We start from the raw sequence: 144,179 nt of genomic DNA, 5'->3' as shown, positions 1-144,179 counted from the left end.
CTAGTCAAAACTGATAAAATGCTAATTGTAGGTGACTTTAACATCCACATAGATGACGCTAATGATACATTAGGGCTCGCGTTTATGGATTTAATACACTCACTTGGGATAAAGCAAAACGTTGTGGGTCCAACCCATCGCTTAAAGCATACATTAGATCTAATTCTGTCTTATGGAATCGAGGTTATTGACGTAGACATACCACAAAGTGATGATATTACAGATCACTACCTCTTACTATATAAGCTATGTTTACCTGAAATCAGCAAACCCGCTCCAATACTCCGCCCTAGTAGAACTATTGTTCCGTCAACTAAAGATGAATTTATAAATAACTTACCTGATCTCTCTCTATTTCGTAATGCACCCGCAAACTCAAATGATCTTGATGTAGTAACCAGCAGTATAGATGCCATCTTTACTAGCACACTAAATACTGTGGCACCCATCAAATTAAAAAAGGCTAGAGAGATTAAAACTGTACCATGGTATAATAGTCATACTCGTGCGCTCAAAACAGCAACCTGCGCTCTGGAACGTAAATGGAAAAAAACTAATTTATAGGTCTTTAGAATTGCGTACAAAGACAGTATGTCCAGCTATAGGAGGGCTCTAAAATCTGCCAGGACTGAGCACCTGCGCAAACTGATAGAAAATAATCATAACAATCCTAGATTTTTATTTAACACCATCTCTAAATTAGCAAATAATCGGTCATCCTTGGAACAAACTACTCCACCGCAAATTAGTAGTTATGACTTCATGAATTTTTTCAGTAATAAAATAGAAGGCTTTAGACAGAAAATAGGAGATGCCAAACTTTCTGCACCGGCTTATACTCCAAATCCTGTAAATATTTCATTAAATCATATAATAATAACCTACACTGCTTCAAAATCATAGAACATGAAGAGTTAGTAAAAATTATAAATAGCTCTAAACCAGCTACGTGTATGCTGGACTCAATTCCAACAAAATTACTGAAAGAGCTGTTACCTGCTATAGGAGAACCTCTTCTTAACATTATCAACTCTTCTTTATCTTTAGGCCATGTTCCAAACTCTTACAAGCTAGCTGTTATTAAGCCTATTATTAAGAAACTAGACACCAACAACTTAGCTAACTATAGGCCTATTTCAAATCTTCCATTTATGTCTAAAATACTACAAAAAGTTGTTTCCACTCAATTATGCTCTTTTCTGCAGACGAACTATATTTTTGAAGTGTTTCAGTCAGGTTTCAGGGCTCACCACAGTACAGAAACCGCCTTAGTGAAAATAACCAACGATTTACTTTTAACTGCTGACCGAGGGTGCGTCTCGCTATTAGTTTTACTCGATCTTAGTGCGGCATTTGATACCATTGACCACAATATCCTCATAAATCGCTTAAAGTCTACAGGTGTCCAGGGACAGGCTCTACAATGGTTTAAGTCATACTTAACTGACTGCTACCAGTTTGTGAATCTTAATGGACAGCCTTCACAAATCTGCCCAGTAAAGTATGGGGTGCCTCAAGGATCAGTTTTAGGCCCTTTACTGTTTACAATTTACATGCTACCTCTGGGAGACATTATTAGAAGACATGGGATCAGCTTTCACTGCTATGCAGATGATACTCAATTATATATTTCAACTAAACCTGACAAGACGTCTGAACTTTCTAAACTAACTGAGTGTATCAAAGACATCAAAGACTGGATGACCAACAATTTTCTTCTCTTAAACTCCGACAAAACAGAATTATTACTTATTGGGCCTAAATCTTGCACACAGCAGATCTCGCAACTCAATTTACAATTAGAGGGATACAAAGTTAGCTTTAGCTCTACTATAAAAGATTTGGGTGTCATATTAGACAGCAATCTAACTTTTAAAAACCATATATCCCATGTCACAAAAACTGCCTTCTTTCATCTGAGAAATATCGCTAAATTACGAAATATGCTATCCATCTCAGATGCAGAAAAGCTAGTCCATGCTTTTATGACTTCGAGACTGGATTACTGTAATGCTCTATTTGCTGGCTGCCCAGCATCCTCTATTAACAAACTTCAATTAGTACAAAATGCAGCAGCCAGAGTTCTGACCAGGTCTAGAAAATATGATCATATAACCCCAATTTTATCCTCCTTACACTGGCTGCCTGTTAAGTTTCGTATTGAATTTAAAATATTACTTCTCACCTATAAAGCTCTAAATAATTTAGCTCCTGTTTATCTAACCAACCTTCTGTCTCGCTACGAACCAACTCGCTCTTTAAGATCTCAAAATTCAGGGCTTCTGGTAGTACCTAGAATAGCAAAATCAAGTAAAGGAGGTCGAGCCTTCTCTTTCATGGCTCCTACACTCTGGAATAGCCTTCCTGATAACGTCCGAGGCTCAGACACACTATCCCAGTTCAAAACTAGATTAAAGACCTATCTGTTTAGTAAAGCATACACTCAATGCATCACCTAGCGGGTTCCACACTGGCTTCTGCATCTTGCTTATATACACTATGAACAGCAGCTACGCTAATTATTCTCTTTATTCTCTATTTTCACCTGGGGATACTCATCCCGAGGTCCTCAGATTAGGCGGAGTCACTGATTGGATCCAAGACCAGCGACGAGATGATCCCAAGGATTCCATATCCGGGACCAGGCCATATCCTGAGCTGCTGCTGCGCTGATGGTCGTGGGGAGTGGAGAACATGTGTCTGATTCCAGCGACGCTCTAGGGACAGACGAGTCTTCATTGAGGCCATCTTCCAGCATAAACCACGGCGAATGAAGTTCTGCACAAGACTTTTGGCCAGCAGAGAAATTAAAATGGTCGTGCCCAACTGAGTCTGGTTTTCTCAAGGTTTTTTTTCTTCACTCCCATCAGGTGAAGTTTTTTTTCCCTCTCCGCTGTCGCCACTGCCTCGCATGGTTCAGGATTGGTAGAGCTACGCATCGATGAATTTGCTCTTCAGTGTTTGAACTCTCAGTAATGTTTAAATCACACTGAACTGAGCTAAACTGAACTGAACTGAAACACTAAAACCTGAACCACACTGTTCCAGTTACTGAACCACACTGTTCCAGTTACTATGACCATTTATGTGAAGCTGCTTTGACACAATCTACATTGTAAAAGCGCTTTACAAATAAAGCTGAATTGAATTGAATTGAGATACTAGTCCTTATTCATCAGGTACTAGTATCTATTAAATAGATACTAGTACTTATTCATTAGATACTAGTACTTATTAAATAGATACTAGTACTTATTAAATAGATACTAGTACTTATTAAAGGTTCAGGACACCCTGGAGAACTTTTTTTTATATTAACAGATTTGTGTTGAGCATCAGTTAAGACAATGTTAGCACCTGTCAGCTTTAATTGTGGGGAAAACTGGATAATTTTGAGCTTTTGTCAGCTAATTTCAGCTTCCGGGTTTAAAATGATTTTTGGGGAGGGATCAAAATCGGCGACGTAGCGCAGAACTGCAAGTGCAACGATGACGCGTCGGTTTCTCATTATTATTCATAGTGGAGTTTTCTTATCCTATGAGAAGAGCCGGCTGCTTAATTATTCATGAGACCTGCCTGACCTGCCAGAGTCAAGCCCGAGCTGTGAGACACGTCACGGACCCACGGCACGGGCACACAGTATTTAGCCGTTCATGAAGGCTCATATGCGTTTGTTTCCATGATCCACAGGGTTTGATGCTTGTTTTTCCCCACAATCTTGTCAGGGCCGATCATACAGCAAAGCTGTGTGTGTGCTGCTAGCATTTTTGTTGGGAGAGCAGCACGAGAATTAGAGAATGGCGGACGCTGTCTTTTATCAGGAGTTCGTTCACATTCAGACACATCTCCGTGCTGCTGTGTTTGCCTAAATCCTCCAGATTACCAGCAGGGCTAATGGTTAAAATAGACAGGTCAGAAGAACTGCTGCACTGAGTCTGCTGGATACGGGGATTGAGGGAGAAGTCCTCATTTATAGGGTTTACATGAACACACTTATCTTTATAATGATATAAATTGTGGTTGTCTGTATATGAAATTCCGAATAACAAATGTAGCAGGGCATTAAATCACTGTTCATTTCTTTGCAATTTAACTTTGTAAACTATAAACTCATGCGTCTCCTCACGGTTTGTCTCATTTTGTGAGCTAGCTTCGTTCGCTCACGTTCTCCCCTGCTGGCTACGCCCACTCCTGCCCGATGCTCGCGGAGCTTCACGCCCATTAATCATGCATCTTTTGAAAAAATTCTGAAGTAGACTTTAACCGAAAGTGGGGGGTGTCATGGCCCTTTAAATAGATACTATAACTTATTAAATAGATACTAGTACTTATTAAATAGATACTATAACTTCTTTAAAAGATACTAGTACACATTTATTAAATACTAGTGCTCATTTGAAATGTTTTTAGTAACTATTTTTATTTTACTAGTAAAATGTTTAATTGAACTCTACTCTTCCGTTTGTACTAGTCTTAACATAAGACGAGTAAAAAAACAGAACTGACTAGTAAAAAAGGGATTGTTACTAGTAATAGTTACAAAAGATACTAGTGTCTAATAAATAAATACTAGTACTAATAAATAACTACTAGTATCTATTTAATAGGTACTAGTATCTATTTAATAAGTACTAGTAACTAATAAATAAGTACTAGTATCTAATAAATAAGTACTAGTACTTAATGGAAAAGATACTAGTATCTAAAAAATAAGTACTAGTAACAAGAAAATAGATACTAGTACGGGCTATAGAATAAAAGTTAAAACGGCTTGCCATATGGTCAATGTACAATGCGTTCATGGTGATGTAAAACAGTATCCACAAATTGAAGTGAATGTGGGGGTACAAGACCAATTCTATTTACTGAATGTTGCAGTTGTCGATGACCTACCTACTAATATGATTTTGGTAAGAGATATATGTTTAATTTGTTATATAGTGTTTAAGTGAACTATTAAAAATGAACTGTGATACAAAATTGCCTATGAATATTGCACTCGTCATGTCCCATGGTAACACGGCCCAAACAAAAACAGGTCTGCAGCCATTGCCTGACTTCCATGATAGTCTGTTGCAAGACGGGACCAAAGGCCCCAAAAATCTCAAATGACATTGCTAGCCTGCAGAAGGCTATTAAAACATTGGCTGGGTTATTTGCTAAGGCCAATGAGGACAAAATGGATTTATGTGGGGAGAAGTATGTCATAATTAATGATGTTTTGTACATGCAAACTCTGAATCCACACGTTTGGTTGTCCCTACATGTTGTCGTCTTGTGGTTCTGTCTGTAGCTCATAACATACATTGGGCAGGGCACCTTGCATTCCAAAAGACATATGTTCATGTTTCATATGGCCTTCCATGTACACTGATATACAATACAGATTTATTGCACCACATTCCCCACCTGTCAAAAGACAAGCACTGTGCATCACCAGGGTAAGACCCCATTGCACCCTTTGCCTGTGATCTCTGTGCCGTTTTAGAGCATCGCGATGGGCATCGCAGGCCCACTGGAGAGGAGTACATCTGGACATCAGTACATTCTGGTCATCAGTGACTATGCCACCAGGTACCCTGAGGCCTTCCCTCTGTGATCCATCACCACCACCAAGGTAATCAATGCCCTAATACAGCTGTTCTCTAGAGTGGGAATACCCAATAAAATACTTACGGACCAAGGAACCAACTTTACGTCCCGACTAATGAAGATGATGCATCTTCAATTGGGCATCACTGCAATCAAAACCACCCCATAACATCCACAGACAGACAGATTAGTAGCGGTTCAATCAAACGCTGAAGAATATACTTCGTAAGTTTGTGTCAGAGACTGGGATGGCTACCGTTTCTGATGTTTGCCTATAGGGAGGTGCCTCAAGCTTCGACGGGATTTTCTCCATTTGAGCTCTTGTATGGATGGCGGATTCAAGGACCACTGGATCTCCTTTGAAAGAACTGGGAGGCCACTTCATCTGATGAGACAACGGAGAAGGCATAAGGTATTGCGCAATAGGTCCTTGAGATGAGAGACCCTCTAGAGACCTACAGACCCAAGAGAACCTCAAGAAGGCCCAGAAGACACAGAAACTGTGGTAATACCAGAATGCCCAGACTCGTGAATTGCTGCCAGGACAGAAGGCGTTGTCACTGCTTCCCACCTCAATAAATCAACTACTGGTGAATTGGCAAGGGCCCTATACAGGGCTTCGAAGACTGGGACCAGTAACATATGAAGTCTATCACCCTGATAAAGGCAAAGAAAAGCAAATGTATCACATTAATCTATTGAAGGAGCCACCTAACAAGGAGACATCGTTGCTGATCAGGAAAGTGGAGGAGGTAGAGGAGGAGGATCAGAGCAGAGAGCAGAGAGGTGCAGAGCTGGCACAAACCACAGGAGTGGTGCTGAATCATCTTTAAGAATCCAAGCAAGCTGAGCTACATCACCTGATAAACCAGTATTCTGGGTTATTTCGTCAAAGGCCTGGACGAACTGACCTGGTGGAGCACCAAATCCAACTGGTTAACCAAACCCCCTCCGAAGAGCGACCACACAGGGTTCCTGATTCTGAGTCTGGTGAAATCATTCAAGACAGAAATTGAGACCATGATTGAGCTGGGAGTGATTAAGCCCTCAACAAGTAAATGAAGTAGCCCAGTCGTCATTGTTCCAAAAAAAGATGGTACCCTGCGGATATGCATCAACTTTCGAAAACTGAATGCACAGTCAAGGTTTGATGCATATCTAATGCCACGTTTAGATGATTTGCTGGAGAGGATTGGCCAAGCAAAATATCTTACCACTCTGGACTTGTGTAAAGACTACTGGCAAGAGCCCTTGGAAGAAGAGTCCAGACAGTATACAGCATTCTGTGCACCCATGAGATTATACCACTTCAAGCTTCTACCTTTTGGGCTTCATGGGTCACCAGCCACTTTCCAGCGGCTAATGGATCAAGTGCTGAGGGGATGTGAAGAGTGGTCTGCAGCCTACCTCGATGATGTAGTCATCTACAGTTTGTCCTGGGAAGACCATCTGCAACACCTAAAACAGACCCTAGACAAAATTCAAGCAGCAGGCTTAACCCTCAATGTCAGCAAGTGTGAGTGGGTGAAGGCACAAACCAATTACCTAGGATATCGCCTAGGAAATGGAGAGTTGCATCCACAAGTGGATAAGGTGAAAGCAACACAACACAGTCCAAGGCCAACAACACTGAAGGAAGTTCGGTCATTTCTTGGTTTGATGGGATGGTATCGGAGGTTCCTCCCTGACTTTTCAACCACTGAAACACTGCCTGTTAACCAACTTGCTGTGCAAACAAGCAAACAATCCAATTCAGTGGACACAAAATTGTGAAAAGGCATTCACAACTTTAAAGAGTAAATTATGTTCAGAACATGTACTCAAGAGTCCAGACTTTACCCAGCCATTTACCATCCAAGTGGATGCTTCTGCAGTAGGTGTCGGGGCAATACTCATGCAGAAAGATGCGGCACAAGAAAGACCTGTGGCATATATTAGCAGGAAGTTACTTCCACAATAAATCCGGTATTCCACCATGGAGAAAGAAGTACTGGCAATAAAGTGGGCACTGGAAAATCTCAGGTACTACTTGTTGGGCCAAAAATTTACATTAGAGACAGACCACCAAGCACTAACCTGGATTCATAGCATGAAAGACCATATAGCCGGAGTTACCAGGTGGTATCTGTCTCTACAGCCATATCAGTTTAAGGTTGTCAATCGACCAGGATCCCAGAACAGGACGGTCGAATACCTTTTGAGGTACCCAAATAGCAGCCGGCTTGGAGAGGGGATAGGTGGTGCGATGAGGTGACTTGTCCCTGGCTGACAAACAGTGCTCTACATTCAAACATAATTCACTTACCAAAATTATCCATAAAAGCCTGAGGTGATTCGGGTGCACATGTCCGCCATCAGCACTTTGGTTGTCACACACACAAACGCATCTACAAACACATTTCGCCATCTCCATCCATAACGCATGCTATAGTCACAAATACATGCATATACACATGTTGTGTTTAATGTTTTTAGTTTGTCCGTGTCTAAGAGTTTACAGTTGTTATTTGTTTAATATTTACAGGTTGTTTGGCTTCCCTGTTTCTGCTTCGTCTGTTTTCCTGGTTGCTCTTCCATCTGCCAGTCAAACAGAGCGCTTCCCAGCGGCCTGGCTAAATAGTGGCGGGTTCACTGTGGATCACTCTTGAGCAACGGGAAGCAGACTCGTCCATTGTCCTCTAGATAAGGGGGAGAATGTGTTTGTACCTATCTTTATTTGTCTATATGTTCTTGTTTATATGTTTATATCTTTTTATGTTGATCTATTTTAGTTTACTTTGATTAATTGTGAATGGGCGAGGCAGTGGTGCAGTAGGTAGTGCTGTGGCCTCACAGCAAGAAGGTCGCTGGTTCAAGCCTCGGCTTAGTTGGCGTTTCTGTGTGGAGTTTGCATGTTCTCCCTGCCTTTGCGTGGGTTTCCTCCGGGTGCTCCGGTTTCCCCCAAAGTCCAAAGACATGCGGTACAGGTGAATTGGGCAGGCTAAATTGTCCGTAGTGTGTGAATGTGTGTGTGGATGTTTCCCAGAGATGGGCATCCGCTGCGTAAAAAAACTTGCTGGATAAGTAGGCGGTTCATTCCGCTGTGGCGACCCCGGCTTAATAAAGGGATTAAGCTGACAAGAAAATGAATGAATGAATGAATAAATGAATAATTGTGACTGTTTGGGGTTTAATGTGTTTTAAATACTAAACTTGAGAACATGTACAAATGTTTTAAATACTAAACTTGAGAACATGTAAAAATGATTATACTTACCTTTTAATTAGTGCATGTAGATTTATGTTAAAGGGGCGGGGCTACACCTTTAAAAGGCAGCCTCAAACACCAATTCCAGGTCAGTTACCCTGGCAAGCGAGCAAGCTACTGTGATGTGGTAAGCAATCGGTGACGTGTCTATTTTTAGTGTGGTTGTACATATATTGTTTGTTTGATGTTTATGTTCTTTTATTTTTGTTTGTTTTGCTACTTTGCTTGGTTTTGGGTTATTTTGGTTTTCACTCTCGTACACTGTAAATAAACCATTACTTCACACGGTATATCATCGAGTTGTGCCATAAATTTTGAGGTTTTCTCAATTTGTATTTCTATATATTCTCTCTATCTCTCTCTCTCTCTCTCTCTCTCTCTCTCTATATATATATATATATATATATATATATATATATATATATATACACAACAACACATTGTCCGCTCCCAGAAGTGCTTTAAAGGTTCAGGACACCCTGGATAACTTTTTTTTTTATATTAACAGATTTGTGTTGAGCATCAGTTAAGACAATGTTAGCACCTGTTAGCTTTAATTGTGGGAAAAACTGGATAATTTTGAGCTTTTGTCAGCTAATTTCAGCTTCCGGTTTTAAAATGATTTTTGGGGAGGGATCAATATCGGCCACGTAGCGCAGAACTGCAAGTGCAATGATGACACGTCGGTTTCTCATTATTATTCATAGCGGAGTTTTCTTATCCTATGAGAAGAGCCGGCTGCTTAATTTTTCATGAGACCTGCTAGACCTGCCAGAGTCAAGCCCGAGCTGTGAGACACGTCACGGACCCACGGCACGGGCACACAGTATTTAGCCGTTCATGAAGGCTCATATGCGTTTGTTTCCATGATCTATGCGGTTTGCTGCATGTTTTCCCCTGCGATCTTGTCAGGGCCGATCATACAGCAAAGCTGTGTGTGTGTTGCTAGCATTTTTGTCGGGAGAGCAGTACGAGAATTAGAGAATGGCGGACGCTGTCTTTTATCTGGAGTTCATCCACATTCAGACACATGTGCTGCTGTGTTTGCCTAAATCATCCAGATTACCAGCAGGGCTAACGGTTAAAATAGACAGGTCAGGAGAACTGCTGCACTGAGTCTGCTGGATACGGGGATTGAGGGAGAAGTCCTCATTTATAGGGTTTACATGAACACACTTATCTTCATAATTATATATATATAATTTATATATAATTTTATATATAAATTGTGGTTATGTGTTTATGAAATTCCGAATAACAAATGTAGCAGGGCATTAAATCACTATTTATTTTTTTGCATTTTAACTTTGTAAACTATAAACTCAAGCGTCTCCTCACGGTTTGTCTCATTTTGTGAGCTAGCTCCGTTCACTCACGTTCTCCCCTGCTGGCCACGCTCACTCCTGCCTGATGCTCGCGGAGCTCCACGCCCATTAATCATGCATCTTTTAAAAAAATTCTGAAGTAGACTTTAACCGAAAGTGGGGGGTGTCATGGCCCTTTAAAGGCGGCGACGCAAACAGCACAAGCTTGGTAAGAGGGGCGGCCTTCATGCTAGGCTTAAGGGCTTAGCTAACCAACCATCACTAGCTAGTATCTTGTTGGCTAACGTGCAGTCTCTGAACAACAAACTGGACGAGTTAGAGCAAGGATTACATTGCAACGGAAAATAAGAAAATGCTGTGCTCTGATTTTCACAGACAGTTGGCTCTCCGAGAAAGTTCCAGAAACCGTTGTTCAGATACAGACTCATTCATTACACCAAGGAGACTGGACCACAGCCTCCGATAAGGCTAAAGGTGGAGGTGTGTGCATGTTTCTTCATAACTTGCGGTGTGGAGACATACAGACTGTTCTTAAGCACTGCTCGCCAGACGTGGGGTTTTTACTGTTGAAATGCCATCCCTTTTATCTACCAAGGGAATTTACTGCTGTGTTCATAGCCAAAATTTCCGGAACGACTTTACCGGTATATTGAAAAAAGCGCTGTTCACACAGGCGAGGATGTTACGGAAATTTTCCGGAAAAGAGCATTCACACATTCATTCCAAAATACCGGTAAATTCTGACATCATTCACCACAAATGAGCTTTAAATGGCTGCGCTTGTATTTGTAAACATTTGACTACATCACAAACTTTGTGGATGATCAATATTGTGAACAACTTTCGCAGGATCATTTCGCATGTCGAGATGTTCATAATATGTGCGTGTGCCGGCGCTCACAGGCTGTTTCACAGGCACACGCAAAGCTTGAAGGTAAACAAACAACGGCTTATCATAAGCATCTCATCGATGATTATTTACACAGTTGGCATTAACAAGAACATATAAACGTTATCTGACTAACTTCTAGCAGCTAAATGTGTCTGGAAAAATATTCAAAGGCTTTTATTCTCACAAACCACGTGGACGTAAATGCGTCTGACTGTTGTGATTGGCTAAAGCAGACGTCTCACGTCAGCACGTTCTAGACGTGCACGCGCTTATTACGGGAATCTTCCTTCTGCATTCACACAGCGCAGCATTCCGGCAAATTGCCGGTAATTTTACAACTTCTCTTTCCGGAAAATAGTCAGAACGAATTTACCGGTATTTTCAAAAAGGACCTGTTCACACATACAACCTTTCCGGAAAATTGCTGGCAATTCTGTATGTGTGAAAGGGGCTAAAGATTGAAGCAAACAAACCAGATCACAACACAGGTGAAAATCTGGAATCCACAGACAGAGAGCACCCTTCAGGACTGTTTTGCTCTTACAGTCTGGGATGTGTTTAAAACTGCTGCCACCAAGGAGGACTTATCTGTTATTGTACAGGACTATGCTGATAATGTGACTGGGTACATCAGCACTTGTGTTGAAAACATCATACCCACCATACAAGTCAAGAAGTTCCCCAACCAGAAGCCCTGGATAAACAGCAAGGTGCGTCACATGCTTAGTGCTTGTTCTCTGGCATTTACATCAGACAATAAGAATGAGTACAAATCTGCAAAATATGGACTGAGAAGTGCCATCAGAGAGGCAGTATAAAGAGAAACTGGATACCTACTCCACTGCCTCAACTGGACAGATGTGGCAAGGTCTGCAGCACATCACAGACTACAAGAGCACCACAAATTTCACAATCAGCGCCTCAGAAAACTTGCAGGACGACCTTAATACATTTAATGCCCGCTTTGAGTCCTCCAGCATCAAAAAAGATCGGAGATGCACACAAACTCAAACTTCCCAAACCTCCCTCCCCCCTCCTACAGTGACACCAGCTGCAGTACACAAAGCACCGAGAAAAATCAACCCCGGCGAGGCAGCCGGACCTGACAACTTCCCGGGAAAGGGCCTTAAGGTTTGTGCTACAGAGCTAGTTGATGTTCTCACCTCCATTTTTAACCTTTCCCTTAGTCAAAGCTCTGTTCCAACTTCAAAACCACAACCATCGTCTCCCTTAATAAGAGAAGAGCCCTCTGACCTGTCTGAATGATTACAGGCCAGTAGCCATCATTGCCAAATGTTTGTGAGAGTTGTACTACCCCTCATTTAGAGCAGTATACCAGACACTCAGGACCCCCTGCAGTATGCATACTGGACCAATAGATTCAACTCATGCCGTTGCTGCTGCACTTCATACTTCCTTCTCTCACCTGGAAGATAAAGACACCTATATAAGGATGCTCTTTATTGATTAGAGTTCCGCATTCAACACAGTTATCCCCCATAAACTCACTCACAAGCCGTCTGAACTTGGATTACACTCCACACTGTGACTGGCTCTTAGGGCCTACTCACACTATGCCATCCGTACCGTGCCCACGCTCGTTTACCAGATCGTTTGAAAAGTGTGAGTGCGCTGAATCGGGCTCAAGCACGGTTCACTTGGCCTGCCCTGGAAGAGGTGTGCCTGAGCCCGGTTCAAACTGAAAGCGAGACGTGACTTTTAAGGCACTGTTTCATATGGATTTATTAATAATTCTTACTGTTCAAAGAACGCAAACTGCCGTAGTTTATTAAAGACGCAAACCCCTGACTGCACGACAGCTGCGCGCCTTCAGCAGACCTCCTCATTCCTGCAGCACGAGAGCTTTATGATTGTTTATGAGCGCCAAAAGTGGCGGATCTGTTCGGCGAAATATCTGACTGCGTGTCCCCGAATCCCTAAGGACTGTTTGGCGAAATATTTGACAGCATATCAAACGACTGAAACGACATAACTAAATGAGAGAGTGCTTCTCACTGAACAGCGCAGCAGCGATGAAGTAAGCGTGCCGAAGCCCGTTTGTGGTGTGAGCGCGGGCCGTCGGGGGAGACGGGAGGGGGGACAAGCGTGCTTTGGCCCGATTCGAGGCAACTGTACCTAGTGTGAGTACGGCCTTAGATTTCCTCACTGGCAGACCGCAATCTGTCAGGATTGGAAATAAAAACTTAAGCACCATTCTCAACAACATCGGCACCCCACAAGGATGTGTTTTTAAGCCCCATCCTCTACACCAGTGGTTCCCAAAGTGGGGGTTGCGACCCCCCGGGACCCCGGCGCAGGGGTCGCGAGATGATTTGTATTTAAAAAAAAAAGTGGGAACATTTTTTAATTTAATTCAATACTTGTTAAAAAGTGTTTGCAGAAAAGACTGATAAAAATAAAAAAACAATATATATATATACATTTTAATTAAATGTGTAATTTTGTCCCAGACATTACGAGATTACGTCAGCGTCAATCACAATCAAGTTACATACATCACGCGCAGCAAGACAACGTCCCGCTTTTTTTTTGCTAAAGCTAAATGTGTTTGGAGGCTGCAAATACATAATACCTGCTTTAAAAATGAAACGGTGGTTAATATCCTCACCAGAAAAACTGAGAGAGGGAGAAAATTCACAGGTGAGGCTGGTCGATAGTGCAAAAACTGCAGTTGCAGAGGGAACATCCGAGAGGGCAGCGGAGGTCAGTGAGGGTGAGCCGCAAGAAATGCCCTCCACTTCTGCTAAGGGTGGAGCCCGCCAAGCCCATCACTTGGACCCGGCTTACTCCAAAACAAGAAAATACAAAAATGAATTTATTAAGTATGGATTTGTGTGTCAAGTCGTAAACGGAGTACAACATCCCCAGTGTGTAGTGTGCTCTGAAGTCCTTGCTCACGAGAGTCTTAAGCCGATAAAAATGCAAAGACATCTGAACACTAAACATCCCAATCTAGCTGCTAAACCTATCGAGTTTTTCCGCAGAAAAGAGGGAGAGTTACGAGGGCAAAAAAACTCCTAACTACACAAACAACATTCCCCGCTAAAGCTCAGAGGGCTTCCTATGAAGTGGCATATTTAATTGCACAGACTAAAAAGCCTCACACGATAGGTGAAACATTAATCAAGCCAGCGGCAATAGCCATGAGTCGGATTATGCATGGTGATAAGCAGGCCACTGTGCTCCAACAGGTGCCGCTCTCAGACGGGACTATAGCCCGCCGCATCAGTGACATGGCACTGGACATCAAACGTCAAATCATTGACGCAGTGAAAGGAGGGAAGTATTCGTTACAATTGGATGAGTCCACCGACATCTCCAATTCGCCCAGCTCCTAGTTTTTGTCAGGTACATTTTTGAGAGGAAGCTTAACGAGGAAATGCTGTTTTGCGTGCCGCTGGAGGGAACGTGCACTGGTGAGGACTTTTTTAACAAACTGGACCGCAATCTAAAAGAAGAGGGTCTCTCTTGGAGCGAGTGCTGGTCAGTATGCACAGATGGTGCATGCGCAATGCTCGGAAAAAAGAAGGGTTTAAAAGCACGAGTCCTGCAAGTGGCACCTCATGTCATTTTTACTCACTGCATTATACACAGAGAAGCCCTCGCAAGTAAAACACTGAACCCTGAGTTAAAACACGTTCTTGACACTGCAGTAAAAATGGTCAATCTCATTAAATCACGACCACTTAACACGAGACTGTTTTCAACTCTATGTAATGAAATGGGATCAGAGCACCAGGGCCTGCTGCTCCACACAGAAGTTTGCTGGCTATCGCGAGGCAATGTGCTGAGCCGTCTGTATGAGCTGCGAGATAAGGTGCGCATTTTCCTCACTGACCAAAGATCTCCTCTCGCCGAGCACCTCACTGATCCTGGCTGGGTTACAAAGCTGGCATATTTGTCATCTATATTTGAAAAACTGAACGGACTTAACACGTCACTGCAGGGCGAAAACACGAGCATCCTGTCTCTTAATGATAAAGTGCAGGCATTTGTGCGCAAAGTGAAGAGGTGGAAAGAACGAGTGGAAACTGGGCGCATAGACATGTTCACCACACTAGACGAATTCCTCGAGGAAAATACATTGAGTGTAAATATTGTCAGGGAGTCTATTACTGACCATCTCCAAACCCTTCTGGATCATTTTAACAAGTACTTTCCAGAGGAAGGTACGCAAGAAAAACACGATTGGATTCGATCCCCTTTCAGTGCCACCGCAAACCATGTGACGTGTGACACGGAGGACGCGCTGATTGAACTTTCATCTGATCGAACCTTGAGGACACTTTTTGACTCAAAAACGCTGTACAAGTTCTGGATTTCAGTGAAGGATGAGTACCCGCAGCTATTCCAAGTCTTATGGCTAAAGAAAATATTCTGTCTTTTTGGTAAATATTGTTATGGTAAATTCGGTCATAGTTTAATTAAAGTAGGTCTGATTTAGTCTTTTAAAACAGTTGAACAAATGAAATGTAACTGGGTGACACAATGTTCTCTGAATTACTGTCCTCTTCATAGATGAAAAAATGCAAATAATCTTCTGTTTGATCGAAGTTATAGGTCAGTTCTGTTTTAGAATAAAGGCAAGATATTAATGTGTGTTTGTAGAATTAAATGTTTTAGATAAGTCTGTTTTAAACAGTGATCTTGATTTATTTTCTCAAGTTGCTGAATTATCGTGGGGCAGCAAAGCATTTATCATGGGGGTCGCGGGCTAAAAAGTTTGGGAACCCCTGCTCTACACTTTATTCACACATGACTGTTTCGCATCTCACAAGAACAACATCATCATTAAAGGCGTAATCACACCATGTACATTTGACTTGAATCGGGCCACAGCACGCTTGTCCCCCTTTCCGTCTATGCAGTGACACACAGTCAAATATTTTGCCAAACAAATCCACCACTTTTGACGCTCATAAACAGCCATAAAGTCCTCGTGCTGTAGGAATTAGGAGGTTTGCTGAAGGCGCAGCTGTGGTGCAGTGAGGAGTTTGCGTCTTTTATAATCTACGACAGTGTGCGTTCACTAAACAGTAAGAATGATTAAATAATCCATATGAAACAGTCCCTTAAAAGTCACGTCTTGCTTTCAGTTTCGGACTAAGGCGCGTTTTGCACTCACATACAACCACGCCAAAGCCCAAGTGAACCGTGCTCAGGTACACCTCTTCCAACCGGTTCAGGGCCGGCCAAGTGAACCATGCCTGAGCCCAATTCAGCGTACTCACACTTCTAGAACGATCCGGGAAACGGGACTGGGCATGGTTCAGATAGCATAGTGTGAGTAGGCCCTAAGTTTGCGGATGACACTGCAGTGATAGGACATATCCCTGGGGGAGATGAGGCAGCTTACAGGAGGGAGGTGGCCAGTCTAGTGACATGGTGTGATGACGACAACCTCACCCTCAACATGGACAAGACCAAGGAGATGATAGTGGACATGAGGAAGGAAAGGGGAACTCATCAGCCACTGTTTTTCCGCGAACTTGAAGTGGAAAGAGTGAGCAGTTTTAAATACCTGGGGGTCCAAATCAGTGAGGACCTCACCTGGACACTTAACACCACTCAGCTGGTCAGGAAAGCACAACAGCAGCTGTACTTCTTAAGTAAGCTAAGGAAACTTGGTCTGTCATCTAAGATCCTCAGCAACTTTTACAGCTGTGTTTTTGAGAGCATCCTGACCAGCTGTATTACTGTATGGTATGGCAACGCTACTGTCACCGAACCGCAAATGTCTGAAGAGAGTGGTGAGTACTACAGAGAAGATCATCAGGACCCCCCACTGCCTTCTCTGCAGACTTTCTACCAATGCAGAGTCCACAAGAGAACTGCCTCCATCCTAAAAAAATCCCACACACCTACAACACCGATTATTCACACTCCTACCTTCAGGGCGGAGGTATAGGAGTGTGAGATGCAGGACTGGACAAGAACTCTTTTCTTCCCATCAGCTGTCAGACTTTTAATGGATAACCAGTGGACATAAACTTTCATTTTCTGCTCAGTAGCACACTACATTCTCCATCCCAATTTGCACTATTAATACATACAATTGCACTCAATCTGCTCTGGCCAATATACTGTTGTTTGAACATAAGCCAATTGCACTAGGCACTTTTTGCATAATAAGCAAAATTTTAAGAACTACTACAGTATTTCTGCAGATAACATAATGTCACATTTAAGACTTTTTTAAAGACCATTTTAAGACCATTAAGTATTAAATTTAAGACCTACTGTATATAACAATATCAAAAGTATGCGAGAGAAAATGTAAAATCACAAAATTAGTGGTAAAATAAATTTATTTATATTGAACAGTACTAAAGACAGGTTAGATGCACTTTTGAACTACAGAAAAAACAAACAAACATCTTAATGCTGATTTATACTTTCACCTGGCGCCGCATCGCACACCACATGAAACAAATGAGGCTTTTATACTTGACACGTTCCCTATTGAGATATTTTTTTAAATGACAGGGGACAAAAACAGACAGTAAAATCAGACTAATAAAAAGAGAATCATTAATATCATGAAGATGTTTTTGGGGGCCTCTTACTTTGTTTTAACAAACTTATCTCTCAGATTTTTTCAAACTTTTACAAAAACTTTTCTCCTGTCCCATGGCTGCTGCAATTACTAGCCAATAATTATAAGTCATCTAGTTCTCCCTATAATCACGCCTGGACAGACCATAAAAATATTGGTGCAGACATACCTGTTTCAGACAAAATCTCTTCAAACTGTTTCATATTTAACTCAAATCAAATGCGGCACCATGCGAACTGTTCACCTGCGTCTCCAAAATTTCTATTAGCTCCGCTATGTCGTTATTTCACTGACAAATATCGTGAGCGCAGTATTACAAGTCAAGAGCACATTCATTAAATACAACCGAGCGAATCTCTTTGCTCGTGCACCGTTTTCCTCTTTTTGTGGACAAACTGCCAACTATTTATTACCAATAACCAAATACTAAAATAGACTTACATATTACATTTTTATCTAATAAACCATAACATTTTTGGCTGTATGTTATATAATGAGATATTTCTAGTTTCAAACACTTAAAAAGACACATAGAATAGTTTTATTTTAGAAACATTTATTAAACATCCAAAAGGTGCATCATACTAATAAAATAAAATAAAAATTTAAATACATCTAATGCAGTCAGAAATTTAACTGTCATTGAAAATAGGGAAACAATTGATAAGGTGTTATAGCCTACTGTACTTTTCACTCTTCAAATAAATCTCACTATCCATCCCTTTTTTTCATGGCAACTAAAATAAAGTGAACTAGTCTCTGCTGTACAGTGTTTTGTAAAGTACAGTAAAGTACTTCAATTAATCAGTTGTGGTAATACTACAGTTGCTATGGGAACACAACAAGTGTAACAAACAAATTACCCAGTGCTGTGTGTGTTTTTTTTCTTTTACATTATAGGGTATATTATTCTACAATTCCCCACACTTTACTGTAGTAAGACTACACTGTATTTCATTTTATAAGTTCATAATTCTTAATACTACAGTATGTTGAAGCATCCCTGGAGAACAAAAACACCAAAAGAGGAGGAAACACAAGACAAAAAAATTGTGAGTCCGCATCGACGGAGCTAGAGCAGGCCATTTGCACGTGAGCTGCCAGTGTTTTGAGCAGGGGCGTTGCTAGGGCCAAAAGCCCTCAAAGGTGATCTACTCTAATCTTAATAATAGGATTATAAATGGTTTAATAGTAAATAAAGGGTTTTTGAGTTAACAGTCTTTTAGCAAAAAAGCTTTAAATTGTGAAGCTTTGTGACTTGTAACACCAAAAAGGAAAAAATGTTGATAAATTAACTCACTTCTCATTTACTAGTTTGTTATGAGCCATATCATACCTCTTGAGCCTCTTATATCCTCCTGATTTTCAGTTTGTTTGTTTTTTGAAAATGTAATTTTCTGCATGTCTTTAAATCTGAAAATATGATTTATTTTATAGTGCGAGTTATTATCCAATGTAATACAAAGCTACAAACATGTTCATTTGGACAGAGTGATTAACTAAAGTGTAGTTTTGTCAAGATACTGGAATTTCTAAATTCAATACCTTGAAAAATATTGATATTCAATTGGCTACTATTTTTGATATAATGACATTGTATCAAAAATAGTAAAAAAAAAATAAAATAAAGATCTATATTCTAGAAATAAGTTTACTTCAAATGTCTTTAGAAGGAGATATTTTTAGTTTTCCTAAAAAAAGGTTGATGTGGGCATTGTAGCACTTTAAATGCATGTAATGCCTGTTTTATTCATACTTGAGAAAAAATTCCATATATGCCTCACAAAAGTAGTAGAACATTCCAGGAAATCCCTAATATTGATAAAGGAATCCAGCTATTTCTGTAGTTGAATGAAAATAAGATCGGAATAAACATAAAAAGGCTTTAACTGAATATTTACACGACTGCAACAGTAAATGCTTTATATGTCTTCTTCCAGCCATCGTTGGTATTTTCATAAGAATAAAGTCAATTTATATTTCGGTGCTAACTGATATAGCATGTTATTATAGAAGCTATAAAATAATAAGCTAGATGCGTTAACTCACTGTGATTTAACTATTACAGAAACATGTGCTTGGCTATGTCATATCTAGATAATTATGTCTAGATATCTATATCATATAAAGAAAGCTAGTACAATTTAAGTTTTTTGGACTAATTCGCTTATATTTACATTGATATGATGCACATTTGAACGATTAGTTATTTTATTTCACCAAACCTACACACATTTTATACTGTGAAAATTAATATTAAGCTTCATCAGTAGTTAGAACTGTTCAGTTTCGCGAAACAGTTGTATTATTACCTCATCAGCATCAGCTCCTCAAAATATTGAATGAATTAGGATGATGGGATTTTTTTTAACACCATGTGACAACAGTGCCACTCCCACTTGCCGGTAGAAACAGGTACTGCTGAAAAGCTGACTATTTAATTACATGACACAAATGCTACGTTAAGTGGAACGCGTGATGTATGTGCTAATTTTAAGGACTTCAATAATAAAATAAAGGTTATACAACCTATTTTAAGTGCAACATATTCCAAAAGATCAGGGGCTTTTTACAATACAACAGGGGCTTAAGCCCCCAAAGCCCCCACTCGCAACGCCACTGGTATTGAGTGCAAGCGAGAAGTTTTGTCCACGAACAGTGGAAACCGGTGTGTGAGCAAAGAGATTTGCTCTCTAGTATTACATTAATGCGCTTACAACATTTGTCAGTGAAATATTACAATACTCCTCCAGCCGAAATTATGTGGCACGCACCCACAACGAACCTCCGCAAACACAGAGATGACGTCACATTTGCAGCGCGCACTGAGATTAGCAATTGCAAGTTTACCTTTTTTGTAGTTGTAACACAGCAAATTACAATTGGACTAGTGAAAACATGAACTACAACACTATGAAAACCTAAAAAGAATTTAAATGAGCATTAGATGTAGCGTTACATGGACATCGGAAAAATAAGATTTGTGCAAAAATATTTAAGACTTTTTACATTCTGGTGTGGTCCAGATAGTAATTTTAACGCTTGGTTGTGTTAATAAGATGCAAAGCAATGTGTGCTCATGTTTCACTTGAAGGAAATCATGTTATTTTTTCATAAATCTCACTTTGATTATACACAACTACTCAGCTAACATGAAAACGACTGATATATTTCCTAGCTCCTCTGAAAGGCCCGCCCTTAAGAGACTCTGATTGGTCTTGTGTCATAATGTGCTGCAATTTGCAGATCGGCTCCACATCAAGCCCGTACAAGCACTCACGTTTTGTGTAAACAGTCAGTCAACCTTATGCTTCCTCTCTAAAATAACATTTGACAAGTGTCATTAACGAGTGAAATGGGGTGCGGCTCATTTAAGAGAGTCTGTGTGTGCCATTGTGTCTGTTTATGAGTTTGTGTGTGTATAATATGAACTATCTGTGAGACGAGAAGCGCATGTGCGCGGGAGCGATGTTTATTTTTCTTTTTTTCTAATGCTCCGATTAAGTTATTTTCTGTGGGGACAGAAGAATAAAGCACAGGATGTGGGATGCAACCTGCGTGAGCTTTGATCGATTTTTTGCTGCTACACACCAGTTAGGAGAGATCTCTTGTATTTTAACTCAACGCGTTTCACGATGTCTTTCACACATATCCGGAATATGCCTGTGCAGGTAACATGAATCATTCACATATCTTTTGCGACTTCATCCGAAACATAAAACAGATGGATAAGCTGCCTATAGATAAACAATGCAAAGTCGTGCACACACATAGAGAGATAAATAAAGTGTGTGTGTGTGTGTTTACAGCAGTTTGACTGATAAAAATGGATTTGTAGCTAAATCGTTAGCGGTGACAAACATCATTTGCCATTGTTTATATCTTTCCTACAACATACCGTTAAGGCTAGTCACTGTACATGTCATGATCAATTTTAACAAATAAAAACACTTACAGGTCATGGCTTAGATTTAACAGTGTTTCGGCCATCGGGTTTTGGTACCATTACCACTGGGCTGGACCATGGGCAACGTGAGGGTTCGATTATCCCTAACTTCAGCATCTCTTCGATCTCTCCGTTGATAGCCAGCCGGTGAGTTTCTGGTACTCGATAGGGCCTTTGTTGGATTATGGTATCAGGTGGAGTGATGATGTCATGGTGGATGATTGACGTTCGGCCTGGCTTCTCGCAGAACACATCCTTGAACTGACTAACCAGGGCCTGGAGCTCCACCTTCTGAGTTGCTGAGAGTTGTTCACCGATATGGACGACTGGAGTGTTTTCTTCTGTAAAAGCCACTAGGTGGCCTGGAGCTGCTACCCAGCACTTCATAAAATTTATGTGGTAGAGCTGTTCCTCATGTCTACATCCCGGTTGATGTACTCGGTAAATTACCAGCCCTACCCTTTCCACCACTGTATAGGGACCTTTCCAGGATGACAGAAATTTGGCGACGTGGCATCAGTATGCTCGCCACAATATATACGTATGTATGTATGTATATATATATATATATATATATATATTACTTGAACCGAGAAAGAGGGACTTTCAACTGAGTGTATTGCTTTGAGTTGGTTTTTTTACTGTAGATGAAGTTGGTATGTATTTATCAGCATTTGTCAAATAAAAAATTTAGAAGTTTACACGAGTGCTGCGCTTATTTTTTTTCCATCAAATTTTTCTTTTATTTTGTATTTTTTGAACACAGAAAAACGTGCCGTAGACAATCAGCATAAAACTGAATGTGTAGATATACATAAATAAACCAATATACAAGTTGTTAAATAATAGTATTAATAATAGCGTCAGCCATGACAACAATATTATCAGTAAAAAGGAAAAACGGAAGAATAATGACAAGGACATACTATTGCAAATAAAAATGACAAATAAAATAAATTAATACATATATGCACACATATACATACATACACATACATATATGCACGTACACATACAAACAAACACACATACACACAGATATGCATACATGCACACATACATACACATACCCATATAAATATGCACACATACATATATATACATAAAACAAATTTCAAAACCAAAAAGGCAATAAGCCAAATCTGTGCTTAGTGTTAAGTAAGGTTAAGAATAAACCAATCGAAAATAAACAATTAAATAGAAAAATTGTGATATACACATAGAGATAGGTATTTAAAACTGTGCTGAAAAAGGTCTACGACAATGAACGTTATTAGAAGCCCAAACAGGGAACCTTAAATTACTATAAAAAGAGAAAAACAAGAAATAAAAAAAATAATAATAAAGTAAAAATAATTAAATAATGTAATAATAAAACATAAACATAATGAATAATAAATGAGGGGGGGGGGGGGAAAATTCAAAACAAATTAAAAAAGAAAAAGGGGGGGTGGGGGGGGGGTTGCCTGGAGCCAGAAGTTCATGCTTTTTGATGTCTCATGGATTCAAGTTAGTAGATCTTTAAGTCTGTGTAAAGTTTGCGCCCAAAGTCTGATGGTGTCCTCTCTTGCACCATGGATGCGAGCAGTGGACATTTCCATATATACAATGTCAATAAAAGTATGAATCAAAAAATGATGATTAAGAGAATGAGGGGGCTTCCATCTTGTTGCAACTATTTTCTTGGCTGCAGTCAAGCCAGTTAAAAACACTCGCTTTTGAGTTTTATTAAGTTGAATGCCAGAAAAATCATTTAAGATGAAAATAGAGGGGGCGAGAGGGATTGAAACGTTTAGTAGTGAAGATAAATTTTGTTTAACCATATTCCAAGTAACCAAGCCCAGGACAGTCCCAAATCATGTGAAAGAATGTACCAATTTCACCTGTATGACAGAGAGTGCATTTAGGATCAGGTTTAAGCTTCATGCTATAAAGTTTGCGTGGAGTAATATAAGTCCTATGGATGAAGTTTAAGTGAATCTGTTGATGATCAGGATTTCTGGATGCAAGCATTACCATTGCCCAAACCTCATCCCAGTCAAAGGTGGGAGACAGTTCTGAGATATCTGATCTCCAAGAAGAGTCTAATGACAGAGGGAGGTACATTTTTTCTGAAAAGTATGTGTATAGTTTAGAAACCAATCCCCGTGTTCCTTGAGAGTCATCCAATAGTTTTAACAAGGGGTGTTTTTTAAGAGGAGCCATCCAAGGGACCCCATAGGTTTTCATGGCTGCCCTCAGCTTTAAGTAAAAGAAAAAGGAGGCGCTTTGCAGATTAAACTTAATAGAAAGTTCTTCGAAAGTATAGAGGCCCTTTTCGCCTATAAGGTTACCTAATGAGTGAATCATACCATTGTCGACACCGGCCAAATTTAATTGGGTGTTTACCAATTAATAAACCGTAGTTATTAAAGATAGGAGAACAAGGATTCCAGTTTGAATGTACTGTATATTACAGACTTTTTCTGCTGCTTTCCAGACTGAGAGAGCATGTGATATTAGGGGGCCAAAACTGAGTTTGCACTTATTTTTAGGTATACTAGCAAACAAAATCTCATTCAACTTCAATGGAAGAACCAAATTTTCCTCCAGCGAACGCCAAGAAACTTCAATTTTATCATCAAACCAGCAAAGTAAGGGACGAAGCGTGAAGGACCAGTGGTAAAGCTTGAAATTTGGGAGTGAAAGTCCACCAGCATATCTGTCTCGTTGCATTATAGAAAGTTTAAGACGTGGTCGTTTGCAATTCCAGATAAATTTTGTAATTACTCTCTGTAGTCTATCCCAGAAATGAGAAGGAGGTGGAAGAGGCAACATAGAACTCACAAAGTTAATTCTGGGCAGCACATTCATTTTAATAATTGAGACACGTGATCTAAGAGAGTTTGGAAGAGATGACCAGTTTTCTAAATTACGTGAAATTTTTGATAGTATGTCCTCGTAGTTGGACTTGATGATATACTGTAATGAAGAGCCAATCATAATACCCAAGTATTTAAATTGTTTAACAACAGGAATACCTAAGGGGGATGTAATTTTTCTCATTGCATCGTTTAGAGGAAGAAGTGCTGATTTTGTCCAATTTATTCTGTATCCGGAGATCTTACCAAAACTGTCAAAAATTGATAAGATATTAGGAATAGACTGTGAAGGTTTACTTAAATAAAGGAGGATATCATCTGCGTATAGAGAAATATGATGGCTAGTCCCACAAACTGTAATTGGGGTGATGCCTTTGTCCAAGCATATGGTCTGTGCCAATGGCTTAAGTGAAAGCTCAAATAGAAAAGGGCTTAAGGGGCATCCTTGTCGTGAACCTCTAGCTATATTAAACAATGATGAGCAAATACTACCTGTTAAAACCATAGCTGTGGGATTTGCATAAAGGGCCTTAATCATATCAATAAAGGAGGACCCCAGACCCATGACTTCCAGCACTGACCAAAGATACGGCCACTCAAGACGATCGAAAGCTTTCATGGCATCTAGGGAAAGGACAGCAGTAGGATGTGTTGAAGAGGATGTACTATGTATAATATGGAGTAATCTTCTGACATTATCAGATGCAAGCCTAGATCTAATAAAGCCCGTCTCGTCACAGTTAATAAGTTTGGTCATAATGGGTTGAAGTCTTCTTGCAAGAAATTTGCATAAATTTTAAGGTCAGCATTAAGTAAAGAAAGTGGCCTGTAACTTGTACACTCATTAGGATTCTTGTCCTTTTTTAGCAAAAGCGAGATAATTGCAATATTGACATTACTGGAAAAGGACCCTTTTTCAATAACAGCTTGGATCATCTCAAAGAGAAAAGGCCCCAGATTATCCCAAAAGGTAGTATAGAATTCTATAGGAATTCTGTCCAATCCAGGAGATTTGCCGCTACACATATCCAAAGCTGCTTCCTTGAGCTCCTCAAAAGTTATGGGGTAATTTAAACTTAATGAATCCTCTTCAGATAGTTTAGGAAGTGATATTTTGTTTAGGAAACTACTACATGCATCTTGGTTATGAGATATTTCCGAGCTATATAGTTCAGCATAAAAACTGCGAAAAGTAGCATTTATTTGTGAGGGCTCATTGAGAGTTATACCGTCTATTGATTTAATTGAGCTAATATCTGTAAAATGTTCGCTGTACCTTAATCTAAGTGCAAGTAATCGACTGGGTCTTGCCCCGTTAAAATAGTAAAACTGGCGTGTCCTGTGTATTAAAAATTCAGCACGCTGCTTCATAATATCATTAATCTCCTTTTTAACAAGGTCAAACTGAAGCTTAACATCATCATCATAACCTTGTTGCAAAAGAGAGTCCAAGGCAGAAAGTTTAGCCTCTAGTATAAGTAATTTTGAAGATTGAGCTTTCCTTATACTTGAAGCATAGCAGACGGTAAAGTTCCTAATAAAACCCTTCACAGCATCCCAGAGTATCCTTGGGTCATCAACTGAACTTTTGTTTATACTGACAAAGTCTGTAAGTTCGTTTAAAAACTTTTTTCTAAATGTTTCATCTCGAAGTAGCGTTGTGTTGAAACGCCATCTGGGGGCTCGAGCTGGGTTGGGATTTAGCAAAACTGAAGCAACTACTGCTTTGTGATCAGTAAATGCTACTGGCAATAAACTAGCACTAACAATTTCGTAAAATAGACCTCTGGACGAAAAAATATAATCGATTCGGGAAAAAGTTTTGTGTCTAGAGGATAAGTAAGAGTAATCTTTAGCATTTGGATTTAGTATGCGCCAGAGGTCTATCATACCGGTGTCATTAATCAAAGATCGTAAGGCCTCTGATGCATATTTTTGATCAGCATTTTAAGAATGACTAGACTTATCCAATGAACAATCAATAACAGCATTAAAATCAGCGCCTATCATTAATTTGAAGTCAGAAAGCTCTAGGAGTGTTTTGGTTATTTGAGCATAAAATGTTTTTTCAAAAATGTTGGGTGCATAAATTGAGACAAAGGCAATATCTCTTTTTTCTATCTGAACTTTTGAAACAGATACTCTGCCTTTGTTATCTGCCCACGAATCCAACAGCTTGAAACACAAGTTGCGCTGGCATAAAATTGCCACACCTTTAGATTTATTCACAGCTGAGGAAGAGGCTATGACACGGTAATGGCGATTAGAAATACGATTAATATCCTTCTTTACCAGATGGGTCTCCTGTAAAAAGGCTACATTTACTCTTTGTTTGCGTAAAAAATCAAGTATAGCAACACGTTTCACTGGATTATTAAGGCCCCTAACATTAAGGGTAAGAATATTTAGCTTGATACCATCAACCATTTATGGAATACTGAAAAAGTAGATAAGGGCAAAAAAATTTGAGAAAACAGACTATGTAGAGAGCAAGATAAAAAGTGAAGATAGGCATTAAACTCTGGTCTAGGCCAAAATAAGATAAAATTCAAAACGTATAAAAACATAAATAAAATAAGAAGAAGATTGGATTTACCCATGTCTATCCTCCTTTAAGAGCTAAAAAAGGAGCAAAGAATTGTATGAATTACAAAAACACCAAACAAGAGAGAGAGAGAAAGAGAGAAAGTAATTACACAATAACCTAGCTAATAAAAACAACAAAGCTTCACAAACAAAGATTTAAACATAGGAAAACTCTCCCAATTATAATATTTAAAACACCCATCAAATAAATCACTTCGTGTGACTGTTGATCAACCAGAAAGGGAATTAGGTAATGTAATTAAGAAGTTTACACACTAACAATACCGTCTAAACACGTTTTGGCATCTGTAGGGTCTCTTCTGGATGCCATTCACCTTGAAGATCAAAAGAGCAGGGAAGTTCATTTGGAACCAGATTCCTTTTTTAATGAGTTCAGTGCAAACCGGGTTAAAGGCTCTTCTCACGGCTCGAACTGCAGGTGAGATGTCGGGAGCAATACGAAGGGGTCCATTATAAATCCATTATATGATGAAATAATCTGATTTAATAAGTAAAAAGGTTACAAACATATACTTCCCTTAATAAATAATAGCTTATCCCTGCTCTTAATAAAACTCAAAGCAGTGCAGTATTGAAAGATAAACAATTGGACACATGCCCAATATTTTGAATAGCCTTAAATCAAAGTATAATTTTAATATTTTCAATTGTAAATTTTCCAGAGAACTCTCCCATTCAAAGGTAAAAAATTAAACTGAACTAAAAACACTGCATTTTTATTTATTTATTTTTTCAGACTCCATCTTTATTTGTTGTAAATATGTAATATGCAATTGCATTTTGAAGCAAAATAATAAACCATTAAAATATCAGAATTAAAATCACTGCATTTCTTAAGTGACACCATTGTGAAAAGAGTCTTTTGTAATATTTTTAGCAGGAGAAATACCATTATGAAATTCACATAACTGTTAACATAATTAACATATAAAACACTCAGCAAGAATGTCCACTTATTTTGTATTTTTGTGTTTATTAACAATAAAAACAATATTTAAGAAGTGGTAAATGCATTTCCTGTTTACTGACATCACGTAGTGGGCATACACGCTATTAAGTTTCCACTAACCAATGAAATTACAGGTGGGTGTGGCTGAATGTGCAGCCCCGCCCCACATTTATCCACACCCTGATCTGCAGGCTGCAGACAGGGGCTTCTCAATTGATTAGATCTGGCTTGTTCTAATTTACACCATAAGATATATTTATACCATATAAATATTTTCATTCAAAATAAAAAGGCTGTAAGTCTACAATTGTTTTTATGTCAATTTTGCGGGCTGGGTGAAGCCCATCTAATTCAGAGCAAAATTGTGGCTACAAATAGAACAAGTCACAAAATTACACCTAACACTTGTGGATGTATTACTGATAATGCAAATGTGATGTATCAACTATTGCACGTGCTGCATGGCCAAATACTACAGTGAATCAGTTTAGACTATTAGTGGGCTACAAATAGCTGAGCTGACAACAAGCTAATTCAAGGCTATGCCCAGGCTATTAATATAGCATGTATTTTTTAAAATACCCAAACACCTTTTTTGGTCTTTTTTGCTGTTTGGAACAAATCTACATTTTCAGCGTCCAACCATCAGAACCTCATCAAGATGGCGCTGCGGTGTGGAGCTCTCCAGTGTTTGCACTGTTTTTGTTAGTTTGTCCAGTTTTAAGTTTATCAAACACAATTTTTCACACCAGGGACGAGCTGCTGAACATTTGGCAGAGCACACCAACTAATCAAGAATTGTTTTTTGATTTCTCTGGCGTTTTGCGGAACATTGTCGTCAGCGGAGCAGCTGCAGTGAGGAAACGCTACAAGACGCGCAGGCATGGGAAACGAGCCGGCGTGCTCGTCAGTCTGAGACAGCGTGGCTTCAGAACGACGCTGCCCAGCATCCACCTGGCGAATCTCCGCTCTCGTCCTAACAAAATGGACGAACTACTTCAGCTCACATGCAAAAACAAGAACTTTAACAACTCTGCTGCGCTGTGTTTTACAAAAACCTGGCTAAACAAAGCCATTCCGGACAGCGCATTACACCTACCGGACATTCTGCTGTACAGAGAAGATTGCGATTTGGAGTCAACGGGCAAAAAAATGTGGTGGTGGGACATGCTTTTACATTAACAGAAAATGGTGTATGGATGTAAAAGTGTTTTTCATTAACTGTAAGCCGTTTTATTCACAGTGAGGGTTTTCCTCGTTTTCCTCGTCAGTGTTTACATTCCACTGCAAGCACACGTGAGTACTGCACTGCAATAGCTGGTTGATCTGATCACAGAGACAGAACAACAACACCCGGACTCTGTTTTTATCATTCTTGGTGACTTTAATCAGGAAAACCCACACATGAGCTGCCTAAATTCGAACAGTACATTACATGCCTCACCAGAGACAATAACATTTTGGACCATTGCTACACAACAATAAAAGATTCATGTTGCTTCGTTGCCAGAGCAGCTTCAGTACTCTCCGACCACAGCCTGGTTCATCTTATACCAACTTAAAGGCAAAAACTTAAAACTATTAAGCCAGAATTAAGGACTGTTAAGAGATGGACCAACAACAGAGTAGGGGCCTGTTTCAGAAAGGAGGTTAACTGAAAACTCGGAGTATTTTAACCCTGAAATGAGAGAAACTCTGGGTTTTCCGTTTTAAAATGGCAGGTTTGTTAAACTCGAGAAATCAGGGTAAGTCAAGCCTGTTTCTGAAAGAAAGGTAACTTTAACTCAGAGTCAGTTACTGTGGTAACTTACTCTGTGAATCTAACCTGGTCCGGAGCAGGTTTTATTCTCTAAACTCTGAGTTTCTGTCGGTCTCCTCCCCTTTTTTAAAGACGAAGCGGTATTTTTTGCCTTAGCTTTAGTCGTTCATTACCTTCATTTCAGTCACACAAAGAACAATGGCCTGTCCTTTTTTGGAAGATCCCGTAGATGAGGAGGCTGTATTAATTCGAAGAGAATTACATTTACGTCGAGCAAGGATTTTGAGACCCAGAGTGGATTTTTGTCTTTTCCACATACATTTTTGTTTGAGCTGTACCGTTTTTCGTTGCAATCAATTACATATATCCATAATCTAATCCGTCCTTACATCAGTAACATCACCCATCGTGGCCGTGCTCTTACATCCGAGCAGATACTATGTGCAGCTTTACGTTTCTTTGCTAATGGAAGCTTTCTGTACAATATCGGGGATGCGGAGCATATTAGTAAGGCTACTGTATGCAGAGCTGTACGGAAAGTGTGCCTTGCTCTGAAACGCTTTCTGCACATTTTTGTAGTGTTTCCTGGCCACAAACCCCTGGGAGTCATCAAGGAGGAATTTTACAGAATTGCTGGTTTGTAGCATTCAAGCTGGTTCAAATGTATTTAATATGATATATATATATATATATATATATATATATATATATATATATATATATATATATATATATATATATATATATTTAGTTAATAACATTTTGCTGTGACCTCTGAAAGTTTTGTAATATTTAAAATTACCTTTAGGATTCCCCAATGTGGTTGGATGCATTGACGGCTCACATATACCTATCATTGCACCAACTGAAAATGAGTCAGACTATGTTAACAGGAAGTCAATCCACAGTATTAATGTGCAGGTACGTTGAGTTATGCAGTTTAAATTGTTTAAACAACACACATACTATATCTCAAAACAATACTATATCTCATATCTTATTCTTTCCACTGTGAAGATTATATGTGATGCTGCACATATTATCACTAATGTTGAAGCCAAGTGGCCTGGCTCTGTTCATGACTCACGGATATATCGTGAGTGTACCCTAAGCAACAGACTGCAAAGTGGTAAGTTAATGTATGAACTACACACTTGGGCATTTTAATGCAGCACTAAACCAATGTGTCTTTTTTTTTTTACAGGGGAGATTGATGGCTTTCTGCGGGGGGATAGGGGTTACCCATGCCAGCCTACACTGCTAACCCCTTACCCAGAACCTGAGCAAGGGCCACAGCAGCGCTTCAATGTGGCACACTGCAAAACTAGAGGCAGGGTGGAAATGACTATAGGCCTGTTGAAAGCACGTTTCCAGTGCCTACGTCACCTCAGGGTCACCCCTGAGAGGGCCTGCAACATTATTGTGGCATGTGTAGTTCTCCATAATATTGTCATTTTTAGAAGGGAACCACATCCTGCCCTACACATACAAGCTCCAGAGAAAGAACCCATCCACCCTGCAGATTTCCAGGATGGAAGGGTGGTCCGAGACCTTATATGTCACAATTCATTCTCTGATTAAATCAGCCACCACAAAAATAAAAAATAAAGAAATAAATCAACAAGTCACAACAATTTATTTAGTCTTCTTTATTTCCTACAAATAAAAAGCAACTGTTAAATTTCTGTATTCTTTTCAAACTTTTTCATAATCCACTAAAAAACAGTATACACCTTACCTGTAGCTTGTGTTTCAGGATCTCGATTCCCAAATCGCTCTTTAGGATCTGCCGATCCAAGTATATAATTTCTTTATTAGTTTTTTCAATTTGTTTTAGCAGATGCAGCCTATATAACTGCTTTACTGGTAACTGAAAACACAGTAGTTTAGGGTTACGTTATGTTGTACATGACTTCCATTGAATTAAACTCTGGCATTTACTGTACATCACTGAACTGTGTTCAGAAGAAGTAGATGGACCCTCCTCCTCCTCCTCCTCTTCCTGTTGTTCCTCACTCTGGAAGGTGGTGATGGGGAAGACAAGAATATGTTTATACTTAGAGATACTTACATAGCTTACTGAACACAAAAATGTGAGGAGTTGATTGTAAAGATTGTTTGATGCCTACAGACATAACATTACCTCTATAGGCCTCTCTGTATGAGCAGAAATGGTGTCATCATCCACTTCATCCTGAGCAAATGAGCATTTAGTTGAGCACACTTTATACTATTACTTAGCCTACTCAATACACAAGAAATTAGGAGACTTACAACTGCCTGGGGATTTGTTAAGAAAGTTGGCTCCAAAAGGCAGATATTGCCATCACAATCTATTGAGACCAATGCAAAAATGAAAGTAAATTAATTTATATATATATATATATATATATATATATATATATATATATATATATATATATATATATATATATATATATATATATTTATTTATTTATATCTGTGCGTGTATGTGTGTGTGTAGCCCTCTTACATTGTATGTAGGCACTTGTGTCCTGGGGAGTAACGGGCTCTGAAGAACACCCTGTAGGTATTCCCTCAGCCACTGGCCTTCCAGTGTTCTGACTCAGGGCCATCTCCTCAGCATTAGTAAGGGTGGTGGTGCAGGGCCTCCTCCTGTCTTGTGAGCCACTGCCTTCTTTCTGTTGGCTGAAGAGACGTCCATTAAAAAATAAAAATAAAAAAAAGCATTGCATAAATACCATTACACATTTATTGGCATTTACATGATAAATTTCATTTGTTAAAAAGAAAAAAAAATTATGACATTATCAAACCTTACCTGATTGAATTATGTTTTTATATTTCATTTTCAGCTGCTGCCATGTTCTTTTAATGCCTGCAGGATTGCACCTACATGAAAATTACAATTAGATTTAATACCATAGTTTTAATTTTTACCTTTCATATTATAGCAAAAATAAAAATACAAAAATGATGATATATAATTAGCTTAAATAAACTGACCTTTGACAGGGACATGTGCTGTAACTACATTAATGAGATTATTACTCGTTCTAAAAACTATTTTTTAATACTGCTTACATTCTAAATGTCATATCAACCTTTATCTCTCGATTCATAAAAAAAAGACAGACACACACTTTTAAATGTCAATTTTAAAAAGTTTATCTTAAACTGGTCAACGCGTGTAAAAGTCGGAACATTAAATAAAAAAATTGTACTGAACAGTGAGTTAAAGTTATAGGCTTATGCATTCTTGTTTTGTAAAAAATTGTTGTAGAAACTATGCAGTAGCCTATTTAATGTAATGTAATGCAATAACATCTGCTTCAAATAAATAGCTGCAAAATTACCTTCGTTTTCAAATAAAACTTCAATGTACTTAAAATGCTAAAATAATCAAATACTTTAAATATTTTAAATGTAAACTTACGCATTAACTTGAGCAGCTATGTTTTCCCACGCTAACTGTCTCTGTTTCGCCGATGCAGTGGTGTTGCTTTTTTTTTAAAATATATGCTCATATTTGCCATAGGCTTGCATGAGCACATCAAGTTCCACTGGAGAAAAAAATGCTGATCCCTTTTTTTCAGATCTTTCCATGGTGACTCGTAATATCTGCGCTCCATAGATAATGCCTTTTTATAGTCATAGTGTGCGTGCTTAACTCTGAGTTGGTCTACTCAAAGTTGATTGACCCAACTCAGATCAGCTGTTCTGAAACCGAAAACTCTGAGTTTTTAATCTCTCGGTAAATCATCTCAGAGTTCAAGTTTAAACTCCGAGTTGTTTGAACCTCCTTAATGAAACAGGCCCCAGGTCTTACAAGCCTGTTTTGGACTGCAGATGATGCAGTCAACATGGGACTGCATTATACCCTACAACATCTGGACAAACTAGGGTACTATGTAAAGATTCTGTTTGTGGACTTCAGTTCTGTTTTCCATCGTCCCATCACTGCTTGAGTATAAACTGACCCAGCTCTCTGTTCCTAGCTGTTTGTCCATGGATCACCAGCTTTCTAGTAGATACACAACAGCTAGTCAGAATGGGCAAAATTACATCCGACAGCTGCACCATCAGCACTGGTGCCCCCCAGGGATGTGTTTTCTCTCCACTGCTCTTCTCCCTGTACACCATCGACCGCATCACAAAAGACCCCTCCACCAAGCTCATTCAGATTCCTGGGCACCCACCATTACTCAGGATCTGAAGGGGGACCTTCACATAGACTCTATTGTGAAGAAAGCCCAGCAGAGACTGTACTTACTTTGTCAGCGGAGGAAGTTTAACCTGCCACAGGAGCTGCTCGTACAGTTCTACTCAGCTGTCATCCAATCCATTCTCTGCACTTTAGTTATCGTCTGGTTCAGCTCAGCTGCCAAAACTGACCTACGTAGACTACAGCGAATAGTCCGGACTGCTGAATGAATCACTGGCACTACCCTTCCTACACTTCAAGAACTGTACTCTTCCAGATTGAGTAAAAGGGCTTGCAATATCACTCTGGACACCTCGCACCCAGCACACTACCTGTTCAAACTGTTACCATCTGGTCGCCACTTCAGAGCACCAAGCACAAAAACAGCCAGACACAGAAAAAGTTTCTTTCCTCAGACCATATGGTGTAAGATGGCTTACAGACTATCTCAGATGCTTTTGCGCCTGCTGTTTTGCGCGTTGGTGTGCACGATCACATTGACGTGAGCAAGGCAAGCTGGCCCAGGAAAGAGCGGGCAATTCCTCCAAGCTGTGGCGGGCATATTGGCACAGAGGGATAGACCCAGGGGGCCTTCAGGCACAGGCATCCACACTTTCTCTGCAAGTGACGTGACGTCATTTACAATCGACACTTGCACTCTTACTTGCTATTGACATCTGCACCTGAGTTTGAGAATTATTGCGGTAAGTCTACAATGTGTATCCCTTTGTGTTTATTTGTTTTATTAAATAATTGTATTTCTGACATACACAATTTTAAATTATGTTTTTAAACTCACTTAGATCGACCATGTAATCGTCTTAAATACAAACTAAGCTAAACTACAGAATGCCATGTATGTATGTATGTATGTTAGGGTTACCTTGGTTTTATATTCACATATTCAGACTTTCTCCTTAATAAAGTACTTTTTTTCAAATTCTGAATAGGGGAATCATTTTAGCAGCCAATGACTATTAATGTACAGCAGTGTTCACAGTCAAACAAATAACGTTAGTGCCAATGTTGTTTTGAAGTCATACTTGGATGCAATTTCTGACCGAATGTTTACCAAGCACCATGGTAAACAACATAATGAGCATGTAACAAGCTGTCATTGAACAAATGTGCAAATATAAAAACAAATTTACCTCAATTGTATGTATGTGCATGTTTGTGTCCCCAGAGACAATATCAGGGGCCCGTGACATCCACAAAACCTGACACTCTTCACCTTCATCTGCGAACACAGCTGCATACTGACCCTTCGAAGGACATTACAATTAAATCACATCTTTCTAGTGTGTATATTGACTCAAAAATGGACTGTCTGCAGTTCAAAGAAATGGTCATGGTTTCTCTGTACCAGATAAGTACAGAGAAAGACATGGGGCAAAGCTCATTTTGTTAGATGTGAGTTGGAGGAATGTCGGCAATACCAGCAATTTGCTCAATGAAGTGGACCAGGTACGTGCACACATAGGGCTCAACCTGTGCAGTGCACATGCCCTTTTTAGTCTTGGATAGAAAGTGCCCTTCCAAAATGATCAAAAGTGCCCCCGCGACGCGGCACACCCTTGGTCCCGCCCTTCAGTAGGCGCGACAACACCGCTCTTGAGTACGCGCGCGACAACACAGCTGATCAGAACGCGCGCGACAACACCACTCTTCAAAAAATGTATCCTGCACATGCCCTTTGGACGGTCTCTGCACGGGCCTGGAGTGGACACACGTTAAGTCTCTGCAAACACCTTCTTTCACTGGATTGTTGTTGTGTGACAGCATTTGAAGAAATCTTGGAATCAAGTGTTCTTGATGAAATGGTGAAGCTCAGATTCATAGGGGAAACAAAGAAAGCAGTTTGAAGAGGCAAAAATCAGCCCAGGTAGCTCATGTTCCTTTTCAGTGCTGGTGGCATTAGGAAAATCTCAAGAGTAAATCACCCTGTCCATGCATGAACTGGTTAATTATCACTACAATCACCTTGGAGGACTAATAGTCACATGTAATTGCTCTGCTGATACTTGGCACTGCCCATGTGCAAAGCCCAGAAAGGCTTGCCCTCACAAAAATTGTTCCTATTGGCACTTGTTTCAAACAAATAGGAGCTTATTTAACAAGGAGAAAGCTGCTAAATTAAGTGACACCTCGTGTCTGTAGCACTCATACGACCACATCGACACTCTCCCAATTGACCTTCAAAGCACAGTGGAATATATATATATATATCCAGTGGAGACAGCTTGTATGATCTGCAATGGTGAAATTGCACTTGATTAGGCAGCACTGATTACAGCAAAAGCTCAAATCATGACCATGGAAAATGTCATTGATTGTGAGTTCAATATTCAAACATATACATTCATCATTCAAATTAAGCTAAAGCATTTGTTAATGTTTCTGCTTCATAAAATGTTGTATCATAATCATTATAAATGTTTATCTCTACTTACACCAGAAGATGCCTAGGGTGCAATATGACATATAGGTTCCAGGAACGGCAGGATTGTCTCCACAATTTTGACAATCGGGCTTCTGAATCTCAAACTTTGTCTATATCTGAGACACAGTTTACAAGTTATTGTGTATCCAGTAAATAAGCTATTCAAATAATTCTAACTCATTGTCATTATGTCTATTTCAGAAACATGTATCAGTTTCCAGGGCTATAGACATTTTAGAGGGTGTCCACAGAGTAAAATACCCCAACAGAGACACCATACTCCATGGGTACTGTCACTTCGAGGCTTTGATGGATACCGAATACATGTTTTTTTTTGTTTGTCAACTGTGGTTACCATTCGCTTGTAGTTATAAAGTATTTGCACAAGAAGGGCGTTTTTAGCATGTCGAGTAAGATTATGTTTGCTGTTATATAAAAACGTAACAAAGTAAAAGTATTTATCAAACTTTTGGTTTTTTTTTTTGTGAGTGACCTCAATGAGCCTCCACCTGAGTTTAGATGGAAAGTTGATTTCTGGAAATCAGTACATTTTGAAATGATTGCTCGAGGATTTGTTCCCAGTAAATGTTTTGTCTTTACCCACAAAATTGCACTTTGTCTCAGTGTTTATATCATTTTAACTTATAAATATGTGCATTTGTCACAGGCCGGGCCAAAAATCCATTTGTTGTGCAACCTAGTTATTCAAGGTGGGATAGGACCCATAACAAGGAAAGAGATCAGTGTACCGAACACAGAATTTGCAAATATTGCAACAGCAAAAGTCACATCAAATGATAAATGTTTCTGAAGACCATCTTGTGAATACAAGAAGGTATACATTTTGTGAAAATTTAACTATAGTTGAATCATGTGTCTTTTATTAAATAAATAGTTCTGACTATGTTCTTACTTTTGACCTTTCTGTGTGGAGTTTGCATGTTCTTCCTGTGTTTGCATGGGTTTCATCCAGGTGCTACGGTTTCCCCAACAGTCCAAAGACATGCGGTACAGGTGAATTGGGTAGGCTAAATTGTCCACAGTGTATGAGTGTGTATGGATGTTTCTTAGAGATGGGTTGCAGCTGGAAGGGCATCTGTTGCATAAAACTTGCTTTATAAGTATGCGGTTCATTCTGCTGTGGCGACCCTGGATTAATAAAAGAGACTAAGCCGAAAAGAAAATTAACTAATTAATGTTTTTACTTTATATTAGATTGGGGTTGTAAGAAAACTCTGCAAGGCCTGCAATATTGACTCCAAAGGCTCTCGCATGGACCTCATTTCAAGATTACGAGCAGAGATGCAGAACAGACAGCCCTACGACAAATTGTTTCAGAAAGTCTGTTAAGCATCAGGTGAGATTAATTATATTTTACTTTAATGACATAACTACTTAAAATTGCCCCTACTAAATTTTGTATTTTGGCTTTTCCAGGTGGTTGGTCAGTCATTCTATGCCCACATGGTGTGGTGTATAGCATAAAGTTTAATTTGAGAGCAGAGTCTAAGAGATTTGCAGACCTATTGTTGTCATGGAAGCATATCCCTAATGTTTCTAAATATGATTTTGCACGAGGCTTGGCCACACACACCAATTTGCGTCTACCTACAGCTATCCGCTTTCATCCACATGAAGGAAGATTTGCTGAGCCAACACCAGAAAACTGAAGGTAACTCTTCCTGAGTTGTTTAAAAAAAAAGAAAATTCAGATTTCTGGGCTGGTCATTATTCCTGTCTTGGTGTGTTAAAAGTGGCTTGCAGGATGCCCGTGTCCAGATTCAGCCTTGGTAAAATGTCCATCGGGACAATTGATCCCTGTCTCGTGTGTTAAAAGAGGCCATGGGACTCCCGTTTTCATGTTCAGCCTTGATTAATAACCTATAGGGACAAATGAACTATGTTGCAGCACAAGTAGGTGCTGGCCTGGATGAGACTGACCAGGTCTGCGTCTGGTTTGAATGGCCATCTGGCCCGTGGTCCAACTCTTGGTATTAGCAAACATCTTCCAGGACTGCTCTTTCCTCTGAGCTGCATAAAGAGGTCAGCTGATGGCTGCCTGGGAGTGGGGCTTGACTTTTTGGAGAAAATGTATATGTATATGAATATATATATATATATATATATATATATATATATATATATATATATATATATATATATATATATATATATATATATATATATATGAAATGCAATTAATTTTAATTTTTTAACTGTATATCCATACAGTTGAAGTCAGAATATTAGCCCCTCTTTCCCAAATGTTTCCCAAATGATGTTTAACAGAGCAAGGGTAATTTCACAGTATGTCTGATAATATTTTTTTATTCTGAAGAAAGTTTTATTTGTTTTATTTCGGCTAGAATTCAGTTTTTTACACACCATTTTAAGGTCAAAATAATAGACTCTTTAAGCTATATTTTATCCGACAGTATACAGAACAAATTATTGTTATACAGTGACTTGCCTAATTATGGAGTTAGATTTGTTTCTTTATTATTCAATCAAAAATATTAAGTTTTAATGAGAAATTAGGTATGTAGTGAATAAAAAATAAAAGATTTCAAATAAAAAAAACATGTTTAATAAAAAACGTATGTCAATGATAATAAAATATTTTGGATTGCAAAAAATAAACAATTGTCCTATTATGTAGTTACCACAATTTTCATTGCACACTCATTACTTTTGCTCTTTTTTCTGCTGTCATTCATTGCACATCTAGAATCTTTGCTTGCGGGTTGAAATGTTTTGTTTGTGAGTTGTAAAGTTTTGAACCCATGAATGCTGGAGTTAATTTTGAGTCTTTATTATTCAAACAAACATTAGAAGTTTTTGACCAAAATTAGGTACAATACAATTAAAAAATAAAAGATTTCAAATAATAAAAAAAGATTTAATCAAACAAATTCACACTGCAAAAAATGAACGATTGCCATTTTATGCAGTTACCACCAGATCAATTAAATGTGTGCTCATTCCTCATGCTTTGACTTTTGTTTCATTTTTGCAGATCTAAAATCTTTGCTTGCAAGTTGAATAGTTTTGGGAGTTGAAAACTGCAGCTCAGTGGGCTGGGTCTTCTGAAAAACCTTATTCTATTGGTCAATCTTGATTGAGGTCACAAGTTGGCCACGCCCATTACATTTTCACACGGTTGGAATAGACTCTCCCTTGTGAGATCAGGCTGGGTCCACATTGTCCCCCGATAATGTCATCAGACTGGACTGTCTTTGCAACTGGATGAATGAAAAGGAGGACTAAGAAAAATAGTTTCTACTTTATAATTAATGTTCTCAACTCACAGCAATACAACTTTACAATGAGTACAATTTTTTGTATTCAATACTTTATTATTATTATTATAATTTTCCAACTTCCATATTTGCAATGCCTGTATTTTGGCATTTTTTTGCAGTCCATTTAGAATCCAACATGGAAATCAATGTTTTCTTTATTGGTATTGATTGTTTTAAAATTCAAATGGCACTACATGCCTGTGTTTTAATTTCTGTAATAAATATGGCTGTCAAGCCATGATCTTGATGGTTTATTGCAAGTATGTTGTTAACATAAAGAAATCTGTGTTACAAGTTAAACAAAAATTCTAATTAACAATTGTATTTTGAATGTAAATAGTTTTTGTCTTGCGTTTACATTAATTTTACATTTGAATGGCCAAAATGGCAAGTTTCAGTCTTTTAAATGTGATTAATTGTGATTAATGGCAATTCATTTAAAAAAAAGTGTGATTAATTAGTTAATTTTTTTAATCGATTGACAGCACTAAATTATACAACAGTTCTGTCTGGTTCTCGAATCTGATTGGTTGATAGCTGTGCGATATTTTGCAAGTAACAACGCGCAAAGGCCTCTTCCCCCTTCACCTCTGTGTATTACTCCACCCACATACAGCCAGCAACAAGCAGAGAGACGCTACAGTTAGACAAATATTTCTGTTGTTTGACAACAAAATGTACTTTTGAGGCTTTTTTAGTCGAGAATGTAGTTGTTTAGATTGCAACTATGCAGTTTATTTGTAAGAATAGTGGCTATTTTAAAATATTTACAATTTCTGAGAGCGCTTGTCAGCGGCCATTAGCCTGCCATAGTGTAGAAGACCCAAAACGATTGAGAGGGTGCTCGCTGCAGAGCCATTTGAGGAGAGGTGAGCTCCAGAGAGGGGGAGCATGAGCTGTCGCTCCTCCTCCTGTAAGCTGTTTTAATGCGTACACCAACCCCACCCCTAACCCTACCCCCAGTGACATCACTCGTAGAAGAAGTGCAAAAAAGGTGGAGCTCAAGCTTAAGCTCCCCCTCTCTGGAGCTCACCTCTCCTCAAATGGCTCTGCAGCGAGCACCACTTGAAACGATTGATGTTGTCTAATCCACAAAATGGCGCCAGGACCGCATAACAAGCCTTTGATTAAAACTGTTGTGTATTTTCTGGAGCGTGAAGCTGAAAAACTGAAGCCTCACTGTTTTTAGGGTGGACCGAATAGAGTCAATAAGAAGCTGCGAATAAGAAGCTGGATACAGCCTCGTCCCTCTTTATCACAAACACTACAGCAGTCAGGTAGTGATTGCGCTGCTTTATTCGAGGGTAATTATTGTGATATTAGAATGGCCACTTAATGTTTGATATGCATTGTCTATAAATGTCCCTTTCAAGAGGAGTCTTCTCTGGTTGTTTTACCTTTGAGATGTAAGCACACATGTATGGGAGCTTAATTCAGTTCTGGCAAGCTCTGCAAAGTGTGTGATGGTCGCTCCACCGCTGCATCATTCTTTTATTTCAATAATGAAACATTTTATTTTGCGACAGATGTTAACTGTATATAGCACAGCTAAGGGGGTTTTAAGCAGTAAGCTCTGTCATATATAACAGGCCCTTAAACAGTTACAAATGTACTATAAATCATGGCTACTTCTATAAACAGAATCCCTTTTATAGTCAAATAGTGTCAGGCTTGTTGGATCTAGGACTGCACAGTATACACACACACGCACACGGATTATCATGTACAGTAATGAGCCCTATCGATGCAAGAATTTATTTAAAGAATATTATATTTCTTTACAGCTCAGATCTACTTAACCCTTAGAAATCATACACAATGTTTAATTATTTTTAACAATTTTATTATTACGAAGGTCTACATTTCAGAAAGGTGTATTAAATACACTACATTTTCTGACTACTGACACACTTGGCTTGTATGGTGTGGCCATTTATGAAGAGTTTTTGAAGAATGGCGGTAGCTCGTTCTGCTCCAGTGAAATCGGCATATAGCAGGAAAGCTTTGCGCTTTGCCCCCTGCCATCTGATTTGCAAAGGAACAACTTCCTGTTCTCTGAGCAGGCCCTTCAACTCACTTACACGTAATGCAGGAGGAATGTCACTCAGGTATACAGTGGTGGTAGGAAATTTGGGTTCAAATCCAGAACACCTGTCAGAATTCGAAGCTAAACATTTAAATTCCAAGTCAGCTTTAGGATGAGATTGCCATTGTAGCTCTTTGGATTTCCTATATTCATCCTCTCCAGCATGTATTAATTTCAAAGCAACATCTTTTCCAGCTTCCTGCTCCAGTGTTCTTAGTTTCTTCAGAATGGGTATTTTCTTCAGTTCTTCTTTGTGTAACTGAAAACATTGGTAGGTTATAACAGGTTAGTAAATATATAGAGACCATCTGAACAAGACTTAGTAATTCTTGTTACATACTGTAGGTAAGAACAGGGGTGTCTAAACTCGGTTCAGGAGTGCCTGTGTCCTGGAGAGTTCAAACACACTTGAACCTGTTAATTAACTTCTGATTAGATATACTAGAAACTTCCTGGCAGATGTGTTGTGGCATGTTGGAGCTAAACTCAGCAGGACACCAACTCTCCAGGACCAAGTTTGGACACCCCTGGGTAAGATAATTCTCAGGATGCCAGATCACAAAAAAACATAAAGCTGACAAGCAGTCCCTGAATGTGAAACAAAATCTGATTCACTGGAAACATCCCCAAGATGTAACGACCACTTTCCTTGAGGCACTGCATCTACTGAGACCATTGTACCAAAATTCCTATATAGAAACATTCATTCATTCATTCATTTTCTTTTCGGCTTAGTCCCTTTATTAATCCGGGGTCGCCACAGCGGAATGAACCGCCAACTTATCCAGCAAGTTTTTATGTTGCGGATGCCCTTCCAGCCGCAACCCATCTCTGGGAAACATCCACACACACACACACTCATACACTACGGACAATTTAGCCTACCCAATTCCCCTGTACTGCATGTATTTGGACTGTGGGGGAAACCGGAGCACCCGGAGGAAACCCACGTGAAGGCAGGGAGAACATGCAAACTTCACACAGAAACACCAACTGAGCCGAGGTTCGACCCAGCGACCTTCTTGCTGTGAGGCGACATTTACCAAAACTACTGGTGTTTGTGAAATTTTCCCTTTCACAATTAGGTATCAACCATTCACATCAGAAATAACATTGTCCATAGAAAAGTGAACAGTCTTATTTATCAATATGGCAACTCCTCTACATCTGGAATCAAAGTTGGAATGAAAAGTGTGTGATGTCCAACGAGTTTGGAGTCTGCCTTGATCCTTAAGTCGCAGATGTGTTTCCTGAAGGAGTATAATGTCAGGTTTTTGTAGCTTCAAATGAGTCAGAACTTTAGATCTTTTAATAGGACCATTGAGTCCTTTAACATCCCAACTCAAGAATCTAACTAAATTTCTGGTTTTGTTCATCCAGTTGCTTTAATATACAAGTTGAGAGAAGGCCACAGGCATAGAGAAGCACACACAAAAATAAATAAATAAATTAAAAAATAAAGATAAATAACACCGCCCACCATCCCTCCCCACCCATCTTTACCCGGAACATTACTCAACTTCTTCTCTCCATTCCTAAACAATGGAGGCAGAACTCCAAAACTTGTTAACCTCCGATGCACAAAAACACTATATATCGGCATCTAAATCACGTGAGGTCACTCCCGAACATATAAAGCAAAAGTCATTTCTGGCACCATGAAAAAAAAAAACAAAAAAAAAAAAGTTTTTCTGAACCAGCTTGGTTAACAGTCATCAGTTAACGGAGTACTGTACAGCTGTTAATACAATGATGTTTATTGCGTATTCATCTCAGTGTGATGTCTAAGAAGTAGAATACCGTTCGTTGAACCACCGCTGGGCTTCTTTAGGGCAGTCGAATTGAAACTTTTCATCGCCAATGCTGATAATTAGGCGAGCCGGGAATCTAAGAAAAAATCTCACATTCTTCTCACGCAAGCCATTTCTCACAACTGAAAATGCTGCTCTCCTTTTAGCCACACTAGAGTTATGATCAGGGAAAATGAAGATCTTGTGGCTCTGATAGAAGAGCTGGTTCCAATTCCCTCGCCGGACAACCTTTTCTTTGTCGGTGAAGTAGTGAAACCGCACAATCATCACTCTAGCTCTTTGATTCTCCTTGTCGGCCAAAGATACGGGGCCAATACAGTGCGCTCTATCCAGCAATGGAGGAGCTGGAAACATCTCCGATCCGAGCACGTCCTGGAAAAAGTGTGACATAAATGTGACCGGATCGCTCCCTTCTACTCCTTCCGGAAGACGATAACCCAGAGATTACAATGCCGAGAGCGCGATTCCAAGTCCTCCACTTTCTCGGTGAGTACTTTATTGGCTTAATTCAACTTTAGCACCGTCTGCTCCAGTGCTACAATGCGGTCGCTGTAATTGTTCATGTGCTGATCAAGTTCGTCAATGCGTCGACCTTGTGACTCGATGCTTGATTTAAAACTCTCAAACGATGCAACAACTGGAGCAAGAGCAGTGTCAATTGCTGCTTTCACCTGTTCTGCGATGGTAGAAGTTAGCTCGGTGATAGCGTGGCACGGAGATTCTCCAGATCCAGCGGCAGCCTGTCGCCATGACTCTGTCGCGGCCGCCGACATTTTAATTTTTTTCTGCCTTTCAGAAGCCATAAGTCCGTCCAAACTGTAACCGTCTGATGCCTGATGCAAATAGGAAACCACCAAGCATGTTTAAAGATTTAAGCAGCCAGCTAGATATATTGAAAGATGAAAATGCTCGGGAGCTAACTTCAAGTGCGTCTACCCACTCACATGCTTAACCGGAAGTCTCTCAACTATAAAATTTTAACAGTGATTTTGCTGACATTTTATTAGTTTAAAATGATGCAATATATATATATATATATATATATATATATATATATATATATATATATATATATATATAGGGCTTGACATTAACTTTTTTGATCGCCAGCCACTGTGGCTAGTAAATTTTCAACATTACTAGCCACTTGCCATTTTCACTAGCCACAATTCTTTTGCTTGGAAAATATATTTTATATCAATAAATGTGACTTTGACATGCTAAAATGACTTCATATAGATGTTGTGTTGTCCACATGCCTAATCATTTATTTCACTATTTGTGTGTGTTGTGTATGAGCTTGCTTACTGTGCATGAGCAAATGGGTTGTGTCGCATTGCAATTGGTTTGTATTTCACATGACTTTTTAGGGCTCAAAATTAAGTATTTGCCAAATTTATCTCTGACCACACCAAAAAGATATAATTATTTCTTAGCCACACATTTTAAATGTGTCAAACAAGCAAATATATAGCTGTATACATGTACTTTTTATTCAACAAAACTTTTCTTTTTTTTTTTTTTTTTAAATTGACATTTAAAAATATCTAGTTATGTATCTAAAATATGCAAAGTAATCTGTCCTGGCTGAAGGTCCCACATCAGCAGTTACATAAATGGGAAGTTAATCTAACATTAAAGCAATGTCATTGTAAAGAATGATAATTAAACTATATTTACAGAAATAACTGTTAGCAAAAGAAAGCAGGTAACATCAGGCCGTAAAGCAAATCATTCAAATCTGGTAAAATGTAAAGATCTATTAAATGTAGATCTGAGACTACTATAGAGAAAACAGCTAAAACTGTTAAGTTAGCGCTTTTAAACATCAGATCGCTCAACAATAAGTCTCTTTTAGTCAATGATTTTATCAACACAAATTTCCTTGATTTTATGCTTTTAAATGAAACTTGGCTAGATGACAGTTGTAGCGCAGCAGTTCTGAATGAAGCAGCTCCTTTAAACTTTGACTTTTTGAGTGTTTGCAGAGTTAATAGGAGAGGTGGAGGCATCGCTGCCCTGTTTTAAGATGTGTATGAATGTAAACAAGTGTCATTTGGTGACTATTTGTCTTTTGAATATCTGAGTATAGCACTAAAAGGTGCTCCACGCATCTTACTGATCATTATCTACAGACCTCCAAAATATTCTCCAGCTTTTATTGAGGATTTTACAGAGCTGTTATCAATTGTAACCTCTGAATTTGATTATTTTAGTATTGCTGGGGATTTTAATATTCACATTGATAATCCAGAAATCAATGCTGTAAAAGAACTGATGACTGTTTTTAACACTTTTGATCTGACTCAGCATGTTCAAGGACCCACACACAATCGTGGACACACTCTTGATCTACTTATAACTAAGGGTTTACACATTTCATCGACTGTTGTTAAGGATGATTAAAGACAGATCTGTCTCTGTCAGAAAGAGATGCATAAATGAGAACACCAGTGAGCAGTTTATGAAGGCCATATCGCTAGCACCAAGTATATCTGCAGACTCTGTTGATTCTCTCCTTGATTTGTTCAATTCTAAAATTGAGAATGTCATAAATGACATCGCTCCTGTTAAAGTTAAGAAGATGACAGGCAGGCAAAAGGGATCTTGGACAAGGTCACCAAGAGTACAAATGATGAAAAGACAGTGCAGAAAAGCTGAGCGTATGTGGAGAAAGACGAAACTAGTAGTCCATTATAATATCTATAAAGACAGTCTTCATGGCTTTAATATGGAACTAAACACTGCTAGACAGACTTTCTTTTCAAGCCTTATAAACAGCAACTTAAATAATGCTCGCACACTCTTTGCAACGATAGAGAGACTCACAAACCCCCCCAGTCAGATTCCAAGTGAGCTCCTCTCTGAAAGCAAATGTAATGAGTTTGCTCATTTCTTCACTGATAAGATCAATAATATCAGAAAGGCAATCAGCTCATCCAATCAGTCAAGTTGTGTCGATATCAAACAAGCTCAACCACAACTTAAGAAATCAGAAATTATGTCTGATTTCATGGCAATTAACGGCAAAATCTTAGAAGAGATTGTGCAAGTTATGAAAACATCAACCTGCAGTCTTGACACGCTCCCCACATCATTCTTCAAAACGGTGTTTACCTGTTTAGAAATGGATCTTCTAAAAGTGGTAAATGCTTCACTTCTATCAGGGATTTTTCCAACCTCACTTAAAACTGCAGTTGTTAAACCCCTCTTGAAGAAGAGCAACCTGGATAACACCCTATTGAGCAATTACAGGCCAATCTCAAATCTCCCTTTCATTGGCAAAGTCATTGAAAAAGTTGTTTTTAACCAGGTTAACAAGTTCTTAAACTTCAGGGGGTGTTTAGACAATTTTCAATCGGGGTTCAGAAGCACATCACAGTACAGAGAGCGCTCTTATAAAGATAATCAATGATATACGCCTAAATACAGATTCAGGTAAAATAACAGTGCTGGTATTGTTGGATCTCAGTGCTGCATTTGACACTGTCGATCACAGCATACTTCTGGATAGGCTGGAAAACTGGGTTGGGCTATCTGGCACGGTCCTCAAATGGTTTAGACCTTACCTTGAAGGGAGAGGTTACCATGTCAGTATAGGTGACCATAGGTCGAGGTGGACACCCATGACATGTGGAGTCCCACAAGGCTCATTTTTGGCACCTCTCCTGTTCAACCTTTACATGCTCCCTCTAAGCCAAATAATGAGAAAGAACCAAATCTCCTACCACAGCTATGCTGATGACACTCAGATCTACCTAGCCTTAGTGCCTAATGACTACAGCCCCATTGACACCCTCTGCCAATGCATTGATGAAATGAGCAATTGGATGTGCCAAAACTTTCTTCAGTTAAACAAAGAGAAAACTGAAATAATTGTGTTTGGAAACAAAGATGAGGTTCTCAAGGTAAATGCGTACCTTGGCACTAAAGGTCAAACGACAAAAAATAAGGTCAAGAATCTTGGTGTGACTCTTGAGTCAGATCTGAGTTTCAACAGTCATGTCAAAGCAGTCAGTAAATCAGCATACTATCATCTCAAAGACATAGCAAGAATCAGATGCTTTGTTTCTAGTAAAGATTTAGAAAAACTTGTTCATGCTTTAACAGCAGCAGAGTGGATTACTGTAATGGACTCCTCACTGGTCTTCCTAAAAAGACAGTCAGACAGTTGCAGCTCATCCAGAACGCTGCAGCCAGAATTCTAACCAGAACCAGAAAATCAGAGCACATCACACCTGTCCTCAGGTCTTTACACTGGCTGCCAGTTACATTCAGAATAGATTTTAAAGTATTATTACTGGTCTATAAATCACTAAATGGCCTAGGACCTAAATACATCACAGATATGCTCACTGAATACAAACCTAACAGATCACTCAGATCATTAGGATCATATAAACTAGAAGTTCCAAGAGTCCAGTCAAAGCAGGGTGAATCTGCCTTCAGCCACTATGCCCCTCGCTGCTGGAATCAGCTTCCAGAAATGATCAGATGTGCTCCAACATTAGGCACATTCAAATCAAGACTGAAAACACATCTGTTTAGCTGTGCCTTTACTGAATGAGCACTGTGCTGCGTCCGACAGATTGCACTATCATGTTTTTCTCTTCTTCTTCATTCTTTTATATCACATTTTACCTGTTTTTCTGTTTTGTTTTGTTTTTACGCATTTTTATTATTTGTTTTTATTTTTATTTTACTTGTTTCTGTTATTCTTGTTTATGTAAAGCACTTTGAATTGCCATTGTGTATGAAATGTGCTATATAAATAAACTTGCCTTGCCTTGCCTAACATACTGCAATGAAATAATGAAAGGATGATCACATGCCTGAGAATAATTAAAACGAAAGCAGTGACTACTGCTGCTGCAGACAAAAGGTTTGTTGTTTACACGAGCATCGCTTTTTGTCTAGTCTATTTCAAAGAGAACCGATCACATCAGTTGAGCTTCGTCTACACATGGTTGTTTCGCGCCATAGATATAAACACTAGATGTCGCCTGGCCTATTGTTGTCTATTGGACGGAATGCGTCAATAGCGCCGCCATCTTGCTACAGTAGCGCTCCTTTGAAATGAATGCGGGACCAAGGTACAGTGGAGGACTGTGGCCATCCAAAGCCAGAGATATACACATATACACGTATATCTATGATTGGGAGTTTTCCTGGATGTTAGTGTGTAATTTTTTTTTTCTAATTACAAAAATTATAATTTTACATCATTTTTCTACATTGATGGATCAGTGACCGCACGGGCATTCCTGACAAAAAGCTTGTGTTTGTGTGTACAGAAATGTACTATTCACCCTCCCTGTTATATTTGATCTAATCATGTCCTGAAACACAGCTCCTCTCCTGCTTTCACTTCTCATACTGACGGAGGGAGCGATTCGTTTGTGAATGAATCCCCCGAACGACTCTTTCACTAAAGTTAGCCGATAATAATACAAGTGTCTGGCAGCGCAGCATCTCGTTGTCATATTTCTTTTGCATTGTTTGCTGATTTTATTCAACAAAACTAGCATAAGTCGAGTGTTTAGTGTGAGTTGGAGCTGCTTTGCCTTATGGTGAATGCAGTAAGTGACTGTCATCATCAATAACATTACCTGATTAGCACAAAAGTTCAGAACATTCAAAAACAGAAAAAAACTTAATCTTACCTATGAAATGTTCTGCCTTTGTGCTTTGTTTTCTTTGTTTGCTCGTTACTACACCCGTAGACAGCGCTAAAGTCCCGCATCTTCACGTAATAACACCGTCTTGACTAGTGCGGTTAAATGACATTTGTCCTGGAAGCACTGTACCAATGTGGCGGCTAGTGTATATATCTATGGTTTCGCGCAAGTAAACGGGAGCGCGCGGCTGCGTGAGTAATCATCTTCTCAAAGGTATTTACCTGCTTTTGTTCGCGCAAACAGTTATTTTTGTCAGTCATGCTGCTTCTCGATTATAAGATAACATTTGCATGCGTATTGGGACATCCTTATTGTCGAACCTTGCTTTAAGAAAACCACAATTTAAAAATTATTTCCAACCTGCCAAAGTGGCTAGTGGGAGCGGCTGTCTAAGTCTAACCCGCCAAAACTGAAATCTACCCATGCGGGTTGGCGGGTGTTAATGTAAAGCCCTCTAAATAAATATTTTTATTAAATATTTGACCAGGTCTCACTGGAAGAAGAAACAGTACTGTCTCAATGTGATCTCCTGGCTAAATAAAGCAAATAAATAAAGGAAATAATAAATATAGACAGATATACAAGGCTTGCCTTAACACCCATCACCAACCCACCAAATGCGGGTAGATTTCAGCGGTGACGAGTAAGACAGACACTTCCACTAGTCACTTTGGCTGGTTAAAAATAATTTCCCCGGATAATAATTCTTAAAAGCAGGGTTTGAAAATAAGGATGGTCCAATATGCATGCAAAGACGATCTTAGAATTGAGAAGCAACACGACTTACAAAAATAATTGCGTTCGCGTGAGCAACTGTGAAGCAATTGTGTCTAGAAACACAACTGATGTGATTGGTTCTGTTTCAAATACACTAGACAAAAAGTGATGAACATGCACCCACGGTCTTGCTGCTTTCAAGAGTTCCAGATTTTTCTTTTTGTAACCAGCACCGGCTGCTTTCGCTTTAACTATTCTTTAAACAGATTATTAATGGGTCTAATGTTAACCGTGTGTGTGATCATCCTTTCGTTATCACACGGTATGTTTTTTAATTGCTTTCTTTTGCATTATTATGGTTTAATTATCTTTTTTATTTATAATAACATTGCTTTAATGGGAGATATAACTCCCCATTTATGTGTTAACTGGTGAGCTGGGACTTTTAGCCAGGACAGATTACTGTGCATATGTTTTATTAAATAAAATGTATAGTATACAGCTATATTTTGCTTGTTTTGACACATTTAAAATTGTGGCTAAGAAATAATTAATTATTTATGTTTGGTGTTGTCAGAGATTACTTTGCTAAATCCTTCATTTTGAGCTCTGAAAATTATGTGAAATAAAAACTATAGTTGTTACACTATGAAATCATGACCCATTTGCTCATGACTATTGAGCAAGCTCATACATGACACACAAAAAGTGAAATGAATGAGGAAGCATGTGGAGATAACCTATCTAATCTAATCAAAGTAATTTTAGCATGTTAAAGTCATTTCTGTGTATAAAATATATTTTCCCAACAATAAAATTGTGGTTAGTGAAAATGGCAAGTGGCTAGTTATGTTGGAAAACTACTACCTGCAGTGGCTGGTGATCAAAAAAGTTAATGCCAAGCCCTGTGTGTGTGTGTGTGTGTGTGTGTGTGTGTGTGTGTGTGTGTGTGTGTGTGTGTGTGTGTGTAACAGTAAATTGAAAAAAATATTTTTTTATTGTAAATCAAAAAACAGATTTAGATTTTTTTTATTACTTTTATGAAAAGCACAAGATGAGACAGTCTTATATTTCCACTGTTTTTCTATTCAGACTTGGATTAACAGATGTGCATCTTTTGTTGCACCTCACACATGAGTACCATGTTTGTTTTTAGAAGAGTGTCAAGATAAAACTGTTTCAACTTTTACTCACAGCAGCACTCTCAATAATGTCAGTTCCACAGCAGTGAACTAATAAAAAGAACTCAGAGGCGGTGCAAGTGTTGCAAGCTTCTGTGTAGCAAGTTGGCATGACAATGACAACATGGTAGAACTTCCACTAAAAGCTGCTTAAGTAGACCCTCAAAGAGACCCTCCAAATTGAAAGAATTGGAGCTCATTGCAAAAGATGAACAGGAAAAAATACCAGTGGAGGCATGCAAAAAACTGGTCAGAAATTATAGCAAGCGTAGAGTAAAGGCCCATGCACACCGTCAATGTTCAACTCCTTGTGACTAAATAAAGGGCACCAATTTAATCCTGCACACCAACATGCAAAAAGACAGGTGTCAAAGCGTAATATTTTAAGAAAGCACCTCATGCTAGTTTTTTTGTTTTGTTGCGCTGAATACGAAAATAAACGTCTCGATAAACGCTGACAATAAACACAAACAAAAAGTGTCCTGGTGTGTATGAGCCTTAAGGCTTTTTTATTGGTTATTGAGATAGGTATGAATAATTTTGGACATGCCATTTGTTCAAAGGTAATTAAATGCTGAGAAAAATTCCCACAATGATGCATTTTGTACATCATCCTAATATCTTTTCGGAGAAGCCTGTGTCATTTCCAGTTTCCAGTCCAAAAAAACCTTGCTGGTTGAATAAAAGTAACTTTAAGTCTGAATTTGCCAGGGGTATGAACAATTTTGTCTGTGTATAAAAATCTGACTGTATATTAAATTACAACTTTTCAACTAATTAAAACAAAATACAAAACTAGATAGCCCTGTGTATTGATAGGGTTGTGTTTCTTTTGGGGTTATTTCAATACCAGTTCTGGTGTCAAAACGGTTCCCGAACCGATACTTTTGAACTATAAAATAATGGTGGATGACTCTAGTTATTTAACAACATATTAAACAATATAAATAAAGTTAAAAGTATCAATTCATATTTTATATATTTGAATTAAATAGCATTAATATATTGATTTTAATCATTTGTTTGTTGGCATAAATTTAAGATTTGCATTATGCAAGTAACATTACATTAGCTTACAACTTGTGGAAAGGCTGTCATCAAAATCAAGGAACACCTATTTTCTAGGATTGGGGCTTGTGACGTTGTTTACATGGTCATCAGTATTCTAACTATTAGCCTTAATAGGTTAATAATAACCTTATTAAAACAAAAATATGATAAAGATGTTTACATGAGTTGCTTTTTGAATGTTACTTTCATGATCCCATATTGCATGTCATTGTGTCACCACACTATCCACGTTTCCTCTGGAGTTTCATGCAATTTCATTTTTAAATGTTCAACTTTAACAGCAGCTCGTCAGTTTTATTTTCATTCAGCATTATATTTTTCATGCCCCATGACAAACTGAGGAACAAACGTTGTCTTATGCTGATCTGGTACAGATTGATCTTAAGCAGTTAAAGATGTTTTCTATTAGTGGGACAAATGGTAGATAAAGTGTGAATCGTTTAATCCGATTCAGTCTGAATCAATTGAGTCGAATCTTTAAGATCTTCAAGATCCGGTTCATTGAAAATGAGCTAATAAACCATGATCGATCTTAAAACTTAGGTTGATCCCCTACAACATTAATGCATTAACATATGTCAGTAATATGTTTAGTTAACAATAAATATGATTAAATAATGTGTGCATGAAAGGCAGGGCTATTCAATTAGTTTGTCATGGGGGCCGGTTCATGAAAAGCATCCCTAACGAAGGGCCGGAGAGATAAGACTTGCTATATGAGTGATGACACAACAGCATATAAGAGCCCATATACTGTATATTTTTGCTCCTTAAGACACCCATATTGGCTTTTTCTACATTAAAATGTTAATATATTGTATTTTGAAACTACATAATATTACTGCTTTGTACAATAGAATTTTTTTTTTTTTTTACAAACATTCAAATGTTTTATTTCAGAGCACAACAAAAGTAGTGCATTGCTGAAGTAGGCTTCTTCTACATTCAGACACATTCATATGTTTGAACTGCATAACAATTATTGATGCAACAATTACAGATTTTGGTTGTACGATTATATAGTCTGAAGAATAACCATGGTTTCACTGTTATCACGTCTAATGTAAATTCAAGCTTTATATTAGGTAAGTAGCTATTTCGATTAACTGTTGTTGCCATCTGCATTCATGGAAACATAATCATTTTAATAATAATTTGTCTGACATATCTTTTGTTTAAACTGAAAGGCACGCACAACTCTCATCGTGGGATGTTTTCTACTGCGTGCGCCCAGAAAGACGCAAGGGCGTCATTCCGCTGGTGCCGGCATATTGTCATATATTCTTACATTAGAAATAACAAACTTGCAAGCGGAAAAGATGTGATATGGGAACGGCCGCTGCTATAGTCAATCCTGTGTGTGTGCGTATTAGCCTTGGTGTACTTCAAACTTAAAACTGGCGCACAAGCAACTTGGCATTTTGCAGCAGTTTCGTTTCATGCAACAAAAATGCAGCTTAGAGAAGACTTTACGATTAATAAACTGTGACGAATTAAAGCGCAGTTAATAGTAAAATCAGCTAATCGTTGCATCCCTATTAATGATATCAGTGCATTTTACAAATAGCCTTTTCTACAAACATGTTTTCGGCTGCCCGCACCACTCGCTTATGATGACTCACGCTCTGTGCAGTCTTTAACTGCAGCTCGTGCTGTTATTGAACAGACGCACGTAACTTCAAAACTATAGTGAACATTTGTCGACTGAATTTAATGTATTTTTGATGTCTTGGTCACACTGTTTGGAGGACTGGAACAAAGCGTCTCGGGGCCGGATTCGGCCCGTGGGCCGCCAATTGAATAGCCCTGTTTTAAGGCTTGGTTGTGTTAATAAGATGCAAAGCGATGTGTGCTCATGTTTCACTTGAAGTAAGTAATTAAGTAAGTAAAGTTTATTTATTAAGCACATTTACTTCAGTTTGGCACTGACCAAAGTGCTGAACAAAACCATAGCACACACTCTAAAAGAGTAAAAATAACAATAAAAGTAATAATAGGAATATAAGTATTACAGCAAGAACCACAATAAAGATTAAAAGCATGAATGCAATAGAATAAAAATGTGTCTTAAGTCTAGACTTAAAAATAGAGAGAGAAGAAGCACTTGTAATATCCGGTGGCAGCTGGTTCCACAAACGAGGAGCAGCGACTGCAAAGGCTCTATCACCTTTCAATTTAGGTCGTGACCGAGGAATTTGCAGTAAAATTTTATTTGAGGACCTAAGAGACCAAGGAGTTGACTCTAAGTTAATAAGTTCTGACATATAAGAAGGTGCTTGCCCATTCAGTGCTTTAAAAACAATAAGTAAAATCTTGAACTGACATCTAAAATTAACAGGAAGCCAATGAAGAGATGCTAAAACTGGTGAGATATGAGCATGTTTTTTGGTGCCTGTTAAAAGTCTAGCTGCCGCATTTTGAACCAACTGCAACCGTGCCAATGAGGATTGAGGCAGACCAACATATAAAGAATTGCAATAGTCTAGGCGGGACATGATAAAAGCATGTATGACCTTTTCCAGATCTTAAAAGGAAAGAATGGATTTGAGTCTAGAGATGATCCTCAGCTGATAATAACTATTCTTAACCACTGAGCTAATTTGTTTTTAATTTGTAATTTGTTTTTAAGAATCAAAGATAACTCATAGATTTTTTACTTGCGATTTAACATACGGTGTAAGACTTCCCAAGCCCCCAATATACGACATTCTTGTTTTTGAGGGACTGAAGAGAATAACCTCAGTTTTGTCATTATTAAGTTAAAGGACTTTTTTTGCCATCCAACATTTAATATCCTCAAGACAATTAATTAGAGACTGCAGGGAGTTCTGAGATTTTAAGGGAAAATACAGCTGAGAGTCATCTGCATAACAATGAAAAGAGATGTTATGTTTCCTTATAATATTACCAAGAGGAAGCATATATAAATTGAAGAGCATTGGACCCAGAATAGAGCCCTGGGGACACCACACAGAAGAGGGGCAGATGTTGACATAAATTGGCCAACAGAAACTGAAAAAGACCTGGATTTCAGATATGACTGAAACCATTGAAGTGCTGAACCCTTTATGCCCACCCAATGTTCCAGACGTGACAGAAGGATGATATGATCAACTGTATCGAAAGCAGAGCTCAGATCCAGTAAAACCAAAACCGCATTACTGCCTGAATCTACCGACAGCAGTAAGTCATTCAACACTTTTAATAGAGCGGTTTCAGTACTAAGGTGCATAGTGAAACCTGACTGTAAAGGTTTAAGTTTATGGGACGATTTTAAAAAAAGGCTGTAGCTGTGATAAGACAGCTCTTTCTAGAACTTTTGACATAAATGGAAGTTAAGAGATAGGACTGAAGCTATTTAAGCAATTTAAATCTGCATTGGGTTTTTTAAGCAATGGCTGGACAACTGCATGCTTTAAAAACGCAGGGACAGTGCCTGAAACTAAGCAGGAATTAATAATTGCTTGTATACTAGAATCTATTGTGTTGAAAGTCTCCTTTAAAAGGTTAGAGGAAATAGGATCACACGGCGAAGTTGAAGTTTTTGTCTGAAACACTAAACCCCTTAACTCAGAGGGAGACACCGGTTCAAAATTACAGAAGGTAGCTGAAGAAACTGTCGAGTCCACAAAGGAACTAGGGCAGAGAGGAGCAAAAGAAATCATGAAGGAAATCATGATATTTTTTTCATTAATCTCACTTTGATTATATACAGCTACTCAGCTAACATGAAAACAACTGATAAATTTCCTAGTTCATCTGAAAGGCCCGCCCTCAAGTCGTGTCATAATGTGCTGCGATTCACAGATCGGCTCCACATCACGCCCGTACAAGCACTCGCGTTTTGTGTAAACAGTCAGTTAACCTCATGCTTCCTCTCTAAAATAACATCTGACAAGTGTCTGTAACGTGTGAAATGGGGTGCGGCTCCTTTAAGAGAGTGTGTGTGTGCCATAGTGTCTGTGTTTATGTGTGTGTGTGTGTATGTATACCATGAACTATCTGTAAGACGAGAAGCGCATGTGTGCGGGAGCGATGTTTATTTTTCTTTTTCTCTCATGCTTGGATTAAGTTATTTTCTGTGGTGACAGAAGAATAAAGCACAAGATGTGGAATGCGACCTGTGTGAGCCTTGATTGATTTTTTATGCTGCTACACATCAGTTAGGAGTGATCTCCTGTATTTTTTTTAACTCAACGCGTTACACGACGTCTTTCACAGACATTCGGAATGTGCCTATGTAAGTAACATGAATCATTTACATATCTTTTGCAACTTCATTATACGAGACGTTAAAACGCATGGATAAGTTGCCTATAGAGAAACAATGCAAAGTCGCGCACACACAGAGAGAGGCTGCACGTGCCAATGAAGTGTGTGTGTTTACAGCAGTTTGACTGATAAATATGAAATTGTAGCTAAATCGTTAGCGGTGGCGAACATCATTTCCCATTGTTTACATCTTTGCTACAACATACCGTTAAGGCTAGACACTGTACATGTCATGATCAATTTTAACAAATTAAAACACTTACAGGTCGTGGCTAAGAGTTCAGTGTTTGCTTGTAGATGATCCATCTTCGAGAAGATTTTAACTGAATCCAGAACTGAACCGGAGGAGATTCTGGAAGCTGTTTTGTCAAACATGCTTGCTATGTATATTATAATTATCTGGAACATAATTAATATTGAACTGTAAGCACTTCTGTCTTTGTGTTGTGTCCTTTGGAAGCCCAAACACAGAAACAGAGAAGCTCTGTGGAAATAGCAGGATGGCATTTTCTCTCTCTGCTGTAACATTACAGAGCCTCTGGCTACGGCCCTTAGCTGCGCAGTGTGTGTGTGCGCGGTAAAAGTATTTTGTGATCTCACACGGGCCGGAAGTATTTTTTGTAGTCCCCAAAATTCGTTCTTTGTAGGCTTTGCTAAGCTAACTCTGTAAAAACCAAGGTGTCTGTTTGCATTAAAGCATTTTACATTCAGAAATGCTGTTTACAATCACACAGCTACATTACACATTAACTATAATTTAAAATTTGATATCGTAGTGGACCACCCCTTTAACTAATCTTCACATCTGGGGGTTGTTCTCATTGAATCAGTATAGAGTAAATATACACATCCATACCAATTTCTAAATTTGATGAACACAATATACAGTAGATAGAAAATATAGATCTTGCAACCCAAAAAGTCTTAGTACTAATTAATTGATAAGCAAACTTAAGCTAAAACTTTTAAAACTGTAACACAGTGGCAAATGTCCCAAAAAAGATAACAAATATAAATGAATACCATAGACCAAATGATGCCTTGTGGTTTAGGGTGTTTACATTCAGTCTTGATGACTCTTGTTGCTGTTATAATAAAGTCAACCATGAGGTCATGTCTTTCAATGAGTTCCTCTGGAATGTCCATCACCTAAACACAGAAAACAGATAAAAAAATAATACTGGATATAATTACAGTGAATTTATGTATTTGACTCACTCACTCACTCACTCACTCACTCACTCACTCACTCACTCACTCACTCACTCACTCACTCACTCACACACACACACACACACACACACACACACACACACACACACACACACACACACACACACACACACACACACACACACCTTTTATACTATTTACACTTTTAAATATATTTTTTAAATATTTACAAATGTATATATATATATATATATATATATATATATATATATATATATATATATATATATATATATATATATATATATATATATATATATATTTATTTATAAAGTGAAAGCAGTACATTATTTTCTTAGCCAAGTTAAGACCCATCTGAAATTTTCTCATGCTTCCCTATGCTGACCAGTTTTATGGAGATAATGATATGATTTACCAGCAAGACTAACAAACTAAAAAGTACCAATACTTGTTTTAAGGACCATTGTATCCCCGTGTTTAATTAGCCAGCAAACATGCTGGACCTGAACCCCATACAGAATCTATATAGAGCATTATAAAGAAACATATGAAATAGCAGTCCCAACAACTCAGAAGTGCTAAACACTGCTATCAGAGCAACCCGGGCTTCCATGACAACTCCGCACAACTGATCGGTACCATGCCATGTCACATTGCACAAGTAATGTGTAAAGTAAAGTAATATATATATATATATATATATATATATATATATATATATATATATATATATATATATATATATTGGTCTTAGATAACATAAAAAATTTTCTGAAATGTTACTGAATTTTGAGTTTTTATTAGCTGTACATCATAACCATCAATATTAAAAGAAATAAACGCTTGAAATATGTGTAATGATTTTTTACTAGTGGGTTTTGTTTAGGGTTATTTAAATACTGGTGCTAAATCAATACTTTTAAAACTGCACCAGTGCCAAAATGTAGCCTGAACTAATACTTTTGAGCCACAAAATTATGGTAGATGACTCTAGAAAAAAAATGTATTTGACAAAAAAATATTTTAATCATTAAATTATTTTTTTAATTTTAATTGACCAATATAATTTAAGTTAACATCAATTCATATTTTATATATTTAAATTGAATTGCATTAATATATTTACTTTGATCATTAGTTTTTAGCATGAATTTAAGATTTGCATTATGTAATTAAGATTACATTAGCTTACTTACTACTTGGGGCTTACAGTAGCATACTTACTACATAGGGCTTGTGACTACGTATACATGGACATCCGTAATCTAATTATTTGCCTTAATCTGAATAAGTCAATGATATGATGAAGGTGTTTACATGAGTTGCTTTTTGAATGTTCCTTTCAGGATTCCATTTTACATGTTATAGTACAAAGATCGATTAATGTCATCATTGTGTCCCCAAGCTATCCACATTTCCTCCCGAGTTTCATGGAATTTTGAGTGTTTCATTTTTAATTTTTCGACATTAGCTGCAGTTTGGCAGTTTTACCTTTATTCAGCAACATATTGTTCATACCTCATGACAAACTGAGGTATTAGATGTAAATATGAAGTAAAGTCTGGTGGAAGAGTGTTGTTTTTAATTGACTTTGATACCACACGCAGAATGAAAAGAAAAAAAAAAAGAATTTTGTGACAATGGGTGTCTTTGTTCATTTAAGGTAATCAAATCCGCTGTTTACATGGTAGACTCATACTCAGAGTATTGTCTTAATCATGTTAAAATCGGAGTATTGATGTCCATGTAAACTTACTCTGTAAAAGTGCCAGATGATGTCGCAAGCTTTCAAAGGCAGTGCATTGCACTGCCTTTAAGTTGATTTCATGAGCCCTCAAATGTTTTATTAAGTAAGCAACAAGGATAAACACCTAACTTCGCCGCTGGTGTTCGTATTCTTTAAAGTTGTTTAGAATTAAATGTTTAGAGATGGTGTGACAAAACGTGTACTTGTGTGCCTTTGATTTATGCCTTTGATGCTTTTTAGGTCCTTGTTGCAGCACCAGTGGCACCGAAATCGATAATATGCTGATTCAATCCGGTGCATACAGGTTACATAGGTACTATTTTAGTACCCAACCCTTCTAATTACTTAAATAAACTTTTCAATGATATTGTAATATTTTTTAGATGCACTAGTGTTGGTATATAAACTGGGGGAAATAAGTATTTAACATTGTTTTTCCTATGAATAATATTTCTAAAGGAGCTGTTAACATAGATTTGAACCAGATTATGGTAAAAAAACAAACAAACAATACAAACATAAAAAATAAAAAAAACTAAGAAAATCTGAAAAATGAGGTTTGTGTAATAACAATGGAATGACACAAGGAGAAAAGTACTGAACTTCTGAAATACAAAAGGCTTTTGGGCTGCAAGGTGTCGCAGTGGGTAGCACTGTTGTCTCACAGCCAGAAGATCACTGGTTCGAGCCTCGGCTGGATCAGTTGACATTTCTGTGTGGAGTTTGCATGTTCTCCCCATGTTCATGTGGGTTTCCTTCAGGTGCTTCGTTTTCCCCCAGTAGTCCAAAGATATGTGGTATAGGTGAATTGGGTAAGCTAAACTGTCTGTAGTTTATGTGTGTGAATAGGTTGTAAGGGTGTTTCCCAGTGATGGGTTGCAGCTGGAAGGGCACCCATTGCGTAAAGCATATGCTGGATATGAATAAAAGGTGTTTTTGGTAATGGCAGCTTAAAGATGTCACTCATTTGGAGAATGTAGTAACATGTATTGCTAATGTGTGATTTGTTTCCACAGACTTCAACAGAGTGGAAAAATCTTGATGGTTCTGTTGGTCTCGCCTGTCAGATCTAATCTTTATTTTGTGTTTTCTTTTGATTTCAAGTCAGGTAATTGGCTGGGCCTTTCTACAGCTTGGTTATCTTTTTTCTGAAACCATATCCTTGGCTGTGTTTTGGATCATTGTCTTGCTGAAATGTCCATGCTAGTTTCATCTTCATCATCTGGGTAATGTAGATGTTGGACAGAAGCAGCAAACTTACAGCTAATTTGCAGCTAGTTTGCAATGACAAAGGACAGTGCTGCGATTGTCAGCTGTGTTTTCTCCGGTGGAGATTAGTTTACATTTTACATTTACATTTAGCAGATGCTTTTATCCAAAGCGACTTACAAATGAGGACAAGGAAGCAACTTACACAACTATAAGAGCAACAATGAATAAGTCCTATTGACCTTATTCTAAAATGCAGAAGTGCGCCTGTTTTCGCGATTGTCTTAGAACTTCCGATTCAGTCGCCTATGGGAGAAATGACTAGGAATAATAATCGGCAAAAAACGGTCAAACTACTTGCTCTACAAACAAATGTTTGCATGACTATACAGACCAAGTAGTATAATATAACAAGAAAATATCAAATTGCAACATCAAGCAGCGTAATAAGCAGTTTTTATTGTCTAAAAATGAATGGAAGTGAATGAGACCGGAAGTCTCGAGCCAAAAAGATTCAAATGGCAGCGCCCACTCGTCAGCAGAGAAAAAGGTCAATAGGCAAGTTTCAGGTCTGTAAAGTCTAAGAAGGAAAGTATTAGTACTTTTTTTTTTTTTTTGGTACAGTTAGTGTGATATCCAGAGAGGCAATTGCAGATTAGGAAGTGAAGTGGACACTAAATTGTTGAGTTTTTAGTTTCTTGAAAATAGCGAGTGACTCTGCCGTTCTGATGCAGTTAGGGAGTTCATTCCACCAACTGGGCAGATTGAGCGTGAGCGTGAGCGTGAGCGAAAGTGATTTCTTCCCTCTTTGGGATGGAACCACGAGGCGACGTTCATTCACAGAAAGCAAGTTTCTGGAGGGCACATAGATCTGCAGAAGTGAGAGCAGATAAGAAGTGCAAGGCCAGAAGTTACTTTGTAGGAAAACATCAGAGCTTTGAATTTGATGCAAGCAGCAACTGGCAGCCAGTGCAAACGGACTAGCAGGGGAGTGACATGTGCTCGTTTAGGTTCATTGAAGACCACTCGTGCTGCTGCGTTCTGGAGCAGCTGAAGAGGCTCCCAGTACTTCTAATAAACTTCAACTCCCAGAACCCTTTGCACTCCTCACAGACTCATTTTAGTCAACACAGACACAGCTGTAGCTTATGACAGACTGATTACATGGTTTATACACCTCACTTTCACAAATCATTCTTGTTTGATTTCCTGTGTTTTGATTATTGCCGTGTTCATCATTTTGATTTTTGTCACCTAGCCTGAACTTTTGCCTTTGTTTTGACTTTGTTTATTGGATTACCTTCATGCTCCTGTTTTATGACTTTTGCCTATACGACCTTGCCTTTAATTAACTGCATTTGGATATGTACGTCCGTTGTGAGAGTCTGCTTTGTAACAGAAAACTCTGCCACAACATAGATCCAGCGGTTTTATTCATTTGTCTACACCAAGGTAATCGCTCCCTCAAGAATCACATCCAGTGTATTTAAACCTTGCTAACATCACAAATTTACCGGAGTGTATGCTCATTGACTTTATGTACGGTGAACTTTTTTTTATGCATGCCATGACAAATGAAAAGAGCACACTCACATGTTAGTTCTCAAGGTACGCTATTGGAATTTTTGGACTATGCACTGCTGTCTGTGGGCTCATCCTTCATCGTTGTACAGTAAGACCAAATGGTCGCCAGGATAACTCAACAACTTTCTGGCTGCTGACCCTTGATGCTTCTTACGTCCTTGTTGCAGCACCAGTGGTACCAAAATTCATATGCTGATTCAGCACAGTGCATACCGGTCACATAAGTACATAGGGTTTCAGTACGCAACCCTACTAATTACAAAATATAACGTTTTTGATGATATTATATATTTTTTTGAGATTCAGGTGACTCCCTCACATCAACTAGTTGACAAAATGGTTGCCAGCAGCACTCAACAACAAGACAAACTGGCTTGGATAAAATAGCTGTCAACCACAGTCAAGACCTGATGGCTGCGAGGATTGCCCCTAACAAAATGGCCATCAGCACTTCATCACTGCCAGAGCTTTCTTTGCTGCTACCAGAGCCTTCGTCGCTGCTGCCAGAGCATTTGTCACTGGTGCCAGAGCTGACAGAGCCTTTGTGGCTGCTGCCAGAGCTGCCAGAGCCTTTGTGCCCGCCGCCAGAGCCTTTGTGGTTGCCGCCAAAGCTGCTAAGGTCTTTGTCCCAGCTGCAAGAGACTTCGTTGTCACCGCCAGAGCTGCCAGAGTCGTTGACATCAATGCCAGAGCCATTGATGCCGCTGGCGCCAGAGCTATTGATGCCACCGGATCCCTCTGAATTCCGCAAATTGCAGATGCCAGACCCTCATGAACTCACCGAATGGTGGGGCCAAACCCTTATGTATTCCCCAAATAGCCCAGAGCCACCTGATCCATCAGTGCTATTTGAACTACTAGTATTTTATGAACCTGAACCTCCTTACCCACTGAGGTTGTCTGACTCACCAGTGCCTGCTGAGCCAGAGCCTTCAGACCTTCTACGGCTATATGCTCCAGGCTCTCTGCAGCTCCATGCTCTCCACAGCTCCATGCTTAAAGCCCTCCACAGCTTCACGCTCCAGGCTCTTTTTCAATATGGATGCTTATCTTTCTAAAGCCCTCTGATGCCCAGACTGTAGAAATGGTTGACCTGGATAAACTTAGTTTCTTCCAAGGTTCGTTCTTCGCTTCTGCCAGTTGTTGGAGTTTTGGTTCCTTGCCACTGTGTTCCTTGCAACTTCAGTTTTTTTTTTTTTATAAAAAGGACTATTCTTTAATGTTGCAAGAAAATACTGATGTGAGCGCAATAAGCCGACTCACTAGCTTAGGACATTAGAGTTCTTTTGTACTCAACACAAAAGAATTAGTGAACAAAAGTCTTGAATTTTAAGTTATTCGTTTGACTGTTTCATTGTAAATCTTAACCAGTAAAAACAGCATATTTACTTTTCTTAAAATTAACTTTGCAGTTTGCATAGGTCTGTGTTGCTCAAAAGTCCAGTGGCTTCTGACTGATTTGCGGGGTTCTAAATCTCACAGTGCTACATCACTGGTTAACTGTTTACATTCCACGCTTCATTTGCAACACAAGCCTTTTCTTAGATTTTACTAAATAATTTCGAAATATTATTACTTCCATAGAAAAGTCTTCAACATATCCCGGTCTCTAATTGACTAGGCCCTAACACATCAATTATGAACTTAAATCTAATCTGAAGTCATTTACACTTTTATATTTAACATGTTCTTAATTTCTTTTAGCAAGAACCTTCTCTATACAGGAAAGTTTTTATAGGTAAACATTAACTGGTAAGTATTGACAACTAAATACTTCTCACAGACTATTAAACTGAATGTTTCTATTCTGTTCAATTATTTCTCTTCTATCTTCAGTCTGCTCCCTGGAATAAAGAAAGTTTATTTATTGGTCTTTGAATGATGCTGTTCTTCATTCGAACTTCAACACTTCTGACATTGCCTTTGGAGTCAGGCATCACCCTCATAATTCTGCCTAACATACAGGAGTTTCTTGGCAGGAACGAATCTGTGACAAGGACAACATCTCCAACCTTGAAACTTCTCTTTAAGACGAGCCGTTTTTGTTGTTCTTACAAAAGCGGTAGGTATTCATGAGTCCAATTTTGACAGAACAGATCCAGCATATATTGTATCTGTCTCCTACACCGGCTGTGTTTTCAACATAAGCAGATGGTTCGGCATCAGCGACCCGAGGTCATTGGGGTGTTCTGTGTTCGTGGTTAAAGCTCTCCTATTGATGATGCTTAGCTTTGCATAAGATAGTGTGTAGTCATCATCTAAGAGCTGTTGCTTCACAACAGAGTACAGCACTTTTCTCACTGTATGGATTTGACACTCCCAGATACCGCCTTGGTGAGATGCAGCATATGGGTTAAAAAACCATTGCACACCCTTTTTCATCATGACTTCGCTGATGCGAGACTGATCCAATTTTGCTAATGCCACACGCAGCTCTCATTTAGCGCCGACAAAGTTGGTGCCATTGTCTGAACGAATAATTGACACTTGACCTCTTCTGGCTTGAAACCGACGTACAACATTAATCAAAACATGAATCAGTGTCACTGCCTTGACAGTTAAACATGTGAAGAGCACTCCATAAGGCTTAACTTTTGCATGTCCTCTTCTGACCTCGAAAGGTCCAAAATAGTTTACACCCGTGTTGGTGAAGGGCAGTTTGTCAGGAAGCAGACGGTCTTGAGGCAAATCTGCTATTTTCTGTTCTCCTGTCTTGGCATGCAGTCTTCTGCAGAGGTTGCACTCTGAAATCACATTTCTTGCTGCTGCATTGGCTCTTGGTATCCAATACTGTTGTCACAATATGGCTAAGCCATGGTTCCTACCTCCATGTCCACACTCTTTATGAAAGTGGTGGAGAATGAGGTGAGCTATTCTGTGCTGTTTATGCAGAATGGCAGGATGCTTACCCTCTTCAGGCATCGCCAATCTGTTCTAATGTCCTCCTACTCTCAACACATCCTCTTGCAAGTATGGATCCAGTTTGAAGATAAAACTATTCTTTTCACACGGGAGCCTGCCAACTGCAAAGCTTGTATCCCCTCCATTTAAGTTTTTTTCTTACTGTATTTAACCAGTTCAATTTCAGCTCTGGATAGATCTTTTATAGTGAGTAATCTTTTTTTCCAGGTTTTTCTTGTTTATCACCATTTGCTGTACAATTATAGATCTGCATTTCTCTGGATCATTCTCTTTCTAATGCATGTTCTCCTCAAACTCTTTTCTCTTCTCGCTCAGGTGCCTCAACATCTTTTTCAATTGCAAAATCCAAGCTGCTGCCTTTTTTAACTTATGCTAATTGGAGTAATTTTCAAAGAGCTGATTCAGTGGATCTGTTCACTCGTTTGAGTTTGTGCCTGTCACTGCTGTGGATGTCTTCAACTTAACCATCTTCTTTCAAGTAAGGCCACTGTTCAGGTTGTTTTGGCCATTCAATTTCTTATCGCAGGAAACTAGGACCCTGAAACTAGCTCTTACTTTCTATGAATCTCTGGATCTTCAAGCATCTGGAGGCCTGATCTGCTGGGTTTTGTAAGGTGTTGACATACTTCCACTGGTAAGAAGTAGTCGGTTCTCTAATGAAAGAGACACGGTTGGCTGCAAACGTCTTGAAACGAAGGGCATCGTTTACAATGCATTTTAGTACTGTTGCACTATCTGTCCAGAAGACTGACTCCTTCAGGGGAACACTTAAGTTCCTCTTTCAACATCCGATCAATCTTGACTGCAACCATTGCTGCTGTCAACTCCGTTTTTGGGATCGTGAACTGTTTGAGTGGAGCACCTCTGGTTTTTCCCATCAAAAATGATACATGTTTCTCACCCTGGTCATTTGTCAGCAAGAGATACAACACAACGCCATATCCATCTTGACTAGCATCTGAGAAATTGTGAATTTGAGCAGCATTTGTGTGACCAAATGCAGGGGGTTTGAAGCATCTGTTCAGATGGAGTTCTGAAAATTTGTCTAAGTCTGTCAGCCACTTCATCCATATCCTAGATTTCTTTTCATGGATCTCTTTATCCCAACCTTTTTTCTCTTGACAGAGATCTCTAAAAATGCGCTTGATGGGTAGTAGGAGTGGTGTCAAAAAAAAAAAACATTGGGTCATACACCGAGTTGACTACAGATAAAATGCCCCCACTTTTGCATGGCTTGTCCGGCAGATTTAATTTGTACCTGAAACTGTCAGAACTTGTGCACCATTGCATACCTAATGCCCATTCCACTGATAACTCATCATGCTTCAAATTGAGGTATTTGTCTTTAGCTGCTTGTTCGTAGTCGGGAATGGAGCCCAGCAAGGCTCAGCTGTTGTTGACCCACTTGGACAAATGGAAACCACCACTGGTGCACAACGTCATCAGCTCCCTCACAAGAGCAACAGTTTTATCTTCTGTAGCTACTGACTTTAAACAGTCATCCACATAAAAGTTCTTGAGGACTGTCTGTGTGGCTTCTGGGGTACTCTTTGATGCTACATCCTCCGCTGTTCTTCTTAACACATATGACCCACAACTCTGAGACAATGCAGCAACTAACAACTGCACACGTATTCTGTACTATTCTGCTTACACATTCAGATTACCACTGTAGCATATCCGCGTCAGTGTCTGGAATCCACACCAGGTAAAACGTAGACTTTTTATCTGCCATCATGGCTACAGGCTCCTGTCTGAATCTCAATAAACAAACAATACCAACGAGAGTGTTAGTGAAGTCAGGCTCTTGTAACAGTTTGTCATTTAGCGACACACTTTGGTAATTGGCCGCACAGTCAAAGATGTTTTTTTTTTTTGACAGTAAACCCCATGATATGGAATAAACCATACCCTTCCATCACAGTGTATCAACTGTTCTTTTGGTATCCTTACTGTGTAGCCCTTTTCCAGTATGTTTTCCATAAAAGCCTACTCTTGAAAGAAAACTTTTCTTACTGAACTTCCGCTTCAAGGAGTTAAGCCTCTGTTCAGCAATACCACGGTTAAATGGCATCTTCATCTTGTCATCCTTCACAGGCTACTTAATGCAGAAGTGACCATCCACGATCTGAGCTAATGTTGTAACAGTATGCATGAACTGTCTGTCATGTTGTGACTGTTCTCATCTGTAGTCACATCTTCTTTCAGAAAAATCTGAATTATAGTGCTTCATCAGCATGTCCTCAACACTTAAAACAGATATACAACTGGCAAAGAAATTTTGTCTTTTGTCATTATCTAATTCTTTTTCTTGGCATTTGCTAATTGGCCCTTTAACAACCCAGCCAATGGGAAGTATACACTCACTGTTCCCAGCCCCAGTATGGTCCCTCTTTCTGCACCCTGCAAACACAAGAGCACTTGTGACTTCACTCGTTCTTTGTGACCTGTCGTCTGAATTGTTGTTCTTTGATGAAGCATCTTTCTTAACAACATGCAAAATAACTAGGTGCTTGAATTAACAATCTGGACAAGAAGCCCTTTTTTTACAGTCCTTGGACCTGCTGTTAGACACCCAGAACAAAGGCCTTTTGTTTTCAAGAACTGAATTCTTTCTTTCAGAGGCTGTTCTAGAATCTTGTTGCATGCATTCAGTGCATGGTTCTTCTGACAGTAAAGACAGGGAATTTGAAATACACTTGCTGACTTGGCTGCAAAACGTATCTTCTCAGGTTTGGCTTTTACTGACATTATTTTTGGTAGCAGACACATTTACAACAATATCTCCAAACAACGGGTTATTTGCAACCTTTGTTTGTCTGTACACGTATTCCACTACATCAGGAAACCTGACTCTTTGTCTTGTTTTTTCTTGAATGTCATAAGCATAACTTCTCCATATTTCCTTCAGTTTGAATGAAAGTTTGGATAAAATGGACCTCATGTTGGTAGCATTGTTCATTTCGTACATGTAATCCAAAATCATTTATGTTACAACATCCAACCAAGGACAAAGCAAAGGCAATCAATCCATTTCTGTCTTTCGACCTTATTCGAGGCCATTTCATAGCCTTCTTGTTATAAGCTGTAGCAATGGTTATTTCATCTTCATAGTGATGATCAAGCAGTTCTCTGGCTTCTTTATAAGCTCCGTCAGGTTTCATGTGCTTACAGCTCTGAATGAGATCAAGTGGCTCTCCACTCATGAACTGTTTGAGGTAGTACAGCCTGTCCTGATCACTGCTTGTCTTACTGTCGATAGCATTCTCGAATGCCTTTATAAAAGATCTGTAAATCTCCTGTAAATGTTGATATGTCTTTTTGAGGGAGTTAAGACAAATTCTGTTGTTTAATGAGCATCTCAGTGACTTGTTTTGATGCTGTAACACTTTGTGAAGACTGTCTGTAGAAAAATCAGTGTGATCATGAAAATTAAGATGTGGCGTGCTGCTGACGGCATCAAACCTTGACGGTGACTCTCTTCTATCTGAAGAACCAACTTCAGTGGCTGGCACTTTGTCGTCTACCTCGTGTTTTTCTTATTTAACTATCAGGGGTTCCAATTGGGGTCCTGAAGGTAGCTCTGATAAAACACAATTAGATTCACGAAAATCTTTAAATTCTTCATGCACCTTTAGTTTGGCGTCTGAAGCAGCAAGCTCAGTTACAAACTCCAATTGTGAGTTCCAACAGTGCTTCACGTTCAGCTTTAATTTTCAACATTGCAGAAGTAGTACTGGAAGTCCGGCTTACCATGGAATAAGCTTTGGATACACTATCACGTGGACTAATTTTATCTTCCTCATATTTTAGGACAGGGGTTTTCAAACTGGGGGCTGGGGGCCGCCAGATGGCGCTAGGGGGGCAGCAAAAAATTTTAGATAAGGGCTAATCAATGGGCCCACATGGTTGAATTTTGTGTCCTGCATCATTCTGAAGGTTAATATATTTTTTATAATAATTTGAGCTCAAAAGTACTGCAAAAATTAAGCTTTATGCTTATGTCATTTAAATGCATTTGACACTTTCGTGAAACAGGAAAAGAAGCGCAGCAGCCCGCCTCTGTGCACGGGGGACTTTTATTGAATAAGCGCTTCTGGTCGGGCACTTCCTGTGATTTTTGGCGCTTGTCTGCTGCACCTGACTGCATTTACCTTTCACTTACGCTAACCTCTTTTACCCTAAACAACTAAATGAATGCTCAGGACTATTTACTGACAATATTTCAGTTAAAATACATGATCAATATGAACATTATCGGAGGCTGAAAGCACTCCCTGTATATGGCTTGCGTTGCTAAGTAATCGATCAGCTGGGTGCTGCGGAGTGCGCGCCTCTTTGCGCAGGCTTCACTCATGGGGAACAAATAGCATTTTAAAGACACGGCACAACATTGCACCTCGTCCAAAGTGCGACAGGCTTTTCACTTTGCATTGTACAAATATCAGACGGTTCTCTTTGCAGCATGGCAAACAAACATTAAAATTGTAAAGCAAAAAGTGCTGCAATAACAATGAATGGAGCTGTCATCACATCAGCGAGTGCTCAGAGTTTCACTCCTGTTACACTAATGACAGCTGGATGAGCTCTGCAGTGAACCTCTTACTCACATTGGTTCATAACTGGATGATTAAAAAAACTAAATTGTATACACCCTGAATAAAACCACTATAGCCTATAAAAATTATCATGTATCTATTTGTGTTATGTTATAGGGCTAATTAATTATTAAAAATTAAAATGTATTAGTGCTCTGTATTTAATGGAGCTCAACATATCTGATCAAATTTTAATACTCTGAATATAAAAGCATTTTTTTCAAGATGTTCCACTTTTTCCCCATATTTATTTGTGTAAATAATTTAAATGTAATGTTCAGTATTATTAATAGAACACACTGGTATGGACATTTTAAAGTCAGCAAAGCTTCTAAAATTAAGCAAAGTAAAATTTGTGGCTTTTTGAACTTGAATACCCACATCTAGATTGCATTTAGGAAATTATTTTTTATCAGTGTAAGTCAGGATTGTCGACCTGAGTAAATTATGATGTGCACAAAAAAAAAAGGATAAAAATAAACAAAACACACTGAACCACTACAGCCTCCATTGTAGTATTGCTAGTTACAACAGTACAGGTAACTGTTAACAGGCTGATGAATGACAAAACTCTTTAAAACTTTAAATCTTTAGATACATTTAGAGTCTCAGCTGTAAGGGTAAATACAGAAGAGTCTAGCTGTGCATAGGCAGAAAAAAAGCATAAAAATGGCATAAAAAACTGTAAACGTGATGACTCGAACACAAAATATGGCTTGATGGAATCCAGTGAGAGAAGACCACAATGAACACTGCGCATGAAGATTTGTTCAATAGATTGAAGCACTGAAACCATGTCAACTCAACTAACATCTTACAAAAATTTATCCAGATAGTAAATAATATAAATTTATTGAATAATATATAATAATATAAATGTATTGAATAATACAATTTAAAAAAATTAAGTACAGTTGTTAATTTGAGGGGGTGGCGTGATATTTATTTTTTGGGGGTCCCCGAAAGAATTCGCCCTACACAAAGGGGCCCTCAGCTGAAAAAGTTTGAAAACCCCTGTTTTAGGACATCTGCAATCCATTTGTTTGTGTCTTCTATAAACTGCTGAAATTCCAAAAATTTGTTCTCATAAGCATCTTGATCCGCTTATTATCTTCATCTATTAACTCACACAACTCTTCATTAAGTCGTTTATACTGTTTAAGCATCTTTTGAATTGTAGCAATTCTTCATCTTTAATGAAGTTAACATTGTGTTAACATTTTCCTTCAATTTGGCTAAATCATTCTTCTGTTTGGTTTTTGTGGCAACTTTTCCTTGAGTTCTCCTTTGAGCCTGTGTATTTTCGTCTCTTCAGCCTTTTCTGTGGGCTTTGGTGCCCTCTTTTGGCCAACACTCGCAGCTGCGCTTTCATCTGCCATGTTATGTCGCTTTAAAATCCTCACACAAACTATAACTTTTAGACGATGGCTATTCGAGTCATGACGAAAATATCTGACCTGTTTCAGGGAATGTCTCATTTAGCAGACAATTTACTCTCTAGAAATGCTACATCTGGCTTTATTTGTTGCAATAATGCATTGTTTGACTGTTTAATTGTAAATCTTAACGCATGAAAAACGCAGGATATTTACATTTCTTACAAATTAACTTTGCAGTTTGCATAGGTCAAAAGACTGTGTTGCTCAAACGTCCAGTGGCTTCTGAATGATTCGCGGGGTTCTAAATCTAACAGTTAATCAAATTACGTTATGCTACATCACTGGTAAACTTTTTACATACCAGTTTCTCAGATTTGTTCAACAACTGACTCTTTTTACAGTGCTAATTCATTCATTCATTTTCTTTTTGGCTTAGTCCCTTTATTAATCTGGGGTCGCCATAGCGGAAGGACCCGACAACTCAAGCATGTTTTGACGCAGCAGATGCCCTTCCAGCCGCAACCCATCACTGGGAAATATCCACACACACTCATTCTCAGTGCTTATCTTTGTTCTAATTATTTTTGCAGTCTGATGAATGTGCCACCACACACACAAAGCTTTGTTTTATTATTTTTTATTTATAATTTGATTGCATTTTATTATTTGTATATATTATCTTTTTGTTTTAAGAAACTCAAAGAGTTATTACAGACTACATTACTAACCTGGCAATCATGAACAACAGTAATGACCCAAGTGGATTCAGTCACAGATCCCATGCATGCCATCATAGCATATTCCATGTCGGCAAAACCTTCTCCTTTCCCAATTCTGTAACCTTAATACATTGTACACCATTTATTTCTGTTATGGAAAACAGACACAAGATAATCAAGTTTTTTAATGTGTTTTCCTTACCTTTTTCAGATACAGCCACAGACCCAACTACGACAAGATCCACCTGAACTTTGTCATCTAAACCAACAGGGACACTGAACTCTTTGATACCCTTGCACAGAAAGAATGTTTAACTTCAAACAGATGAGAGAGAGAGAGAGAGTGCATGCACAAAACCTTATAAACAAGACATCACCTGAGAAGTAGAACAAACACGCAGTGTTTCTTTAGTTGCACCTTTTGGTGGAGTTATTCTGTTAAATAACCCAAATCTTAGACGAGGTGTTGGAACAAGTAAGGATTTTCTTGCCTTTATTAAAATGTAAAATAGGACATAAAATCCAAATTAAATGTTGTAAATAATTACAATTACAATGAAGAATGAAAAAATGTCTCCACAATTTCTAGCAATCATAATCAGCATACCTTCAGAGCAGCTAACCGAACCCCCTCCATTGGTTTGTCAGGATCCACCTTGACTACAGCACTTTCGATGAAGATCTCTAATTGTGCTACCTTATTACATGCCTCCAGTGCACCCTGAAAATGGATAGAATATATAGTGTATATATTAGGGGGGGGGCAAGACTTCGTTTTACGAAATCTCATGAGATCAATTCACGACAAGATTTCTCGTTGAGGTAAAAAATTGCCTCGTGATTTATAATTAGCATAATGCACCATTTGAATTTTCTGCTAATCATCACTAACCCAACAAAAAGAAGTGACTTAGCACAATGGAGCATAAGTGTAAGAGGGGTCTGGCTATTGTTGAGTGATGCAATCTTATAAAGATAAATGCATCATAAAGGCTGCATCTAGATACTATTGGTGAGGGTGCAGTTAGTATTGAAAATGCCCCTGCCACTTTTAAATAATTTGAGTGGCAAAATTTTGGTTTTTCAGTAGAAGTTAGAAACGGTGAAAGAGTGACGGACAAGACGAACACAATATGTAAACACTGTAAAAAACAATGCCTTTACTGTGGCTAACATGAGCACTATGCAAAGACACTGTGATGCAAAGGTCTTAACTGCTGCCCGAAATTGACATGATTATAATCTTGAAAAAGATTACATATAAAGTCATGTATCTTATGACCTTTTCTTATCTGTTCTGGGTAGTTAATATCTCTTTTTAGGCTTGAAGAAAAACATTATTTCTGTTTGCACTTTTAGTTTAGAGAGAGCAGTACTTTGGCTATAGATTCACTTAATGTTTGCCTTTACAGTATTATTCATGCTATAATATTTTATTTATACAGTGTATATTTTTCATATTCAATATGTGAAAAGAAGTTGGATTTCTCATGTGGAATTTTTACAGGGGAGAAGCCAGTGTATGACAAAATATTTTGCAGCGGTTGCATATGCTTTACTACATAGAAGTTGATTTCAAAATGCACGAATTTCAAGTCGTTATGCATTGTGATTTTTCAGTTACAAAATATATAAAAATATTATATATAAAATATATATATAAATATATATATATATATATATATATATATATATATATACACACACACACACACACACACACAACAGTTCTGTCTGGTTCTTGAATCTGAATCAGAGTCATGCGATATTCTGCAAATAACAGCACTCGTCCAGCCTCTTAACCCTTCACCCTTGTTTATTACTCCACCAACATACAGCGACAAGCAGAGGACACTGTACAGTTTGACAAATATTGCTGCTGTTGGACAACACAGTTTTTATATTCAGTGATCTAGTTGTGTAGATTGCAACTATGCAGTTTATTTATAAGGATAGTGCCTATTTTAAAATATTTATAATTTCTCAGAGACAGCACATCACCAGCCTTTAGCATTTCATTGAACTGAGCAAAGACGGTTGACTTTGTTCATCCACTAGATGGTGACAAAGACTGCATAACAAGCCCTTAAAAGTTCAGGACACCCTGGAAAACATTTTTTAAAATATATTAACAGATTTGTATGTGTTGAGCAGTAGTTAAGACAATGTTAGCACCTGTCAGCTTTAATTGTGGGGCAAAATGGATGATTTTGAGCTTTTGTCAGCTAATTTCAGCTTCTGGGTTTAAAATGATTTTTGGGGCGGGATCAAAATCGGCGACGTACCGAAGTACCGCAAGTGCAATGATGACGCGTCAGTTTCTCATTATTATTCAAAGCGGAGTTTCCTTATCCTATGAGAAGAGCCGGCTGCTTAATTATTCATGAGAGCACGACAGGACACGCTTTCCGAAGGCAAGGCAGATGCAGACCTGCCAGACCAGTGCCAAGCTCAAGCTGTGAGACACGGACCCACGGCATGCAGTAGCCGTTTATGAAGGCTCGTATGTGTTTGTTTCCATGATCCACGGGGTGTGTTGCATGTTTTTCCCCGCAATCCTGCCAGGGCCGATCATACAGCAAAGCTGTGTGTGTGATGCAAGCATTTTTGTCGGGAGGGCAGCACGAGAATTGGAGAATGGAAGATGTTGTCTTGTATCAGGAGTTCATTCACATTCAGACACATCGCCGTGCTGCTGTGTTTGCCTAAATCCTCAAGATTACCAGCAGGACTAATGGTTAAAATAGACAGGTCAGGAGACCTGCTCCACTGAGTCTGCATTTAGATCTATGATTCAGACCCGGGGATTGAGGCAGAAGTCTTCATTTATAGTGTTTATATAAACACGATTATCTTTATAATGATTTAAATTGTGGTTGTATGTATATGAAATTACGAATAACAAATGTAGCAGGACATTAAATTCCTGTTTATTTCTTTGCATTTTAACTTTGTAAACTATTAACTCATGCGTCTCCTCACGGTTCGTCTCAATTTGTGAGCTAACTGACATCAACAGTTGTTCGCTCCCCTTCTCCCTTGCTGGCCACGCCCACTCCTGCCCTATGCTCGCGAAGCTCCACGCCCATTAATCATGCATACTTTGAAAATATTCTGAAGTAGACTTTAACCGAAAGTGGGGGGTGTCATCGCCCTTTAAAGAATAAAACAGCCTAATTTCTAACTACAGCTGATCAAATCGATTGTTTTCTATAAGCAGTGAGAGTTTTATGTGCTGCTCCACAGCTGCAAAACATGAGCACATCTCACTTCATGCGCCTGCTCACTATTTTGCCTACGTTTTCAATTGAACTGACAAACTGAGGGTGCAAATACTCAGTAAATACTATAAAATACATGATCACAATCAACGGGGTGGTGACTAGTTTTAGACACAGTGTTTTTTTACTTCTAATATGCTAAAACTTTCTGTTGCTTAGTTTAGATACAATTATAAGATTGGAATTGCCTGTGCTTAAATATTGTATATGCAATCATTTAAAGAAATAAGCCTTTTTGATAGGTCAGGCTATGATGTATACTACTATTGGTAACTTAAAGATTAAAAGAGGGGAGCTTCTCTACAGAGGTGTCTCTCACTCTGGCTTTCTGCTTCAGTAGAAATGGCATCATCACAATGAATAATGTTTCAAAGCATTTCAAAGGACCTTTAAAGTAACACATTTTTGTTTAATGGATACTCACATCCAACAAACCGGTTAGCATTTAATACAAACAATTTGTCTGAACACACGTCCACAGTTAACAATCTCCAGTTGATCCATAAAATTTGATACTTGTTTGGGACCTTTTTGAATGATACCTTGAAGTTGGGAATTCTGTTGTGCACAGGCCGTGGAAAATTGGCAAGGTTTTTCACCTCAATGTAGTTCCATACTTTATGACGCACATCCCATTTCGTTTCCCCTACAAGTCAAAACATAACAACAAATTAAAAGAGAACCATAAAGTCAATTAAAAAATAAAAATAAATAAATAAATCAGGGCTCCAGGGAGTTAACAAATGGTTCCACTTCAAGAGGATTTGTCCTGCTGGTGCTACAAAACTTTGTGAGAGTTTGTACTGGTCCCATTACCATGTTGGACAACTGGTAAGTAACACGAAAAACAAAAAAATGACAAAAGAAACTGAATCACACCACTTATTTGACAACAAACCAATTTATAGCTCAGAATAATACACAGTGTGATAATACCGTGTTGTGGTATTGTCACATGACATGGGTCACGCACTGACAATGCAATTCCACTTGCATGCTGCAATTAAAGATTAGCATCAATGCTCATGCACTACATTTTGCGATGCATGCTCTCTCTCTGTTGGAGAAAACATCAGAGTGGAATTCCACAATGGTCAAAATACATAGAGAGTAAAGAAATGAAAAACCCCACTAATATAATTATATGGGAAATGCTGGTGCTGTAAGAATAATCAATAAATAATAAGACCATCTGTCTTGAAAAGAATCATGATAGTGAGGAGAAACTTTTTTTTTCTCCCACCAATATTAAAAACAAGTACAGGGATGAAACTCTTAACTGGATTTGGCAAGATGGCGGATCTACAACCTATGAAATTCTTAACTCAGCCTAGCCTGCTCAAAAGTGACAACTTTGGTTTCAATCAGATCTAAAAAGGAAATAAAGTGAATATTAGCAAATCAATCTAACTGTCACAACACAGGTAGGATGAGAGAGAAGAAAGCACAAACCAGAATGTTTATTGACACAGATTCAAGATTCAGATATGAAGAGTCTTTGCTTATCTTGTTTGATTGGACATAATATATTGGACATATATATATATATATACATACACACACGCACACATTTTATTATAGAAATAAATTATGCGAGTCATGCAGACATTTAAACACCCAATATCCAGATGATTTAATGCAGTGCAGAAGTTTCAGACACTTCTGAAGTATCAAAATCACTGCCCAAATGTTTGTGGATGCAGTCTTTTTTATCTAATAGGAGTGAGGTTGTACACACTCTGCAGGTCCAGCTTGGAGAAGATACTCTTCACCAACTGCTTCCACAGACACATAGATATGGGAGCATTAAAATAATTCAAGAAGCATTTTAAATTTGTTTAAATTTAGTCAATTGATTCTTGAATAAACTGCAAAAAGTTGTAGGCTTTTGCTGTATTTAACAAAAATAAATTGTTAAATGCGATAAGTGACCAGTGTAATGCTAACAGCTGATTGGCCTGCAAAGTGATGTCAAAGCTACTCATTTGAATTTTTGTAATGATTCGATGCCAAAACAGATGATCATGCAAACAGAACAAGCTTATAATGCCAAACAGCATAAAACTACTATCTACTGTATTTAACTGACACATTCAGGTAATGTTATTCACAAAAATTAACTCCATGAAAGAAAAAGCAAAGCAACAACTAGATACAAACATGTAGTGATACAAGCAAACGTGATACAATGTAAAAAGTTCTTCAATTGTGTTGTGTATAGTATTTATTTTAAAAAGTATATTTCTTCCAATAAATTGATTGTCTTTTTTAATTCATTTAAGTTTTACATAAATAAAAAGTGTGATTGCTTGTCTTAAGTATTCAAAGTTAATCTTAATTTGTTAATTAAATATTACAATGGATTATGTATTTTTTTAGTTATACAGTCTGCAGATATATTACCATAAAAGCTTTCTGTGTCATTGACTCCTGGCGTAGTGAGTTTTGTGCATACTTGGCTCAAGCTGTATTGGTCCTGGTGGCAGTATGACCTGAGAAACGTTCCGATCTCCTGGATTTTGCACTCAGTCTGGCCGTTAGTCTGGGTATGATAACCAGAGGAGAGATTAAAGGGCACCTATGGTAAAAAAAAATCTACTTTTGAAGCTGTTTGGACAGACAGGTGTGTAAGTATAGTGTATAGACAGTCATATTGGGGTGATATAAAAAATACTCAGTCCTTTTTTTTCAATTTAACAACATAAAAACGGTGGACCAAATGGAGCAGTTTTCAAAGCGACAGCAACTTGACGTAGGAGTGCGGTCCCCCCACCCACCAATATTGATTGACTTCACCATATCTTCAATTTGTTGATTCATGTCCACCATTTTTAGCGGGAGTCAAAGCGATATTACTAAAGGAACATCCTTGCTCTATTTTTAGATGCCCGGTCTCATTGGGCTCAAAACAAGATCAACATTCACCAGTTAATTGCTATAATCGGAATTATTGATTGTATCTTGAGGCAGGTTTGCAAACATGTGTACTTTTCATTGCGTCTACCTTAAACTTCAGCCATTTGCATTTCTCGAGGTCACAGAAGCTTCCTGTGATCTTAAGTAGGTGCAGCTGGAAAAGTGCATGCGCGTTTCTCTCCATTGTAAAAAAAATAAACTTGCCTGCAGGTCGCACACCAGAAGCGCTGCTCTGCGTGGCACGACGCTGATGCAGCGCCATGCATTTTAAAATTCTAAACATAGGTTTCTATCAGGGTACACACAATGGACAGCGGACAGCCACCGACTTTAAGCACCGGTGTGTTTAGAAGAGTTCTAAAAGGCGTGGTGCGGCGAATCGGCACTCTTCATGTTTCTGCCATGCCACATAGAGTATCCGGTGTGCCATGTCGCAGCGCATCCGGTACCTCAGTCAAGCTCAGCACTTTAAACTAGCACACAGTTGTCTGTAAAACTATACAAAGAAACAAATGATTGTGTACTTTCTGCTTGGTCTGGGTAAGAATCGCCTGTAAAAATTGGCAAACCCCAGAAACCGCTGGACCGCCTTGCAACTGTCTGGGGTGAGCCAATCCGCAACAGCTTTTACCTTGGCAGGATCCATTCGCAATCACTCGGGCGACAAAACAAACCCCAGGAACGAAACCGACGGTGTATGGAACTCACACTTCTCCACCTTGGCGAATAGACGATTCTCCAGCAGCCGCTGAAGCACCCGCCTGACGTGCTGGACATGCTCCTGTTCATTCTGGGAAAAAATCAGAATGTCATCGAGACAGATGAACACAAAGCGATTTACCATGTCCCTGAGCACTTCATTGACGAGTGCCTGGAAGACCGCCGGTGAATTCAAGAGCCCAAAGGGCATAAAAAGATACTCAAAATTTACATTTACATTTAGTCATTTAGCAGATGCTTTTATCCAAAGCGACTTACAAATGAGGACAAGGAAGCAATTTACACAACTAAGAGCAACAATAAATAAGTGCTATAGGCAAGTTTCAGGTCTGTAAAGTCTAAGAAGGGAAGTATTAGTATTTTTTTTTTTTTTTTGGGTACAGTTAGTGTGATATTCAGAGAGGCAATTGCAGATTAGGAAGTGAAGTGGAGACTAAATAGTTGAGTTTTTAGTCGTTTCTTGAAAATAGCGAGTGACTCTGCTGTTCGGATGCAGTTAGGGAGTTCATTCCACCAACTGGGCAGATTGAGCGTGAGCGTTCACGAAAGTGATCTCTTCCCTCTTTGGGATGGAACCACGAAGCGACGTTCATTCACAGAACGCAAGTTTCTGGAGGGCACATAGATCTGCAGAAGTGAGAGCAGATAAAAAGGAGCAAGGCCAGTCGGCGCCAGTGGTGTAGTGGTTAGTGCGTCGACATATGCACTCCGGTGCTCGCGGCGACCTGGGTTCGATTCCGCCTCACGGTCCTATGCCGATCCTTCCCCTCTCTCTGCTCCCCATGCTTTCCTGTATATTCTCTACTGTCCTTTCAAAAATAAAGGTGAAAAACCCCTAAAAAATAATTAAAAAAAAAAAAAAAAGGAGCAAGGCCAGAAGTCACTTTGTAGGCAAACATCAGAGCTTTGACCAGTAGGGGTGTTGAAGGCGATCTTTCATTCGTCCCCCTCCCTCATCTGAACTAGGTGGTAGGCGTTGCAGAGATCTAATTTAGTAAAGATGGTTGCCTCCTGCAGGAGGTCGAAGGCCGATGACATCAGTGGCAATGGATAACGGTTCTTTACTTTGATATCATTCAATCCCCGATAATCAATGCAGGGGCGCAGAGATCCATCTTTCTTCTCCACATCTCTATCAATATGAGGGTTATGCTTGACTAGCCAGGTGTGACCCAACACTAGTGGAGCCGTGGGAGAGTGAATAAGGAGAAACTGTAACTGCTCCACGTGATTGCCTGAAAGTGTGAGTGTACGGGGAATTAGTGTGAGTGCAGTGTGTTATAACAGCTAGGTGAGAGCCGCAAAGTGTTTTGGCTGAAATGGGGTTATCCAGAGTGACCATAGAAATAACCAGTCGTTTAGCAAAGTTTAAGTCCATAAAGTCTCCTTCCGCACCGGAATCAATAAGGGCAGACACCTGCTTAACAAGACTCTTAACATTTAACCTGGCTTGGAGTGACGCCCGACCCCTGGGCAGTGCACGTGTGTTCATCGTGCTCACCGTTACTCCGCCCTTAGATGGCTTACGCCGCTCTCTGACAGGGCACGCGGCCACCTGATGTCACGAGCAAAGCAGAGGTGAACTCAAATGCAGAAAAAACAAAGTCTTTATTTAAGTAGAGGGTCTCAGGAAAAGCAACAAAACTAAGGTAGCCCAGATGGGTGAATGCTGGGGAAGCATCAAAGAAAAAAACTCCAAAACAACGGGACGCTTGCTCACTGGGAGTCCTGGACACAGATACAGGGTGAATAACATAATGCATCACACAGACACACAAGCGACAACATACTGACAAACATGAAGGGAAATGACGTGCTATAAATAGGGAAAAAGGGAATGAGAAACAGATGGAAAGAATTAGCCGAAATGACTGCTGTTTCTGTGTCTGCGAATAAAAGCAGGCAAAAAAGGTAATCTGTAACACTAAGTAGAGGAAAGTAGCAAGAACGTGTGCAAGTACGGTGACAAGAAGAAGCTGGAACCTGCTGGTCAGGTGGATGGTTGAATGAATCCTTGCTGGAACAGTTTGGAAATGTATTCCTCCATTGCCTTGCCCTCCGGGATGGACAGGGGGAAAATCTGCCCCTTAGGGAGTTTATATCCAGAAAGAAGGTAGATGGCACAGTCCCATGACCGAAGGGGTGAAAGTTTGGTAGCTGCCTGCTTGCTAAATACATTCTGTAACGACAAGTAATCAGGTGGGATATCTACATGGGAAGTAGCAGTCAGGCTTTCAATATTGGACGCAGCGACAAGAAGCGACAGTTATACATACAATTCTTTCTCCAGTGGAGAATTTCACAATCTTCCCACCTGATTTCTGGAGAATTGAGTGCCAGCCATGGATGTCCCGAGATACTTCCAGTACCAGAAAGCTCACTTCTTCCTGATGGAGACAACCAATTTGGAGCATTATCTTAGGGGAGCAATACCTGACCCTTCCTCTTCCTAGTGGTTTTTCTTACAACCAAGTTTTGGTGTTTGTGGTATTGACACTGGAGCAGGAGCTGATCAAGATATTACTGGGATGTAGAAGTCCAGAGGATCCTGAATACATTAAAGCGGAGACAGAATAAGACATTTTAGGGGTGACCGTTCATTCATTTTCTTTTTAGCTTAGTCCCTTAAATAATCTGGGGTCACCACGGCGGAATGAACCACCAACATATCGAGCGTATGTTTTGTGCAGCGAATGCATCACTGGGAAACATTAATACGCACTCATTCACACTCATACACTACGGACAATTAAGCCTACCCAATTCACCTATACCACGTGTCTTTGAACTTGTGGGGAAAACCGGAGCACCCAGAGGAAACCCATGCGAACATGGGGAGAACATGCAAACTTCACACAGAAACGTCAACTTACCCAGCCGAGGTTCAAAACAGCAACCTTCTTGCTGTGAGGCAAATGTACGACCCACTGTGGAACTGTGCAGCACCATGGGTGACCAGGCAGTAATGAGATTTAAAGGGCACCTAGGTTACCCCTTTTTTCAAATTTAATATAAGTCTTTTGCGTCTCTAGAATGTGTATGTAAAGTTTCAGCTCAAAACACCAATCAGATTTTTCATTATACCATTGACTAGATCCTGTTTTATACATCTTTCCACCAGGGGGTCGTTTTGTTATACTGCCCTCAGCTGCGTCAGACAACAGACAGACTTAAAGGAAGAAGGTCTCATGCAGCGTTTGTGCGAAATAATACAGTAAGAACTTTACCAATGAGTATTTGTTGTGCAGTTGCATTGATGAGTGACACGCAATATTGTTACAAAGTTTACGCACACACACGCACACACACACGCACACACACACACACACACACACACACACACACACACACACACACACACACACACACACAGAGATACACATTGTGATGGGCTGAAGAATCACACGACAAGAGAATTCAAGTTTAGATCCCAGATGGTGGATTTATTTAAAATGGTCCACGTGTGCAAGATTCAAAGGGGTGCTCCAGCAGCGGGTGATGTTCTTTTAACAGTGGGGTGCTCAGTGTCCGTGAGGTGGTTCTAGAAAACCGATCAGTCACCAACTGCTGTCTGAAGAAAAGAAAGGGAGAATAAGCTTTACTGCTCTGTTTCCTTCGTATGCTTCCCCCCTTCTGGTTCTCTCGGTGTGGCTTATGTAGCCGGTCTTGGATGAGTTGCAGCTGGTGCTGATTAGTTGGGAACGGGAGGCCCCAGGTGTTCCTCGTTCCTCTCCAGGACGACGCTGATAGCTCCATGGGATGCTAGTCACACTCTCCCCCCCTAAGTGACATCCTGGTCCTGTGGATGACATGAGACAGTAGGGGAGAATTAGGGGGTGGGTGTGGAGTGACTCCTGACAGACCTGCAATAGCCGCCCAGATGCGAGAGAGTCCATCAGCGTTGGCAGTCCCGGCCCTGCGACGCACAATGAAGTGGAAGTCCTGGAGCGCAAGGAACCATCTTGTCACCCTGGAGTTTGTGTACTTTGCCCTGGCCATCCACTGAAGATGTGCATGATCGGTAACCAGGGTGAACTGGCGGCCAAGGAGGTAGTACCGCAGCTCCAGGAGTGCCCACTTGATGGCAAGAGTTTTTTTTCTACGGCAGCGTAGTTCCTCTCGGCCGGGGTCAGCTTTCTGCTGATGTATAGGATCGGATACTCTTCCCCTTCCTGAACCTGTGACAGAAAAGCTTCTAGTCCTGTGTCAGAGGCATCCGTCTGCAGCAGGAAGGGACAGCCACAATCAGGAGCTTGGAGTACTGGTTCTGAGGTCAGTGCTATCTTGATGTTTCTGAAGGCTTCCTCGGCTGCCGGCGTCCAGTTTACCTTCTCTGGCTGCCCTTTCCTGGTCAGATCTGTCAAAGGGGCGGCTAAAGAGGAGAAGTTAGGGATGAAAAAGCGATAGTACCCTGCCAACCCTAAGAATGCTCGTACCTGGGTTTTGGACTCCGGCCTGGGAGCAATGCAGACAGCTTCAACCTTTTTTTCTTGGGGCTGGATGAGTCCTCTTCCCACTTTGAAACCCAGGTACTTCGCTTTAGAGAGGGCAAGATGGCACTTATGAGGATTGGCAGTGAGTACAGCCCTTCGGAGTTCAGACAGCACCCTCCGTAGACGGTCCAGATGATCCTCCCATGCACCGAGTGGATCACAATGTCGTCTAAGTATGCTGCAGTATATGCACTCTGTTGTAGTGGCGTTGTTGGGCCTTTTGTGCTGTAATCAGATGCTCCCAGACTAACGGCATGACACGGTCAATTTTTTCCCTCATCTGCTTGACGTGTTCCACCCCAGACTGATGGATTGTAGGCTGCTGCCTCCAGGCCTCCTTTGCCACATCCAGGAGGCCCCGGGTTTGTTGTCCTACGAGGAGCTCAAATGGGGTGAAGCCAGTTGAGGCCTAGGGGACTTCCCGGATCCCAAAGAGAATGTAGGGCAGCATAAGGTCCCAGTCGTGCTTGTCCTCCGCGGCAACCCGTCTTAGCATTTGCTTTAATGTTTGGTTAAAGCGTTCAACCAGGCCATCTGTCTGGGGGTGATAGTGGTGTCAACTGCTTCACCTTCAGCAGCCTGCAGAGGTCAGCCATTAACCGTGACATAAAGGGGGTACCCTGATCGGTCAGGATCTCTGCGGTGATGCCGACTCGGCTGGAGAGCAAGAAGAGCTCCTGGGTGATTGTACCGCCTATGGAGGCACCGCCTCTGGGTACCGGGTAGCCTAGTCGACAATCACTAGGATGTACTTATGTCCCTGGGCAGACTTAGGCAACGGCCCTACCAGGTCCATCCCAATGCAATCAAAGGGCATCTCAATAATAGGTTATGGAATTAGAGGACTCGGGGGAGGTGTCCTTGGTGAGGTCCGTTGGCAGGTGGGGCAGACCTGGCAGAACCGCTTTACATCTGCCTCCAGTCCTGGCCAGTGGAAACTGTTCCGTATCTGCTGGACCGTATTGGCCACCCTAAGGTGTCCTGCCATGGGATGGGAATGGGCCAGATCCAGTATCGCTTCAGTCTTGGATCGTGGTATGACCAGCAGTAGTTTTCCCCCCCCCCCCCCCATCCCCACCGCTGTGCGACCTCGTAGAGCAGGCCATTTTGGACAGCAAAATATTGGAGAGGGTGGGGACCAGGCTGACTTTCTTTTCCCTCAATGACTCGGACTTGGGTCCAGCAATGTTTCAACCTATCATCTCCCTGTTGTTCCTTGGCAAATGAGCCCCCTCCCGTGACCTGATGAAAGACATTATAAAACAGGTTAGTATTATGAGAGGGGGACTCACCATCTCTCCCGTTGTCTGATGCCAGAAGGACGGGTCGCCGACGAGGTCTTCGGTTGGGCTTTCTACGGTGACGGCTCCCTCTGGGGCTGGCAAGTTGGGAAGCGGCATCTAACAGGCGCTCTAAACCTGGCCAGTCTCTCCCAAGGAGGACAGGAACTGGGTGATCTCTCACCACTCCTACCTCAACCGGCTGAAATAGTTACATGACGGGCAGGGACCTGACGGGTGTCCCCGTGGACACAGGTGATAGGCAGGAAGGTCTTCGACCCAGTCCGGGGGGTCAAAATACGTATGTGTACCAGACTAACCGCACTACCAGAGTCGAGTAGGGCCCGGTATGGTTTTCCGTTGATCCTGACAACGGCTTCTGGGGCTCCTTTAGGTAGGTCTCTGTGTACAATGCAGCCTGCCAGCCAGGTCCGTGAGGGGGGGGGTGTTAAAACCTTTGAAGGCAGGGGCTCCTGCCATGGAGAGGGAGCCATCGGCCTGCTCACGGGTCGTTGAGGGCCCTCTGGCGCGCGTCGCTCCTGGACCACCCTCCGGGGAAAAGGCGGCGCTCTCTCCCCTTCTTCCTGATGTAGGGTCGCATCCGCCAGTTCAATCGCCTCAATGAGCTCCAGGGTAGTTAAGGGGTTTCTCATTCCGATTGCTCGTCAATGGGATCGGGGAAGAGCCTGGAGCAGTTTGTCGATGACCACTCGTTCTGCTACCTGACTCGGCGTTGGGTCTTCCTCCAAGAGCCAATGTCTTGCAAGTCGTGTGAGACCCGCTGCTTGGGCACAGACCGGCAGATGGGGCTTATATGTTCACTTAAAGAACTGTTGAGCTGTACATGTGGATGACAGTCCCATATGGGCCAGGATTTCCGCGTTTTAGGTCCTGGTAAGTGGTAGGTGCACTACCGACCTGGACCAGGACCTGCGGCCAGTCGTCGACATTCCACCCTTCATTCGTAGCAGTGGTTTCAAACATTTGTAAATAAGATTCAATGTCATCGTGAGGGGTTACCTTTGGAAGGAGATGAGTGGCTTGGGCATGAGTGTCTGGTAGCGGAACACGTTGTGCAGCAGCCAGACACAGGGCAAAAAAGTTCTTGCTCCGTCTGGTCCTGACGAGCCGCCAGATGCTCGGCCACTTGCTGCTGGCGGGTGCTGACCTTGGTGAGTCGCTGGAGAAGTTCATCCATCCCGTAGGGGAGTGACCGCTTGCCTGCACACAAAAGGAGAAGAAATTTTTTTTTTACTTATTTATTTTTTTATATAGATGAGTGGAAGTCTGGGCTTTGGTGATTCTTCACTCTTTTGCCCGCATTCTCTACCAGTGTGATGGGCTGAAGAATCACACGACAAGAGAATTCAAGTTTAGATCCCAGAGGGTAGATTTATTTACAATGGAGCATAAGTGCAAGATTCAAAGGGGTGCTCCAGCGGCGGGTGATGTTCTTTCAGCAGTGGGGTGCTCAGTGTCCGTGAGGTGGGTCTAGAAAACCGATCAGTCACCAACTGCTGTCTGGAGGAAAGAAAGGCATTACTGCTTTGTTTCCTTTGTATGCCTCCCCCCTTCTGGTTCTTTTGGTGTGGCTTATGTAGCCGGTCTTGGATGAGTTGCAGCTGGTGCTGATTAGTTAGGAACGAGAGGGCCCAGGTGTTCCTCGTTCCTCTCCAGGACGACGCTGATAGCTCCATGGGATGCTCATCACAACACGCGCGCACACACACACACACACACACACACAATCAGACAGACAGACAGAGTGTGCTTAGCTTAGCATTGTTTTTGCACACAAATGTGTCAGGATACAGGCTAATCTCCACTGCTCTATGGATATCTGTTATGTAAATGTACAAAACAAACCTGATTTAACGTCCACAAATCGGGATTGATGCGCCTTCTTTCATAATTGTTCTGACTCGCGGATGTGCTGATGAAGTAAAGCTGAAGTAAATCGCTGTACTTAATTACACACATGCTCTGTTTTAAAACATTTTAAACATGTGAAACTTACTATTGATGACATTTGATGACGATTGATGATCCTAGCGAACTGAACAGACCTTTTTTTCCTGGTTGCTTTGAGCACGTCTGGTCTTGTTGACATTATTATACACGTGACTACAGGGACATGCTACACGAAGCTGTCAATCAATTTGTTGGGCAGGGGGACCGCACTCCTACGTCAAGTTGCGGTCGCTCTGAAAACCGCTCCAATTGGTCCACTGTTTTTATGTTGTTAAATTGAAAAAAAGGGACTGGGTGTGTTTATTTCACCCCAATATGACGGTCTATACACACGTCTGTCCAAACAGCTTGAAAAATTGATTTTTTACCATAGGTGCCCTTTAAATGCAGAACTTTATTTTGAATTTTAATGGTACTTACCACTGGACCAAGAGAGATTTAACCGTTCAGGCTTTGATGAAATGATCCTTAGTTGTGCAGTATAAACATTCTCCATGGGTCATTTGACGAGTTCTTTCAGTCTTGGACAGACGTTGTAACGACTGCTTAATGTTTGATGTACAGTGTATACAATAGTTATGTCCCCTTTAAGATAACTTCTTCTATGGTTGTTTTACCTTTTACCTTATAAGCAGAGCGATAAAGTTTCTGTCTTTTTTCTTCCCTCTGGGTAAACACTAAGACACCTGGCACTCATTGCAAACTGGTGCCCGAACCACTGGATTCTACCAGGCCATCTTCTGTCTTCTCTGGCACAGAGGATCGCTGATTTCACCGAGAGGTTGCATTTCTTCCCCGTGAGCTGCAGCCGACGGACCGAGTCACGTAGCTCGCGTCATTTAACACGGAGAACACGCGGTTGATGTGTGATGAACACAGGTACTGTAATGTTTTTTGATGGATGTCCTATTTCTCTCGCTAATCACCAAGGTTGCTGTTACGGGAGCTTTTCCAATTTTTGAACATTCATTTCTTTTGGTTGTTTTTTTTTTTTTTTTTTGCTTGGGGATCTGTGAACTGCTGCTAGTTAACTAAAGTGAAATGTGTCGCATTTAACTTTTGATCTTGATCTGACTTTTTTTTCGGTAACAGGGATGTTTTTCTGTGATCATCGTCTGTTAAGTACTGAACAGGGTAAGCCAAAGAGAGGAATTAATATCATGTATATGATATCCTGTCATTATAAGACTTTTAAATAATACCATTTCTTAAGCATTGTTGATAGCTAGTGTTAAAAATAAATAAATTTGTTAAACTAGCATAAATTGTCAATATTACAACAAATGGTGAAATAGGTATTTAAGTATTAAGTTATTCTCTTCAGAGATTTTTAAAAAATGAGTTATATCTTATATAATTATATATTTTTTATATTTCTATGGAATTATAAAAGCTTATTTATCATGTTAGGATTTTATAGTGTTTTTATAGTGATGTTTTTTATGTTCTTGTTGGGTCTGTTGCAACGTAATTTCGTTCTGCATTACAATTCTATTGTGATGATTTGAATGACATAAATAAAGGAAACTGAAACTGAACTTTATTATTTTGTTTATTTTTGTCCTATGCTGTTAACAGTATTATATATGTTAGTGTGAAAATGGGGGATTACTGCTAATTGGGAACTAACTTTGGAAAAAAAAAAGAATCCGCACACAATGTTTCGCTGTTTATATATATGTTATATCATATGTGGACATTGCTCTTTGTGTGGGGTTTTACATTTCAGTTATTCGTTTTTTTGATAGTATTATGGCTACTCACTGTGGATGGCAGTTAGACCTCACTGACTGTTTAGACGACGAGTTTCCTCAACAAAGGGAGAATTTGCAGGAGTCAGCAAGTGATCTAAGGGCTGAAGTCCAACTGTTGCATGTAGAGGTGACAGTGATTCAAAAGTGTCTGCGTAATTTCATTGACCTACAAAAAGGTACACTAGACCAATTAGTGCATCATGACTTTACCACATCTGTGGCTCCACAGACATTTCCCCTGGCCAGTTCAACACCGTATGGGGTGACTCATTTGCCACCGGCAGCCTCAAGGATAGTAAAGTGAGGATACGTCCTCTTGGAACACCCCATTGAGGGTAAAAGTCAATCTGCATGGACGTGCTATGGAGGCGACCCTGGACACTGGTGCTTCACTGTCTGCTGTAAAGGCAGAAGTTGTTCAGTATATTTCAAAGAGTGACTCAAGTTTAAAACCATGGTGTTCTGCTCCTATTTAGCTTACTGATGGTGCTCCGTGTTGCCCACTGGGTTTGATATGGCTTTCATTTGGGTTTTTAGGCCAACGCTTCTATCACCGGTTTGTCATCATCATAAAAACACTTTCTTCACCTGTCATTTTAGGGATGAACTTTATGTTCAAGAGTCTGGGATCAGGAGTAGATTAGGAGTCACAATGCATATCCAATCCAGGACAGCGGTGTTGGGGGATGAACCTGTTGCCCTGGAAGAGTTGGAGGGTTTGGATGTTACACTGCCTAGCGTTAACCTGCCATGCTTAGGGGTTCATTTCCCTACCCTATCGGATCAGGTGGGAGAAGCGTCCTTAAATAGTGAGCAGAAAAGTGAGCTGATGTGAGTTGTAGAGTCTTTCGCTGGATTGTTTGATGGACATTTGGGACACACCTCTCTCGAGGAGCACAAGATTAATACAGGTGATGCCAAACGTGGAGAACATACTTCAGTCCTCAGCCCCAGAGTGAAGAGTCAACACAAAGTTTAGAAAAAATAATCATAAGAATTTATTTAATACAAATATGGAATTTTAACAGAAACTAGGGGTCAAAACTGAGTAAGTATAGCCTAAAACAACAAACAAAAAGCAGCTAATTAAGGTTTAGAGGACTAGCTCACCTAATCCAAAATCAAAGATGAAAATCAACAACACAAACTTCCCTGAACTTCCTCTCTCAACCATAAACAGGCAAAAAGATATACAACATAAAACAAGGGACTCACCCTTTAGGCACACTTTGAAGTACACAAAATAAAAAATAGAAATGAAAGTACAACAAAGTTAATTTAGCATTAAAGTTTAATCCAACTACTGCAAAATTTCAACCACTGTAAAAACTTGTAAACAATATGACCACAAAGTTCAACTATAAGTGAACAATATCAACTACTGCAAAATTCCAACCACTGTAAAAACTTGTAAACAATATGACCACAAATTACAACTATAAGTGAACAATATCACAAAAAAACAACCAACTGTTGCACTTAAGAGCTGGGGAGAAGTGTTCCTCAGCTCACTAGCTTCAGAAGCCAGTATTTAAAGCCAAACCACTCCGACTCATGGAGGTTCACAACGACTAGCAGCTGGGTGCTAATTAACCTGAGAGTTGGGGAGGGAGGGAGAGAGAGAGAGAGAGCAGAGTGGAGAACAACATTTTATGCAAAGCCTACACACAAAACTATGTTTTAGCTGTAACACCCCCACCATAAAGAACACAGTCCAGAGTTCCATAACATTACTGTCCCACCTTTCACCACTTAAGCAGTGTCATCCACAGATCGTGATAATGCATCTGCTACAACACTGTCTGCCCCCTTGATATGCTGGATTTGGAGGTTAAAGTCTTATAACTTCAAGGCCCAACATAACAAACGTTGGTTTAAGGAGGACATGTGGACAGGAAAGTTAGTGGATTGTAGTCTGTGTAAACAAGGCTGAGCACTACTACCAAGGTAGACTTCAAAGTGCTGTACAGCCCACAGTAAAGCCAAAGCTTCCTTTTCAATAGTGCTGTAAGACATTCAATGCCTTCAGCATCTTCTTGTACAAGAACAGCTCCTGCACCAAAGTGGCTGGCAATGAAGGTTGAAGTCGGGTGCTGCAAGAATAGGGGCATTGCTGAGAAGATCTTTAGCAGCTTGAAAAGCATGGGTACAGTCAGCATTTCACTGGAAAACTCTTATTGAGCTAAACAAGTTTGTGAGGGGTGCAAAAACAGATGAGAAGTTTCTACAGAATCCTCTATAATAGCCAGCCATTTCCAGGAATCTTCGAAGCTCACGCTTGTTGTGGGGTTTAGGAAAGTCGAGGATGGCTTTAACAGGTTTGATCCAACCGTGTCCCACCTTCTTCCCTAGATAGGTTACAGTGGCTTTGCCAATCTCACACTTGGCAAGGTTTAGGGTTAAGGAGGCAACATTTAACGTCTCAAACATCACTCTCATGGTCTTTAGATGGTCTTCCCAGGACTCCGAGTAGATAATGATGTCATCTAGGTAGACGTCACAATTGGGCACACCTCCAAGTATGATACGCATCAGTCTTTGGAAAGTCGCTGGCGCATTTCGCATCCCAAAAGCTAGTATAGAATACTGCAGAAAGTAGTCAGGGGTAGCAAATGCAGAGATCTCAGCAGCACGGGCAGTTAGGGGGACTTGACAGTATCCTTTCAGTAGATCAAGCTTTGACAAACCTGGCTGAATACCCTGTCAATACAGTCTTCCATGCGTGGGAGTGGAAAGGAATCTGGCTTGGTGATGACATTCACCTTGCGAAAGTCTGTGCACTAGCGGTATGTACCATCTGCAGGGAGAGCTCCATGGACTTTGTTGGGCTAGACCATGCTGTAACATGTATTCAACCTCAATCTTCATGATCTGTCTCTTCACCGGGTTGACTCTGTAAGAATGCTGCTTTATTGGCTAAGCTGACCCCACATCAATATCATGCTGAAGAAGAGTGATTCTTTCTGGAACATCTGAAAACAGAGCTGGAAACTGAAACATTAGCTGGGTTACCCGATTAATTTGTTCAGGCTCAGGGTGAGAAAGGAAGGTAGGGAGGTCTTTCATCACAGCAGAGTTCTGCAACTTGACACAGTCTTGTTTGGGAGCTAGCACCACAGCAGCTACTGGTAATGCTGGAGTTACAGGGGTAATTGGGAGATTGGGGGTAGAGTCACGTACAAACTTCTTCAGCATGTTGACATGACAGACTCTAGTCTTGCTAAGTCTGTTAGGGGTGTTGATTATATAGTCAGTCTCATTAATTTTCTATTTCACAGAGTACAGACAACTAAACCTAGCACGTAGTGCAGAACCAGGCTCGTGTAGAAGGACAAGAACTTCATCATTTGGCTGGAAGCTACGACAATCTTCACATCATAAAGTTTCTTCGTTTCCAACTGAGCAACAGTCAAATGTTCTTGGGCCAGCTTGCGGGCTTGGTGTAGATGTTCTCTACATAAACTGACATAATCCACCACAGACACAGGTGGTGAATCTTTAGTAAAGAGCTGTTCACTTAACACTTTCAGTGGTCCTCTCACATGGTGACCAAAGACGAGATCAGCAGGGCTGAAGAGATTCTTGTTCAGCTTCTCGGACTGCAAACAACAAGAACGGCAAGGCTTCTGCCCAGTCATTACCACTTGCTAAGCAATAGGACCGAACATCATTTTCAAGGTTTGGTGGAACCTTTCCACAGCACCTTGAGATTGTGGATGGTAGGCACTGGAAAGTACATGTTGGATGCCAAATTGTTTAAGCATTTGGGTAAGCATTTTAGAGGTAAAGTTTGTGCCTCTGTCAGTCTGTACGATCTTTGGCAATCCAAAGATCGTACGGAATTTAATTAGTTCTCGGACAAGGGCTTGGGCTTTTATAGAGTGCAAGGGTATTGCTTCAGGGAAAAGGGTAGAAGTACACATTATAGTTCAAATATACTCATGTCCTGATTTTGACTTGGGCAACGGACCTACGCAATCTAATAGAAGACGCTCAAAGGGTTCTTGCATGACTGGAATTGGTCGTAAGGGAGCAACAGACAATTTCTGATTAGGTTTGCCTGCTATTTGGCAAATGGCACATGCAGATTTTAGTCCTGGCCAATAGAAGTAGCGGGATACACGTTTAAATGTCTTAGTAACACCAAGATGTCCTGAAAGCACATGATCATGAGCAATTTTCAATACTGATGGTCTATACTGCTGGAGTAGAACAATTTGGTCGACTTCAATGAGGGAGGAACGAGCTTGGGTCTCCAACGCTGCATTAAAATGTCTCCTTCGCATAAGTATTTAACTTTACCAGGCAATTTATTTCTGTCGTTTGTGACAGACTCAATACAACAGGCCAAAGAAGGATCAGCTTTCTGAATTGAAATTAAATATTCTTTACCCATTTGAAGAACAGATTGTAATTGAGAATTGGGTAGCTCACCAGACTTAACATTAGGCGTTTTCTCTGGCTGCGCATCACTATTGTGGATATTTAAAAAAGTTTGAGAGAGATCAACTACCTCAGCAAACTTTTTACTCTGTGCTCGAGTCACTGCACAAGAGGGAAAAACAGCCAACATATCTTCTGTAGGCAAAAGACCATTACTTGAAATTGGCTTGTTGCTCACCAAAGAACTAGGAAAGACTCTACCACCGGCAAGATCATTTCTAAGGGTGTCACGATTTCATTTTTAAATCGAAGTCAATCAGAAATCAAGCTCAATTTCGATTATCGAATCAAAAAATGGAATTGTTGAAGCTGCCACGCCCCCATGTCATGTCAGCTTGGCTTGCCAAGTGGAAAAAAAGACACGCTTGTTGAAGAGCTTTTGGAACTGCAGACACAGGAGACCCTCGACAGAGCTTAAACTCTCTCCTCTTAGAGGAGTTCATAGGCTCTTAAGATAGCCGCTTTAATAATGTCATAATCAAGAGATTGCTCTAATAGTAAGGCAGAAGAAATTTCCTGGGCTTTTCCAGAGAGGCATTGCAATAGCAAAGCCCATACATCCTTAGACTATTTCAGTTTACCAGCAATTAGGGTTGTAACGGTATGAATTTTTCACGGTATGATAATCGTCTAAAACAATACCACGGTTTGACGGTTTCGCGGTATACGGTATGTTACAAATGTTACAAAATAATAGAACAGTGAAGCAAATTTGACTTTTTCCAAATAATATATTTTTAGTTACTATAAACAACACCACTTACAATGAACAAATAAAAATAAGAAAATAATAAATAATGTGTCAAAGTCCAAATAAAGTCCAAATAAACATGGTGCAAATCCTCAGTAAAAAAATAGATATAAATATTTACTATACTATAAATAGTTACATAACGAAACTAGATTCAATATGGAACATCCTTAGGTTTTATGTGCCAGCATGGATATGGTTGTCTGTGGATATGGATTCGGATTTGGTTGTCTGCAATGCAGACAAACAGCTGCATCTTCATTTGCGTCTTTTGAAAACAGCAAGAGCAGCAGTTCGTCTTTGCTGTGTCACTGTTTTGTCATGTTTCTGTGCTGCTGTGCATGCAAAAGTACTTAGTATGAGAATTATTTCATGCAAAATTTTTTTTTTTGCGTTTTATTTAGCCGCGCATAAATGTATGCCTATCTCTCATTCCGTGTTGTTCAAAAAGCTTGGTCCACAAACAAAAGCGAAACCTATGCTTATTGGTTGTGATATAGCGAGTTTGAACCAATCTGGGCATGGAGGAGGGATAATGCATCAATGTATCATGTCTGATTTGTCCGGAGACACAGTGACGAGCGTTTCTTTGTCAAATCAGCGTTGTCAAATGTTGATGACGTAACCGCACTGATTCCGGAGCCTCTGAATGTTATGTGATACAGCACTGGAAAGCTGAGATTCTCTTCTTTATGCCAATCTTTGAATTGTATGAATCGGATCAGCGGATCAAAAGTTATTAAACATTTAAGAGCAATACTTATTTTTAGCCGCGGGCGGCTGTCTCTGTCTTTAAGGGTTAAAACCGTTGATATGCAATTGTTCATGGTATGATAATCGTGCACGTTCAAATCGTGGTAAACCGCCATACCGGTATATTGTTACAACCCTACCAGCAATACGCTCAAATGTTATAAAGTAAGCATTTACTTCACTTTCTCTAAATGGTGGAACTAACTTTAGATATTTGCTAATGTCAAAATTCACATTAACATCAGCTTCCTGTGAATTCTTAGGTGTCTCAGGTGGAGAGCTAGCAGAAGGACCTCGTAAATGGGGCATTGGAACAGGCTTGTCTTTCTCATGTTCCATTTTTTGTAACTGAATTTCACGGTTAGTCTCTGTTTCTAAAACACGTAATTTAATAAGCAGTGTCTCACATTCCTGCTTCTTAATTTCAAGATCAAGCTCTTTCATCTTTATGGCTAAAACAGGGACAATAGGAGACTCAAAGACTGTGAGGACTGCTAGTTGATATTGCTCTAACTACTGCATCAGGTAAAACATTCCCCTCCTCTTCAACTACGTACGTGCCCATACGTCAGCAAAAACCATGGGAGTACACAGGGGTGGACTTTGTCTGCCCTTTACCATGCACACCCTGTGGTACCTCTTACATCTTTTTGTCGACTATTTTACGAAGTGGGTTGAGGTTAGTGTGGTGAGAGAGGACTGCTCAAGTTGCTGCCAGTAAATTGCTAAGCGAGGTCTTTGCACGACATGGTGCGCCCACATATTTGATCTCTGACAGGGGATCTCGTTCATGAGTGAAATTTTTAGGCATGTGCTTGGTGCCCTGGGCTCTGAGCACAGACTCACAACCGCCTATCACCCCCAGACGAATGTGACGGAGAGGGGGTGAATCGCTCACTGAAAACTGCCATAGGTGCCTAAATTGACAACAAGCACACCGTTTAGGATCACTACCTGCCCCAAATTTGTTTTGCCCTAAGAACAACCCAGTATGAAAGCACTGGACACAGTCCGTCCATGTTACTGTATGGTCGAGAAATGAATACTCCTCTTGATATTATTATCGAACCCAACTGTGATGGAATAGAGGAGCCGGGTGTCCCGTATCCTGAGAGCTTGGAGTCCTCAATCCGTGAGGCTCATGCTGCACCCATTTTGGAAGCCTGTCATTCCAAAAGAAAGAAATAATATGACAAAAACATCGGCCTGTCTTTTATTCTGTGGATGACTTGGTCAGAGTAAAGACTCGTCCGAGGCTAGATGCTCTGGCAAACTTCACTGCAAAGTTGAAACCTATCTATGCTGGCCCTTATCGTGTTGCGCAAAAGCTGTCAGACCTAAACTACAGTCTTACTGATGTGAATACAGAAGCAGATGCAGGGGTGTTTCATGTTGTAAATATTATGCCTTTTCATGCTTGGAACCCTCTTGTTGCGACAGAAGTAATACCTGAGTCAAGTTTAGTTACAGGGGCTTCAGCTGACAATCTCTAGGGGGAGGGAATCCCTATGGGAACTTATTGGGGCACTACTTCATTAAACTCAGCAGACAACAGTAACAGATCAGGCTCTGAGACTGCTAGAGTTTCTGATCCATCATTACCTGGGGGACGATGTTAATTGCTTGCCCGACATGCAAGTTGACTGTGTGACTACATATCACACAGACAAACTGGACCTTAAATAGTTATTTTGTTTTAGGGATGTAGTGCCATATTTTTGTGATTTAAAGTTATCTATATAACAGGTTGTGAATTTTTCTTGATATATTCTGCATTCTGTGCATTGGGTAAATGGATACTAAGAGTATGGTCAAGCAGGTTATGTACTTGATTTTTAAAAAATATTTTGTATAAAAGAGACAGATAAAGCACCGTTACTAAGTATGTTTTGGATTCTCATGTATGTTAGTGTGTAATTAACTTTTGCATAATTCTCGGTTTGGGTGGCTTGACAAAATTTCATATATGGAATTGTCATTGTGTTATTGGGCTCAGACGTATACGGCTGAGGTCAGCTTTATTTGCCAGCGGTAATCTGTAACGGCTGCTTAATGTTTGATGTACAGTGTATACAAATGTCATGTCCCCTTTAAGATAACTTCTTCTATGGTTGTTTTACCTTTTGCATGAGCTCAGGGAGCTCAGATCAGTTACAGCAAGCTCTGAGGAGAAGTGTGTGATAGTCGCTTTATCGCTGTTTAATTCTTTTGATAATATCACATTTTATTTTGTGATGGATGTTTGAGTGTCTTTTTCATTTCCTTTTGCCCACTCATTGTCATTGACTGGCATGTGTGTATTCGACCGCACTTGGGAGAAACGCATAAAGGCTGATAAGCCGAGCCATATATTTTCTGTCTTTTTTTCTTCCCTCCGGGTAAACACTGAGACACCTGGCACTCGTCACAACGTGTACAATCTATTTACATAGGCTCTGGTACTGGAGGACAGGCAGCACTGGGAGTAGGCTGGTGAGTGGTTTCGGAGATATGGCAAGTGGCTAGGCATTGAGCAATACATGGGGTCCCTTGTGTAAAAGAGATTCTCCAAACCGATGGTATTGTCATAGATGGCCAGGGCTGAGTGAAGACATGGATTCATGTCTTTGATAAGCAACAAGTAAGGCTGTCTCTTTCCATCCACTAGCCACTGCCAGGGTATGGAATTGCAGTGTGTGATCAGAAACGCATAATTTATTCTGCCGTATGTGAAACAGTTGGTCTGAAGTGAAGAGCGCTCCGATAGAAATACAGAAAATTTCAGGAAAATGAGTAGCAAACTGGGAAGATGAAATAATGATGGCGCAATTCCAGTTCCATATAGACTTAGCCCATAGGAGTGCTTTGCCAGATAACAAGGAAATCAGAAAAGCCACTTTGGAGTGCTCAGTGGGAAACTGAAGAGGATGCATAACTGCAATAAGAGATATTGTTGTTTCACACTTAAAGAAACATAGTTGTCCACTATAATCATCATTTAGAAGGCGACAGTATGATAAGAAAAAATTTGAAGATTTTGAGCCCATTGAATACATCCTCAAAACAAATGAAAAGTGAAGTTTCTAGTTTATCCTAATTCACCAGTCCATAGTTCATATTTCGGGTAAAGAAAATCTGAGTAAAGAACAATACCAGTTGTCATCTATTCAATATGCATCACATCATGGTGGTACAGTCTATAAAGATAATTAATTTTATTCTGAAGTGTTAAGAATTGCACTTGTGTTATATGTAGATTACTTTAAATTTAAAACCCCCTGAGTACATCAAGAAAAAAGTATAAAATCACAACTGTATACCCTTGTCTTTGACAACATCCCTCATTCACTGCAATCCACTCTTAACTCAGTATACCTGGCCTTTTTATGCAAAGCAGTTGACATCAAAAGATTTGGCTGAAGTTATAGCTCCTTTGTTAAAATACATCAAGAGTGACAGTGTCTACATTTCCAGTGTTAGAAAACATGTTTAAGGCTCTTTGCTTTGTGTAGTCGCTGATAATCTTGTGGCAATTTGTGAAAAAAAAAAATTTGATTGTGGATCATTTATTTGCAGCTTCTGTCTTGTAGAACGATCAAAATTTCAAAGAAAGGAGGTGAGGTCAGGTGCATTTCCTGCTCTCACCAAAGAGAATCATGCCACTCATTCGTTGATTGTTAAGGAAAATCCTGCTTTGAAAAACTGTTACAGTGTAAAAAATGCCTGCCCACCAGAGATGTATAGTAACGAAGTAGAACTACTTCACTGCTGTACTTAAGTACTAAAACACAGTATCTGTACTTTACTGGAGTTAGGGTAAATCGATTCACGATTTCGTTTTTTTTTTTATTGTGTTACTAGTCTTCTCAAAACATTACAACAACATGACTGAAATAACATTCTCTTTAAAAGTAACTTGAAAACCATTTGGTTAAGGAACATTGTTTTTTTAATTACCATGTCATACAAAAATCAATCAAGGAGTAAATAAATGTAAAACAAATTGAGAAGTTAAATAGCATTGCAGAAGATTTGAATAATAAATATTTGTGTAACTATTGCACTTGCAGGAATACAGAGATATTTTTTGCAAGTTTTGCTGAGCCTGGGAAAGATTGGCTGTCAGCTCGGCTTTGACTTTGTCTTCTTCTGATTTAATGACAGGTTGTAATGCTGCTGCCTTTTTCTTAAAAAGATACAGTGGAAGTAAAGGACTGAACATGGAAACTGCAAAGCCTAATTTAACCCAATGTGTGAAGTTGTGGACGTATAGCAGAAGCAAATACAAGCACCAGATGTGTGTCTAATATAAAATAATATATTTATTCTATTTTTCTTTTTTCCCCTTTTAAATACCGATCATTTGATGTGCTTTGCTCCACTCTCTGTATTATGCTGCCTGATCTGTCCGGTTTTCAACTAGGTCCGCTAAATGACGTCATGGGGGCGGGTACTTTCATTTTCACTGCTACAGGCCCTCACCTCTGTTCATGTTCAAACCAAAAGATCGGCCCGTTTTTTCACGTGGCAGGGTTTTACGTCCTTCATACATGTTGAGATCGAGTTTATCGACTTGATGAGGGAATATGTCTTGACAATGCACACAGACGTGACTCAGACTCATGCAACAAGTAAAATCCTACATGACTTCACGCTTTAACAGGCAGTCAAGCAGGTCACACATCAGAAGCGCCGCGACACGGCACGCACATGACATTTTGAACTATCACACACCAAACGCGCACATTCGCATGATATTTAACATGAAACTAATCAGATGGAGCTCTGTGGCGCGGCTGAATAATGAACTGCTTCTTGAATTGTGGCTGGGCGGTGCCGGTGTGTGTATAGAAACCTATTTAGAATTCTAAAATCCATGGCGCTGCGTGGTGCGTCGCCAAAAGGCGCTTCTGGTGTGCTTCCTGCTTCATAGAGTGAACCAAAGCGCATTGGTGCCATTATAATGTATTAAACATATATTTTTTAAAAAGTCGCGATTTCTCGATTTGATTAAAAATTAAATCGTCTTAAAACGTAAATTCGAATTAATAAAAAAATTCGGAAAAATTGTCCAGCCCTAACTGGAGTATTGTTTTTTTCTCCTACTTCCACTTTTACTTAAAGTACATATTTTCAGTGAGTTTAATACTTTTACTCCGATAGATTTTTTTATGTGCATCGTTACTCGTTACTAGGGATGTCAAAATGATCTATATCAGTTCAGTAATAGATCATAACTGATTATTACGTGATGACGTCATTTATCTCCTATGCACGATGTCTCAATACTATGGCGAAGGACAGAGGCGCGAGTGAAGGCGGCACACTTTGGACATTTGACCCACTGGCCTGTTTGTGAGGTAACTTTTCCTCTCCTCTTGGCTGTTAAAGCGATACTTATCTTGTGTATCCAGACATGAGCGTGCCTGAGGTGCGAGTTTTCTCCACTGTGTCTATTACAGATTACCTGTGAAAACCGCGCATTATGAGCATACAGACTGTCACCGAGGCTGCTCTTCCCGCCTTCTGTGAACAGCACTTTTATTTCTAAAGCCGATCAGCCCTTTCTGTTGAGAAGGTGAAACAATAACCAATCAAAAAGGTGTAGACCTACCCTGTCGGCACTCAAACAGCAGGCAGGATCATATTTAAATGAGTTTATTTGCTGTTAACGCTCGTGTTGCCTTCTGTGCATGTATTGGAGTTTTGTTTACTACATTCAGAAAGAGTGTTTTCTTTGAGCAGGCCAAATTAAAGGTACAGTTCATATATCTTACTGCTGTATTGAAGAACAAAATTGTATTACAAATAACCCTTTAACTGTCACACCAAGAAGAAAGCAATATAATTTTTTTGATTGCATTTAACTCTTAATGTCGCTAGTTAACACAATCAACACATTTTTTCTCAACACATCCCATAACTTCTAAAATATCAGCCTCTACCAAATGGTTGAGATTTTGGTTTATGGTAAAAGTACCAGAATTAATAAATACACTATAAAAATCTGAAAATATGAAGTGTAAGACCAATTTAATTAAAACATAATCAAAATAAATCATTTTTGAATACTAAATCATATCCATAGGCCATAAAATATTTCATATTTTAATTTAACACAGTAATATACACGTTTTAATGTTTTTTTTTTTGTTTTTTGTTTTTAAATAAAATAAAAATCAAGTGAATAAGTGCAACATTTTATGACATTCAATCATACAAATTTTTTTTATTTTCAGAAAGTAAAACTACACATAATTTCCTGTTAGGGTTGAGTTTAGAGATTTGGAGAGAAAGAGAGAGAGATAGAGAGAGAACTGTGTGTAAGAGAGTGTATGAATGTGTGAGAGTGTAGGGAGAGAGTGTACATTTAGGTGTGTGTGTATGTGTGTGTGTGTGTGTGTGTGTGTGTGTGTGTGTGTGTGTGTGTGTGTGTGTGTGAGAGAGAGAGAGAGAGAGAGAGAGGGAGAGTATGTATGTGAGTGAACATGCTGAAATAACTCATCAGTGAAGGGATTTTTTGGTAAAAGGGCCTGACGATGTGAGTTCTTGTACCATAGAAACTATTGACATCCATTAAATATCTACAAAAAACAAACAATCAAAAATATTTTTTTTTACAATTGTTCTAATGCTCGTACACAAGTATTTTCCATTTAAGAGGTAATCATCTTTGAAAGTTGTGATTTCGACACATTAGTTCTAAAAATTAATTATATTTATAATATATTAATATTAATATATTTATAGATTTTAATAAAAAAAAATCTTGTGTTGTGAAGAAAAAAATCTATGTATGGAAAGCATCGTTAATGCTTAGATATCGAATTGAACCGAATCGATGGAATGATAATCGTAACAGAACCAAACCGTGAGACCAGTGTAGATTCACACCCCGACTCCTTACAATTATAGACCTTTTTCTTGGCTGCTGCATGGAGGGCGCCATAGCGACCACCGTCTTCCGGTAGAAAGTTTAGAACTTTCGCTTACATCGTTTACAAGCGGTAATTTGCGATCCAAAAATGGGTTTCAATAGTGTTTTGAATTGATTACGGAGTGTTGTTGTGGCACACAACTTTGAAAGGTGTGTGTTAAAGCTTTTGTAATCTGTCAGATCTGTGGTTCAAGCGCAAGAGAATGTCTTGTAAGCCATGTTTCTTTTCGTTCTGCTTAATCACGTTCCCCAAAAAAGATATTTAAAATGAACAAAACAATAGGATGTCTTTTGACTGCTTTCTTTAATAACTACAATACACAATACTTGTACTTTTACTTCCAGTACCTGAGTAGTAAATTTTGAAATAAACTACTTGCAATACTTAAGTGCAAAAAATGTTGAATACTTGATTACTTCCACTTAAGTATGGTGCTTAAAGAGCACTTCTACTTCTACTCAAGTCACTTTTTGATAGAGTACTTGTACTTTTACTTAAGTCTGGGTCTCTAGTACTTTATACATCTCTGCTGCCCACTTACTGAAAAACTGAGCTTTACCACTGTTTGATTGGCTATTAATAGAATTTATGACATTTTTAAAGGCATGGTTCTCTTGGAATTGGATCTGTGCTTTAGTGTTTTTATTTTAAAATAAATATTTCACTTTTAGGGAACTAAATAGTGCCTCACACAATTTCCACATAAATGGGCTGACTAAACTGATTGTCCTCAGCTATTGCCTACAACCTTTTCCTCAAGAAAGAAGATTGGAGGAAACATACATGCACAATTGGGCCCTAATACCACTGCTGCCATTCATTATTGGACACAGAATACCTTTTAATGATCTAGCCTGGCTTCTACTCATGTATTTACAAGACATCATTGAACTTGTTATTGCCTCAGTCCACAACAAAGAAAGTGTTGCTTTTCTTGACTCATAAGTTTCCGAATACCAACATAGAGTCCAAGAAGTATTTCCTAATAAAGGTTTAATCCCAATGTACAACTTCTTAGAACACTATCCTGCATTAATAAATGCTTTTGGACCAGTGACTGCTTACTGGACAATGCAATATGAAGCAAAGCACAGCCAATTTTAGCATATCATGAGACATGAGTCATTCATGAGGCATCTTTAGGAACATTATTCTTTCTCTGGCCACAAAGCATCAGCTTATGATAAGTCATCTACTGCAGTCCACAACCGTTGTGCCAGCTCTAAGTATTGTAAGAGTCACATCAGTGCCATTAAATGTACTGCATGTAAATGTTCAGGAATTAATCAAGCATTTGTTTCCTTGTCAGTCTTAAGTACAGCTGGCTGATACAGTCAACTTTCATGCAAAAAGGTACTCAAAAGGCATAATCGTGGCCTACAGTGGTACTGCTGGTCTTGTGATTTTGCTGAAATTGTCCAAGTTGCCCTTTTTGGGAAAAAATGTGCAATTTATTGTGAAAACACTATTGTGGGTTTCATGTTGAGAAGACAGATGAACACCAAAACTTAGTAATGTTTGTCCCCTGTCAGCTCATGGTGACATTAAAGTGCTACATCTGTCTCCAGTGTTGAGTATGACTTTGTGTAATATATATGTTTTTTCTATCTTTCTAGAGATGGAACCAAAATTCAGATTCTGGGTCCTCATTGATCACAAGGTCAAAAAACGTACACTCAAAAGTATCAAACCCTCAACTGTTGATGAATTGGTTGCAGCCATCCAAGAACAATTTGTCATCACCACTGAAAACAGTGTTCAGTACAAAGATGAAGTGTTTACTGACTTTTTCACTCTAACAACCACAAAGGAACTTAAATATAAAAACACACTAAAAGTAGTTAATGTTCCGTTTAACAGAACAGATACACTCTGATGTTTCAGATGATACTGTGATTCTCTCTCCTTCACCGTCTGAAAGGCAAAATCCATGGCCTGCTCTATTTCCAATTCCAACTTTCAGTGTCAAAGCGGATATCTTGGAGCACCTGGCAGAGAATATGTTTGGCTACACAGCAAACCACATGATGCCCAGAGATATGCGGTAGCACAGGCACTAATAGAAAAGCATGCTTGTTTGAAGAAGCCTGGAACTTTTAATGGAATTTATGTGTGGCAATAAAGCCTGAAGTACAAATATGGAAACTATTGTACCAAACATAAAGCATTGGGAAGCCCTGAACTCCTGATAAACTCAATGAAACACAAGATGGGAGATGACAGAAGGCTTGCTAAAACATCAAGAAACCAAAGAGGGCAAGAGTAAATTAACTGCCTTAGCACACTTCTGGTGAAACAGACAGCAGAAAATGAGGCTTGACCTAATAGAAGCCAGCAAGAAAAGGGATGTCAAAAGTATAAATTACATGCTGGAGAAGAATGGAAGTGAAAACCCAGTCCCCAGATGGGCTAAATTTAAAAGAAAGCTCTATTTGAACCATTCCAGGTAAATGATTTATCACTGACATACCTACAGTTCCACTAAAATCAGAAAAAGATCAGAAAAAAAGTCCCAGTTGGATAAGTACACTCCAAAACTTCTTTACCTGTTTAGTGTGAAGGGTAGAGCAGCTGGTCAATGCATCAAGAACTTGTTATTGGAACTGACACAGGTGAGGTAAAAGTGGAAACACATTGCCTAATAAGGCCCGATATTGCAAGAAAAAAAAAAGGTTTACATCTCCTGGTTAATTTTAAGGTAAAATATTAAAAAAGTATGCTTGTGTGTACATACTTTCAGAATTTTCTTTGCTTGAAATGACCCGATCTAATCCTGTTTACATGAAATAAGCCTGCTCACAAGCAGGTTTGAGCTACCAGACATGTTGCTATTACAACAACTCTCTGATAAGTTAAACAAATACCTCTTTCCTTTTTAAGCAAACGTATGGCAATGCTAACTAATTTTTTTAATTGGATTCAGAAATAATATGTCTAAATAAAAAATAATAGAGAAAAAGTAAAAAAAAAATTTACTTATTTTAACTATTTATTTTAAGTATGATTTGGTCAATATACAGATTTTTGTCACAATGTTTAAACTGAAATATTTTGCTTTATATTGTAGACTATTTTTTAGCTTACAGTAAAATAAAATATGTTGATTTTTACAAAAAAAATTAAAAATTAACAAGAAGATCACTACTTAAAAAAGAAATTGGAAAATGTTGCCTTACAAAACACGAAATAAACATGTTGACTTACAACATTTATTAACATTTGTTAATGTTAGCAAACAATCATTTTTAAATCCTTGTTTGTACAAACTGCATTAAGTAAAAGACAACTTAAAATACCTTGCAAAAATAAATGGTGTAATACTACAGTAAATTTGGTTTGCTGTTTGACATTCATCAAACATTCGATTTCAAACCAATTAAACTGCACCTACTGCATTTTGAGCCAAAACTATGTCAGATAGACACAAACATGTGCCCTTTGTTGCACAAGGCTTAAATGTCTCAAAAAAAGTTTGTTTATTAAATAATTACCTATATAAATGAATTAAACCATTTGACCAAAAAAATGATACAATAATACCAGTTGCAAAATGTTCAGTAAAACATTCCAGTTAGCGCACAATTTTGTTCAATTCACTCTTTACGCTTAAACAGATGAAACTGACACTGTTTAAAATAAAGATATTTAATGAACTGTAAAATGTTAAGTGCATGTCACTTTGGAGGCAATAGATAACAAGCAACACTACACACAGGGGTGGCCTATGGCATTGTCGGGTCCCAGATCCCAGAGTTACTGTATGTAGCTATATCACAGTCTCTAAGACATGATGAAAATGCAGTGTGGGCTCACATCGACCCAGTCATTAGGCTTCAAGGCCAGGAGTGACCATAAAATTGATACACACATCCTATGTGATGGCCCTTCAACCAGTTACATAACTGTGCTTAGCTGCTTTCTTAGCAGATTGTCATACTCTCTAGGTTTGTAAATAATCACCTAGGCTCCTGATAGAGTAGGTGGAGCTCTCAAGCTCATTACAACAAGTATGTACTTGGAGGTGGAAATCTTCAAAAACGAATTTGTTTCTGAGGCAAAACACTGCAAAGTTGACAACTAAATAGTTTGTAGATGACATCTAAACCATCGATAGCTTGCTTGTTTCCTTCAACAGTGTGCCCAGAATTTGGAATAAGCTCTCCTTTTCACCGGGAGAAATTACAGATTCCGGAGTTGCTTTTGCAAGCACCTGGGTCATCTGGCAAAAAACTCCACTTTGATGTATCTGCTTCTAAAGCAAGTAGTGTTTATGTGGAACAGCAAAGTGCCTCTCTCCAAGATGTTCCCTGCATTCAACCAAAAGAAGAACCAACCAACTCAGCAGAAGCAAAATGCACAGATTCTGACGATGACACACCAACTATTCATTTATTTTTTTTTTTTTTGGCATAGCCCTTTTATTAATCTGGAGTCGCCACAGCGGAATGAACTGCCAACTTATCCAGCATATGTTTTACACAGCGGATGTCCTTCCAACTGCAACCCATCACTGGGAAACACATACACACTCATTCACACACACTTACACTACAGACAATTTAGCCTAACCAATTTACCTGTACCGCATGTCATTGGACTGTGGAGGAAACCAGAGCACCAGGAGGAAGAACGTGCAAACTGAAATGCCAACTGACCCAGCCAAGGCTCAAACCAGCAACCTTCTTGCTGTGAGGCGACAGCACTACCTACTGCGCCACAGTTTGTCATGGTCAAGTAAGGGCTAGATCATTAATCATTACGTGTCACAATAAGGCTGAGATTACTTGCATGAAGCAAGTTGGTAACAATAATGTCTTCCTCTGGCCAGATAAACCAGACTGCATATATTACAACTGTGGTCAAACATGCACATTATCTGAGCCAGAAACTTTCTCGGATTGACTGGCTATTATTTGAAATGGTAATTTAAAATAGTCTTTCAGATAAAAAAAAAAAATTCTATCTTTTACACTGATGTTTTAAAGACTGAAAGAACATCTGGTAAAGCAAATCTTAAAACAAGCACACAATCTTCACTAATTACAAATGTTTAAAAAATTTTAAACTATGTGAGTATTTTTAATGTTTTTCAGGCTTATGTTAATTGAATGTAAAATCAATTTCATTTAATACATATGAAATAGACTTTTTGCACTGATAAATTGAAATGCAGTGCCATTTATCCTAGAGTGTGACACTTTGTCATTTAGTGTAACAAAAAGAATTGTGAAAATAAATATCCTTTTTTCATTTGGAAACCAATAAAATGTCAAAAGGAAAAAAAAGTATTAGCAAGAGTTCCAAGCATTTTGTTTGATTTATAACAAGGTTTGTCTAAATGAATCTACAATATCTGGGAAGACTGAAGATAAATGTCTTGCTTTGCAGGATTATTTTGAAAACTACAACAAAATCTAATGAATCTGTACTTGTCAGGGTTCTGCCACTCTGGTCTTTGTAAATTCTTGTTTTGGTAGCAGAGCTCTGACACTACCCATGTCCGGTCCTGTTTCTGTCTCTGTGTGCGCGCGCGCCGTCAAGGGTGTACGCAGAGTGTGCACGATGCCGCTTGATGTGGCCGCGCACGCACTGCGTCCGTCAGACGCGCGCACTCTTGTACTAGTGTTTGTGTTTTCGTCTGTCAGCAGCGTGGTGTTTCATTCCCAGCGTCTCAGTCTTGTTGGTTTCGGTTTTGGTCGGCGCTGGGATGAAGCATGCACGCTGCGTGTGTGAGCGCACGGTGAGTGCTTTCATTCATCGTGTGCTCGTGTCTTGCGTCTTTTGTCAAAGCACGTGGCTCGGTGTTTACATTGTGGTCACGTGCTTTTGTCGTGTGCTTCAGTGTAGTGTTATGTGAGCGCCTGGCTTGTATTGTCTCTCTGTGTCATGCGCTCTCCCGTCTATTGTCTAGTCCCTCCCTCCTGGTTTACTCATTATTAGTTTGTCATGTTCACCTGTGTGTCAAATTACTTTTTGCTTTATAATCCCCCTCATGTTTTCAGTCCGTTGCCAGTTCGTCGTCGATTGTTTCCTGTCTTGTTGTGTCCAGCCCTGTCTTGTCCTGCCAGTCCTGCCAGTCTAGTCAAGTTTGTTTGTTCGTTTATTTGTTTTATTAGAGTTTTCCCCCTCGGGGTTGTTTGTTTTGCCTTTTTGTTTTTATTTTATTCTTAATAAACACCCATTATTTGCTGCACCTGAGTCCTCGCTCCTTTTTCCCCTCACCGAACGTGACAGTACGAACTGGCCAAACAGAGGACTCAGCAACAGGATGAGCATAATTATCCTTCCACCCACCACAGCAGAGGAGAGACAGAGGCGCCTTCAGAGGCTGGTGTCGGCCCGCCAGCAAGGTCTGGAGGTTAAAAGCTTTGCCCAGTTTTTTTGGACTTATGCTAGGGGGCTTGAGTTTGATGACGCCACTCTGAAGGAAGCTTTTAATCTCTGTCTCGATGAACCCCTGCCACAGTGGGAGATGGATCAGCTTGGGGTGTTGGACTTCTGGGGCTTCTCGCTTTATCTCCACCACCGCAAGGATTGGCAGATCCTCACACCACCTCCAGCTGATTGTGGCAAATACTCCACCCCTCCTTCCTCTACCGAGTGCAGCTCATGACCTCCCTCTGACTCGGTCGAGTAAACGGAGGCTGCAGAGAAAGAGGGCTGCCCAAACTGCTGCATCAGCCCCAGAGCGCCCTCCAGTGTCGGCTCCAGCCCCAGAGCGCCCTCCAGTGTCGGCTCCAGCCCCAGAGCGCCATCCAGTGTCGGCTCCAGCCTCAGAGCGCCCTCCAGTGTCGGCTCCAGCTTCAGAGCGCCCTCCAGTGTCGGCTCCAGCCCCAGAGCGCCCTCCAGTGTCGGCTCCAGCCCCAGAGCGCCCTCCAGTGTCGGCTCCAGCCCCAGAGCGCCCTCCAGTGTCGGCTCCAGCCCCAGAGCGCCCTCCAGTGTCAGCTCCAGCCCCAGAGCGCCCTCCTTGCCCTGCCGGCGCCACCCAGACGTCTTGCCCTGCCGGCACCAGCCCGGCTTCTTGCCCTGCCGGCGCCACCCAGACGTCTTGCCCAGCCGGCGCCACCCAGACGTCTTGCCCAGCCGGCCCCAGCCCGGCTCCTTGCCCTGCCGGCGCCACCCAGACGTCTTGCCCTGCCGGCGCCACCCAGATGTCTTGCCCTGCCGGCCCCAGCCCGGCTCCCTGCCCTGCCGGCCCCCCTCTGGTCTCCAGCCCTGCCGGCTCCCCTCTGGTCTCCAGCCCTGCCGGCTCCCCTCTGGTCTCCAGCCCTGCCGGCTCCAACCCAGCCGCTTCTAGCCCAGCCGGCTCCCCACCGACCTCCTGCCTTGTCTCCTCTGATAGATTGTCCCTGGATTGTTCCTCCTGCTCCACCTTGGTGTGCCCCTCTCCCACCCTGGACTGACCCTCCGGCTCCACCCTGGTTCCTTGCTGGGGCCCCCGACCTGCTGTCCCCACCCTGGACTGTCCCTCCTGATCCTCCCTGGTCTTGCCCTCCCATCCCTCCCTTGTTTGTCTTGTTGGGTCTGGCTTGGCTTCCCTCCCTCCCCCCTTCTTCATGTCGTCTTGCCTGTTCACTACCCTGTCTTGTGTCTGATGTTGTCTTGTGGTGTTTCTTGTCTGTCTTGTACCATGTTGGATGTTCCCTTTAGGGACGCCAGGTGGCGTCCCTTTTGGGGGGGGCTAGTGTCAGGGTTCTGCCACTCTGGTCTTTGTAAATTCTTGTTTTGGTAGCAGAGCTCTGACACTACCCATGTCCGGTCCTGTTTCTGTCTCTGTGTGCGCGCGTGCCGTCAAGGGTGTACGCAGAGTGTGCGCGATGCCGCTTGATGTGGCCGCGCACACACTGCGTCCGTCAGACGCGCGCGCTCTTGTACTAGTGTTTGTTTTTTCGTCTGTCAGCAGCGTGGTGTTTCATTCCCAGCGTCTCAGTCTTGTTGGTTTCGGTTTTGGTCGGCGCTGGGATGAAGCATGCACGCTGCGTGTGTGAGTGCACGATGAGTGCTTTCATTCATCGTGTGCTCGTGTCTTGCGTCTTTTGTCAAAGCACGTGGCTCGGTGTTTACATTGTGGTCACGTGCTTTTGTCGTGTGCTTCAGTGTAGTGTTATGTGAGCGCATGGCTTGTATTGTCTCTCTGTGTCATGCGCTCTCCCGTCTATTGTCTAGTCCAGGGGTCGGCAACCCGCGGCTCTAGAGCCGCATGCGGCTCTTTAGCGCTGCCCTAGTGGCTCCCTGGAACTTTTTCAAAAAATGTTTGAAAATGGAAAACGATGAGGGAGGTAAATATATTTTTTGTTTTAATATGACCACATGTGAAGCTCACGATTACATGTGTTCATGTGACCACATGTGAAGTTTATGTGACCACATGTGAAGCTCACGACCACATGTGTTCATGTGACCACATGTGAAGTTTATGTGACCACGTGGACAACATGTGAAATTCATGTGGCCACATGTGAAGTTCGTGTGGCCATATTTGAAGTTCATGTTACCACATGTGAAGTTAATGTGACCACATGTGAAGCTCACGATTACATGTGTTCATGTGACCACAAGTGAAGTTTATGTGACCACATGTGAAGCTCACGACCACATGTGTTCATGTGACCACATGTGAAGTTTATGTGACCACGTGGACAACATGTGAAATTCATGTGGCCACATGTGGACAACATGTGAAGTTCATAGGGCCACATGTGATCACCTTTGACCACATCTGAAGTCAATGTGAACTTTTTCAAAAAATGTTTGAAAATGGAAAACGATGAGGGAGGTAAATATATTTTTTGTTTTAATATGGTTTCTATAGGAGGACAAACAATCTTAACGTTTTCCAATGCTGTAAAAGTGTGTAGAATATTTAATTTCAACATTTCTGTCAACAAAGATTTGCGTCATAGCCTGCGACACACGTTTCTATCAGCAGGGCGGGATGCCAGGCAGGTAGCTGTTGTAAACAAACCGGCGGCTGTGTGATGCGCCATGGAGCGCAAGCTGTCTTTGCCAAAGATGTACAGCGGGGCACGCTTTCTCATTTTCCCTCCCTGAGAGAATTCAAAGAAGCCCATCCCGATCACTCACTCAACGGTGATTATTTACAAGGTGCGATCGTTGATATGCAAACTGCATTTGGGAGCAGATTTTGCGAGTTGCGAAAGGAAAAAACGAGACTGTCTTTCCTTTACACACACCCCTGAAGATTGACCCTTCCTTGTTGAACACATTCCCAGGAATGACTCGAGCTGATCTTGAAATGGAAATGGCAGGCTGCGTTTTATTGCACTGTTTGTTGCTCAGATAAGGGGCACGTTGTGCACGTTCATTTTGATGTTGTTTTTTTGAATCCTCAAAATAAAAAAAAACATTAAAAAATCTGATTTCTTTAATTTCATCAAAGCAAAACATAATGCAATAATATTGTAATGAAGTTAAACTTGAACATTAAACATAATTCATTAATATTGTAATGAAGTTAAACTTGATCATTAAACATAATTCATTAATATTGTAATGAAGTTAAACTTGATAATTAAACATAATTCATTAATATTGTAATGAAGTTAAACTTGATAATTAAACAATTCATTAATATTGTAATGAAGTTAAACTTGAACATTAAACATAATTCATTAATATTGTAATGAAGTTAAACTTGATAATTAAACAATTCATTAATATTGTAATGAAGTTAAACTTGAACATTAAACATAATTTATTAATATTGTAATGAAGTTAAACTTGATAATTAAACAATTCATTAATATTGTAATGAAGTTAAACTTGATCATTAAACATTTCATTAATATTGTAATGAAGTTAAACTTGATAATTAAACATAATTCATTAATATACTGTAATTAAGTTAAACTTGAGATGGCATCGTACAACAGAGTAGTCACGTGACACGTCATTCTCTACAGGATGAACTGCACGGAAATGAACATTTAACCATGAAGGCTCAGTATGTATTTGTAGCCAACGAAGTCATTTTTATAGTATGCTATTATAGCTAATATAAATACATACAGCATGTGTTGCCATCATTATAAGGCTTATATAAAGCTTTTAATTTTTTGCGGCTCCAGACATATTTGTTTTTGTTTTTTTTGGTCCAGTATGGCTCTTTCAACATTTTGGGTTGCCGACCCCTGGTCTAGTCCCTCCCTCCTGGTTTACTCATTATTAGTTTGTCATGTTCACCTGTGTGTCAATTTACTTTTTGCTTTATAATCCCCCTCATGTTTTCAGTCCGTTGCCAGTTCGTCGTAGATTGTTTCCTGTCTTGTTGTGTCCAGCCCTGTCTTGTCCTGCCAGTCTAGTCAAGTTTGTTTGTTCGTTTATTTGTTTTATTAGAGTTTTCCCCCTCGGGGTTGTTTGTTTTGCCTTTTTGTTTTTATTTTATTCTTAATAAACACCCATTATTACCCATCCTCGCTCCTTTTTACCCTCACTGAACGTGACAGTACTTAGATTAGTAATGAATCTGTACTAAGACTGGTGACTTAGGGAAAGTAAACATTTTCATTTTATACATAATAACTGTAAGGTCACACTATATGACAACTTTAGGCATAAATGTAGCAAATTTGTGAATATATCCTCTTTTCCAATAATAAAACTAAAAGACCACATATGTTTTTTTTTTAAATGTAAGTCAGTACAACACTTTTTTAATATTTAATTTTCAAAAGATTTTTTAAAATAATCTGGCTTTTATGTCAACCACCTAAATATGGATTCAGTACTGCATAATAAAAATTAAAAAGGCACAATCAGGAAAGACAAGCCTTGTGCATTATAGGGAATAATATTCTGAATATTTTACAGTTGATTTCATAGATTTATCTGAAATGATGTTGTCCTTACTTGATTTTTTTTTTACTATTTAATACACACGTAACAAAAATGGTTTTGAAATACATGAAATACTTATTCTGAGTCTTCTAATTCTTCGGCTGCTATGTCTTTGTGCAATAACCATTTCTTGTGGTTAAATGGTTTAAATTTATTTTGATTAAATTATTTAACACTTTAAATGTAAAATTAAGCCTTGTGCAAAATAAAGGGCATGTGTCTATTTGATGCAGTTTGTTTTTTAAGCAATAATAATTATTTATTAAATTATTAATTAATTGCATTTTATTCAATTATTCATTAATTGTATTTTATTATTGTCTCCCCTAACCCAGACAGCAGAGTAAAGTATACTGTGTATTATTCATATTATTTATTAAATTACCCATTACATTGTTTTTGATTAACATCTACTCCTACATGCACAGTACTGTAAACTTAACAAATTATAAAGTAATACATACTGTTTCATATCATTTCCAAAGAATGTAAACAAGCAAATAAAATTCTCTTGGTTTAGTCTTTGCTGATATTTTTTAAATTGTGTTTACATAAATCTATCAAGCTAGCCAAATTTTTTAGTTGTTTGTGCGTTAAGTAATCTCTGTGCTTAACATTAGACTGTGCTGCGTAACTTTACAGTACTACCAATTTACTAAAGCATTTCTCATTAATACAGCTAAAATGGAAAAATTCACCACTGCTCGTGCTCCTAAAAATCTTTACAATGGTCTGGTGCTCCTAGTACACAATATGTTTTTTTTTTTTCTGGAGCCCTGTAAATAAATAAATACAAACTTACCTTGGTTAATTTTTATGACGGGCTCCATTATGCAGAGAAGTTCACGGACCTTAATTTAATTAGGTAATTGTAATGATAGACAAGACAGGACAAGAGCATGTATAACACGTTATGTTCTTGTTTCTTCTTTTTCCATTTCTGTCAAACCACACTCAGTTATCAGTGCATCACTGCCATCTGCTGGTGAGATAACAAAGTCCCACACTATCTTCAAAGCCAGAAGCCCAAGCAAACAGCACTGTGTACGAACATCTACTTAATATTTCATCATAACCTACAGTCCAACATTTTATAGTTCAGTATATTCATCAAAATAAAAAAAAAAATCTTAATATGTATAAAATTGGTAGTATTGTAAAATCATGTTGACATTCTTGTCATTCCAACTGGCGATAATGCTGCTAAATAGTCATCAAACAAGAAGAAGATAACTGATCAATGTTCAATGATCAATTGGGTAAATTGTCCGTAGTGTATGTGTGTGACTGAGTGTGTATGGATGTTTCCCAGTGATGGGTTGCAGCTGAAAGAGCATCTGCATAGTCAAACATATGCTGAATAAGTTGGTGGTTCATTCTGCTGTGGCGACCCCAGATTAATAAAGCGATTACGCCAAAAAGAAAATAAATGAATGAACAATTTATGGACACTCAAGGCATCCATGATCCTTTGGACAAGGAAGTTGTTTGGTGTCACAGAATTACAATTGGAGGCTTGGAGTTTGATTTAACTATAAATGTATATAGGCTTAGTATTTTTTATGCAACTGTACATTTTTAAAAATAAAGAGATAAATAACAACAAAGAGTTATAAATAAAATAACTCTAGAATAAATGAAAATTACAAATACAAAAACCTGAAAGTGGTTCAGCCTGGCCTGGATTGTGTGATCAGGATTGTGTGTCCTGTAACGTGGGTGGGTCTGCTAGTTTGCAGCTGGTAACACACGAAATCTATAGACAAATTACCATGTTTGTAAACATTCAAGATGCACACACAGCGAGGATGCAGAAAAAAAAAAAAAAACGAAAGCACTAGCATTTACAGCGAGGGAATGACATCCAATGTGGTACATAGTTAGCTGATGTTTTAGAAATGTATTTATATATATATATATATATATATATATATATATATATATATATATAATTTACATAATGCTTTCAGCTTATTATAACAGCTTGTTACCCATTAATAAACACAGTTATTCGCAAAATTAACAGTAAAGTGAGCAGTGTTCTTCTGACAGGTCCATTTGCGATAGCCCCCTCCTAATGGATATTGGATGAGAAGAAATGGCCAAGCATCCAGCCCCAAATATACAATCATTAAAGCTCCAAGTGTTTTTACATAAGAGAAGATCACCAGATTCAAAACTTTGTAGAGTTCAAAATTGAGGTTCTGACTAGCCAAAGACAAGGAAAGAAGACGGAGCTATACAAGGCCTGGGTAATTATCAACAAGCAAAACTGCATTGACAGCAAACTGCACCTGTATGGCAGGGTATGCGAACTTGCACTTTTACGTTTCATTCTTAGCATGTAGTGTCCGCAGCTTAATTAACCACATTTAACTGTTTTTGCTGAAATCATTGCTGCAATCAAGAACAAGTAACATGTATGATTCTGTTTAGCGTGAACTTACAGTACCTAATATGAAATGAAAACTGCAGAGGCCAGCATTATTAATTAGGTCATCACTTTATTTAGCTCGCTTTTTTGTCAAAGACGCTGCGGTTGGCATTAAAAGCAGTGTGGTGTACAGTAAAAGTTATGTTTTCCATTTGGCATCCTACGGCACAACACGACATGTTTTCTATTGCAACCGGGAACCCGTGTGATGTCATGTGTGACGTAGGTTGGTAATTCCTCTATTTGTAATATTTATTCATTCATTCATTTTCTTTTCAGCTTAGCACCTTTATTAATCCAGGGTCGCCACAGCAGAATGAACCGCCAACTTTGTTTTTTACGCAGCGGATGCCCTTCCTGCCACAACTCATCCCTGGGAAACTTTAACACACACTCATACACTACGGACAATTTAGCCTACATTACTTCACCAGTACTGCATGTCTTTAGACTGTGGGGGAAAACGGAGCACGCGAACGTAGGGACAACTTGCAAACTCCACACAGAAACGCCAACTGACCCAGCCAAGGCTCGAACCAGCAACCTCCTTGCTGTGAGGTTACAGCCATACCTACTGTGCCACTGCCTCGCCCGTAAATAATAAATGTAAGTAAACTTTATTTTGTCCTCTCAGATATTGTTTTAGGAGGCCTCTGATGTAGTAATTAATGATTTTTTATTATTTCTGTAAGTTTTTAGAGAAATGTAATATTGCAAAGTTGGGCCGAGTTATGAGCACAATTTCTGTATTTGTAGTCACTTTGTCTGAACAGGTATACAGAGCATTTAAAAATTTGTTTGCAGGGTTATTTACTTACTTAGCCCCATAACAGTATGTCATAAGTAATAATCACACACCAACCATATTTTTTATTAATAAGCATTTATTAATAAAAATATTTGGAAAATATATTTGGTCACAATCAATGTGGATTAAATGTGTTTACTTTGCATTGATAGTGTCCAAGGCAGTTCTTTTCCCCTGAAATGCACAAGCAACACAAATGAGGTTGTTGTCTGTTTAAGTCATGTAGTTCAGAAATGTGAAGGTGAGCTTTATCACAACATCACCTGACAGCCCAAGTTATTCCTTGATACACCTCAAAATCATAGAACATGCCAGAGATTCAAGATCTCACCCACAGTTTGAAGCCCCATAGGTGTGGTTTGCGATGAATATATTGTTTAATGTTATGAATCTCCTCTTGAAAAGAATAATCATTTCATCCACAGAGTTGTGTTCTTTAGGTACCACCTGCAGGCATCTCTCTCTAAATGAATTTAGCCACAGTCTGAGTTTTCAGAGTTTGTCCTTCTTTTCCATCTCTGATACAGTCAAATTGTTTATCAAGTGTACTGTGTTTCTTCCACCCAATACATATGGACGCCAGACATTTGCATTGGACCCATCTACGGGTACATCTTCTCTGTACATTCTCTGAGTCACTTGCATCCATTTCTAAATTGCTCTCTCTATTTTGAATGGCCCAATATGGTCTCTACTTATCATACTAAAAGGGACACATGCATCTCCCTTGAGCACTAACAGGTTCAAATTCAAGACCATTCACACTTGTCCCTGAACAATTCAACAGGCTACCACTTTACCACTACTCAACATTACAGAATTACAACATAGACATAATAAGCTCTAAATCAAATTTGATTAATGTTTTATAAAATAAACAAATATGTATGTGTTCTACACATTGTAATAAATACACAAAAAATAATAATTTTACATACTTAATTCTTGACAAATCTAGACATGCAAAATAAGAAAATCAGCTCAATGAGAAAATTGGAGGTAGCACAAGTTCATGGCTGGATGACCAGACTTCTAAACACATTATGGGGACACACAATAGGACCTATTAATCAAGTAAATGTGGTTTTGAAAACAAAAGAACAAAAATTAAACATTTGCTTTTTTGCATTTTTGCAGTTTTTTTTCAATTGGTAAAAGTGATGTTGTAATTCTGCAAAAGTTGCTTTTTCAGGGTTAAGGGTTATTTTCATATTTGTGTTATTGGTGAAATTAGATGTGGCTAACACACTGTGAGAAGACAAATATGTTATATTGTTTCGTTTGTCTTGCCTATGCCAAGACCTGTGATAATGGCAATCCATAGGATTGAGGGAATGAAGACATTTTTAGCAAAGAATTAAAGAGAACCAGCTATTTTTTTATCCACAGAATTGTGAAGAAGCATACTTAAGGGCCAGCTAAGCAAACATAAACAATTTACTTTGTGGCCAGCAAATTGTACTACAAGTAGTACAAAATGTAGGAACTGTGTAGAATGTACTTTAAGCTTTTACGTCTTGGGTACAAGTTCCTGCTCACCCTGTCTGTTACCCAAGTAGCATGTGAAATAAACTTCTCCACACTCAAATTTATTTTAAAAAGACTCAGAAGCACCATATCCAATGATCGCTTGAAGTAATTTATGTTGATGGCAACTGAAAAGGAAGTACATACGGCTTTAGATACAGTGTCAGGATTCTGCCACTTCAGTCTTGTTAATTCTTGTTTCGGTGGCAAACATCAGCTCCTTCAGGTTGTCCAGGAGGTCTCCAAGGGAGAAAAGGGAGAAAAAGACCATCTCAGCACGAAGCACCAGCACACTTGTTGCTCTCTAGTTCCATCTGCAGTCAGTAAGTGCCCCAGTCTTCCAATGACACACCAGCAGAGACAGAGGAGGAAGAATGAGTCAGCCTCCATCCAGCTACCACCCTGGCTGCAGCATCACCCCTGAGGCCACTGAAGACACTTCAGTTCTCCTGTCTGAAGAGGTGGCCAGCTTCCCGCCACTTAGACCAAGAAAAGTGTAGGAGAAGAAAGGCCTCCTTCACCACATCAGCACCTAGATACCTTGCTCCCAGTCCGGCTCCTTGGCCTGTCTGTACTACCCAGATGTCTTGCCCTGCCTGCACCACCTAGATGCCTTACCCTGCCGGCCCTAGCCTTGTTGCTTGTTCAGCCGACTCCCTACAGACCTCCAGACATCCAGCTCCCCCCAGACCTCCAACCCAGCCTGGTCCCCACAGGCCTCCAGCCCAGTCGGCTCGCCTCAGGCCTCTAAGATCAGAATAGTGCATAAGTATTTTCATTTAATTTAATTTCATTTAATTGTGTGCTTGTTTCTTACGTGCAGTTCTTTGTTAGTGTTGTGTTTAGCATGTGGTTCATGTTAACATGCACTGCATGCTTTAGTGTTTCATGTGAACATGCGGCTAATAAGTTCTCTCATTGGCTGCATGTTCTAGTCTCCTTTTATGTGAGCACATGGCTTGTATTGTTTATTTATGTCATGTGCTCTCTTGTCTATTGTCTAGTCCTACCCTCCTTGTTAACCCATTATTAGTTTATTCAACAACTTCATAGCACACACACCTAACACACATACTGTTACATCAGCTGATCACATGGTGCACACTGGAGTCGCGCTGTTATTATGGAGCTCATACAAACGCATACACGCACACATTTCACATCAGTAATCCCTGCATTTTCCCCACATTGGTGCGCTGCCCATACGCAGAGTGGTTGGCCAGCCGGGAAAATATGTTTTTTATGTAAGAGGGTGAAGAGACTGTGGAGAAAAAAGGGGTAAAAAGGGGTTTTAAAGACTTGTAAAACATGCTAAATAATTATTTTTGTGTTTAAAGTCTAGTAATACAAGTGACGTGTATGAATGCAAGATGCTTATCTGAATGGTTTATGTTTTAATGTTTTATGTCCATAATTACCTTATACCTATATAACATGGTTTAATCCAGACTAGGTGGAGTCTCATTGCTATAAAAGAGCAGCTCGAGCTCAGTTCTGTGTGGGAGTCATTGGAGTTTGGAGTGTGAATAGTGGCGGTTGGTAGAGAAGTTATTGAGAATCTGAAAAGCGAACACTTTGTATATATTTATTTAGTTACTTTGTTATCTTTAATTCTTGTTTTGTTGTTTGTTGATTTTTGTATATATTTTGACTACTTGATTTATTTTATTGGACACTTTGCACTGTAAATAAACGCACCTTTACACCATAGTGCTACGTCAGCTGAGCCATGATTTTTTTTTCTTCCCTTACACAATACATAAAACAATGCCTCTGTGTGACACTCATTCTACACCCGTGACATACAGAGGTTGTCATTGACAACAACATAAGCACACACTATTCAGCAGTTCTTTGGCTTGAAATCACAAGATAACCAATCTAAGTACTATAATACATAGAATCTACAAAAAACCTGTAATGTTTTTTTACTCCAGTTCTTGGTATGGTTAGGGGCTTCCTAGCACAAAATATAGGTGCATTGTAGCACTTAAATTGAGTTCCCTTTTAGGGTTATTTACTATTCCTTTTAGAGGAGTTGCAAATGTTCATATTAGCAGATGTTACACAGTGAATGTAACTCTTTTTAAAAGCAAATGATCACCCAAACCGGTAAAGCAGTCCAAACCACTCTGCATGGGTCATACTTAATAACAAGGAACAGTGAAGACTACTGGTGCATCACTGGTTTAGGAAAGTCCTCAAGCCACGTAGCCTCTATCTTAGGGCTGAACAACCTTGTACCTGGAGTCCTACCTTTCTGCAGATTTTAGTTGCAACCAATATCAAACACACCTCCCTTTAATTATCAGGTGCTGTTCAGGTTCTAATTTGATTGATGTGTTTGATCAGGGATGGATCTAAACTCTCCAGAAAGGTAGATCTCCAGGAACAGGATTGAGCAGTACTGCTCTATATCATGAAAGGTTAATAAATCACACATATTGTTCATATTTATTATTAAGGTTCTAACAATACACACTTCTTATGGTTCGTGGTGGGCAAAGCGAGGCTTCCTGAAACACTGAAACAGTCAAAGCAAATGTGTTGAAGTTTCGAAACGTTTAGAAACCCAGTGACACCTAATGGTAATTTGTTTTGGTTTGCACTGGAACAGCTTTAGCAAAGAAACAGTCAAGCAAAAGGAGGTATTAAACCGTACGTTGTAGAGTTGAAGCTACAAGTAATTTAGTGGAGGGCTGAGAGTTCCTGACTGGCATGCAGGGATAGTGGGTTCTGTTGTGGTTGCTAACCAGTTCTTTATTGTCATTATCTGTTGTAGTAATACTGTCGTAAAGTGACTGTGGCGCATGTGCGGCAGCTTTGCCACATGTTGTTTCATTTTGTTGTGATATCAGAAGTTCATACAGTAAACTGGCGTTCACCCAAAGCCCCGTTTGTGTTTGTTTATTGGACATAACATTTGGCGACTAGGATGGCTTTATCTCTGCCTCCCCCAGAGCCATTTCTGCCCCTTGCTGGCGAAACTGTCATGCCATGGGAGCGCTGGTATGTGTCATTTCAGACGTACCTTGTAGTCACATGCTTGGATGATGTCCCGGACGGGAGACAGCGCGTGCTTCTCCTTCACTGTCTCGGCACGGAGGGATTACGGCACTTGGCACTGCAGATACATACTCTGACGCTGTTGCATGACTGCAAGGACATTCTCAAAGGACTCATAGCGTGCTGTTGAAATGTCTTAATTTCAGTCAAAGATCCCAGCGATCAGGTGAGTTAGCCAGTCAGTTTGTCGCTGATTTAAAGAGCCTTGCTGAACCATGCAAATTCTGTTCTCTTCGTGACGAAATAATTAGAGACCAGCTTATTGAGAAAACAAATAGTGCACGAGTCAGAGAGAGGCTGCTTATGGAAGATGATAGACTTTCTTTGGATAAAGCTCTCACTCTTGCTCTCCAAATTGAAGAGGCTACACAGTGTGCAGCTAAAATAGCGGAGTCTAATGCAGCTAAAAATGACGTCACGTTTGTACCCGCAAATACAGTTGTGAATGAGTAGTCTCAGCCTGCAGGTGCTATTATCCAACAAACACAGCCTCAATCAGGTCAACAAAGACATAAATGTGGCAACTGTGGCTCCATTCGTCATGCTAATAGGTCTCCAGACTGCCCAGCTTTTGGTCAAAAGTGTAGAAATTGTGGTAAGCTTAACCACTTTGCAAGGTGCTGCAAATCAAAGTCTGCTTCACAGTGTTCACCAGCAGTAATTTATACAGTGGGTCCTCACTCCCTCACTTTCTCTACATGTGGTGTATAGCTGAAGGACTTTTGCATTCCACTGCTTATTGACACAGGAGCTTAAGTGTCACTGCTTAATATGGCCACCTACAGGAAAATTTTCTCTGACGTTGTGTTACAGCCATCTCCTCTGAAACTTTGTGGTTGAGGTCATGCAGGCATTTCAGTGATTGGAGTAATCAAACTGCCAGTACAATATGGAAAAAACTGTCTTACTGAATTTCCATTCTATATTACTTAACAGGGAGCTAATATTCTGGGCCTTGATCTGCTCCTTAGCCTTGGCTTTTCTCTGCATGACAACAGCGGTGCAACCATCCTGCAGGTGAACACCCCATGGCAGACACAGTTTCCTGCTCTATTCACTGGTTTAGGGTGCCTTTCTGTTTTTGCCCACAAACCCCTGAATAACCCAGATGTATTGCCTGTAATTCAGCCACTGCAACGAGTGCCACTAGTCATGCGGGACAAGATCACCACTGAACTATAGGGTATGCTAGCTGCGAACCTCATTGAGCCTATTGATGCTTCCCCTTGGCTCTCAAATCTTATGATTGTGCAAAAGCGTTCTGGGGGCATACGTCTCTGCGTTGACCTTCGGGGGCCTAACAAGCTGTGATTCCAGACAAATACCCGTTGCCCACAATTGAGGAACTTACAACACTCTTCTATGGCTCTTCAGTGTTCACCAAGCTGGATCTCAAGCAAGGTTACATGCAGATACCCCTGCACGAAGATAGCAGAAACCTGACTGCATTTGTGACTCACATGGGGTTGTTCCGTTTTAAAAGGATTCCTTTTGGCCTAAGTTCAGCGCCTAGTTGCTTTCAGAAAATCATGTCTGCTGTCCTAGCAGGGCTCCCTGGTACAGCTATGTACTTGGATGATATTGTAGTGCATAGAAAGGACATGACGACTCATGACGAATGCCTCATACAGGGGTTCACTGCTCTGTCTAGACACAATCTGAGGCTGAACACGGAAAAATGTGTGTTTGCTGTCCCAGCAATAGACTTTGTGGGTCTCCGGGTGTCGAGTTCAGGTATCACTCCATTGCAGTCCAACGTCTAAGCCATTCTCGACCTCCCAGTGCCAACCTCAGCTGGACAGATTGCGTCTTTCCTCGGCATGACTGCCTATTATCTCAGGTTCTTATCCCAGTATTCTGAAATCATGGCCCCGCTACGACGACTGCTCAAGCAGAACACCTCCTGGGCATGGACAGCAGATTGTGAGCAGGCTATTCATCGACTTAAACGTCTTCTCACATCTCCACCAACCCTAGCTCATTTTGATCTCTCCAGCCCCACCCTGGTGACCTGTGGCGCATCAGCAGTAACAGTTGGGGCAGTCCTGTCACAGCTGCATGATGGCGTTGAAAGGCCTATAGCTTTTGCTTCGCGGGCTCTGAGTACTGTGGAACAGAAATATTTGGTGAGGGAGAGAGAGGCGTTGGCATGCATTTGGGCTTGTGAGCGCTGGCACATGTACTTATGCGGATGATCCTTTACACTCAGAACAGACCACCAGGCTATTACTACCCTCATTTCCTCTGCCGGAACAGGTCACAAGCCTCTACGGCTTTACAGATGGGCTGACAGATTGAATCAGTACAATTTCCAGCTCATGTTCACTCCTGGAAAAGATAATGTGGTTGCGGACTTCCTGTCCTGTTGAATGGCAGATCCAGCTAGCACAGCCAATCAGCCAGAATCAGAGTTAGAAAGTGAACTTGTGCAGTTAATGCATGAGCCGTTGCAGACTGCAGTGTCACTTGAAGAACTTAAGCGAGAATCTGCGGCAGACCCACTCTTCATTACCCTCAGCACCTACATTCAGAAAGGTTGGCCATCTCAACTAAGCGCTGACCTGACACCTTTCTCAGGAGTCAGAGTAGAACTGACATGTTGGGGTGAGTCATGCATTGCACGTGGGCACAGAGCAGTTATTCCTCCATCCCTTAGGGGGCAGGTGCTGGCAATGGCACATGAGGGGCACGTGGGGATAGTTAAAGTGAAGCAGAGGAGCCAAGATTCAGTTTGGTGGCCAGGGATTGACAGGAAGCTAGAAGCTCTTGTACATGACTGCACCTTGTCTGCTTAGTGGTAAAACAGGTGCCCCATCACCGCCACCTTTGCAACCTGTTGACTGGCCCACCAAGCCATGGGCACAAATGTCTTCAGAAGTACATTTGTGGGGAGCTCGCCAAAATGGCCAGAGGTTGCACCTATGGGCTCAGTTACAGCTTCCGCAATGGTCGATTTCATGGAGCAAATCTTTTCACGATGGGGAGTTCCACAAGTCATTACCACTGACAATAGGCCGCAGTTTGTTTCTAGTGAGTTTTCATCATACTTGATGGCTGCTAAGAGCATCGTCCATGTACGCACTGCCTTCTACCATCCTCAAGCTAATGGCGGAGTGGAAAGATTCAATCAAAGTCTGAAAAATGGCATACGTGCACACCTTGCCCAAGGTTTCCCCTTTAAGGCTGCTCTCTCCCAGACCCTCTTGCATTATCACGCTACCCATCATGCCACCACTGGGGTGTCTCCTGCCTGTCTCATGCTTGGCCGGGAGCTGGAATTACCGTTAAACAAGCTGAGACCATCTCATTAGCTCCTGATGAAACATGAGAACCAGGTACGACAGCAAGCATCATGTTCGGCCCACAAAGATTAGAGTACAGGACTGGGTATGAGCCTGTAGGCCACACCGCAATAATAAATTGAGCCAATTTCTGTCTGAGCCCCTCCGGGTCAAACGCCAACTTGGACCAGTCACTTTTGAGCTAGCTAATGGATCTCGCTGGCATGCCAGCTGTCTTCGGAAAGTGCCTAACCCTGCTGTTACGGAGAAAACCCTAATCCGACCCTCGGACCCAATTCTGCCCCCACTAAATCTGAATAGTGATGGAGTTACCGAACAGGATGTGATTACTGAACGCTGTCAGGGATCTGAAGATACCATGACAGCTCGCCCTGTGAGGACAAGGGCACGTCCTGCGCATTTCCAGGACTTCGAAACTATGTTTCATACTTGAGCTTAGTGGGAGGGGTGAAGTGTTGTGGTTGCTAACCAGTTCTTTATTGTCATTATCTGTTGTAGTAATACTTTCGTAAAGTGACTGTGGCGCATGTGGCAGCTCTGTCGTTTGTTGTTTCGTTTTGTTGTGATATCAGAAGTTCATACAGTAAACTGGCATTCACCCAAAGCTCCGTTTGTGTTTGTTTATTGGACATAACAGGTTCGAATCCAGGCTGATACAGCTATGTTTGAAATGCACTGTTCTTGAATTGTTTTGTTTTAACATTCGTCTGACATCCGAATGAACACTTTGTGAAAAAAATTTTTGGTCATAAAACAGGGTTGTTGCTAGATCAGATATGCTTTTGGCCAGAAGTTAACAAGAATTATTTAAATTATTCGTTAAATTAAATTAAATATAAAATAAAAATATATAAAATCATAATTTCAGAGTATTTGTACAAGTCGGGATTCGAACCCAAAAGCCATTTGAAGTACATAAACAATGCGCACATGCACGGTCCACTAAGGCTATATGACACAGAAATGTTTCTGACCCTGTTAGTCTAACACAAATTCACCAGGTCTCGGAATGCTTGTCAAATGATCATAGCTTTGAATTGCTTTAGTCACGTGACCAGGTGTTTCGAAACACTTTCGGATCATGTTTTTGGTGGGTATTTCAAAACACTTGTGCTTCGGGATTTAGACACTGTCAAAACGTCAGGTTTGTGTCAGCCATCCCTACTTATGGTTCGGTTTTAGGTCATGCTTTCGGTACGGCTCAGTAAACCTATGATATGAAAAAGCACTTTAAAAAAAACTCTTCAAGCAAAATGCAATACAAAATGAATACATTCTAGCAATAATAATACTAAAAAATTAAGTGTCACGGTTTATGGATCTGTGTGTTCCTCCTGTATGTTATGTATCATGCCTTGTGTGTTGTCATGTGTGAGGGTGTGTGTTTGTTTACCTTTTGTGTTGACAGCGTGCTACGATCAGCTGATGTCATTAGCTAACATATTATCGTCCAGCTGAACCTCATTTGGCTGGCTATATATTTCCTCCTGTGGTATGTGCTGGTTATCAGTCCGTTTGTTGTCCTTGTTTGTCCTTGTTCCTGACTGTTGTCTCCCAGTATCCTTCGCTGTCCGTTTGATGTCTTCATTGTGGCATGTGGCTCTCTTTTGTTTTGAACTTTCGTGTGTCCTCTGTTCATTAAAATACTCGCATTTGGATCCTCCTTGTATAAGAGTCGTGACATTAAGTTTTTTCAGATTTTTCCATGTACCTAACTAGTTTTCAGTTACATAAACTGAGTAAAATAATTATATAACATTGCATACTTTATAATATTCAGTGTATCAATTCAATTTATATTCAATTCATTTTTATTTTTTATAATGCAGAATGTCAAATCAGCTTAACGTAGAAGTTCTAGTAAATTGAAAATGTGTCTGTCCAATTTTCACAATTGAAGTTCAGTTTAGTTCAGTTCATTTTGGTCTAAATTTTACTGCTGAAAGTTTAAACACTGAAGAGCAAATCCATTGATGCGCAGCTCCACCTGTCCCGAACCATGCAAGCCAGTGGTGAGAAAAAAAAAAACCTTGAGAGAACCCAAGCCCAGTTGGGCACAACCATTTCTCCTCTGGCCAAACGTTTTGTGCAGAGCTGCAGTCAAGGCCCTGTTCCAGGATTATGGAAACCAAAGCAGTAATAAAAACAAACTAACAAAAACGCAGATGCCGTACAAAATTATATTGTCTTTTGGGAAGTGTTTCCGACTCTGGTAGCTCTAAATAATGCAGACTAACAATCCTTTAGAGAATTTGGATTTTAACAGCATTTGTGTTTTATATGTATGCTAATGCAAAGAGTTATGTCTTTAATCTAGTTTTAAACTGACAGAGTGTGTCTGCTTCCCGAACTGTGCTAGGAAGGCTGTTCCAGAGTTTAGGTGCCAGATATGAGAAAGATCTACTGCCTACAGTTGATTTTGATATTCTGAGAATAATCAATTGTCCAGAATTAATTGAGCGTAGTGGAGATGAGGGGCTGTATTACACCTGGAGCTCCCTCAAATGCTGGGGAGCTAAGCCGTTCAGGGCTTTTTAAGCAGTCAATAAAATGTTCAATTTTATACGATATATACGATAATTAATATTTAATAGAGAGCCAAGGCAAGAATGAAAGAACTTGAATATTATTATCATATTTCTTTGTCTTAGAAAGCTCTCTACCAGCTGCATTTTGAACTAGCTGAAGTTGGTTAATTAAGCCAACAAGACAACCACCTAGTAAAGCATTACAATTGTCTAACCGGTCATAAAAACGTAAATAAGCTTTTCTGAATCAGACACTGATAGCATATGTCAAAGTTTGGCAACATTTGAAAAAAATAATGCAGTTTTACAGATGCTTGAAATCTGGCCTTCAAGCGACAGGTTGCTCAATATATATAGGATAGTTTTAATTTTTGGATCACATATTTATTTTTTAAATAACTAAATGTTATTGCAATTGAATACTTCAATACATATTACTGGTCTAGGCATTGTGCAGTATACTATTTCAATGATTGTTGACTTGCTCTCAAATTCACTCATGCCATTTGTCAGTTATGTTTTTTTATGTGTGCTAAACTTCCATCCATACTCCAAGCATTAACCACATAATTTATCAGTTTTTAGTTCTGATCTCAAACCTAGGCAAATACCTGAGAAATCACCAATGTAAGGCTCCATTTTTATAATGTTATCATGTAGACGGCATACAAAGTATTTTACAGTTTTTAAAGGGCCTCTATTGTGGATTTTTGAAAATGACCTTCCATGCAGTATGAAAAACAGCATTAAGTGAATGACAACATCCAGTTGAGGTTTAAATCTAAAAAATACACTGTTTAAAACTATTGATTGCTTAATAAAATGGTCAACTCAACGTTGAATGTTTAAATCGAGTTGGGTTCAGATCTTTTGCTAAACGCGTAAACATCAATACGGTACATCACTGTTATGTTAATGTTTACTAATGAGTATTTGATACATCTGTTGGTCCAGATTCAGTAAAATGTGAATTTGCTTTCCCTTTAGACACTAGCAGAGCGCGGGGGATAACAGGACTGATCATGACACGAACATGATGATCACTGAGAGACGGAGATTCGGCTGCGATGAATAAAGGAGTAAAGTAAATTTACACAACATTACCACATTATAGCCAACCTAGTGCTGTGTTTGTTCCTATCATTTTTCTGATGATTAATACAATAACCTACGCTGCAGTGTGGGATTCGCTGGATTTTAATGCCGAGTTCAGACTGCATGATTTTCAAACTAGTCGTGTCACAGATGTTTTCACACTACATGACTATCTGGGCTAGCGTTTCGTCGCTGCTTTGTTTACACTGCTAGATGGTTCGGCAACATGTACATTCACATTGCATGACTTTACTATAGGGAGAATCGCCGACAACTTCGTCCAAACTACGTCTCACAGCCAAAAACATGTAGTATATCTTTTGTTATTAACTACATAATGAGAAAGAAGCCTTTAAAGGGGTAGAACATGTACATGTTTGCTCACCTGGGTTTAAAGGGAATTAGCCATTTCTCCTCAACGTTGATAATAAACTAATTTCTTTCTGTATGAAATGTCAGAACAGACACGGTTGCTCCTGAGTCCTGTCAAACCTCCACTAGTTTTTTCTCCATTTCGTGGGTCCAAATAAACCGAAAAAGAGCGCTTTTAACTTCTCCCCCAGCCTCCCGCTGGCCTGCAGCACATATACACACACGCACACACAAGTGAATGCTGCTCTTTCATTGGCTGTAGGCGATCGCTGATGTTATTTTTAGTCAAAACTCAATTCACACGGCATGATTTGAATTGCCGACAGCTCCAGATATTTAGCATGCCAAATATCTCATAGGCATCGGCGACTCATCGGCGATTCTCTCAGATCGCGTCTTTGATCGTTCATACTGTGTGATTGTCACTCACGTGCACGAGCAGCGATTTGCCTGCGATTTCAGGCATTTGTCTGCGATTTGAAAATCTGGGCTAAAATCACGCAGTCTGAACTAGGCATAAAGGGCACCTGGGTTACCCCTTTTTCCAGATTTAATATAAGTCTTTTGTGTCCACAGAATGTGTCTGTAAAGTTTCAGCTCAAAACACCCATTTATTATAGCTTTCTGAAGTTTCTGTTTTATAGCTTGTAACAGCTTGCTGCTGTTTTTTGTACTGGGCCTTTAAAGCTAGTCCTCCCTGCCCACCGTTCCCACCAAGTGCCTGTCAGTGTGTCTCAATCGCTGCCCTCGGCTGCCTCAGACAACAGACAGACATAATGGAAGAAGATCTCACATAAGGTTTGTGAGAAACACCACAGTAAGAACTTTACCAATGAGTATTTGATGCATTTGTTGTTGAGTTGCAACGATGAGTCAGTCACAAGGTTGTTACAAAATTCATGTACACACACAGATACACAGCTCGGACACACACACACACACACACACACAGACAGCGCTTGCGTTTAGCTTTGAATTGTTTTTGCACAGCAAATGTGACAGGATACAGGTTAATATCCACTGCTCTGTGGATATTCGTTATGTTAATGTTCAAAAATAAACCTGATTTAATGTCCACAAACTGGGAATGAAGCGTCTTCTTTCATAATTGTACTGACACGCAGCTGTGGGGATGAAGTAAATCTGAAGTAAATCACTGTTATTCATTACAAACATGCACTGTCTTAAGACATTTTAAACTTTAAAAACTCATTTTAGATTTTTAATGGTGATTGACAATCCTAGCAAACTAAATAGAATTTTTATTTCCAGTTGCTTTGCGCATTTCCTGTCTTGATATGATATATTGATATGATTATTCGCATTACTATGGAGACATGTTAATACGCAGCTGTCAATCAATTCGGTGGGCAGGGAACTGCACTTTTATCTTTTGGGTTAAACCTTCATGGGGCTATTCACATATTGTGTCCAAAACCACACTGAAAATGTGACGCGTACTGCTTCCTTTATCAATTTAAATGAGTTTCTGAGCTCCTGATTCTCTGTCGTTTGTCATTGCTATGGCCACTATCAGCTGCTCTTACACATGCGGCACGGTCAATTTTTAAAAAATATATAAGTTTTACCTCTGTGTGGATTAATACTGAATGTATGTTGGTATTACTTGGGGTCAGCATTTAAGGGCCATGAAACTCCCCTCTTTCAGTTTAAGTCTATCCCAGAATTTTTTCAAAAATGCATCATAATAGGCGTAGAGCTCTGCGAGCAGAGGCAGGAGTGGGTGTGGCCGGCAGAGCAGGGGAGAAGGAGGGGAGTAATTAACTGTTGTCAGTGGGCTCACAAAATGAGGCACAAACCGTGAGGAGACCCATAATTTTATAGTTTACAAAGTTAAAATGCAAAGAAATAAACAATAGTAATGCCCTACTACATTTGTTATTCATAATTTCATATACACACAACCATAATTTATATTATTATAAAGATAATCGTGCTCATATAAACACTATAAATGAGAACTTCTAGCTCAATCCCCAAGTCTGAATACAGACGCAGTGCAGCAGGTGCCCTGCTTATTTCAACCATTAGCCCTGCTGGTAATCTGGAGGATTTAGGCGAACACAGCAGCATGGCGATGTGTCTAAATGTGAACGAACTCCATTGATAAAAGACAAAGTCTGCCATTCTCTGCCATACTAGTACTGCTCTCCCGACAAAAATGCTTGCTGCACACAAACAGCTTTGCTGTATCGACCCGGACAGGATTGCGGGGAAAAATATGCAACAAACTCCGTGAATCATGGAAACAAACACATACAGTACGACCATTCATGAAAGGCTAAATATTGTGTGCCGTGGGTCCGTGGATGCGGTCTCACCCAGTGACTAACATATGATCTCACAGCTTGGCACTGGCAGGTTTGTGTCTTGCCTTCGGAAAGCACGCACAGTCATGAATAATTAAGAAACAGGCTCTTTTCATGCTGCGTTTACACTAGACGCGTAACGCGTGTCAAGCGTGAGTGATTTACATGTTAATTCAATGCAAACGTGCGAATAGACATCCTGCGGCGCGAATGACGCGAATTGCCCGAATGATGCGGTGTGAATGGCACGATTCACGTGAATGGCGTGGCGCGAATTGCGCGTTTGATGCGATTAACGCGCGTTTTGCGCAAATCACTCGAGTTCGAAAATCTGAACTTCAGCGGACATTTATGCTCCGTTAACCAATCAGGAGCTTGCTCTTGTGGGGGCGTGATTGTGACGTATCGCCTGTTGTCGGTGTTCCGGGGGGAAATCCTCCAGCCGACACCAACAGTTCATCAAACTGGGCTTGGCTCAGTCAGAAGCACCACTGAAAGCCTCCGTCATCCAGGCTCAGTTTCTGGAGGAGTTTATGAGCTCACAGAGCTGGATGCACCTCTGAAAGGATCTAGTGGACTCAGACACGACCCTAAACGTATCAGTCTCTGCGACTGTTCTGAAGTGAATTTGACGCGCGAATGAAGTGGATTTGTTGCGTGAATGAAACAGGGTTTGACGCGCGAATGAAGCGAGTAACCTCAAATGTTCACGTGGCTATTTACGCGCGAATAGTGTGGTATATCCGCGCGCTCCGAGTCTGGTGTGAACACAGCATCATAGGATAAGAAAACTCTGATATAAATGATAATGAGAAACCGATGTGTCATCCTTTCACTTGCAGTTTTGCTCTACGTCTCCAATTTTGATCAAGCCCCAAAAATTGTTTTAAACCAGGAAGATGAAACTAGCTGACAAAAGCTCAAAATTATCCAGCTTTCCCCACAATTAAAGCTAACAGCTGCTAACCTTGTCTTAACTGATGCTCAACACACACAAATCTGTTAACATCTTAAAAAAAGTACTCAAGGGTTTCTTGAACCTTTAGGAGTAGAGTAATATGCTAGTGTTTACCTGCATTGACTTATTGTATTGCTACATTGGGCTCTCACAAACACTGCTACTTCATAGCTGTGGTGGGCATTTCTCTCTGTCTCGTGCTGAATGCAATTGACCAATCACAACAGACTGGGTCCTCCTCGGACCAATCAGCACAGATTAGTTTTGTGCTAAGGAGCAGTTTGGATACAAATGAATCGCTGAACAAATCATATGGGGATGATTAAGTAAAACTAAATGCATTTTAATGCATGCATATCAGCCTGTTGTTGGAGGCCCCTCAAAACCAAAGTGTGACCTTTTCTAATACCAAATAGAGGCATTTTAAAAATACAAAAATACAAGACATTAAAGTATTTTGATATAAAATATTAAGACATTTTCATAAACCCTATCAAATAAAAATCACAAAATACTATTTTGATTTTTAAAATACGTATTTTAAATACATGTATCATAAATACTGCCCATCCCTGGCTATAAATGCAATGGTACTAATAAATGGCATAATTTATTTAATTTATTTCAGTGCATCCTTATTGTGCAGCCTAAATAATAGTTAAAAACCTTAAATTCAGTGTAGGAAGTAAACTGTCCAATTCAAAACACGATCCATAAATGCACATATCTAATTTGTAAGTGAAAGCACAATTCAAAAATACACAAACCCAATTCATCAATTCAAAACACGATTCATAAATACACAAATCCAATTCATAAATTCTATTTATAATTCAAAATAAACAATTTAAACTTGTAAATTCAAAACACAATTCAAAAAATAGCATCAAATTTGTAAATTGAAATCAGGACTCTGAATATGCAAATCCAGTTCATTAGGCAAAAATATTTTTGATTTTTAATCACAAATTGTATATTTACAAATTCACATACTGGCTTTTGTAAATGTGAATTGCGCTGTGCATGTATACATTTCATTTAGTAAATGTTTTATATTTGAGACTGATCTGGCTCCATAATATCCCAATGACGATCTCATTGAACATCAATTATTTTTACCCTTAAATTGGCAACTCAACCGAGTGGTCACGCTCCCTTTCGGAGGTATACATCAGTTGTATTACCGTTTCTTATAACCAACAAAATATATTGTTAGAAGGTCTAGAACATGAAATCCATATTTAAAAAATAAAACTTATCTCAACTTTTAGCGTCACTTGCAACGAGAGTTTAAAAAGAGCGCCACATAGACGGTTTTGTCTCGGCTTTTTAGCAAAAAATGAATGACATTGCCGCAGTGCCACCCAGTGCATATAAATGAAAATACGCCGTTTTTTCAACCCTTTATTCAGATAAAACGAGTCTAAGGAGTTTTAATTACAAAATTTAAATCGCCTAAACAGGTCAACCGTGCGATTATGATTAATGATGAATGATGAATATTAGTCTTCATATTTACACTTTGTTTATTAGCTTTTCAAATGGTGTTGTCTTTTAATAATTTTTTTTATTGAAATTGTTTCATACATTAAAAGTAATTTTAAACATATTACAAAACTGCCTATAAATATAGATTTTTTTTAAATATAAAAAGTCCTAATTCCAAATACAAGGATGCTTTTTTTTCTGAACTGTTGGAAAATAATGTAAAAAAAATGCAATGTTATGTTATCAGACTGCTGCAGGATGGATGCATATGACTGACGTAACTAAAGCTGAAGAAGAAGCATTCATTCGTTTTGCTTTGCCTTAGTCCCTTTATTTATTAGAGGTCACCACAGCTGAATGAAAAGCCAACTTATTCAGCAGATGATTTATTCAGCGGACGTCCTTCCAGTCACAACCCATTACTGGGAAATAAGAAGAAGCAAAACATCTAATAATCATAAAATAGGACCTATCTTTCTTGAATTGACAAAAAACAAGAAATCTTAAAAATAATCTCTTAATACATTTTTTGCCTTCTATGCAAAATAGCTTATCTGCATAATAATGTAACAAAAATAAGCTTAAATAAGCTAAACATATGTGAGGATAATAAAAAAATAAGCTTCTGTTCTATTAACTTGGTACTAAAAACAGTTTTAAATTACTTTAGAATGTTTTCACTTAATTGAATGGGCTTTATCAGTGGTTATCAGCTGATAGATATGGGCCAGTTGGGGCCTTCTGTGCGTACTGGTACACTGTAAAAAATTTCCAGGTTTTCACAACAAGTTACTGTAATTTTTCACAGTAAATTACATTAGTATCCCTTCACAGTATTTAACTGAAAAATTCACAGTAATATGTTGTATTCATAATTTTATTCTGAAATTACGGCAGGTAGCATGATTACAGCAAATTACTGTGAAAAGGGCTATATCTTTTGCACGTTAGTTATAGAAATTCAAACCTTTTTTAATTCAACGTAGAAATTAATACAAATGAACTTTTAACAGATAATAACAGAATGTTATAGCCCCCAAAACGATTTGGTTACCAACATCTTTTTGGTTGTACTGCATCTTTATTTAATTTTATACAGTTAACATAGAATAGGAAATAATATTTAATGAACAACTGTGTGCTTAGCCAAAACATAATAAACTGGAATAAAAAGTAATTAATTAATGAAACCAAAGACTGTTAAACAGCCAACAATTATTTTAATGTCAGGGTAAATGTCTGCTTTAGACGGTTTCATGAGTATTGGGCACCTGTCATCGCCTGGAGGTCACTAATCTCAGAATTAAATATATATATATATATATATATATATATATATATATATATATATATATATATATATATATATATATATATAAATTATTATTATTTTTTTATCTATATAAATAAACCACAGATTAGAGTTTTAAACAACTACATTGTAGCATGAAAAACAGTTAAAACTTCATTTTCGGACGCAAATAGAGCCATCGAAGACGGGGCAATTGTCCCAAGGCGCCTCTCGGCGGATACATGAGTAATGAGCGCCGTTACCGCCTGGAGGTCATAGATCTCCGCTACCGGCAAAACACACTTAAAATTACACACAATCTTTACTAACAATCCACAGATTTGAGTTTTGAAGAACTACATTCTCGCATGAAAAAGTGTTAAAACTTTATTTCATTACATATTACAAGCAATATTTATAATATTATGTGCCTTCTCATCCACCATTACAGCTTGATGCAGCTTGGTGCAAATCCTGGGAGTAAAAAAATAATAATTCTCAATACACTCCAAACGAACTTTATTCTTACTGTTAAAGTCAGAGATATGAAATATTTTGAATGGCGAAGAAAATAATTAACTTTATATTTCAATCAATATATTACTTTTGCACTGCTTCGGTTCAGGGCTCGTGTGACATTGAATCAGATTCAGATATTTTATCAGACGTGTTCATGAGCTCTTAGTCATCAACAAGCAATTCGTGTACAAGGAGTACACGAACCAAGCAATATGATGAAATATTAATGAATTATATGTTTGCGTCTTACAATATTATACAAAACGGAATCGTTTTCAGGGGAATTCGACTCTTTACTGTTCACTTAAAGGAGCCGAATTCGACTCTTTACTGTTCACTTAAAGGAGCCGATTCATTTAACAGAACTGACTCGACTCGACCGCAAACAAGCGCCATCACCACAGACAACGCCGTCGTCTCTTCACCCAACAGATTCATCCTCGGTAAGTGTTAAAATATGACTTTTGTCCGTTAAATGATTGTTGTATGTGTATTTCTGTATAGTGCATGTCATTTAACAGGAATTTACCGAGTACTTCAGTTGTAGTCGCACGTACAGGGTTTAAGCGCGCCTTTTTTTAAAACAAGAAATTAACGACGCCAGATGGTGATTGTAGTGTTTTCTGAGGTATTAGCATAACGTTAACGTTAGTTCCTGAAAAAAGAAAGGGAATTTTCTTTAATTAACTTCTTAACTGCATTTTCTGTTTCAGTACAAGACTGAAGTAAAGGTGAAATGACTAAAGTTAAGGTAAGCTCTGACCTTCACTTAAGTTAACGTTACGGTTAGTCACCATCATGTAACGTTACGTTAATTTTGTTCACTGTAACGTTAACGTTAAGTTAGTTAAATAAACTAAACTCATTATGAAACAAGTCTTAACTGTTTTATTAAATTAGGCTTATAATACAATTCAGTTGTATTCTTTTAAACTAACACAGTACATATTGTATATTTCTCACTGGTGTTAATGCAGTGCTAACATTTAACTGTTACTAATGAGAACTAATTGTATATTGTCACTAACTGTAGATTTTATTTTTTGGTGTTCAGGTGTACCTGATAATAGCTGAAGTGTGAGGTGAGTGTAAATTCTGAGCACACAAATATAACCTAAATTCATTATCACAATCTAAACCTATATATATATATATATATATATATATATATATATATATATATAGAGAGAGAGAGAGAGAGAGAGAGAGAGAGAGAGAGAGAGAGAGAGTATGTGTGTGCGTGTGTTAGATTGAGTCTTATTCTACTCTTATTATATTCATATTTTTTTGCAGCCACAGCCATTGATGTTGAAACACTGATGCTACCAATCACCCCTCGCTTGATTATTAAAGGTAATGTTGATGCTTTCCTCATTTTTATTAGATTTTTTTAATGTTAGGTTTTTCACAGATTTGTTGTGAGCAGTTTCTTGTACAAACTCTTTTTCTTCTTCCAGAAGTTCCACCAGTACCTCCAGTAGTAGTAAATATTAGACAAGGATTTTTTTAAACTATAGTTTTTATTTTTATTAGCAATTTTACTGGGCATGTGTGTTTGTTTGCTTGGTTTTTAATAGGCAGAGCATGGAATGTCAACTTTGTTTCTACAAACAAATTTAATTATTCACAAACACCTCTAATTTAGTCCTTCTTTCCCCCTTTTAGTCTTATTCCTTGGACTCGGAGGGTCGAGTGGTCATGGGACCTCACCTGGATTTCACAACAGACTTTGGATCTGGTCTGAAACTGAAGTATGCTGAAGATGCCTTTTGCACTCTGGAATTTAAGGTAATGTCTACAATAAATATTGTAACTGAGGGCTTGTTTTGGGGGGAGGGGGGTTAAACAAGGAATGTATAGGAGCACAAGTCATGACTCCCCTTGTCCCCTTGTTATAAAGGGCTGTGTTGCAGACACAATTTGTTTGTCTGTGCTGGAGACCAGAGGGGAAGCTGTCTTTAAAAGGATGGGGCTCTTATATCATATGTGAAGTTACCTATTCAGGTGAGTGGATTACATGCAAGTCATTGCAAATGCATAAATAGTGGGAAATTTTTACTGGGCAGCACAAATTAAGTGAAACTCAAAAAACGTTGAAAAATATTTGGAATATTTGCAAAAAACTTGATTGAAATGAATACAACACAAGTGCTGTATCACTTCAATCAAGTTTTTTTTGCAAAATCTTCCTAATATTTAAATCATGAAAAATTAGCTTGATGCAAGAAACATCCTACTAGTATTCAAGAGCAAGTACTGTAATGCATGTGTTAACTTTGCAATAAGTGTGAACCCAGCATTAGATTATAGTCTGTAAACAGAATGTGTAAATCAAATCAACTGTTTTAAAATGCTCTGCCTAGGTCATTAAAACCACTATTTGTTGTTGGACTGTTCTTTATTTTGTGTTTGTGATGGAAATGTTTTTCAGATGTTTTTGTTTAAATGATTGCAGTTTGACTGAGCTACAGTATTGTCAGCATGTTCAAACTGAGCTAACAGTAATTTTGCTCTCTAGTGCAGCAGTAGTGTCCCAGTAGTGTTGTATGAAGCTAACTGTTTGTCTGCCCTTTTGCTTATAGGTGCTTTTTGGGCACCAGTTTGGAGATGGAAGACAGACGAAGTCAAAGAAGCAGAGAAGACACATCAACCAGCAAGTGTGTAAAATTATCAGGAAAAAGATTGACCTTGAATAGACGACTGCCTAATTTAGCAAGAAGTTTTTTCTCTTTCTCTCATGTTTGTATGTATGTATGTATATATATATATATATATATATATATATATATATATATATATATATATATATATATATATAATGAGAGAGAGAGAGAGCGCACTCTGAAGCACTGCTTTTTATATGTATGCTACATATGATGTCAGATTTTTTTATTAATATGTTCTTATAGTATTTTTTGAGGCTTCACCTTTTGAAAGTTTTCTGAAATGTTTACACAGATGTCATTAAGCTGTTAAATAAATCTGTAAAATGTATGTGTGTTTGTTTTTATTTTGATTTTAGAGTCTTTTCAGATCACCCAAAAATGAAGATTCTGTCGTCATTTACGCATCCTCAGGTTGTTTGGACACAAAGAGGAAAATTTGATATTTTTATTCCTGTGTTTAACAAAAAAAAATCAATTTTAACAGAGCTGGAACAACCTGAGGGTGAGTAAATCAAGATAAAATTTTCATTTTTGTGTGACCTAAAATTGCTTTGAAATTTTACAGCACCAAACTGTTAAATTACAGTAATCTGGTATATAACTGTAACTTTACAGTTAAATCAGGTATTTAAACTGCAACCTACTGCTAAATCACAGTAATCGTTTTGCAAATTCACAGTAAAATATAGTTAATTCCACAAGATAATACTGTGAAATTACAGTAACGGACTTTATTATCTACTGTAAAGTTACAATATATGGTTGTAATTTCACAATAATTTAATGTGACAAAACCACAGTAAATTACTGTGAACTACCTCACAATAATTTACTGTGAATTTACATACAGTAATTTACTGTGAAAGTAATGCAATTATTAGCCAGTAATTTACTGTGAATTTAAGGTCAAATTTTTTACAGTGTAGGCTCAGAAGGCTGGTATCATCCATCCACATAGTTAATCAGCCCTAGATCACATACGGCTGCGGCCTGGAGGTTAAGAAGAAATATTTATATTACTTATTAAATTTCCCATTTATTGTATTTTATTACATCTACACTATCAACCAACCCTAAACCCAACCATCACAGTAATGTAAAAAAAGATCTGGGCTGCGTTTCCCGATAACGATTGATCTTAGCACTTAAGAGCGTTTTCTACGAGTCATTTTGCGAACGTTCGTTATTGTTTCACGTGCGTTTCCCAAAAATGCACTTAACACAATTGCACGTAGCCCAGCTTTAAGTGCAACTTAGGAGTCGCTATCCGTTTGTTAAGTGCTGAAATGTCACGCTATAGAATGGCTCGTTATTGTTGCACATGTTATAGCAATCCATATAATTCTTCTTCTACTTGTGTGAATGTATATTCAACTCGAATAACATAAAAAAAAATATTTTTGAGCCAGTTTAAAAACATAAATTAACTGGAAATGTCGTACTGTAAAAACACCGTCTTGCTCCAATCTCGCATAAAACTAATTCTAACAGTCCTTGCCGGAAATGACATCAGCATCATTTTCGATATTTATATGAAACCTTAATTAAGTAGTATTATTTATCAATTTCTTTATCAAAAATTGCTTATCTCACATCAAAATAAATAAATAAGTAAATAAATAAATAAATAAATAAGCTCTTACATTTATTTTTGAAAAGTTTAGCCTAATTATTAATTATTATTATTTGTATATTGAATTGTGTAATGTGTAGAAAATATAAATGAATAGAGATATACGTACAAATAAAATGAATAATGACTTTGAAGAGAAGTAAATTGTAGGTGCAATTTGCCGGTTGTCCAGCAGGTGCCCTCAAAACTCTGTCTCCTTACGATGCACTTAAGGCTTTACGATTACTCCAGAGCACTCGTAGATCCACGAAGATTTTCAAGTGCTACTTAAGTTACGATGCTTTTGGGAAACAGACCGTAATATTAAGATCAGTCGTACGATCATTTCTACGAACTTCTTAGGCTTACGATGCTTTTGGGAAACGCAGCCCTGGTGTCTTCTCTATTAGTATAGCTGATTAACGAAGAAAACTATTTAAATTATTTATAATATTTCCTATTATTGTACTGAATCGCTGAACTATGTGCGTAAAAATGGAGCTTGCAACTCTAGTTGACTAATGATGCTTTTGGGAAACGCACCCCTAGACAGTGATGAGCATGTCCTCCAGACACCCTAGCACACAACCTATAACCACAAAAAAGAACAGCACAGCTTCAGATGGCAAAGAGAAAATAAGTTCATGAAGCAAATACATATCACCCTTTGGCCATGTTGTTATATATACATGTTGTGTATATATATATATGCCCCAAGAAACCTCAAAAATATCGAGTGACTAATGGCAACTAATAGTCGCTACCAAGTGCTTACTTGATGTTTGTTTGTGTGTGTGTGTGTGTGTGTGTGTGTGTGTGTGTGTGTGTGTGTGTGTGTGTGTGCTTGTGTAGGGGTCAAGATTGAGTCCACTTAAGGACCCCTTTGACATTTCCAGACTCAGCTGTGCTAGTACTGATTTATTTTGAAAATGCACGCTTTATACAATGTATAGTGGATACAGAACCCAGCATCTATGAGGCTATGGAATATAGAATATTTTGACAATAATAAATATTTGCTGAACATTAAGGCCTCTCTTAAAAGGGACCAGAATCCCTTATTCACATATTATTAATAAACTCTCTCTCAGGGCTATACACGCGCGCACACACTTACGCGCGCGCGTGCGCACACACACACAGAGAGAGAGAGAGAGAGAGAGATCTTACTTTTTTTTTAATTCAGCGTACATAATTGTACTCTATGATTATTAATAGATTATTAAGTTTATATTTATACTCTTTCCTACCCTTGCACTGAGTCAGTTTTTTTTCAACCAGCTATACCTAGGCAACATTTCTACTTTAAATCCATTTTTGTGTCTCATTCATTGAAATAAATATATTCTTACAACATTATATTATATTATATTATATTATATTATATTATATTATATTATTAATTCATTCATTTTCTTTTTGGCATAGTCCTATAATATTAACCCAGGGTCGCCACAGCGAAATAAACCACCAACTTATCCAGCACGATTTTACGCAGCGGATGCCCTTCCAGCCGCAACCCATCTCTGGGAAACATCCACACACTCATACACTTCGGACAATTTAGCTTACCCAGTTCACCTGTACCGAATGCCTTTGGACTGTGGGGGAAAACGGAGCACCCGGAGGAAACCCACGCGAACGCAGGGAGATGCAAATTTCACACAGAATCGCCAACTGAGCACGAACCAGCGACCTTCTTGCAGAGAGGCGACAGCACTACCTACTGCGCCCTGCGTCGCCTACATTATGTTATATAATATTATTGACAATCGTATTATAAAGAAGCACAATTTTGAACTCCCCATATAAAACCAACGATGAAACAATTAGAACGAAATATTGACATTTATTGTTGTTGTTTTCATCAACTGAAATCTACTATTATTGTATCAATATCATTGTAGTGATTTTGTTATTTCGCACTGTTTATTCGGGATAACATAGTCTTGTATTTAAACATTAAGCCTAATTAGTGGTTCGACAGATGATGCTGAAATCCAGCCCACAGATTCACAGAGTTAAACCCCTCCCAGCCTACCCAACCAAAAAAAAAAAAAAAAAAAAAAAAAAAGATACTGTATTGCTTAAATTGATTTAAAACATATTTTAAACACAGTTCAAACTCATGCCATTACGTTTTAATTTTCCTATGAACTGAAGTAGCCTACAACTGAAAAAAGAACACAAATAATTCACTAAAATGTATTATTTTCATACATGTACAGTTTATACAGTGCTCGATGAATAAAACGTGTCAAAATGGATATGTACAACTTAAAAAAATAACAGTGCTTATATTTAACCTTATTACATTAGGCAAATATTGCCTATAAAGCAGTCTTAACTCTGGCTATAACTGTAGCCTAAAAATAATTTTTAAACAGAATAAATAAGTTGCGCTTTAGGGTTTAAAAGTGCCTTCATTTCGCGTGCTTCTGGTTTTCACCCCTTATGGCAAAATGAAAATGTTTGAAGACAAAAAAAAAAAAAAAAAGTTCATTCAAACGATACAAATTATTTAACAACAATACCAACTTTTGAGCGTTACACTGATCTTTGCATCTCCGTGTATGGAAGTTATCCGCCAGCAGAGTTTGTACCGAGCTGATAGAAATGAGTTAATCTGGCATTTTTTTTTCCGGCCTTAAAATTGAAAGTCTTGCATATACTCAAAGTAGGGAATCTGAGTTATTGAAGTGCTCTTTTAATGAGTTTGTTATTTTCTAACACTGCGCTTATACTGTTCTACTCTCAAGTCAATTTGTAATTTCATGTCCAGTTCCAACAGAGACACTTTACAGACCACCTTATCGTTCATTTGGGTCTATTTAATACGATTGCTCGTCGTTGCACAGTCACATCACACAAGGTTTGATGTCCTGATAAGAGACCTGTTGATGGTGGTAGTACGAGCTGCTCCCTGGTGAATGCATCGATGAAGAGGTCATGGCGTTAAAAGAAAAGACAAATTCTTTCCTGTCACACATGCTGGGAGATTGGGTATGATAGCGCGGTATACCTGCGGAGTACAAAATAAAGCACTGCATTACTACAAAACTAGATACAATTGACCCTATTTTAACAGGTTTTGAAAGTTTTAGTTGGTAGTTTAAGGGCTTAATTAAGAAATTGAATTTCCTGTGGCTGTAAGTTCGGGTTGTCCTATTTCTTGTAGTGTTCTTATGAAACGTTTTATTCTTCTTCTTCCCCCTCTTCTTCTTATTCATACGCCTATTATTATTATTATTATTATTATTATTATTATTAGTAGTAGTAGTAGTAGTAGTAGTAGTAGTATATGTATTTGTGTTATTATTACTTTATTATTAGTAGTAATAATAGTATGTTTATGTTAATTAATTTATACTACTAACATGAACTAGAATGAACAACAATTGAACATAATTTATTAATGCATTATTAAAAGCATGCTTGTTAATATTAGTTAATGCGCAGTTAAGTTTACCAATGATTAACAATGAACGACTGTATTTTCATTAACATTCATAAGGTTAAAGAAGATGAATTAATAATGTAATAAATGTTCTGTTCATAGTTTGTTCATGTTAGTAATACATTAAGCAATCAACTAATTAACCTTATTGTAAAGTGTTACCCATAATGATAAGAAATTGTTTCTGGGATACTGTTCACCTATTACATTTAGTTTTACGTTTACTCTAAAAAAATGTTCGGTTGTTGTAACCCATTTACTAATGTTTTCTGTATCTCGTAAAATATTTGAAGTATTTCTTTGATTTTATTTAAATAAACTAACCAATTTTTCTTCTTCTTCTCCTTATTATTATTATTAATATGATTATTAATTATTATTAATATTATTATTATTATTATTATACAAAATTACATGACTATCGCCTGAATTCAATAACCGGGTAGGCCGTATATTTTGTCCAACGTTTAAGAGCAAACAAACAAACAAGCAAACAAGCAAGCAAGCAAACAAACGAACAAACATAAACGTTTAGGCCTATATAAGTCCTTAGAAAATGATCAAAAATACGTTCGTTACTATACACTTTTTTTTGGTATAACGTTATAGTACATAAAGCTAAATAATTCTGCAAATTGGAATTCACTGAAGGTTGGAAGTACAAAGCAGGAGCCTTAAGATCTGGGCGTTTTAAATAACGGTAAAATTGCTTGCACGCAAATCCCTACGGACATATGTTGCCGCGGGGCTCGTGGTGTGGCTCCTTGTGGTCTTACCCCTGTGGCGGCTACAGCAATCAGGCAGCAATCACTTCTAATTTTAAATGTGCTGAATGATGTAAATATATGTCTAGAAGTTCATTTTTGTATTTGTAAGTAGTGTTAAGGCACCCGTGAAATAATCAAGAAAATAAGGCAATAGACTAAACAACTTTTAATTTATTTAGGCCTAATCTAGGCACAATTGAAATTGATGTGCCAATGTTAACTGTGTAAAAATTAAATGTAGCGATTCTGTATCAGCCAGTTAAACATGTAGATAAACAGGTAAACAGAATATTTATTCATTCATTTTTCATTTATTTCCTTGTCGGCTTAGTCCCTTTATTAATCCGGGTCGCCACAGCGGAATGAACCGCCTAAACAGAATATAAATACTTTATAATACTTTTTGAACGTTAATTATATATATATATATATATATATATATATATATATATATATATATATATATATATATATATATATATATATATATAATTGTTATTTTAAAATTATTTTCCATTATATCAGCGTCAAATGTTCTTAAAAACTTTACCTTGGAGGTCGGTGGTACCGTGACCGTTCTGATGCAAATAGGACTGTTCCAAAGAGTGTGTTGGTAAACTGGGCTGCAATGAACTGGCACCGGGATTGCACGGAGAGAGCGGTTGCTGTTTAATGTAGGACGTCCCGTTATTTAGAGATGTCGGGGGCGCTGAAGGCCAGGCCGAGGCCGTGCTAGAATACACGGCATGCGGGTCCATCACCCCCCCGCTGGTGAGAAGCGGCGATGCGGAACTGTCGTGGTGGGGGTACTCCGTCCCTGATGATCCCGTGCAACTGCCCATATAGGAATGTCCACTATTCGTTGATAGATGGGGCATAGAGTGTCCTGCCAAGCCCATTCCTTCCATATTGCTAGCCAAATGTCCATTCATCATCCCAATTCCACTCTCCAAAGATAAACTGTTTGGAGGACAAGACAGGCCCCCGCCGCCCCCCTGAAAGTTATAGGACTCGGGTATGTGATTGAATCCCAGCCCGTTCATCATGCTGTACATGGAAGGTTTGAGCGCCTGGCATTTGCGTCTGAATCCCCGCGGCCTCCTGCGGAAGGATCCCTCCTCAAACATGAACTCACTGGCTGGGTCGATGGTCCAGTAGTGACCCTTTCCAGGTCTGCCTAGACCCTTGGGTAGCTTGATGAAGCATTCATTCAGAGACAGATTGTGACGCACAGAGTTTTTCCAGCCCTGATACGATCCTCTAAAAAATGGGAAGCGGCTCTGGAGGAACTGATAAATTTCGCTTAAAGTGAGTCGTTTGGTTGGAGAGCTCTGGATGGCCATGACAATAAGAGCGATGTAAGAATACGGGGGCTTTTCGGGACGACGAATTCCAGCGTTGGTCTTTTTTGCTTTCGTGCTTGAGGAGGAAGAGGAGGTCTCCATCACAGGCGTCTGGACGGGTTTCTCCGTCATGGGGCTACTGTGAGCGGGGGTCTGCACAGAGGGTTGCTGCACTTCAGCCGTCATTCTTCACGTTTACGCGCACGTCAAAATCCACGATGAAAAAAAAACTTAAGTTTCTAAACTTTTATCATTAGAAACGGACTGCGCTGCTTTAAGTTCTTTCTTTGTACGTAATTTCACACTGGCCTACTGTCTAAGCACTACTCAACATAAAACTGAACACAGCAGGGAAAAGATTCATTCGGCTTCCTATCGAGATCCAGTCTTCTTGTCCTTCCTTTAGGAGTTGGGCTTTTACTTATCTGTTTCCATCAGTTCCTCTCAGGCTCTTGAGCATGGGCATGGCAGAGTCGCGCAGGGGCCGCCCAGTGTCCCTCCCACTGTCAGCTATTCTAAAGTGGGCTTCACCAAAATCAGTATAACTAGACCACTATTTAAAAACCCGCGTTTATGGACTTTTTATTGTAATTAGTGCATTCCGTGCATATTAGCATTACACATTT

At 39.3% G+C, this 144,179-nt stretch overlaps 2 protein-coding genes and 1 long non-coding RNA gene across 13 annotated transcripts; 1 reads left to right on the top strand and 2 right to left on the bottom strand.

Moving 5' to 3' along the window:
* Window positions 1-41,427: 41,427 nt before the first annotated feature.
* Window positions 41,428-112,932, bottom strand: mthfsd (methenyltetrahydrofolate synthetase domain containing). Of its 8 annotated transcripts, none has more exons than XM_073929337.1 (11): window positions 112,793-112,932; window positions 85,565-85,765; window positions 78,760-78,841; window positions 77,539-77,713; window positions 75,678-75,781; window positions 72,462-72,575; window positions 72,232-72,345; window positions 72,057-72,147; window positions 71,864-71,976; window positions 57,526-57,651; window positions 41,428-42,031 (listed from the first exon to the last, which is right to left on the bottom strand). In XM_073929337.1, exons 2-11 carry the CDS (start codon window positions 85,591-85,593, stop codon window positions 41,573-41,575), a joined length of 1,407 nt encoding a protein of 468 aa, XP_073785438.1. In that variant the 5' UTR covers window positions 85,594-85,765; window positions 112,793-112,932; the 3' UTR covers window positions 41,428-41,572. The 8 variants fall into 8 exon arrangements, 6 of the variants coding, with proteins under 6 accessions (XP_073785438.1, XP_073785439.1, XP_073785437.1 ...); XM_073929338.1 differs by having other exon boundaries at window positions 77,539-77,677; XM_073929336.1 differs by lacking the exon at window positions 78,760-78,841 and having other exon boundaries at window positions 77,539-77,677.
* A 21,136-nt stretch (window positions 112,933-134,068) lies between these two features.
* On the top strand, window positions 134,069-136,448 carry LOC137488297 (uncharacterized). 4 transcript variants are annotated; one of them, XR_011007291.2, is made up of 7 exons: window positions 134,069-134,151; window positions 134,422-134,459; window positions 134,763-134,790; window positions 135,002-135,061; window positions 135,374-135,496; window positions 135,609-135,712; window positions 136,291-136,448. It is a non-coding gene; the product is annotated as an uncharacterized lncRNA (long non-coding RNA). The 4 variants fall into 4 exon arrangements; XR_012393925.1 differs by having other exon boundaries at window positions 135,166-135,496; XR_011007290.2 differs by having other exon boundaries at window positions 135,002-135,496.
* Window positions 136,449-140,108: 3,660 nt separating this feature from the next.
* On the bottom strand, window positions 140,109-143,979 carry foxf1 (forkhead box F1). The gene is made up of 2 exons (NM_001080186.1): window positions 142,761-143,979; window positions 140,109-141,008 (listed from the first exon to the last, which is right to left on the bottom strand). Exons 1-2 carry the CDS (start codon window positions 143,737-143,739, stop codon window positions 140,845-140,847), a joined length of 1,143 nt encoding a protein of 380 aa, NP_001073655.1. The 5' UTR covers window positions 143,740-143,979; the 3' UTR covers window positions 140,109-140,844.
* Window positions 143,980-144,179: the final 200 nt, after the last annotated feature.

Source organism: Danio rerio, chromosome 18, assembly GCF_049306965.1.
Source record: "Danio rerio strain Tuebingen ecotype United States chromosome 18, GRCz12tu, whole genome shotgun sequence".
NCBI lineage: Eukaryota > Metazoa > Chordata > Actinopteri > Cypriniformes > Danionidae > Danio > Danio rerio.
The sequence above is the reverse complement of the archived record's forward strand: the minus strand, read 5'-3'. Positions and strand labels throughout refer to the sequence as shown.

Coding starts and splice junctions, on each gene's coding strand:
- foxf1 (NM_001080186.1), bottom strand. CDS start 143,739: ATGACGGCTGAAGTGCAGCAACCCTCTGTGCAGACCCCCGCTCACAGT. Junction 141,009..142,760: donor CGGTACCACCGACCTCCAAG/GTAAAGTTTTTA, acceptor TGTACTCCGCAG/GTATACCGCGCTATCATACC.
- mthfsd (XM_073929336.1), bottom strand. CDS start 85,738: ATGAACTTCTCCAGCGACTCACCAAGGTCAGCACCCGCCAGCAGCAAG. Junction 75,782..77,538: donor TGACACAGAAAGCTTTTATG/GTAATATATCTG, acceptor TTTGACTTGTAG/GGGAAACGAAATGGGATGTG. Junction 42,032..57,525: donor AAGGCATCATTTGGTCTATG/GTATTCATTTAT, acceptor CAATGTTTTCAG/TTACACAAAGAAGAACTGAA.